The following is a 121,896-nucleotide window of genomic DNA, read 5'->3' as shown; positions in this document are numbered from 1 at the left end:
TGGGCTACCAAGTGAGATCCAGGAAAGGCGCAAAGCTACACAAGAGAAACCCTGTCTCGGAAAACCAAAAAAAAAAAAAAAAAAAAAAAAAAAAAAAAAAAAAGAAACAAAATAGTAAAATTAAGCTTTTTTTTTTTTTTTTTACTCATTTTGCCCATTTTAGGCTGTGGTTTCAGAACTAGCTAGTGGATGTCTTCTGGAGGGCCATTATAAATATTATTTACCAATAACAGAACATTGTTTTCAATGCAGTAGCCACATGAGAAAAAAAAATCTCTTCAGCTGCAAAATCTTATTTATGTCCATGTTAGCATACCATCCCTTCAAATGACTATTTGCAGAGACTTTTGCCTGTTGCCAGGAATTCTGATTTACACCTGTAATTACAAATTCAAGGCCAGCCTGGGCAGCTAAAAACACTAAAAAGACCTGTACTTGTCAAAATGAATAATAAGATTGTATCTGGAAGTGTAATAATACAATTGGAAAAGCCACACTAATGCCATAAAATAAATCACTTTAATAATTAATATACATAAATAGTTCATGGTGAAAACAATAAAGTAAAATAAACTCTGTACAACAGCAAATTTACAAAATTTTAAAAATATATTCATTGTCTTACATTCAAATAATGGTGAAAAAAATAATGGCTGTACTTTTCCCAAGTGACTTTCCTTTTATATTTTATGAACATACATAATATTACAGTAATTGATGACATTACAGTGCTTAGTCATTTTAAAGAACTGAAATTAAATTCTTACTTAGAAACTAAAAATAAAATAATTAAAATCATCTGCATAACTTTTTTGAAAAATAAATTAGTCACTTTATATTGAAATTATTGCTCTATTAAAGTGTTTGGGATGTAGTTACATTCATTTCTGGCAATGCTTGGACATTATCTACTATTCCTTTAAGCAAGATGAGATGAGGTGTAAGCTGTTCACCTGAGAGGCAGCTTTTTCTCAGAGAAGAGACAAAGACAAAACAGAATTAGTTTAAAAGTCCAAGTTGCATATGATACAGATAAAAAAAAATTTTTATTTAGAAATATCGCAATTAGGCCTTTGAGGTAACACAATCTTTGTATCAAAAGTCATTTTTAAACATGTTACCCTGTGATTTCCATCAAGTTAGTGCTCGCTTCCACTGCAGGTCACAGTCCCTATGGCAATTCAAAGCGTTCTGTTTTGTCAACCGACTCATCATTTACAGGCTAGAGAGAAATAAATACCCCCCCCCTCCCTGTGTGACCCGCAGAAGCATCGCCTTTGGCACGCTGGAGGGTAGTTTTGTCCACCTGGCAGTCAGGTGCCCGGAGCCTTTGGCAGAGAGCAAAGTGAAAACAAGCCCGAGGCGGCCGGTAGTGGTATTTCCGAGGCAATTTCTCTGAATTACCTAGAAACCCGGCGACTTTAGCTTAACCAAGTCAGAAAGCCTTGGCTTTAGCCAGCGGTCACACTTGGGTGGCATTTTGTTGAAGAGTGAGCTGTCAGCTGTTTTCTCCTCCTGGTCTTACTTTTCTTTTGCCTTTTCCCAGCCTTAGTCTTGTTTGCCTTCTTTTTCTTGTTTTCCTCTTTATACCACGGGCCCCAGACTCCTCCATTGAGACGCGGGTTGCTTCTGGGATCCTTTGGGGGGTACCTGACGGGTACTGCCGTCTTGTTGAACTGCGAGAGTCTCCGCAGCAGCTTCTTCACGATGCCAGGATACCGGCTGGATAGGTCCACCCTCTCGTATGGATCAGCCGTGATGTTGAAAAGCCAGATGCTTTTGCCAGTCGACAAGGTAATCCTCTCGTTGTGCCATCGGTTTGGGCCCAGATTGCTGAAAGCCTGAGGGGGAACCCAGTCACTGTAGCCAGGGTTCCCCGTGAGCAGCTTCCAGTGCTGCACCCGGATGGCTGACTGGATTGCAGTGTTCCAGATTCCGTAGCCGGCTGCCCAGGAGCCATTTTTCGCCTTGGTGTAAATGGGGTCGATGTTGTGCAAAATATCCACTCGGGGTGAACGAAGACCTTCACTTATGGTCTCCCAGATATCGTATCCATCTAGCTGAATGTCTTCATCAATCTGCCCTTCAGCCAGTGAAATCAGGGTCGGGTACCAATCTGTGATGTGCACAAGTTCCTTACACACCGTTCCTTTGTTTTTCAGAAGCGGGCTGTGCACAAAACCAACCGCCCGGATGCCCCCTTCCCAATATGTTCCTTTGCTGCCTCTGAGAGGCCAGTTACTTCCTCCTGCTGTGGGCTGTCCACCATTATCTGAGGAGTATATGATAATACTATTGTTATAGAAACCATACCTCTTTAGAGCTAGGGTCACATTGTGGATTGCTTCATCCAAGCAGGAGAGCATGGCTGCATACCTCCTCCTGTTTATGTTGATAATGGATCGGTAGTGTTCAAAATACCTGCCAGGGGCTTGCAGTGGGGAGTGGACAGCTTGGTAAGCGACATATAAGAATATAGGTTTCATGGGGTCATGGGAAGCTAAGATTTGTTGCACTCTCTGAGTATACATCTGTGTTGAATATATGCCATTGTCATAGTCCCAAGCAGCATTATCATTTTCATATAAGTCATAGCCACACATCCCAGGACTGTCACATTTGTAGTGTGTATAGTAATCTCCACTTCCCAGAAGTGAGCCAAAGAAGGTATCGAATCCTCTCTTGGTGGGCATGCATTCTTTCCTGTAAAATCCCAAGTGCCATTTCCCAACCATATGAGTTGAATAGCCGACCTCCTTCAGCTTCTGAGGTAGGGTAGCATTGTCTAGAGGTAGACAGTTGGGTTGGGTGGGTCTGATGATAGAATGCTGGAGTCCGGTGTGGATCTGGTACCTTCGAGGCAAGAGGAAACATCGGGTCAAGGCAGAATAAAAGGGACATTCTCCACACAGGTGATTCTAAAGTCAAATAAAGTTTCTATGAAGGTCAACTCAACCTCAAAATGGGTAGGATCATTTCAGCAGCTCTACTCTGGTTCCAAAATTTTAATTTTGCTTCACGTTAACAGTGGAAGTGCATGTTCAGTACTTTGGAAACTAAGATTTTCACCCCTTATCTCAGTCTTTGTAAAGTCCTTACAACAGAATTGATGACAATAAAGTTTAGTCTTTTAATTACATGACAGAGTGCTACAAGATAGAGAGGGAGGCACAGAACCAGAATATTATATCTCCCAGTAGCTTCTGAGAGTGTATGTTTCAAACTAACTCTTATGGTCTAGAACCCAGGCAGAATCAGGCAAAAGTCTCCGGGCAGCCCATGGAACTGTTTTTCACACTTCAGCCTGATCTGTGGGATCTCTGACAAAGGAAGTGGCTTTGGCTGTGGAACAAACCTCAGTGTTTGTAGCCAGAGCTGGAGACAGTTCTTCCGGTTCCCCAGGAAGTAAGTGCTCTCCTGTTTGCCAGTGTCTCTCTGTCCCCATCCATAAATCACTTTGAGTGAAATCTAACAGAGCAAGGGAAACTTTCTGTACTTTATTAAAGTGATAAGGAGCTAGTTTCTAGCATTTTCCCAAGAGATTTCCCCTGAGAATCGGGTACTATCATGCTAAACGTGAGGCTCATGTGAATCCACTTAGACCTGTTAATTCATGATATGTTAAAAAGGAATCGACTGAAGTTATTGCATATGCTCAAAATAACTTTCAAAATAGAATGAAAACACAAAGGCTATAAAACACATTTAGGGTAAATGTGAAGGTATTCTTGGAGTCAAATAAATTGCAAAGAGGAAAACTAAGACAGAAAACCCAAACCTGGCCTGGGGAGATAGCTCAGTAGGTAAAATGATGACCTGTAGAGCCTCAGAAGCCACGTAGGAAAAGCTGAGCATGGTGACTTGTGTCTGTAACCCCTGCACTGGTGGGGACAGCAGATCCCTGGAGCTAGCTGGCCAGAAGTCTAGCTGAATCACTGAGCTCCACAAATATATACACATATAGAACTCACAGAACACACACACACACACACACACACACACACACACACACACACACACACATACACACACACACACACACACACACACACACACCAAAAAGCCTCCCAAACTGAAAACTTCTGTTCATAGTGATTTTTTTTTATAAGGGCAACATGTAATTTGTACTTTGGGTGAATAGTTTAATTCATGTTCAAATGCTTAGCAGGCAATGCAACGAAAGTGTGAATTCTTGAGTGTTAATTGTACACGAATGCTGATGAGTTAGCTGTGGTGACCACTTCTCACTCTGCAAAGCTGCATTTGCATCCACTCTTTCCTCCAGCCATCATTAGCAGTTAGCATTTCACAGCAATCACGGTCACGGGAGCTTAAAATAGATACACTCATAAAGACATTTCACAAGTGTTGCTAAACACCCAACCCAGAAGGTGCCATTCATCACTGTTCTTGGTAATTTTGGTCTAGTTTAGGATCTCTAACAATCACTCATCAGATCACTAATTTTGTACATGGACAATTGAGAAGTGACTGCCAACATAAACTTGAAAAAAAATTGAAGGGGGAGAAGTCTGTATTTGTAAAACTTTTAGCAACAATTCATGGGGATACATTATTAATTAAACAATTATCATGCATAGACCTTGTCCTTGACCTGACTACCTATTTGATTCCTCAAAAGACTTAAAAATTTAAGCCTTTGTAATTAAATTGCTTATTTCTCTCCTAGTGGTAGAGGCAAAAGGGAATGATGCTTATGAAAATATAAGAAATGTTCCGGGTGGGGGGAGGAGAGGGAAGGACAAAGCGAGGAGAGAAGAGGAGAGGGGAAGAGACAAAACCGCTTTCAGAAGATGGTGTGGTGTTGGCAGATAAATGGGAGTCCAGGCTCACTAGCGAACTAAGAGGTTTCTGCCTCTCCAGAAAGCAGAATGGTTTCCACGTTGGGAAATTTAAAGCCAATAACACAAAGCTTGCCCAACAGCTCATAGCTAGTGAGAGATTTTTCAGGTTAACTTCTCCATTGGTAGCTCTGAGCTTCAGATTGATGCAAAGAGTTTGGAGCAGAATGTGGGGCACTGGCAGGTGCTGGACTCTTGACACACCTGAGTTTGGATTATCTGTGAGATTGGGGGCAGACTTTAACCTTCTGATCTTCAGTTTTCTCATCAGAAAGATTGGGTGATGATGTATGTTGGGTGTTGTAGGCCCTAGAAAGGAACATGGAATCTAGGGTGTGGAGAGGAGTTAGTAAATGGTAGCTGTTACTGTTACCACCCGAAAGTGTAGAGTGGTGTGTTAAGACATATTTGTATAAAGTTTTATAGATTGTAGATTTTCCTTCATATGGACAATTGAACTTAATCCTCCTTAATGCAGTGATGACAAGCCATATTCTGTATCTTCATTTCATGGCTAGGAAAGCAGAGACGTAGAGAGTTGTGGTATTTTTATGAACCACCTTAACTGCCCACCAGGCTGTGATGCTGATTTTGGAGTAGTATGACTAAGTCTGTTACTCACTCAGCTTTCAAACATTTAGTTACCATGAGTACTTTCTGAAAACATCCAGGAGCAGCAGTCAAAAGTGAAAGATTTGCAAATCAGATACTGAGGCTTATATCTATCACAAAAATATTTGAGAATTTTTTGAAGCAGATAAAATAATGAGCATTTTTTTTGGCAGAACTCATTTGGGCAAAGACAAGAAGAAAGTCCTGCCTTGATAGCATCCTCTACTTTCCTTCCCACCCACACATGTGTCTTCTTCCCTTTCTAAAGCTTTGCTGTTTCCTAGGATGTCATAATCAGGATACTGCTAACAGTGGAGGCAACTTGAAGGTACAAATTCTCCTGCGCTGCGATCAGGTGGAGACAGAAGCAATGCCTGCCAACTATATGGAAGCAAGCTGCTGCTTCTCTTTGTTCCTTGTCTGATCAAAAATGTTGGTAGATTGTTTTAAGTCAGGCAAGGAAGGGATGGAATCTGAGGTGAGCTTGCTTGAGTATTTGCGGGTGAACTTGGCTTTCACTTGACAACAGCAACTATCCGGAAGACAAGCTGGATAATTTCAAAATATACCATCAAATTCTGAGTGAATGAAAAGTAGTTTCTTTCTTCCTTTGATCTCAACTCATTGAGTGATGAGCCTAAAAGACACCCTGTTCACCAAGTGATCAAAGTTAATGTGATTAATTATGTGACAAACTGGAACTGTGTGGGATGATACAGAACTGGAGGAAGCTCTGGGAAGAAAAAAGCATAGTCTCTAAGTCATTACAACCAAAGATATGGGACATGAACTTAATGCAAGATCATGTAGTTCAAAGAAGGATCCCAAAGGAGTGCTTCTGGTTTGAAAGGAATTAAGGGACGATGATGATCAGATGAAATATGTGATCCTGAAATACAGTGGGCATAATCGGGGAGCTGGAAGAGCTAAAACGAGTCTCAGGAGTAGTTGAGAAGAACTATGTTGATTTCTGAATTTGATGGATGTTTGTGTCTAATAACAAAGAAAAATCCTCATTTCTAGGAAAGACAGAGTGTGATAAAGGGGAGGTTGGCTGTAGGAAATACATAGTAAAGTATGAGGGATGGTGAATCCCCTGCTGGCAAGTGACTTTTAATTTGGTTCAAGGAAAAACATTTCTGGCTATCCCTGCATTTTTTCTACAATTATGAGATGAATTAAAGTATAATAAAATTATGCAAAAATAATTATGATAAATGAAAAATATTTCTGTTAAAATTTCAATTAGTTTAATGACTATTAATGAATCCAAGGAATTTGATCCCTTTAACTATAAATTCAATAAATAAAAAGAAAAAATGTAATAATGAAAAAGAAAAATAAGATTTAAAATGCTAATAAGAAAATACATTACATTAACACAGCATGTAAATTCTGAGAAATAATATTCCACCCTGTGGAATTTATGTTAATCAGAAAATAAAGAGAAATCTGTTCACTATTGAAGCATGTGCCTCAATTTATATAAATGCGTATTCATATATTATTATAAAACAAAACCTAAATAAAAGTTTAAGATGAGAAAAAAACTGAGAAATGGAAGGAGACACCATAAGATGGGAAGATCTCCCATGCTCATGAATCAGTAGGATTAATATTGTGAAGTTGCTATCCTGTCAGAAGCAACCTACAGATCCAATGAGTTTTCCATCAAAAATCCAACACACTTCTTCACAGAAATTGAAAAAAAAAATTCAATTTCATATGGAAATACAAAAACGCAGAATAGCTTAAACATCCTGAATAGTAAAATAACACTGGAAGTCTCACCCCCCCAGATTTCAACTTGTATTGCAGAGTTATGGTGGTAAGAACAGTGTGGTATTGTCATAAAACAGACACATTGATCAATGGAATCAAAGTCCCTGATATAAGTCATACATACTTATGGATTCCTGAGTTTTTTAATATAAAAAAGCCATAAATACACAGTGGAAAAAGACAGAATATTCATAAATGGTGCTGTCACACTGGATGGCCCAATGTAGAAGAATCCAAGTAGATGCATGTTTATCACCCTGTGCAGAACTCAACTCCAAATGTATCAAAGACCTCAACATAAGGCCAGGTACACTGGATCTGATAGAAGAGAAAGTGGGGAATAGTCTTGAGCTCATTGGCTCAGGAAAAGACTTTCTTAACAGACCATCATTAGCACAGGCACTAAGAACAACAATTAATACACGATATTCTATGCTCACTGTCATATGCAGATGTTAGCTTTTAAATCTTGGATGTGTGTGCTGCAACCTGTACAACCACAGAAGATAGGTACTGAATAAGGGAACAATGGGAAAAGAGGATCTCCCAAAGAAGGAGAAAAAGAATTTAGTGTTATGGAGAGATAAAGAGGAAACTAGGAGGATCAAATGAGGATGGTGATGGAAGAGCAGTGTAAAGGGACAAATATGGGGAAGGAGAACTAACACTAAAAGCCCTTTGAAAAACCATATGGAAACCACCTAATTTATATGCATATATGAAAATAATCTAAATGGATTCACCATATAATGAGGGAGACAATGCCCCAACTAGACATCTTATTCCACCAAGTAACACCTCCAGTGCCAAGAATGGGTTTGCATCCTGTTGAGTCATTGGCCAAAGTGGTTCCATGGACTGTCCAAACATCAGAGGCTATATTGTCAAGCCTATTGGTTGTTCTCTAGAAGCTGATGCTAAGGCCCTGTTGTTGAATACAATACTTCTTTATGTTGTCAATCACAGAGAAAGTCAAGCTGCTTACTAACAGATGCTTTACCCCTACTGACAAGTGTTCATGGTTCCGAAGGGACTCTGCATGTTACTGGAAGAGAAAGACAATCATCACTGTCTCCCAGCTACAAACTCTGTGACCTACTGCAGTGATCTATCTTGAAGATATACTGGTATAATAGTGACACAAACGTTATGAGAATAACCAACTGCCCTTTGACCGTATTTAAGGTCCAGTCCATGTGATAGAATGCATGCCTGACATTGCTAAAGTGGCTGAGAATCTGAAACTAGGTAGATCATGAAACTATTAGGGAAAACAATACTATTATTTTGATTTAAAAAAAACATAGCAATAAAATGACTCCTAATGACATTACTATTCCCATAGATCAATGCCTTTTTTAGCCTTCATCAGAGAAGCTTCTCCTTTCAGTAGATGGTGTGTGTGATTGTGTGTGTGTGTGTGTGTGTGTGATTGTGTGTATGATGTGTGTTAAAATATCATTGTGTTTGTTTTGTGTTAGTTACGATTAGTATATAAATGTAGATTCTTCATAGATTATACTTTGAATATGCATCATCTTTGTTAAAAATACAGAAAAAAGCCTCTTGAAATATAGTTGACTTTTCTTGTCAGGCTGCCATATGAAGAAGACTTGATATGACATGAGTCGACCTGGCATTGAGCCAATTTTGTTAAAGACAGTCACCATCATTTTGCTGCTAATTTAAAATAAACATGCTAAACAAGTGTTTCAGCTTGGCAGAAGAACATATATGAGGAAGTTTACAATCTTTAAAAAATGTTAATTTGTATCACTGGGTATTAGATATTATAATTCAAAGAGAATTCATTTTTATCTGAAAATATATGCTCAAATATCATGTTTTAAACTAATTGCACATTTAATGTACATTTACTAATGGAGTATAAAATGAATACTAATAGTTCTGTGAAGATTATAAAGTCCAGAAGTACAAAGTAAGCCACTCGCTCAGTGCAAATTGATTTCAATAGGAAGGAAACAGACACAGGAGATTATAGTTCATAAATCAAGTAACAGATACTCACAATGCTCAAAACATAATTAATATTGTGTATTGAAACATGTATTCATTTATCACTTGCTTTCAGGAGACTCTGCAGTCTCACAGAATAATTCTATTTATAGGCCTTAATTTCATCTTTCAGTTAATTATACCCTGGAGGGTGGTGCAGCTGGGTGGGGGCTATAACAAGAGAAAGACTAATTTTTCATCTAGTGAATGAATGGATAAATTACTCACTTAACACTCATTTTCCTACTATCTTGCAGACACAGTGCTTACTTTAGGGGCCACAAAAATAATTAAAATGATCTCTGCTCTCAAGATATTCAGTCTAGTGGATGAGACCAAAAGCAATTAGAAGACCATCCCGTTGGCAGCAGGCACCCCAGCAGACAGTCAAAGACTCCCATAAGTGTTTACAGGCAGGATTAGGGGACCACTCATCAGGGACCATGTTTAGAAATTTAGTGCAATCTTTGGAGTATCTTGGAGATGCTGACCAAAGGCAAGTATTAAAAGCATTTGAAAGAATACCATAAGGCCCTTGGTCAGGGGAACCAGAATTAAGACTGTTCATTCAAAATGAAGCATCATCCAGGTGGGGGCTGAAGGGAAGATGAAGAATGTTCCAGTAACTGGAGTAGAATGTTCAAGCTGAAAGGTATGGAAGTGTGGCCCTTCATTGATGAATCACTTAGAATGTAAAGGATTCACTCATGTCTTGATGGGACCATTGCTCCATAGAGGAAGGAAGCTGCTCAGTGACACAGACTGTATTGTAGTAGAGAGCAAACTAAGGATTTCATGTAGGTCATAGGCAGGCACAGGAGTGTTGTTCAAAAACAGAATGCGCAACAAAACCTCTGCATGAGAAAACTCACTCAGGTGGCAGTGAGGACGGATTCTAGCGAAACAAGGACAGATTCTAGTGAAACAAGACATAATTGTGGGGATTCACTCTAGTCTAAGAGATAAACCATGATGACAAACCCCGAGATTTGTTAAGTGAAGGTAAGATACAACATTTGAGTTTATAATAGACACTTGATAGGGATATGAACTCTGGGTAGGAGAGAGGGAGACACGGTGTTCAAAGAGAGTACACACTGGGTATGAGGAGGTTTCTACACTGAGTTGTGCAACTCAGGAAGAGACGCAGGTGTGAAAGGGAGGGTGGTGAATCCTGGTGTGTTGATAGAAGTACTTAGAAGAGGATATTCACCTCAGATGTAATACCAAAGCAGGGGAGATTTGAGACTCATTAGCTTGCGGGCAGTAGTTTCATTAGACCACATAAAGACAGATGGGAGACAAGAGCCAAAGTGGGATCCCAGAAAACACCCCCGTTTGGGAGAAAAGCAAGAAGTACTAGCAAAAGGCTGAGATGAAACAGCAACTCTGGGCTAGAGCAGCGGAGCAGAAATCAGGGATGGTGAGGGTTGAAAAGCATCAACAAGATGCGATGCAGACATATTTTAAGAGCAATCGGAAGAAACACAGAAGCAGGGAGGGACTCCGTGTTTTGTGAGTGAGCACGCACCTGGGAAGCTTGTGAACATGGACACTATTTCCAGAGGTGGGGATGTGAGTGCAGATGGGGAAAAGTGTATGTATCGCCAAGTGAGAGAAAAGTGGCTGAAGCAGAGTGACTATTGTATCATAAAATGTTTATGACAAAATTGTTTAGGTTCCGTGAGGGAAGGGTCTTTGTTCACTACTATATCTATACCACTTAAAACTGTATGAGGTCCATACATAATACATGTTTTTAAAAAATTGTTAAATGAATAAATATCACAGCATATTCATAAAAGAAAAATAAGTGAGACTATGTGGAACTATTAAAGATGATTCTATGGAGATAACAATTGTAGGAAAAGATACTTTATTTTTTGCTTTATAAACTGATAAACTTATATATATGAAATTTAGATGATTGCATTAAAATTAGCCTTTTCTACTCAGACTATGTAACTCTTGTTAAGGGAACAAATGAATTTAAAACTAAAAAAATAAATATGAATGACAAATAAATTAATAATCATTCATATTATCATTAATGTTGTTGCTAATAGAAGCATTGACTCTGATGAAGACCTTTAGACCAAAGAAGGATGCAGTGAGCTGAATAGACTGTACTGTTCCCTCCAACTCAGAGAACATCATCCCTTCGCTAAACAACTGAATTCAGTCAACCTTGCAAATAACATTAAAATTCCTGCCTGTGGATGATCTTTCTTGGTCATCAAATCCTGCCATTTGTCCTTGCAATTGCCTCACTGATCCCCAATTGGTTAACATCTATGACAATTATTCTTCTACATTAAATGCAGTTTTCCTTGTGGAAATGGGGCTACAAATCGAAGGCTAAGTTGGCTCATTTTTACAAACAATTTCCATCAACAGGAAGATTTGTCTCTCTCACATTCTCTTTTGTTCTTTTTTGGGGAAGGGAATTCATCCCTTTGAAACTTAGATTTTGTATTTTTGGGAACGTTCCATGTAACCCAGGCTGGTCTCCTGTACCGTCTTCCAAGTGCTAGAATTAGAGTTCCTTCACAACGCCAAGCTCTGTGTACCTACAGTTTAATAATTAAGATTTCATGTGGAATTTCTAAACTGCCACATCTACCAATGTGAATACCTTTTCATGTGATTAATGGATTCTTCATATGATAAATAATTTTCAGGTCAAATTTTGAGAAGCAGCACTGTGGGCACATTTAAAATTCTCTAATTTATGGACCCATTGTAAAGACACAAATATCCCATAAGCCAGTGTATCCATACTTCAAAGTAAAATTTATATTTTCTTCTGTTCTCAATATTACCACAGAATACTATTAAATCAGTTTAAAACTTTTTCATGTTTAGTCTCTTTATTCAAAATAGAAAATATACTTAATATTAAATGTTGAACTATGCCTGACATTAGTAACTATGCCCTAGAAACAAGCCATGTTACAGAAAATATCCCTAACAATACCTTTGTAACAGTAGTTAGAATCTCACAATAAAATATAGTCCCTGGGAAAATTTAAAATTCTTTCAACTAATTTGAAAGTATTACCTCTCTCTTTTATATGAATCAATCTATAAAGATTAACTTTTTCCTCTATAGTCACAATTGCCATACTTAAGAAACGTAAGATTTTTTGTAGTTATGCCTTTTCTCCCTTTTTGTGTAGTGTGTGTACTTGTTCACATATGTGTATGTGTGCACCTATGCATTCATACATGTGGAGGCCAGAGATTGAATCTGAGTATCTTCCTCTGTTGTTCTCCATTTTATGTTTGGAGACAGAGTCTCTCACTGAAGGTGGAGCTCATCCATTCAGACAAGCTGGTTGGGGAATTTCAAAGATCCTCCTGTCTTTGCCTGCCCCATCTGTTCCAGACCTATGATTAGAGATGGGCTACCACACCTGGCCATTAGGGATTTAATGTGGGTCTTGACAGTCCTAATTCAGGCTTTCCATGTTTGAGCAGCAAGTGCTTTTCCAAATCAGCCTTCTCCCCAAGCCTGGCAGTTATGTGATTTTGAAAAAAATTCAAGTTATGAAGAGTTTCAGATTTATGTCTACTTAGTGATTCTGTAGCTATTAACCCAACAAAAAGTTCCATTCATGAACAGAATGTTTCCTTTTAGCTGTGGTTAGGAAGTGCTTGTCAAGCAAGTGAGTGTCTTTGCTCCTGGATTAGACTGACAATATGAAAGTATCTCATTTCAAACTCATGTGGAACACATTTGTGTCTCAACTCTAAGGCATATGAAATAAATTGAAACTTAAGATGGCAGTTTCCAGAAAAACCCCTACTACTTAATTTAATAGAAACTGTATTTCTTTAGCATTCAAACATGCTGGGTACTGTAGTCCAGGTGATGGTACTGGTGGGCACAAAGCATCATGAGGATTTAGAACAAACAACTCTATAGGAAATGTTGTGATATACTAAGCCTCAAAAGCAGGAATATCTTTATGAAATGAAGCTGAGCTAATAATACAATTGTTTATTCATCATTCCAGCTGCTTTTCTTCACTTCATTTTTAGCTTATTACTTTCAAAGGATGTTTATAATTATACTGTGAAGCAGTTTCAGCTCACAATGAAGAAAAATGTTGAGTAATTCATATTAATTGCTGTAACTGGATCTCATGGCTGGCATGGCTCATATAGGTACACTAAAATAAGATATAGGCACTATTTAACAAATATTATGTTTCTTTAAAATTTGAAGTCGTAGGCTTTAATGTACTTGCGATTTTGGCCTTTTATTAGTATACTTTCTAAATTCTAACAATGACAATTATTGACTTTGTTAAATTCAAACACTGAGCCACTTTGTATTTTTAAAATTTTTGAACTTAAAATATAATCACAACATTTCACTCTCCCTTTTCCTCACTCAAATACCTCCCACTACTCCCATGGATTCCTATAAAATTCTGGACATTTTTCTTTAATCAATACTGTTTTACACACATGCGTGCACACACACACACACACACACACGTGCTCACATGGACATATGCATGTGTATGTGTGCACATAAATATATAAATACAACTTCTCAATCTGTTTAGTGTTACTTGTCTATATATGATTTCAGGGCTCACCAATTGTTATTGGATTAAGAATTAGGGATTTCATCCTTTTAGAAAACTGGGTCTACAGCACTAGACCATTTCTTAAAAGCTTAGGATTTAGGCCGGGAGGTGGTGGCTCACGCCTTTAATCCCAGTACTCGGGAGGCAGAGCAAGGCGGATCTCTGTGAGTTCGAGGCCAGCCTGGGCTACCAAGTGAGTTCCAGGAAAGGCGCAAAGCTACACAAGAGAAACCCTGTCTCGAAAAACCAAAAAAAAAAAAAAAAAAAAAAAAAAGCTTATGATTTATAATTAACATGTGATATTATGAAGCGATTCATATAGGCAGAGAAATATGGAATTAATATATAATAAAATATTGAACTTTATACGTAGCTTTAAATAAAATTAGAAAATTAGCATAGTAAAATGTATTTTTTCCCTAATATTTATCATAAATTGTTGTCCCTACACGTCCACTACAAAAGAATACTATTACTGCTTTGATTTTGTATAGCGAGTTTTCTTTTCATTTAGCTTTTTCCTTTATGTAGTTCAGGTATTTTGTTACATCTAGCTCTTAAGATTTTAAGCATATGAGATAACTTCTAGTGGTAAGAACCAAATTTAGACTCAGAAAGAAAAATGAACATACCCAGATGATCTCTGATAGATAAGTCTACTGCCTTAAACACCCTGGGAGTGAGAAACTCCCCACCCAACTTTACTCTCACAGACAGACACCTCCATCTCTGGCTGCAGGGAAAAGAGTCTCTGCCTTTTTTAAATCACAGAATGTATCAGCCAATATGGCGATGTTAAGAAAACCCTAAGATGGCCGGGCGGTGGTGGCGCACACCTTTAATCCCAGCATTCAGGAGGCAGAGACAGGCTGATCTTTGTGAGTTTGAGGCCAGCCTGGTCTAGAGAGCGAGATCCAGGAAAGGTACAAAGCTACACAGAAAAACCCTGTCTCAGAAAAACAAGAAAAAGAAAAAGAAAAAGAAAAAGAAAAAGAAAAAGAAAAAGAAAAAGAAAAGCCTAAGATGGGTTGGTGATGAGTGTAAAGCCTGTGTGGGCTACATAGCCAAAAAGAAAATATAAAAGGAAAAAGAAGGAAGGAAGGGAAGGAGGAGGGAAGAAGGGAAAGAGAGAAGAGAGAGAGAGAGAGGAAGAAAAGTTCAGAAGAGGAGCCAAAGGTGCAGGCTTGGGTCTTGTTCTCAGGTAAGCTGAAACTTTGGTCAAGTAGGCTACCCTGAACCTCGGCACCCCTTTGTAAAGTAGACAGTAATAATACCCTAAGTTCACAAGGATTTTTTTGTGAGGTGTACAATTAAATAAAATAGAACATTTAAAGCATGTTGCATTTTATAAAATTTTAGACAATGGGAGTTAATAACCATGTTCCTACATCTTTTTTTTTAATTCTTCTCTCTTGTATTACATCCCTTCCCTCCTCCTTTCTCAGTCCCTCCCCTCCATCTACTCTTCATCCTTTTCCTTCAGAAAAGGACAGTCGTCCCAGGGATATCAACCGAACATGACATATCAAGTTGCAATAAGACTAGTCACCTCCCCTAGGTCAGTCCCACACAGGCTCCCTGGTTGTCGATTCAGTCTCTGTGAGCCCCTATGAGCTCAGGTTAGTTGATTCTGTGGGTTTTCTTTTGGCGTCCTTGACCTCTCTGGCTCCTACAATCCTTCCTCCCCCAGTCTTCCTTAGGATTTCCCAACCTCTGCCTAATGTGGGTGTGGATCTCTGCATCTGCTCCTATCAGTTGCTGAATGAGGCCTCTCTGATGGTGGCTGGGCCAGGCATCGATCTATGAGTATACAGAATATCGTTTAGGCATTATTGGCTTTATTTATTTATTTATTTATTTATTTATTTATTTATTTATTTATTTATTTATTTGGCCGGTTGTGTTTGACTCTATGTTAGCTCTCTAGGCTACTCAGCCTCTCGTTCCTGCCATCCAGGCAGTGTCAGACATGGGCTCCCTGCCACGGTGTGGATCTCAGGTTGGACAGTCATGGATTGGCTGCGCCCACAATTTCCGCACCACCATTTCCTCCTTACCCATCATCCCTTAGGTCCCTGCTCTTCCCTGTTTATTGAGTGCAAATGGAGAAGCTCAAACTAGAGTGAAGCAAAGCTTGGAGCTGGCACTTAAAGCTGCTTTAGGGCAGGAGGCATGGTGCACTGCCCATTTGCCTTCCTTTTTCCTGGTAGGTTGGAATTTGCCAGCGTCACAGAGTTGCTTTGTTATTCTCTCTTTCACTGGACTGATGTGTCAGTCCCTTTAGATGTCTGTGAAGGAGTGCAAAGAGATAATCCCCACCTAGAACATGGAAAGCCATGCTTCTTGCCAATTGCTCAGATTTATTTTTACAAAACAATAAATATTCTGAAAGAAGACAGTTTGCGCAAACGAGGATAGGTGTTGACTCTATAGGAATATTTACGATATGTTGTTATAGTTACCTATAAACAAAAGCCTACTCACTTATTCTTGCCTGAGTTAGACTTTCCAGTGTTAAGATGTACATTTTGATGCATTCCGAAACCAAGGCAAATTTGTTTCTGAAATTTCTCTTTGGAGTGTTTTATTATGGTGTTTAGTGTATATAGTAGAGGAAATAAAGGTTTGGTAGATAATTTGTGCTGGGTATTGTTTTTTGTTTGTTTTTTGTCACTACAGATAGGATTTACAATATTCTACAGACACTGCATGCACGGCCCTGGGAAGACAGAGCCACTGCTGATCAGAGGAGTCTCGTGAGAGGCACCTGTGGCGTCCAGTGCAGTGGTGTCCCCTCTGTGGTGCTGCTTTGCTGTCCCTCTCCTGCACCAGCGAGAGCAATCATTCATGCACACTCTTCTTCTGGCCACCTCCCCTTAACATTCCTGGTGTCATCCCAATACCGTCCATCCCCATGAACTTTTGAGTACAGTCTTTTCTGATGTGTCTTGCTATTAGATTCCAAGACAGAGATTATCAAAAGTAGCTTAATTATAATTGATGTTAACATAAATTAAAATGCTCATAAAGGAATGAGAACTAAAATCATAAAAGCTGTATTAATGTAGTTCTTATACGTTATTCACAGCTCTGTTGGCTACTAAGGTATTAAGTGAGCTGAGCTACTAATGGTAAATTGTGCTTTTCCTGTTATTATTTACCACTATATCATTGCAGTATTCAATGTGACTGATATATGCTTATCAGTAACCCTGAAATTCCAGTCCACATCTTTTTTTCTTGGATATACTTTACTTTGAAATTAGCCTGTAAAAATTATGTTGCTGAAAACACAAATGGAAAATTCTTTTCTATTTTTCCATTTTCTCATTTTCACAAAATGAGGCAACACACATTTCTCACTGGACAATCAGTGTTAAAAGAGTTAATAATATATTAGATATACATTGGAAACACAATCTCAGTCAATTACAGGTTCAGCAGGGTAATCAGAATTATGGCAGTTTTAACACACTTTTTCTAGCCTGTTGCTTGTTGTCTGGTCTTGACTAATAGTAATATATAAGCTTCTAAAACATATTTATTTAATTGCTTATGTGTGTGTGTGTGTGTGTGTGTGTGTGTGTGTGTGTGTGTGTGAGAGAGAGAGAGAGAGAGAGAGAGAGAGAGAGAGAGAGAGAGAGAGAGAGAGAGAGATCAGAGGACATCTCTGGGAAGTCCTGTCCTACTATCTTATGGTATGCAGGGACCGAACTCACGTTGTTAGGCCAGTAAGCACCTATTGAATTGTCCTGCTGACTCAGTAAGATGGTTAAGGGAACCCCAATTTACCAACTTTAGAGGAAAAAAACCCAAAACAAACAAACAAAAATCCCCCCAAACCCCAAAACAACAACCAAAAATGATAGCCGTATTATCTGAAAACACGACATAAACCTGTCTTCCTTTTATGACTGCAGACCTCAATATGGCTGAATTTCCTGCTTAGGCTTAAACAGAAACACCAGATAGTAAAGAGAAATCCAGTTACCTTCAACTAATGTTGGGATAAAGAGCTGAAAAATGACGCATGCCACTGCTCTCCTCATCCCCCAGCCTTTGCTTTGTAGACTGTGCCAGATGCACAGTAGGTCTTATTTCCTGTATTCATGTCTATTTTGGTGGAAACCAATTAATATGTAGAACTCCCAGTCACATGTTGTTTGGGATCTCTGATGATGAGCATGCAGAGGGTCCTGAGGCTAGAGCTGGTGTTCTGAATACAATGTGATGAAAAGGTTTTGAATAGATGTGTCAAACAATGACAATGGGCTGAACATTCTTACTTAATTATAAAGCTCTCCATTTCAAGCCTAAGTGACAATATTAGGGAACAGCATTTTTCAATCATCAGGGAATGGAGTTTGGGGTGAACATTCTAAGACAGAATCCATTCTGCCTCTGTAACAGAATGAAAAACAATATTTCAAAACTGAAAAGAGCATGTGGATTTTTTTTCATAACTCATATCTACATTGAAAATCTTCTATATTTCTTCCTTTAGTTTCTAGAAGAGCTGGCCCTAGTTTTTATGTAAAGTTAAAAATAAATAAAGAGAACCATTTTTTTTTTTCCATCTGAGCTGCACTGAAGCCGAGGGATGTCTAGTTTTAGACCAGGAGATGAGGTTCCTTCCGCTGAGATCAAGGGTGCAACTGCAAAGGCAGCTAATGGGACTATGAGCCTCTAGCAATGAGCAGAAATCCCCCTGAGAGGCTGCTGGACTGAGGGCAGTTGAGACTGTAAATAGATCAAATAAAGTGGCTATGAGGTTCCAGGCAGAACCTTGGGCAAGCTTCTTCTCAGTGTATACAATGGGGAGTAAGAGTTCTTTATGATTGACTAAATATGGCATGCCTTCCACCCTAACACCCAATCCCATTTGTGATCTGCTGGAGCATGGGGGAGGGGGAGTTGGGGGGATGATGGAGCAGGGGAGCTACAGAATCTCCGTGACACAGGGCAGCAATGGAATGTCCAGGAAGCATTCCAGTGAGGACCCATCGATGATGGTGCAACAGAGACCAAGGTCTGGGAACCAGACCAATGATTCTTTTTGAATCATTTGACATGAATGCCTGCATGTGAAAATATATGGATAAAGGAGTTTACTGCGTGACTCATCATGTCATACTGCAGCTTCAGTGAAGAGATTTTTTTCCCCTTCTTTTTTCTTTTTCTTCTTTTTCTCTTAAATTTTCTTTTGCTTTATTTTGGGGTGGGGAGGGAGATGAGTGGGATGGATGGCATGATTTGAAAGACACAGAGAATAAGTGAAAGATAAATAAATAAAAAAAATTACACACCTTAATGTGAATGAAGTGTCTGTTAACTACAGTGTCCTAGTCCAGTGATTATTATTCATACTGTTAACGTAACCAAAGGAGTTTTGGTTTGTAGGCAGAGAATACCATGGTGGGTCCGCCTCATCATCTGGCTCCTTGGTTTTCCCTTTGTAAACTCACCTAAGAGGCTGAATGCCCATCCATGATGGCATGGGAGCTGTGAAGGGAAGGGCATGGCCTGAGGATCCATAGAGACTGCAGAAACCCATCACTGTGTGACATAACTGTGTTTTACAAAAAGTTGATATTTCAAAACTGCACTAGGAGTCTCACGAAGAACGAGGGGTAGAAGTTCCCCTCTTCAAGTAACAAGCCCAGGAACGTGAAAGACAGAGAGAGGGAAAGTCACAGACATGATAAGTGTCAAAATCAGTTCTTGACTGACAGGACCCATGCTCTTTCAAGTAAGGATGGGCAAGCCTTATTAATGATTTCTTTAGTGACTAAGAACTAGCTGCTTTCATAGGAGAGAGGCGTTTCCTTCTGGGTGTTGTACACAGTTCTTCATAGTCCTTTTGGATTTTAATAAAAGATGGGAGCTTGGTATCTCTTTATTTAGAGAGCTAGAAAAATTAAAACTACCATTTGACCAATAATCACAGTTATTATTGGGGACTAATAACAAAGTAATATGAAAAACTTTCATAGGAAAATCATGTTTGTATGAATCATGAATCTTAAATATCATAAAACATTCTTTAGAAAACATTTGGTAGCTACTGGGTTCAGATTGCTTAATCAATATAACACACTGATCAAGTGAAACACTCTCTAGGATTGTGTTGCACTACCCCATATATTGTGTACCCATCCAACATGTGCAGAAAAACATTTGAGTGACTAATGGTGATAAAGCTAAAGAACTAACATCGTCAGGAAAAAAATTAAATCAACAAGTGTAAGGAGCCTGGGATAAAAGGATCCCTGGCACCTTTTGGTCCCAACTTACTGAAATTAGAAGCCTTCATCAACACTTGCAAGCTGAAAGCTGAACTGAATTCTCCTAAAAGAAGAACTTTGCATACAAAGAGAAATCATCAGCTCAGGAGATGATTCCATAGGTAAACTGATAAACTGCTGCTGTCAGGTGTAGAGACCTGAATTTGGAGCTCCAGAATCCACGTAATATTGGATATGATAGCATCTGTGATCCCAGCATTCCTACCATGAAGTAGAAGGCTGAGACAGGAGACTTCCTTTAAGTATGGGCCAGCTAGTAAAGAACAAAGATAGCTCTGTTTCAAGCAAGGTGGAAGGCAAGGACTGAGGTTTTCCTCTTACCTACATGTGTGCCTTACACACACACACACACACACACACACACACACACACACACACACACACACAAACAAACACAGGACATTAAAAAAGAAAAGAGCAGTCATAAAGAGTGCAGAAACCTGTGTGTCACTCTGAAGACTGACTGAAGAAAAGAGACTCACACTTAGTACTGAAGTGTGGGTTAAATTCAAGTCCACGGGACATGGCTGGTGAGTGTTGTCTGCTGTGATTGGCTACTATGAGGAGGTCAGTCTGGCAAGAACTTTACATATGTTATCACATAGTTTAGTAAGAATGGAGCTTCACAACTTTAAATAACACTGTAGCTCAGGAAATCAACAAATGTCACACTCATATTTGATCTGGGAGAGGAGGAGTAAGCTCTAGAAAGCACTGAGCAGAAAGAAAAAAAATGCCAGTAGCAACAATACACTGGGACACTAAAGCTGGGTTTACCACATGGGAGGCATGACTATGTCAGTATTGTGTGGGGTTATTTTATGTTCAAACAAAAAGGGATACTGTTCATAATTTTCTGAAACACACACACACACACACACACACACACACACACACACACACACACACACACTTTAAATGTCCATGACTGGGAAATCAAAGTGTAGAAATAAAAATTAGACATCTTACCCAGATGTGGTGATATCTGCCTATAATCCCAGCACTTGGCCAGTGGAGACAGGAGATCAGGAGTTCAACTTCAACTTCTAGTACATAATGAGTTTAAGGCTAGCCTGGGTTACATGAGACTCTGCTCCTCCTTCCCCCAAGAAAACTGAAAGAACAGATATTAGAAGCTTACAACATTGGGTGATTTTAGGACACAACAATATTTGATGGAAAGCCCTGAGAGAGGAGTTTTGGCGTAGGGCTTTGCAGTCGCTGTGCTGAGCATCACTGATTTTGGCAGTACACAGAGGAGTGGAAAGAACAGAGCCAAAGTCAGCAGGCCATCTTGAGGAGAGAATGCCAGTATAATTCGTTTGTGTCCTTTTTTCCCCATTCTCTGTTAAATGCCCATGAAGCAGGAGAGAGGAGCATTCACAGTTACTCACCCAGAACTACAAAATTGGTTTCAATTGCCAGAGACGTAAATTTTAACCAAGAGCTCCAGACACCACCAAGCTTGTTACACAGGCTGTTACAGGAAGCATTGCTGCTGTAGCCTAAGGAAAAGCCAGAAGCTCCAGGAACAGTCTCCCAGCCTGGGTCAGCTTTGCTTCTTAGTCAGAAAGCAGATGCACTGGAGTTCTGCTTTCTCTTTCACAGATTACCTGAACAAAGGCGGCAGAGGCAGCCAGCAGTTTGTAATCCACATCTCACACAAGATTTCTTGTTTCACAGCAGACACATGCAGACAGCTTGGTGAGTGACAAGCACTGAGTGGAGCACCTTGTTCTACAGAAGTAGGGCTATACCAAGGAATTCCAGCGGCAAGGAGTGGCAGGAACAAGTCACATAACTGGCAGCATGCCTGGGCAACACACAGCTATCCAGTCTCATTTGAGGATCCATCAATGTCGCTATGAGGTAAGCATGCTATTGATGGCATCATAGAAGGTTTATAAAACCCATGAAACAGTTGCCTCTAACTCATTTCCCAAATCAACAGACTTATTAATTAAAACCTTATCCCTTTGGATGTTGGAGAAGCACCAAGTTGCTGTTTTGGGCGTGAAATTGTAAACCAGCCCGAATCAAATACTGTCATCCAATTTTAAATAGTGTTAATTGGTGAGAGTTTGTAATCAAGGAAGAAATATAATTCAGCACTTGATTTTCATATATAAAATGTAAATAGGAGAGTTACTAACAAATATTTTGATTATTCTTTTTTGATTAGCTATTGTTCTGGTTTAATTACGGCACATATGGTACAGTATTGTCCCATCTAATCTTGTTTCTGTTCTCTCCTACTTCACCTAATACATAGGCATGTTTTAGAGGTACTTGATTATGAGCAATGATGGAGTTAGCACTCATCAATCACTGTTCTATTCTCACTAGGATAATGGCAAACTTTATAGTCTTTAGATATATACTTATATCCTTATAGAACACAAGACATTATAGTATCAAATGTTTTAGGATACCATGGAACCATGTAATATCAAATTGAATTGGAAAGCTCTATCTAGTGACAGAGTTCCATCTGATTATATAAAGCAGTTTTCTTTAATCAAGTTCTCTTCCAGTGTGCTGGAATACAATCACAGAAGAATACAATTTGCTGTACACCCAAAGCTGTGGAATGAACCAAGTCAACTTGGCTAAGGCAAGCTACCCTGACATGTCATCCAACTGTATTCTAGATAGATTTTGAGAGAAATTTTATGTGAGATTAAGATTTAAGTCAATTAAATCATCTAAACAATTCATCTGTTTAGCTATTACTGACACCTGGTGAAGGTATGTTACTTTAGCCTCATCACTGCAGTGTTAAATTTAAATACAGATTAACCACATCTGACAATCATGCTTAATTTATTGATTGCAGAACAGGTCCCAGAAGCCAAATTGCTAAGTCAAATGTTCTTTTGGTGATATAGTCACCATTAGGCACAATCACCTAGTCTTCATTTTAAAGTGGAAATGCTACAGTTGTTTGTGGGTATAAGGACAAGTATTTAGAATACAGCAGATCACCTACTGCAATATGGGTGGGTCTCATGAGATCAGTCCAGACACTTGATAGAAAGAGAACATCTTTCTTGAAAATATCAGAACGTCTTTTGACTTGAACTGCTACATCAACCCTTCCTTCCTGTATCTCCAGCCTGCCGTGTGTCAGGTTACCCTATGGATTCTGAGGTTGTGGCAGCCACGATTCTATAAGGTAATTCCTTAATCATCCCCCATCTTTCCTATTGGCTCTGTTTGTTTACAGAATCTTGACTAATGCCAACTATTATTTTTAATACTGGAAGTGTTTTGTGAAATGTTTTAGAAACATATCACTCTTGAGATGACATTGATATTTCTTAAATCATTGGGAAATAGAAGTTAATACATATTATAGAAGCTTTAAAGTTAAATGTTCAGCATTATGTCGAAGGAAACTTTGTAATGTAAAGAAAACAGAATCAAAATCAAGGAAAAGAATGAAAGTTGTGTTCAGCTTTATCCCACGTGTCTCCCATTAGCACTGAGTTCTTTCTGTTGCTCAATGAAAGGGTACACAGGAAAGTTGTTGGCTTCATTCAAAATTTTTAGTAAAAGAAAGGTTATCTATATTTAGCTAGCTGAGGAGTTTACACTTTGTCAGGAGTATGTGTGAGTTTCCTGCTGTTGTGACAGAATACTCCAACAAAACCAGTTAATGGAGAGAAGGTTTGTTCTGTATTTACAATTCAGGGGTGTTGTCCTCCATGATGGAGAAGTCAAGGCAGCAGGAGCTTGAAGCAGCTCATCACATGACATCCACAGTCAGGAATACGGAAGTGATGAACACACGATGCTGCTCAGCTCCCTTATCTCCACTTTATACAGTCCAGGATCCCAGCCAGAGAATGACACTACCCACAGTGGATAACTCTGTCTTCTCCAATGCAATCAAGGCAATTCCCCACAAGAATGCCAACAGCCCAATCTTCCAGATGATTCTATATTCTTTCAAGCTGACAATCAATAGCAACCATGTCAATACTTTTCCAACATCCTGGTTGGTAAGTGGAGGAGGTGGTAGAATCTAGGGCTAAAGAATCAGGCTCCAGGGCTAAACAGTCACAAAATAGTAGCCACTAATCACCAGCAGCCATTTATATTAAATGCAATATTAATATAAACTCAGCCTCTTCATTATATTGGCTACATTTTCTGTATTTAATGCTGCTTGTGGGTAGTGGCTATCAAGTAAGATAATATAGATACAGAACACTTGGGTCACCAAGTAAAGTTTTATTGGGCCATATTCTCTAGCGTGAGATTGTATAGCTACAAATTTCAGTTTCGGTGTTATTAGCAGGTTCATCAATTTGACTGTTTAGTATTTTAGTTTCCTCATATATAGTGTGATAATGGTGGATTTTTATTACTTTGGGCTGTTTAGATAATGAAAAACTGTATTAAACAGTTTATGCTTTGTAGGTATTTTTCATAATTTCATTCAAATTGTGAAGTAATTCACAATTATTTTATGTGTTTAATCTGACTATTTAACATATTTGGTACTCTATTACTAATGGCATCTTACAACAAGTAAAATATGAATTACTATATTCTCAGAGCAATGTATATATCTCAAATTTAAATATCAAAGAATTGCAATTCTTATAAGAAGGAATTCAAACCAGAACATGAATATAGAATAGTTTACAATGAAGATAATTTGCCTTTATTTTCTTTCATTACAATGGAAGTTTAAATATATACCCATTTCCTTTATGCTATGGTGCCTTACCACAAAAATATTAACGTTCTTCTCTTTAAGGATCCATCATATTTCAGTCACCTTTTATACTTAACTCTCCTCCTTCCCCTTTCTTTCTTTCTTCCTTCCTACCTTCCTCCCTCTCTTCCCAATAAAGTGTCCATAAAATATAGATGAACAAGAGAGACAGTACTATCTTCCAGGGAGTTTACAACCAAGCAATAAAGGTCATCCAGCTAGTTGAGTATGTTAGGTGCTTAAACAGTGTTGATGACAGGGTCAGACGGGAACTTAAATGTTTGTAGGTCAAGAAGTTCGTAGAAATGTTATGTGAGGAAATATTTAAGCTTAGATTCCTGTGTGAGATAGAGAGCCAAGAATGGTAAGTAAGAGAAAGCATGGTTCTGTCTGGCACCATGACAGACTGAGCGGGACAAGGAGACCCACACACTTGCCTGGGGCAATCAGCTGGGAACTATTATGTTGAGCAAATACGCAGTGTGTATGGAAGAGAGAAAAAGGCAGATGGTTCATTTCCTGGGCACAAAGGCATATCTGAAGAGATATAAGCAGTGAGGAACGGGTTGAGGTGGGTGGTAAAATTGCCACCCAGGGCCATGGTGATGTCTGACCTGAGCTTCTGCCGGGGCCCATGTCTGGGTTCCTGGCTCTGTTGCAGCCCGGGTCTGTGTTGATGTCAGTGGCTCCTGATACCACCGACAGCCCAAGGAATAGGGCTGTAAAGAGTTGGCCCCGCTCCTCACTGGCTCCAACAGTAGCAAGAACTGGTCCTACCCATTATTGAGTGAAGCACCCAGGAGAGAGGGTCTTACACCTTACCTGGGCAGCACAATAGAGTGGACCCTGTTCACAGGGGCATAGGTGAGCTGGCCTTGAGGGCATGATAATGGGAGAATAGGTTGTGCTCCTTTCATCTGCCATGTGGTAGTGTGGGTGAGGAAAGTTACCTTCCTCCCTTCTCCTCTTGCAGCAGCAGGCTGGGGGAGCTTACCAAAGCCCTCACCAGCTGCAGTTCCTCAGTAGGGAGAACAGGCCCTGCACCTTGCCTGGGCAGCACAGTAGAGTTGACTCTATAGACAGAGGCACAGGTAGGCCAGCCCTGAGGGCATGAGAGAGGCATGGCTGGTACCTCCTCCCTCATCTGCCATATGGTGGTGGGGCAAAGGAAAGATGCCCTCCTCCATCACCTCTATTGCCTCCATCTGGTGAGAGAGCTGACCTTCCCATTTACCAGCTGCAGCACTCAGGAAAGCTGGCTCTGCATCTCACTTGGGCAGCACACTAAAGCTGACCCTATTGACTGAGATGTGGGTGAACCAGTGGAGAACGTGAGCTTGGGAGATTTGGTTCCATGCCTCGTCTGCCATATGGTAGTGTGGGTTGGGGCGGGGGAGATGACCCTGCCCTCACCCCTTAACCACCTATGTGGGGTGGGGAAGCTGGCCCTGAGATCATAAGAGCAAGAGAGCTGTCCCTGCCCCTCACCAGCTGCAGCACTCAGGAGAGTGGCCCTTGCACCTTGCCTGGGCAACACAGTAGAGCTGGCCCTGCTGGTGTAGGTGTGAGAGAGCCGACCCTGAGGGCGTGAGAGAAGGAGAACTGGTCCTATCCCTTGCTCATCCCTGCAAGGGGTGAACTAGCCGGGACAGTGCCAGATAGCTCACCCTTGTCGTGAGGGGGGCGGGGTGGAGAGCTGGCAGGCTGACCAGCCCTGCAACTACCCAGGCCTAGAACTAAGGTTATGAGTTGGCCACTCCAATATCCACCCCATTTATGATCTTCAGGGACAAGTCCTGCAAACCAAAAGCTACAGGATCTCCATGGCACAAGGCAACAACAGAATATCCAAGAGGAGTCCCAGTGAGGGCCCAGTATCAATGGTGTAGGAGAAACCAGAGGACTCGAACCAGACCAATGACTGTTTGCAATGAACACTTGCAAGTAAAGATATATGGATAAAAAGGGTTTACTGAGTGACTCACTGTGTCACACCACAGCTTCCATGATGAGCTTTTTCTTTCTTTCTCTTAAATTTTGTTGCTGTGGGATGGTTTGTATGTCAAATTACTCTGATTGGTCAATAAATAAAACACTGATTGGCCAGTGGCTAGTCAGGAAGTTTAGGCGGGACTAACAGAGAGGAGAAAAGAAAGAACAGGAAGGTGGAAGGAGTCACTGCCAGCCACTGCCATGACAAGCAGCATGTGAAGACGCCAGTAAGCCACAAGCCATGTGGCAAGGTATAGATTTATGGAAATGGATTAATTTAAGCTATAAGAACAGTTAGCAAGAAGCCTGCTACGGCCATACAGTTTGTATGCAATATAAGTCTCTGTGTTTACTTGGTTGGGTCTGAGCAGCTGTGGGACTGGCGGGTGACAAAGATTTGTCCTGACTGTGGGCAAGGCAGGAAAACTCTAGCTACATTTTGTTTTATTTTATTTTTTGGGGGGAGGGGTTACAAGGGCAGAGGGCAGTTACAAAGGAACAAGGAGATGAATGTGATCAAGATACATGATGTAAAAGACTAAAATAATAAATGAAAAAAAGAAAAAAGAATGAAAAGAACCTCCTAGGAATGGCTGTGTGACACAGACAGGCATTGCGGATAAATTTTAAGGACAGAACTAGAGATGAGGAAGGAAGGTTGTACTTGTAAAGCCTGAGTGAAACTAGCCAACTTGAGTGTTTGCTGACATCATTTTGCCAGATGAACTCTGTACTCATGAAGGTATTTTGAGTACTTGTGTTTTAGATTAATAAATAAGTAATCACCTGTGAATGTGCTTGCCTTATGAATCTGGCTACTTAAGTACCTATGAAAGATAGCTGTTTTCATTGAAGTTTCTAAAATCCAAACATTAGTTAAGGAACCATGGAAACTGAAAAGTAAAATATCACATAATAGTATCAACAACTGAGTGTTGCTTTTTCATACTATTTTTCAACACAATTCACATATGTATTTGATTCTACTAACTGTGGAGAAATATTCAGCCAATAAAACCTAAGGAAATACATGCAGCATCAAAGACACCTGAAGGCTCAGCCTTTACAATAGTGCAACAGAGCCAGCATTTTAACCAGGATGGACAGTGAGAGAATTGGATTGTCTCCTCTTGTTTAAAACAACCTGTCTTCCTGCTTTGACCAAGGGTAGGTGTAAGTAAGAGGGGAAAGGAATCAGTAATGAATCAGCAAAAGAAAAGGAATGTAGAGGAGGGCGAGACCAACTGATAAAGCAGCTGACAGAGAGAGAGCCTGGAAGAGACTTGAGCCACTCGAGGAGGATCAGATATGTTCACCCATGCACCAACCCTCATGTACTCTATTACCAGCATTTCTTTCAATGATGTCTGAGAAACTATTTTTACGTAGTTACAATTAAAAATAACTTTTGAATTTTGAAGTGAGGAGAGGCTAAATGTTTTTCCTGCGAGGAATCTTTACTTATGTAAGTGAAGTGTCATGCTGTGGGGATGGGAACATTTGTCAGAAAAAGCATTAACTGGCAAATAAATAAAAATTAAAATGTGGCTGAAATGTGAGGGGTATTTTCACCTGGAAGATATTGAAATGTAATTTTAGTTTCTTGTTCAAGACAAACTGAAATGTAAAAGAAAGAAAATTAAATTGCCAGTCTTAATCCGGAAAGAATGATGCTAACTCATAATAAACCAACAATTCAGAATAGAGTTGAATTTCCTCAGCCACCAGGAGCTGGCAATCAAAGCCATACCAGTTCTATTTCATTTCAGTCAGAAAGACTCTCATCAAGAAAATAACATTGCCTGGAGGTGGTGGAGTACACCTTTAATCCCAGCACTCGGGAGGCAGAGGCAGGTGGATCTCTGTGAGTTTGAGGCCAGCCTGGGCTACAGAGTGAGTTCCAGGAAAGGCACAAAGCTACACAGAGAAACCCTGTCTCGAAAAACAAAACAAAACAACAACAAAAGAAAACAACATCAAATACTGGTGAGGGTGAAGGGAAAAGGAAAACTTACTTACTGTGTGTAAGAGTATAAACGAATCTATCATCTAGAGACATTAACATGGAGGTAAGGTTATAAAAATTTAGTGATTTTTTTCCTGTAACACTTCTAAATATATACCCCAAAGAATCAGTAAATTCACTATAGAGACAGATGAACACTCACATACATCATGCCACTATTAACAATAGCAAAATAATTATGGTAATAGCCTACGTGTTCATGTGGACCAAAAAATATGAGATACACCCTCCCTACACACACACACTCACAAACACACACACACACACACACACACACACACACACACACACAGGAGTTTTAATTGGTCTTAAAGAAGAATGAGATTAAGTCACTTGCAAAAAAAAAATGGATAGAACTGGAGGTCATTGAGTTAAGGGAAATAATGCAGACTCAGAAAGGTAGGTATTGCATATTTTTGCTCTTATGTAGAACCTAGGAAAAAATAAGGAAAAAATGGGGGATGAAAGTAAAACATGGGCTACTTTTATATGGTAGGATAAGGTGAGTTAAGAAAGGTAGGAGGCAGAAACAATGGGATCCAAGTACATTATATGCCTATGTAAAAAAGCTGTAATGGAATGTGCTACACTAACAATTAAATATATACTAATGACCTTTCTAAAGCATGGTCAGCGGGTTCAGCTGGCATGAGTGCAACCATACTGAATTATGGCCCCTTGACTGCCCTAGAGTAATTCTATTTTAGTTGGGTTTTACTGAATATTTTTCAAGCATGCTCAAATTTTATGAGCAAGTGTGTGGACCGTCACATCAGACCTGATATCAGGTATGTGCTTGACTCTGATATTACAATAAACTAAAAACTGGGTACATAGTGGTTTCAATGAAGTCACCTTTGATCCCACTGGTCTCTCTGTCACCCCGGACCATGATTCTGTTGTAAGTCTCCAATACATTGTGCTCTGCATAACCTAGGGTCAGTCTGACTCTTGGCAGAGTTGTTCAGGAGCAACATCTGTAAGCAGAATCTAGGAGAAGGTCAGAAGAAAGAGAAAGCAAGCAACACAGTAGCTGGGAAACAGTGCAGAGAGAACAATTTGATATTACTTAGACAACTGGCAATTATCTAATTTTCATTCTCAATGTTGTTGCTAAGCAGAATTTGAGAATAGATATATTTTCTAACTAATTGGCACTCATACTTGGGCCAGAAAATTGGTTCACCCAGAGTACTTCATCCATCATAACTAGGCTAAAGCTAAATGTTGTTAGTGAAACTTAGACTCTAAGGAACCGAAGAGCAATGTAGAAGGCAGGGAATTATATATAAATTACAGTATGTGAAACTATACATCTGCTCGAGAACATGATGACAACATGCATGGATTTCTGGAACCACGGTGACAACCTAGATATGACACAACTCACACAAACCATTCCCTAAGCAAGTGTTTCTTTTCATAAACCGAGTCAGTTTAGGCTAAATTCACAGTCTATTAATTTTTAAATGGCTCAAAATAGAGTTTTCTGGTGAAGGTTAAGTGTTTTCATTCTTCAAAAATTTTCTTCTATTTTTATTAATTTTCATTCATGCATATTTGTGTATATATTCATGTATATGCTGGTACATGTGGCCATTAATGCTATGGAGGCTACAAGCAAACATTGGGTGTCCTACTTTGTCACTCTTCACCCTATTTCTTCAAGAATGGGTCTCTTAATGAACCTGGGACTAGGATGGCAGCCACCAAGGATCCTTCTATCCTTGCCTCCTGTAATGCTGGAGTGACAGGTGTATCTGGTAATGCCTAGATTTTTATGTAGATGACTGGGGATTCATGCTCATGACATGTCACTATGTTTGTATAGCAAAGCACTCTTAACCACTGAGATGTATTCCTATCCCAAAGAACTTATTCGTATTCCATCTATCCACTAAGGAATCTCAAAATAATTATCTCAGCCACTAAAATCACCTGCTTTCTCAGCCTCTTTGCAGGCAATGTTCTTGTGACACTAAGGTCCATCATTCAGTGTCTGCATCATGCCTCGCCTCAACTTTAACACCACTATTGTGCTTTTACTTGGGCAAATCACACACAACAGATAAACTGCGCACCTGTTTATCCATGATTCCAATCAGCTTCTAATATTTCTCTTTCTGTTTGCATCCCTAGTTTGCTAGTACATTGTATTCTCTGGAGCTTCTACCTAGCCAGAAGCAATTTGCCTTGTCTTAAATTAAGAAAAAATATAATATCATTTAAAAAAGGCCTGTATCTTTCTGGATGTTTGAATCTTCTCCATTCAGTGGGGTTTAAGTAATGGATTTGTTCACATTTTTAGAATCAGCTAGCCAACAAAGATACCCGTTCACTAAAAAGGAAAGTTGAAACCAACATGTCCAGCAAAGTTTTGTCTTGTGTTAAAGAAAGGTTGTCCATGGACCGAAACAGGCTAAAGAGATTACATAGTGTTCTTTTAGGAGTATGCTGGGAGCTAGAGGGTTTGAGCTGAGCTCATGAGGGCCATAATTTATATAGGGTTGTAAGCCTTATGGCTGCCAAAGATATTTTATAAATGTAAGTGGTAGAGAATTGAGGACAATATCAATTATTTTATCCATATAAATATAACTGAATTTATTCCATAGAGATAAAATCTATTTTCCTTTATAGAAAAATATTTCCCCATATGCTATATTTTAAAGCATGTTAACCAGTATTATCTCCATCAAATTCACTTTAACACTTCAGATTATATATGTAACTCCTCCCCCATTCTCATTTAAAATAGTGGCATTTTAATTGCTCTCTCCTAAAATTAGGACTTTAATAAAACATTGGATATGTTTTAATTCTGTATGTGAGAATAATATTTTTAGCTTTTGAAATTATGTATTAGCATGGAAAACAGTAGTGCACAAAAAAAAACCTGAGAAACATTTCTGAGTTCAAAAAAACAAATAATGTCATTAGTTCTTTTATAGACTCTCCTCCAATATTTTCTGACAATTAGACAAGATAGAATAGAAATACTTCAAGCTTTACTATTGAAAATCATAATACCATTCCTGCCACTGAATGCTTGTGGAACTGATCCCAAGGCATGTAAACTTGGAGGAAGATTTTTGAGGGATGGGATTAAATTTTTCAAAGAGACAACATAAAGAACCATGACAGACTAGCTTAGTTGCCCTCATAAACCCTCTGACATATTAACATGCTTCATATCGGCTACAGAATTGGCCTGGTGGTGAAAGTCTCTAACTCCAGAGCTCAGGAAGCTGAGGCAGGAGGACTACAAATCCAAGGCTAGCCTGAGCTACACAATGAAAGTCTTCCTTACAAACCAAAGCCACCTCTCAAAAACGAACATTAAAAACAAACAACAAAATACATGTCAATATGTTAAATCCTCATCCATTAGAGTTGAAGTATCAATACATGGTGTGACAGGCAGCATGGTAAGGTATTAAAATGAAATTATCTCTTACATTCTAAAAGACTGTAATTGGAAGACTTTCTGGGGAAGACTCGGCAACTGTGACTTTCCATCTTCTCTCCTACTTTCTCTCCCTCTGTCGCTCTCTCCCCTTTCTCCTCCCGACTTTCTCGTCAATCCTTCTTTCTCACATTGCCCTTTCCATTCTTCCCCCATTCTCTCTCTTATTTCAAGGTGTATCTCCCAGATGTTGATTTTTTTTCCCCTTCTGTGATTCAATGTTCTTTTCCTTCAGGTCTCTGGAGCTCTTTCCTTATTACAAACCATTACTATTGATAGTTCTGGAAGGTGCTTCTGCATCTGTTGTGCTGAGAATAGCATTTCTATTTAGGCCACAAAACAGGGATAAGGGTATAGGTATTGGGTTCAGGTATGAGGGAGCATAAAAGGAATGGGGCAAGTGAGGATAGCAAGCTCCTTTCTTCTCTATGATAGATTTCCTTCAGGGCAGCCTTGACAGCTGAAGTCACTTCAAAGGAGGGAAGCAGAGATGCTGAGATGCCTGTCAGCAGCCGGATGGGATTACTGCTGTGTAATCGCTTTTCAATATATCTTATCAGGACTTCTTTCATTGCCTGAAAAACTATCTAGGTTTGCATTTGTGAACCATGCATTCCTGTGCACCTAGAATTTTAAAATGTCTAACTTCCTTCTCAGGTTAAAAGTAGGGGAAATCCAACCAATTGAAATCCTCCATACTTTGTTTTCCTCTAAAGAACTTCTTTTAAAATCTAGTAGAGGAGAGCCTGGGAGCCATGATGATGACCTTTGACTTCACAGAGATGTTGGCAAGTGTAAGGAGCTAGTGAGATGCACATGGGGAAAAGCACAGATTTCAAAGGCACCATCAGCACTGAGTGAACCTATTCCATGTCTTTACATCCTTGTTTCTTCATTTTAAAAATGGCACCAATATGTGCAGATTTTACATATATCCATCTATCCTGTAAGGTACTTTTAGAGAGAAGTTAAGAAGGTAAAGCTCTTGACACAAAGACTGGTCTAGAGTACATCCCCAGTAACATTCAGCTACTCCTAGAATTCCTGCTGGCTTTAAAGTTGGGAATTACAGGTGCCATCACAAGTACCTATGGGGTGATGGAAGTTCACTGAGCACCGGTCTTAATGGGTATTCACAGGTCACAAACCTCCCTTAGTCATAAGAGATTCAATTGCATGGCCACACTTAATATTTATGCACCCCCTTTCCAACTTTTGGTGAAAGTCAAGCACAAAGAAGAGCGTTCTCTGATCTGAAGTGCACTATATCTTCAACCCTATGATCAGAAAAAAAGTTATCAGATGTAGCAGGTTTCTTACCATTGTTCTTTAAGAACGTGAAGATTTACTGCAATGAAGATAAACAGAAATTGAAAGATTCAACAAAAAAAGAGCTTAATGATGACTGATGTTGACTCCTTGATAGCACCAAGCTATATCATGTTTCTCTTTGAAATCTATAGTCATATACTTGTTACGTATTCCAGTGTGTCCACTGGAAAATTTAGCTCTAAACTATGGTTGTCTGACTATACAGAGACAAAAATCACAGAATCATAATAAAGAAGTAATTCAAAAAAGTATCATCAAGGTAGGTAAGCAAAATCTTAGGATATTTGCAACTATTATTTAGATACACTAAAATCTCAACATTTTATTTTAAAACAACTAAAACTTCCTAGACACTACAAAAGTATTAAGTTTAATGTACCTTTAGGATTCCAAGAAGTGTTCAATTTTTTGTTAACTCCAAAGAAGTTTCTGAAGAAAGTATGCCAAGTTTAAGGAATTTCTTTGTTCAAATTCTTTGGTGAAGTCAGGAATTCATTGGACTATACTGATCCATAAAGTGTAGCTGGAGTTATCTTCAGTCCTGCCCAGGCCCATAGCCACTCTGACCCAATTAAACACACAGAGACTTATATTACTTATAAACTGTATGGCCGCCGGGCGTTGGTGGCGCACGCCTTTAATCCCAGCACTCGGGAGGCAGAGCCAGGCGGATCTCTGTGAGTTCGAGGCCAGCCTGGGCTACCAAGTGAGCTCCAGGAAAGGCGCAAAGCTACACAGAGAAACCCTGTCTCGAAAAACCAAAAAATAAATAAATAAATAAATAAACTGTATGGCCATGGCAGGCTTCTTGCTATCTAGTTCTTATATCTTAAATTAACCCATTTCTATTAATCTATAAGTTGCCACATGGCTTGTGGCTTACCGGGTACTTTACATCTTGGCAGTGGTGGCTGGCAGTGTCTCCTGACTCAGCCTTCCACCTCCCAGCATTTTTCTCTCTCCTTATCCCACCTATACTATACTTCCTGCCTGGCTACTGGCCAATCAGTGTTTTTTTTTTTATCAGTCTATCAGAGCAACATGTTCATTGCATACAGAAAGATATCCCCAGCAATAAAGGATAGGCTGCAAGTTACAACAAGTAATTCCCTGCTGGAGTTCATGTATATAAAACAATACTATATGCAAATATACTTTAATTAGATAGAAAGATTAAATATTTATAATTAAAATGATTAAAGGGCATTCCTATGATTAAAAGATACAATCTGTATTATTATCAATTAGGTAATGTTTTATCATACTGCTATTACTACAATATATAATAGACTTTTAAGATAAACAAAAGGAAATGGTAAAACATGCTGAGAAACTTGTACAGACCCTATAGTTTTGTTTTTAACTGTCTTGTCCCATGTTATAAAAAGAGCTAATTATTCTTCAATTTAAAAATCATTATTAGAGTGCTTAAATATTGTAATTTAAAATATTTGAATAAATGCCAATCTTACATAAAATGTCTTCTTGATGAAAACTAAAATCTCATGTTTTCCATGTAGTTAACTAAATTGTTAGGTGAATTTTATCCTACTGTCCATACTTTTAAAAGTGAATCTTTAAGTATTATTTTGCAGTTAGAGTGAATGTATTACCAATAATCTCTGAGTCTCCAATAATATGACAGTGTCACATTAAGGAAAAAAAATAAAAGCATTTCTCCTTGGTGTCATTTAACCAAGAGCTAGTCCAGATTTGAATTCTCTATGTGATGCTCTCTGTGTCGTCTGTCCTCTCGCTGGCTGTTGCAAGAGTCTGAATCTCTATGGGCTTGAAGGCCATTTTGTGAATTTGTCCCAGTGTTATGCCTGTCCTTGAATGTGACTTTGTGTGCATCTATCCCTAACACAGGGCTTTGCTCTCTTTTACTAAACATCACTGAAAAAATCACATTGGGAAGGAATGAGGGATATGTTATCAGAATTTTTTTTATTAAATTTTTTCAAAGTCACAGGAGTCTTAACAGTTTTAAAAGGGATTGAGTCACTGATTCCAAGTGCCCCAGATAACAGTATTACAAACATCATTGTTTATCTACCAATATCCAATTGTTGAATTCAACCTTTATGGTGGATATTCATTGAATAAGATTGCTTCCAATCTCTGTGTTTGCTTTTTTCAGCAAATGGTCATTATGTGTGCATTACTTTGGGTCAGGCACATGGAGAGTACACAACATAAGATTTTGGCTGTTCACTGTATTCGGTTGTAAAAGCTGACTACCCAGTGAATACAAGGCAGGTAAAGTTAGCTCTTACATTGTTCTCTTCAAGGCAGGTTAAACAAACAGGCTTAGTATAGAGTAGGATAGCAGTCTGAGTGACCTCGAGGTGTATCATTAACTCTGGCTGTGAGGTCTGCCAACAGAAATCTAGAACATGAACACTGACTATGCAAATCAGCTTCGTAGACTTCTGCTGAGAGGCAGGAATGTATCTTAATAGAATGCTTGCATAGTATGCACAAAGGCCTGGATTAGACCCCCAGTATGGTGTAACCTGGGGTTCATGGAATACACCCCATCATTAAGGAGGTGGGGACAAAATGATCAGATGGTCGGTCAACTGATCAAATGATCAAAATGATCAGAATGGTCATTCTCAGCTATGTAACAAGTCTGAGGTCAATCAGGGCTTATGAAACCCTGTCTCAGAAAACAAACAGACAAAATCATTTATTACTTAGTTATACAGCCTATTCTAGAAGGCTTCTAGCAGCCAGGAGACTGAATGGCTCATCAAGGCAGCTCATTCCCTCAATATCTACGTGTGTGTGTGTGTGTGTGTGTGTGTGTGTGTGTGTGTGTGTGTATCTATCTATCTATATGTCTGTCTATCTATCTATCTATCTATCTATCTATCTATCTATCTATCTATCTATCTATCTATCTATCTATCTATCTATCTCACTGTGACACTCCAAAACTGTTAAATAAATTTTACCTTGAATTAGGGGGTAGAGCTAGGAACTAGCTGACTAGAACTGTCCATAGAGAAAACAGAAATTTGGAAAATTTGGATAGAGAAGACACACAGGAAGAAAAGGGCAAAGATTTGAGTTTGGCACTTCCTTTTGGTCTTGGGAACCAGTGAGGAGACATGTCTCTTGCTGGGTCTCTGGTCAAAAAGCAAGGTGAGCTGGTTGCTTCTTGGCTTCTCTGATCTAGTAGGTTTTCACTCCCACAGCTGAGTCCTTGTTGGTAAATAGAACAATAGAGACTTAGTTTAAACCTATGTATTGTGGCTGTGGCACAGATAGGGCAGTGGGACCAGAAGGCCTTCCTTCCAGACCATGGCCTGAGAGGCTTACGGAGTGCTGATTTTGGGGCAGGGGGGCTGCAGATGATAATTAAAGTATCAGTAGATTCATGTGTAACTGCTAAGTCAACAGAAAAGCATCATCTATCTATCATCTATCTATCTATCTATCTATCTATCTATCTATCTATCTATCTATCTATCTATCTATCTATCTATCTTCTATCTATCTATCAATCATCTATCTACCTCCCTACCTATCCATTTATTTTGTGTGTGTGTGTGTGTGTGTGTGTGTGTGTGTGTGTGGTGTGTATGCATGGAGGCCAGAGGAGGGAACCAGGTGTCCTTCTCTTTCACTGCCTGCCTTGTTCCTTTGAGGTAAGGTTTTTCATTAAACCCAGAGCTCCTATGTTTTCTGTTAGGCCGATAACCAACAAGCCCTGCCAATCCTCCTGTGTCCATTTCCTCCATGGCAGGGAATACAGACATACGTGGGCTTGCTCTGGCTTGTTAGGTGGGTGCTGGGGTCAATCTCAGGTAGGTAGGCATAATTGCACAGCAGGCATTACTAACTACCAACCCGTCTCTCCAGGCCCTCTGAGGTATTTACTAATAACAAGTTCATTTTTTGTGTTCTCCTTGCCTGGAATCTCAATAAGTACAGAATTTCCACCCCTCTATCCCCAGATTACAGTTCTTCTTACATGTAAGGACTGCTCACATGTTTCTGAGTTGTCTATTACTTTGCCAAGCATCATGCTCTGCGGCTGTCAGATCTCTTTAGCACATGCTTCATTTTGTCAGTCTGCTCTTAAAATCTGGCACTTTGGAATCCTTGGCTGTGCCATGTATCCCTTCCTTCTCAAACCACCACCCTGAAATCAGTTATGGATCAGGTAAGGCAGTTTGTTGAGCCAATTTGGCAGTTTGTAAAGGACCGAATTTGACTGGTTAAAAGATACGCCAAACTCAATAGGAAAGAATCCCAGAAGATTGCCATGGCCACAGAGATAGGATTCGCTCTCATGGGATTCATTGTTTCTTTGTGAAACTGATCTACATCTCTATTAATAACATTGCTGTGGGCCGCTGAGTGCTTTCCGGTTGTGAGAAATGAGTGAGGGTGTGAGAAGCTCGTGAAGTAAAAGGTTACCTGCATATTTTGTGTTTTTCTTTCATTTCCTCCTCCCTAACAGGTTTTCTATTTCTAAATTAAAATAATTTCAAAAATAAACATTGTTTCCCAAAAAACAAATCTCACTTTGATTTGAACATAGGACACTGAATGTGTTCTCCGTGGTGCGGCATTCGGTAGGACTGTCACCTGCCTCAGTGGGAAGGTCAGTGTCCGTCATCTGCACATCTCACTGTGAACTTACAGAGAAAACCGCAAGATACTTTCTCTTCCTGTAAGTTGTTCTTAAGCTAGGTTTCCTCCATTTTGTAGAAGAGTGGTTTATGTTGAGCTTTACAGAAAATTTCCCATTTCTTGAGGCTATCTCTCATTCTTACTGCTATTTATAGGTCTTGAAAACATTTGTTTCACCTCACTCATTGTATCACCTAACCCTCTAGTTAATTTTAGGAAACGTGTGTCTTCCTGTGAATCATGTTAGAGTTTGAGGTAACAGTACTTCGGTTAGTTAGTCACTTTACATGGTACAACATTGTATTCACTACCCACTGTGCATTTTTTTTATTTAAATTAATTGCCTTTTCTATAAGCCTTCCTTATTGAAGCTAAGATATATTGTACCTTTAACTTTCCCTGATACCATTATGCTAGAACAAAATTAAATGATATTTTCCAGCATGCTTTTTTTTTTTGCAAACAACACAAGGAACCTTTAAGTGATCATTAATGCCTTTAGCAACTTCCTCCATGCAACCAATTGCTTGACAAAGAAATTAATCATGGCGTCTGTATTGATCAATCCCATTTTAATATTCAAATTGTTTCTCTTTTTGATACTGGCACATTCCACACCTTCAGTATTATGATGTCCTTGATTGCCATGAGTATTCAATGTCTGCTCTTAATAATTTCATACATGTACTCATGTTTGAAATACAGCATGTAATTTAATTCATTCTGCTTCTTGATTCAGCTAACTGTTCTTACAGTACCTTAACTAATCAAGTATCTTAAGCTAATCAAGGGTTTCTGTAGGAGGGTAAACCCTGGTTGAGGTAGTCCTGGAAGCAGTCACTAGAGGGCAATAGAGGGTTGAGAAATAAGTACCAAGAAGTGGCCTGGTCAAAAGGACAAACGGACTAATAGGGCCATTTGGGATGGGGTAGTAAATACCAGTTCCTAGCTCTTTGTAGGAGAGGCTAATCTCACTCAGGATTATCTTCAAATTCAAGTTTAAGTAAGAATCACATGAGGACATGGATATAACTTGGACATGACCAAGATGAATCAGCTAGTAAGCACTTAACCAATCACAAAGTAATGCCAGACATTACTAAGTCTTGAATGGATACCAGGCAGTAGCCTTGGCAACATAAGCCTTGGTGTGATGGCTGAAGCTGACGTTTGTATTCAAAGCCATGATCAAAACAGCATAGAGTCAGCATTAGTAGCCTCAACATATTGACCATCTACCAAATGTCTACTTAAGAACCACAGTATCTGGCAATTTTGGAATAATTTTGTAAAGAAATATTATGCTTATTTTATGAATAGGAAACTGGAGAGCAGGGTGTTAGTAATTATACAGCAGAGCTCTGTACAATATGAGCAGAAGCCTGAAGAACTGTAGAGCACTGACCGTGTGCCACAAGACTGCGGGCCTGCCGCTTTAGTAATGAGATTGGCTGGGAAGAAACATGAGGGGCAGGACTGGGTAAAAATCTGTTCCCAAGATCCAGCCATCCCTGCTAGTCTCTATAAAGAGGTGGTCTGTCTTCTCACAATTTGAAGTTCATTGTATACTTGATGATGCAAAGAAAATTATTGATACATTTGGTTTTCTTTAAAGTCATAAGGAAAACATATGCCTTATAAGTATAATACATAAAACTTAGTTTAGTTGTATGTATTTCATATAAAATAAGTGCACTAAAAAGTTTCACCAACAATTCTTACATTAGATAAGATGTGGATCATTTTCCTCAAATACAGTTAAAAGTGGACACACTTAGAGGGTTAGAAACATTTGATTTGCCCATCCATAAAACTAGGTGGATGGATAAATACATTTTAGTTTAAAATTATCAGCAAACCTTTAAAGAGCTGACTAAAATAACAAAGGCCAAGTGCTCTGAAAAATAAAGGTGATTCAAAATGTTAACTTACAAAATGGTAAGGTCACTGGTGTCAAAGATGGATGGTATGAGTTTAAATGAAGTTGTTTGAGAAGGCCTCCAACTCAAAAGGCAGTATTTCTAAGCAGACTGTGAATATTCTAGAATGAGATATAAGTGACTGTAACAAGCAGAATTCTTTTTTAAAGTACAGTTCTCTATAGTTTTATTGTTCTGGGTTTTTAGGATCTTTCTCAGCAAAGGCATAATTACTGTATTAATTATATAATAGTTCATTAAAAATTAAAATAACAATAAGGTACTTAATGTGTTAGCACAATAATCTATTTGGAGTTTTTTGAAGGGACTTCTGGTTTTTTAGAGTGGCTAACATTTTAAATATTTGAATGAATTCATTACATATCTAAATATTTAAAAGCTATTAACAGTGGCCTCCCTTGGCTCTACCTCCTCTTTCCCATCACATAAAAATACGATATTCCTTTTAACTAATTCAAGTTTTTCCTTAAAATTAACAGATGGCGCTCCCATAATAGCTTTCTCTCATCCCCAAAGAGTCCACTAATTTTCAAAAAGGATGAAGTCAAAATGCTCCAGATTTATGGACTACGGGTCCATAGTTCACATTATTCACTTATATTTTCAATTTTTTGAAATTTTACTTAAAATTAATCATAAATGCCAAGAAAATTTTAAAAATGGTGTATTTCAAAGTTGGCCTCAAGACGAACACCTAGGAAACTCCAAATAGCAAAAGAATTTTTCCCATTATTTCATTTAAAGTTTAAACCTACAGATGTCCTTTAAACACTGTTTCTTTTACCTTTCCCTGTATGCATTATTCCAAGGATGAAACTCCCCATAGTTCTCATGGACAGTTACTGACATACACGCATGGCAGGTGGAGCTTCATCTCACAGCAGCAGGACGGCTTGGTCCCAACTTACACCACGCAGCAACAAAGCAGTGTGCAACTTCCAAAAGTGGGGCTGTTTCTAAGATGTCCACGGACATGGGACCTCCTAGACGTGACCTGGGGTTTGTTTTGAGGCCGCAGCCTTCTTCCCCTTGCTGTTCTCTGTGTGCTTGTTTGTCAAGTATTATTTTGGTGTTCTATTCCCTCCTATAAATGGAGCTCTGCTCTTTTCTCTCCTCTCTCAATTTCTTGACGGTTTTCTTTAGCATATGTGAGCATCTGTGTGAGAGCCCAAGCCAGATGGATGCAAGTCATTATTGGGAAAATCTGAGGAAAAGGGGATCAAGGTACTTTTTACATAGGCAGGGTGGGGCTGGAAAAGCACACACTGGTCAGGAGTATACTGAAGCCACTTAGGGTTCCATTAAACTAGAGGCAACATATAAACCCAGGTGAGACTGACTCTTAGCAGTCCAGGAGATATGCTACACTTGACTTCCCTCCATCAATTGTAAGCAAAAAAAAAAAATCTATCAAAATTAAGGAGCACCCTGGTTGCTGTGGAGATATTTACTTAGCATGCTACACCAAGCTCTATAAAATCTTAGCTGTATATGGTCATCTCAGTGGCCATATAATTAAATAAGGAATGGGGTTGGGAAAAGCCAATGGAAACACTCAGAACCCAAGTTTCAATCCATCTTGCAAGGGCCAGGCTGTGGCTTTTCTTGTAAAAGAAGCCCCATGTTCCCATGGGTAGAACTCAATAAAATACCATGCAGATTATAATTAGTCTGCAGTGTTTTCCAGTCTAGTGTTGCTTCTATTTAACTTTTATAACTATCTAACTTCTATAACTGTTATAATCCTCATTTAGAGTTGAGGTAATTGAGTCTCAGGGAAGTACTGGGATTTAGTGGCCTATATCTTATAAAAAGCAGCATTTTAAACATACCTTTCAACTCCAAGTGAGGCTTTTGGGTTCTAAATTTGCTATTATTTCCTGTACATTATGCTGGCTCTTCAAAAATGTTTAGACATAGTCTGCATGGAAGGACAAACTATTAAAATTTAGATATTGCCGGGCGGTGGTGGCGCACGCCTTTAATCCCAGCACTCGGGAGGCAGAGCCAGGTGGATCTCTGTGAGTTCGAGGCCAGCCTGGGCTACCAAGTGAGTCCCAGGAAAGGCGCAAAGCTACACAGAGAAACCCTGTCTCGAAACCCCCCCCCAAAAAAAAAAAACAAAAAAAAATTTAGATATTAATGTTATTTACAGGAAACATGTCTATATAGAATCTTCTAGCATCAGGAGCTATAACCTAACAATTCCTGAGGACAATACTTCTGAGCCATTGATATTATGAAAAAGTGAACACTGGAAAGTGACATGAAACCCTATGTAAACATTCATGTTGTATCAAATTATTCCCTTCCCTATAGCATGAACCTTAAAAGTTCTTATTAATAAAATCAAACCTGAGCCAGGAATTGGGGTGAACACTTGAAGATCAGAGAGACAGAACAAGCCACAGCTAACCTCACCTGCCCAACTTCTCAGCTGATCTTGTTTCCTCAGATTGGAAGCCTCTGTGTCCTCATATCCGAATGGTTCTCATCTGAACTACTGCTAGAAAGCCTGAAAGCTTAACCAGCCAAATGCTTTTAGTTTCTGATCCTCACACCTTATATACCTTTTTGCTTTCTACCACCTCTCCCTGGGATTAAAGGCTTGCTTTCTGGGATTAAAGGTGTGAGTCACCATGCTTGGCTCTATCCTTGAACACATGGATTTCTGCCTCTAGAATGCTAGGATTAAAGGCGTGTGCTACCACTGCCTATCCTAAATATCTAGTAGCTTTTCTGTTCTCTGACCCCGGTTAAGTTTATTAGGGTACACAATATTTTGGGGAACACAATACCACCACACTCCCCATATGCTGAGGCTTGAAGTTTATGTAGACTAAAGCTACAGGGTGAAAATAGATGCCATCTCCCTGACACCCACTCTGATTCAACATGAGGGATCTTGATGGTTATGGGCTCATGCTCTGCACAAATGAGCCACTGAATTATGGACAACACAGTGGTTCATAGTGAAGAGCACTGATCTGAAATGCCAAGTGTGAAGAAAAAGGCTCAAAGCACAACCCCCTGTAGGCATCTTGGCCTGGGTATTGCTGAAGGGTTTTAGACTAAAGACAAGAGGTGCACTGAGAGGAGAAAACTCAGATATGCACATCTTTTAGACAGTGTTGTCTCCATACTAGGTGATACATGTCCATGTCAAGTATGCTTCAGCTCATACTGCTGTTTCTTGAGGTTTGCAATCCTTCTAATCATGAAAATATCAAGAAAATTTGTTGAGCACAAGTCTTTCAAATTTTATCAAAAGTGAATCAACTCTTCATTAGAGCAAAATGTAAACATATGATCACATTTAATGAAAATAGGAAATAGTTGACTAAGTTCTGAGTACATTAAGAGTTCTGATTTTTAGCACTGCAAAATGTCAGTTTTTTAATCTTAATAAAGACAAAGGACACAATTAGTAAATCTCTTTTTAGGGAGTAGATTTTGATCTTGCATAGTGGCTAAAATAAAATGATTCTTTGGTCCTCATATTTATTTGTGCTGTAAGTAGAGAAGGCTAATTCCACTTTCTCCTGAGACATACTCTATTGGTGAAATTATCATGGCCACTCCACGTAGTTAAAAGGGAGGTTTATTTTGTGGGGTAACTTACAAGTGAAGGGATAGTTTACAGGGTCTGGGAAAGGTGTGGCGCAGTCTGGCAGTGTTCTCTAGAGAACTCTGCATGGTCTACCACCAGCATCCAGGGTCCAAGAACCAAGAGAGCCCATGCATCCACATCCGGATCTTAGGTCTTCAGCGTCCTCTGTCAGCCCTGCCTTATAGGCATGACCATTACCGAAGCCTCAATGGGGGTTGGAACTTCCAGGTCAAAGCTGGAATGGCTACCCACTACAATACTCTCCTTTATTCTGTGAGATAGCAACTCTCTGTCTCAGAGATCTCTAGATATGCAAATGCTATTTTGGACCAAGAATTACAGTATGATCCACTCATGTAAGAATCAATTTAGTGGCATCCTGTCACACTTGGAGTGATTCTTAAAGTCCTTACTAAGGCTACAAGGGCATCTGTAGTCTGGGATTGACTTCTGTCTTACACTCTACACTTCTGTTACATACCAGGCTGTTGATCATATCTTCACCATGTCAAGAAGTTCCAGTTCCAAGATCTTTGCCACTGTTCCTGGAACGTAGAACCAAATCCTTTTTTCCCTTAAGTTGTCTTATTTTCTTCGTGTTTGCCACTACTTAATACTGTGTCATATTTTATCATTATATATATCTGAGATGCAAACATGCCATTTTACAGTGTATAAAAGTCCAACTATCAGAATCTAGCTGATAATAACCAAATATTTACATGCGATCCGTCTGAAATCCATGTGTCTTAGGAAGGTGATGTATTCTGTATTCTACTCCACTGTTTTCAGTTCACAAGGTAAGAGATTAGGTATTGTCAGACACTTTTCTTTTTGTGCAAGTATAGCGATTCACTATATTTCACACTGAGCTTTTGGATATGCATAACCCAATTATGAAACATCTCCAAATATTAAAGAGCATGGGTACAGACCTAAGGAATGAATCACGAAATTACAAGGTGTAAAGTACAGTGAGCAGCACACAGACTCAGCCACATAATTCATGGGTGAGGAGAGTGGAAGTAGAAGCTGCTTCAGAGGTAAGCCAGAAGAAATCATGGCAGCCCTACCATCAGGCCAACTCCTTAGCCTCACCAGCCTCACACCCAGTCATTGGTACTGATGAAAAAGTGACTCTTCCGGTGCATGGCTTAGAGGCCAGGAAAGGACAATAGCCTTGTGTCATCTTCATTGTTGACACTTGAGATACCCAGAAGCTTGACATCAAGGAGCACTCACACGTCAGGGAGAGAGCCTCAGTTTGTTCTGCCACAACTCGTGGGTGAAGGAAGACTCAGAGAGACAGTTGTTGAGAGCAAGAGGACCAAATACCGCTAAGTCAAAGAATTCAGAGTAGGAGTTGGGCTCAAACTAGGAAATGCATTACTAGAGATAGTTGTATCTTCTACAGCTGGAAACAGATTTTACCAGCAGAGTTTATTCATTGAGTTCAGTAGCTCTAAACATGAGGCCAATGGGTCATTTAAATACTGATGTGTCCTTCACTGGTACAGACCCTAAGAACTCTAAAGTTCAGGGAATGTATGTGACTCTGCAGTGTCACCCTCCAGAGGGGTGATTAATGCTCATGGCATCTTGAAGGGAAGAAGATATCCTTGCTATCTATCTCAGCCCCATGGGTGCCTCCCATACTTCTCAATGATCTCAGGAGACATCCTTCATCTGAACATACCCCACTGCACAGGGTACCATCCAGTGGCCATACCTCATACCATATCTCACTGCATAGGGTACTCATCCAAGAGAATGAGAGAACCTGCCCAGCCCTCAGACAACAAAGTGAAGTGGGGCATGCAGAGGTCTTGGTACACAAAAGAAAACAAACAGACAAAACAAAACAAAACAACACCCCGAAACAAAAAAAACAACCCCAATAACAACAACAACAATAATAATAATAAACCCAAACTGTTACTATGGAAACAGCTCTGGTAGGCATCTGGAACTTCTCAACACAGACTCAACAACAGTGCAAACCATAGGAAAGATAAGAGTTCAATGTTCAGCAGATTCTCCACCCCCATCTACTTGTAGAAATGGTAGTGTCTGATAAGAGAAATCAGAAAGAAGCTGCTGGAATACTTCCCCCACTCCATATGGATTCCTGTTTTGTTGTATGTTTGTTTTAACTACACAAGATTTTTACTTTCTTTTATTTTAAATAAAGAAGACATCATGGTGGTACCATACTTATATTAGCACACTTGAAATCAATGCAGTGTGATGATGCTATATTTAAAATTTTTAAATGTTTTTATTCATTCCCTTTTAACACGTTCATCTAACTTTTGTTTGTGCATTTTCCCCATTTGAGGAGGCAATATATTTTTTTTTTGGTTCTTTCCTTTCCTTTCCTTCCCTCCCTCCCTCCTTCTTTCCCTCCCTTCCTCCTTCTTTCCCTCCCTCCCTCCCTCCCTCCCTCCCACCCTCCCTCCCTCCCTTCCTTCTTTCGTTTTTCTGTGTCTGAGACATTTTATTTAAGAACAAAATGACAAGTGACGGGCTCACAATCAACATCATTACTGAACTTTATCCCTCCCCCCCTTTGGGGTTTCTGATCCCTCCTCAGTAAATTAACTTAACCCCAAAGCTGTGATTCTCTCCAGGTTCTCTTCGTCCACCTCCTTTCCCTTGCCTTGCCTCATGCCTGGGCATGGCTGGTGCCTCAGTGTGAAGGGAGAGCCTAGAGCAGTGACAGGAACAGAGGAAAGGCCCCGCCCTCAGGAAAAGCCACCAACGCAGAGTAGAGAGTGGTGAAGTGGAGGCTCCCATAGCCTAGGGCACCAAAATGGGGCCCTGGGGACAGAAGAAAGGATACAGGTCCGTCCTGACCCCAACCCCCGCCCCCTGGGAAAGGAGTCCCTGTAGCCTCATACTCCTCTCATTGGGAGCAGTCAATGTTTAATCCTTTGCTCTTCTGGCTCTGGTTTCAGGTTACAGAGTCACACTCAGACCACATCCTCCTCCAGCCCAAGCTGCTCTGTGATGTACCTGATCTGCCTCAGGTTGGGCCTTTTTGGGCACTGCAGAAACACGTTCTCCAGGTTCCCCTCAAAAGGTTCTCAATGCTCCATCTGCTTTCTCTTGGGTCTCTGCTTTGCCTATTTCCTGAAGGTTTCCATTGTTGGCCTTCTCCACCAGTTCTCCAGCAGAGGCCCCAGGTGGGCCTGGGATCAGGCCAGGGATTGGACCAGGCTCAGGGATGTTGGGGATCTCCTCATCCCCTGCCACATGAGTTCTATGGAGGTATGGGATGGTCTGGACCTCAGGTTGGACTGGGCCTAGTGCCTCAGTTGGCCTGGAGACTTTGCAGCTGGAGGGCCATCAGGAGCCAGGGTGGAGAGTAACTCAGAGGGGGCCTCCCCTGGGCCTGATACTGTCTGCCTACTGTTGTGAAGTTGGAGAAGGTAGAAGCAAGTCCCAAGGAGTCCCAGGGCATGAAAAGCCTGCAGAAGGAACTAGATCAGTTTTCTAAGCTGCTGAAATAGAAAAGGATTACCTAGGGGTACACGCAGGCCGACCTGGGGCTCATCCTGGGCATTTGGAAAGGTTTTCAGCCAGACAACCATCTGCCGCTTTGAGGGTCTGCTGCTCAGAGAAGTACTACATTTTTCCTCTTACATGAACTCAAATTCAGTGTGTGTGTGTGTGTGTGTGTGTGTGTGTGTGTGTGTGTATGTGTGTGTGTGTGTGTGATTATTGCATATGCATATTTGTATTCACAAAACCAGAAAGGAGATCTTGAGAGAGAAGAGATCATAAGAAGGTTGGGAATTAGTGGAATTAAGGAATACAATGTAATATGAGAGCAGATGTTTGGACTAACTAGGGAAAAGGGAAGGACAATGGGTGAAAACAGTTTCTGAAAGGTAATTAATGAAAAAAAATTACATGACACATATGTATCAAGATTCCATGGCAAAATCCATTGTTTTTCATGTTAATCTAAAAAAGTGATAAAGAAAACCTACTTTGATGAATTAAAAATATATGTTTAATGATTTGGATGATCACAACGTGCAATGTTCACAACATGGAGTGCTTTCAATAATGTTAGGTTTGGTTATGGCCCTTGGGGAAGATTCATTATATAAAACGTTAACAGCAACAGAGGCTTCAACATGATATCTGATGCCTTTTGACGGCAATGGTTCTTCTATATTCTGCTTTAGAAAAACTATTGCTACAATTTAATTTAAATATCTTGATTAGAGTTCTTAAACACTAGTTTATCCTTTTTTTTTTTAAATTAAAAGTTTAAAAGACCCTTTCTGTGATGAGTAGGCAGAAAAAAAGTAAGTCCTTTTTGCATGTAAAGTAACAACACTGTAAAATTCAGCAGATAATTAAAAAAAGCACCTAGCATTGTGGTTGATATATTGTGCACCCCAATAAACTTATCTGGGGGTCAGAGAACAGAACAGTTACAATGTTAAACATAGAGGTTAGGCAGTGCTAGCACACGCCTTTAATCCTAGCATTCCAGAGGCAGAGATCCCTCTGGATCTTTGTGAGTTCAAAGCCACACTCGAAACAGCCAGGCATGGTGACACATGCCTTTAATCCCAGGAAGTGATGGCAGGGAAGAAAAAGGTATATAAGGCGTGAGGACCAGGAACTAGGCGCAGGTTAAGCTTTTAGGCTTTTAAGCAGCAGTTCAGCTGAGATCCATTCGGATGAGGACACAGAGGTTTCCAGTTTGAGGAAACAAGATCAGCTGAGGAATTGGTGAGGTGAGGTTAGCTGTGGCTGGTTCTGTCTCACTGATCTTTCAGCGTTCACCCCAATACCTGGCTCTGGGTTTGTTTTTATTAATAAGACCTTTTAAGATTCATGTTACATAGCATGATCATACATTTGAGTAGAAAAATTGTTTTCTCAAATTGTTCTGTAGCAAATGTAGAGTTCCATGGAAACCTCTTCAATCAACCCTTGGATGGTGGAGCATCTAAGGACGTGTACTCAGAGTCCTCTCTTCTCCTGAGCACAGACATGCAATCCAGTACACAAATGCGCTTTCATATTCCACAGGACTGATTTCTTTTTACATACTGAACACAATGATTTGCTTTTTTATTTTACATAATTTTTGATGATTTTTTTTGGAAAAGAACATTAAATTGCAAAAAGATTATAAACTGCCTATGTGAAGGGGAAAAAAACCTTAAAAGCAGGCTGGAATTTCATTTGTAAGGCTTAAGTACCTCTCTCAGTTTTATGATGCAATGGCAGTCTTAAAAGTTTTATGAATAAGTAGCACACTGAATCACAACATGAACCTGACATCCTGTCTGCATAACATCTTCTGGGTTAAGCCTTAGTAATTACCATTTTATATTCCATGCTTAGGTGCCCAAGTAAAACAACCACACTGAATGACATATACAAGTGCAGCAAATCTTTGTAAATTTGTAGTTTTGGAACCCAGATGAAAAGAAACAGTAAGACAGCATATGGAAAATTCTAAATGCAGCCAGAGATTGCCTGGAATCTAATTAGGGATGCCTTCCAGCTATTGCTACTACCTGGAACCTCTTCTTCTGGGTCCATCCTCTAAAACATACTATGGGAGAAAAAAGCAAAAATGGAGGGTGAGAGAGAGAGGGAGGCGGAGAAGTAAAGGGAAAGACTGAAGTTGAACAAGGTAGAAATGGCTAATTAGCAGATATTGATTTATGATTTATTTAGTGATTTACTTAAAGCATTGCTTGTACTGCCTATTTGCCAAGCATGACTTCACTTTTTACTTCAATCAGAATGACCCAGGGAAATAACTGAAATGATGGGTTATTGGCCTTAACAATCTGCTGACTGCCCGGTAGGCTTCTGTAAAACCTTTCCCAACCCACCTTGTGTTTTAGAGTATATAGCGAGAACATAAACTGGACCCTGCATTTAAGCCTTCCAGGAGCTGTCGTGGCTTTCCCTCCCAGTGACATTTTCTCCCTTCGAGTCTCATTGGTGTGAGGGTGCTTGTGCGGAAAAATTCTCAAGTAGGACCACCACTGTATTGAGTGCTTCTGTGTTGAAAGCATTACTTTATTAAAAAAAAAAATCTAGTCGAATAGGCAAGAGAGATATAGAAACAAATCTCAGTGTTCAAAAACTTATGTGCATTCTAGTAACACAAGGTGTCATCAACAGTATCTTCAATATACTAGTGATGACTTCATGTTTATCTGTATGTAGAAGATTAATATATTTATTTGCAATATGTTCCCTTAAACAGACAAGATGATGATTAAAAAACGAGTTCTCACATTCCATGCCTTGATGCAGACTAGACCCTATGTCATGGATCTGTTGCTTTTCTCTGTGTCTATGAACTTGCCTATTTCAATCTTAGGTGTCATTTTTATGGACGACTGTGTACATAGCCAAGTTAAGGCACAGAGGATGAGAAAGGATGGTGACAGTGGCTTGCATTTTCAAGGTTAAGTAAAATCTCCAACAGTTTCATTATTGTGGTTCAGATGAACTCCTCCTGTTCACTTAATCATTGGATGTCCACTAGTTTGTCTTTCCATCTTGAAAACATCTTCCTTTTGAACCTCTGACCTCTCTAATTACCATAGTATTCTCTTTTTCCTTTGTTTTAGGCTAAAACCCTCACCTAGCTTACAACGCTCTCCTTTTCTACTCCATCAGCAGTTTTAAACAACTTTCAAGAATCAAAGTACTTGTTTAAGGAGTGTGTGGTGGTGGTGGTGGTGGTGATGGGGGGGTGGTGGTGATGCTGGGTGGTTAAATGATCTTTCGTTTTGCCAATTTAAAACACAATAAAAATTTAATTATGATCGGAGCTCTGAGGAGAACATTTCTTTTTCAGGCAAACATTGTGAAATTAAGTGATATGCCACCAGTTGCTGTGGGGTTTGTCCTGGTTGGCTCACATGGAATATAACCACATCATCCAATGGTAGACTGTGGGGAAATAATTTCTGTTCACACTCGGTTCAGTGTTCTCTCTCATTAACAGCCCAGCCTCTAACTACGCATGCCATTTCCTTTTAAAAAAAAACCCGTCTGTTGAATATTTCAAATGTGCAGACTCTTAAGCTGGTGACTCAAATCCCCAGTACTGAATCATCTAGCCAAATATGAGTCAGAGCAATAAGAGCCCTTGCAGACATGTAGCTAACTGAACTTAAGGGAAATATGTAAACTTGTGAACAACTTCTTAGTTATTACGAGATATGGGAGTAAGAGAGAAACAGCACAAGGCTGGTTTCCTGTCTTATCTTTCCTGAACTTAAACATCTATTTGGATGACCTCAGTCCTACCATCATTTCCCTTAAAAGGACCACAGTGACCATGTGTGGCATTTAAACAAAGATTCTGTAGACAGCTGCTGTATCTTACTTTATGCTAATTTGCTGTGGATTTTTTAAAGGCTATTTGGCAATGACAGCCAACACGAGATTAACCATCTCATCAGAATGTGTTTATTTGGCAGTGTATTATCAAAGGAATTCTTTTCCTGAAAGATGAAATGGACATATAAAGCTAAAGGGCATAGTTTAAAGTTATTCCCCTCCTCATATTATGGTTCATGTCTATTTGGGTTAATGTTATTATGATCCACCAACCACCAAGCAGAACTTTTTTTTGAAAGTTTTAGTTGCTTTATTTTATTGCAAGGTTCTGATGACCATTCATCCAGTAGTATTCCTTCCATCACTGATTGTTTCTGATTCTTTCCCCATTCTTAACCTTGTTGGTGGGTGTTTTTCAGTGTTTCAGTTTGCATTCAGCAGCTCTCTTTTCACTGCCAGTAGTGCAGTTTTATAGGACTGATAAGGAACTAGGAAACAGTGATGAGGCAATGGGGAGATGTTAAAAATGAATGAGGTGCTGGTATAAGCCATAAATAGGCATGTCACAAAATAGACATCAAGGAGGTCGCGTGTCACATGATCATTCTTTGTATCTGTTTCTCCCATACTGATCTAAAGTGTGTTACCTTGTGCTCTTCTCTCAGTAGCTATTGATATGGTATTGAATAACAATTTGAAGAACTGGGTATTTTGACGTCTGAGAAACTATACATCCCAGAAGTAACTGTTTTGTTATTATTTTCTACATACTCCTTGTGCCTGAGACTGGAGGCTAAGTGGTTCATGCCTACATCCATTGAAGCATTACAATCATAAGACTGTGTGGTGGTTTGAAAGAACATGGCCTCCAAAGGGAATGGCACTATTAGGAGGTGTGGCTTTGTTGGAGTGGGTGTGGCCTTGTTGGAGGAAGGGTGTCACTGTGGAGGTTGACTTTGAGGTCTCATGTATGCTCAAGCCAAGCCCACTATCTCAGTTTACTTCCTGTTGCCTGCAAGGTGTAGAACTCTCAGCTCCTTCTTCCATGCTGCCATGTCCTGCCATGATGATGATTGACAGAACCTCTGAACTGTAAGCCACTAAATTAAATGTTTTCCTTTATAAGAGTTGTTGTGGCCATGGTGTCTCATCATTGCAATACAAACCCTAAGACAGATTATCACATCCACCCACTGCTTTTCTACTCTATAACTACCTGGGGGTATAAGCAGATGGCAAGCTCTGATTCTGCCACCCCCCTCCTGCCTCACTACAGGATTTTTCCCTCCAAATAAAAGCCTGTGCTGTCTTTAAAAGAATAAAAATGAAAAAGTTTGCCTTATCATATGAAAAATTTGATGAGAATTCCTGGAATGCAAATTATACATGGCTCTTAAAAGCTTAGGACTAGGAGCAGAGCAGAATATCAACATTCAAAAAAAAAAAAAAAACAGACAAGGCTATATTCACACATGCATTTGACATCCAGTTTTTGCCAGATAGCACTGAGGATTGTGCATGAGTGAGGGTTAGTCACAGATAATCAACAGACTTCTTTCTTTGGAAGAGTTTGCTATTTCTTACCAAGGAAGCTTTTGCTGCCCGTCTCCCTAGGAGGAAAAATTGACCATTTCCTGTTCTTCAACTCCCTTCCCAGCATGTAGATCCAAGCTCCCCTCCAGGAGTTTGTGTAGTTTTTAGATAATTTTGTCCTTGTTCTTAAGTGCATCTTCCCATGAAGGAAACAAGTTGAAAATGGTCTAACTATAAAATGCTGTAGCTAGCCCAAGTATGGAAAAATAATGTCATTGAACTACCTCGTCTTTAACAGTTGCATGTAATTCTGGCACATACATTAAAATCAGAGCCACACTTTGTACAAAAAACATTAATAAAATACATGTTTGAGAGCCTGGTATCTTTTTTCTTCTGATGTTGACGGGTTGTTATTTTTACATTTTCTAACTTTGATGCCTATTTCTGGAGAGTGATTATGGCTCAACATGTTATTCATTTGTAACAAATAACTTGATAACTTATCTTCCCTGATATGTTTAAAAAAAAAAGAAAAGAAAAGAAAAGAAAGAAAGAAAGAAAGAAAGAAAGGAAGAAAGAAAGAAAGAAAGAGCCAGAGTCTTTCAAACAATGACCCAGGAGCCCTGAAAGTCTGGGTGGAAGGGCTCTGAATCTGCCTTAGAAGGCAGTGGTTGGTATCTGGGAACCTGCCAGGCACCCTGCTTTCATGTCTGATGTATTGGACTTTTCTGTCAAAGAGGGCACTTGAATGAGAAGTTCCCCAGTGAGAAAGAGTTTGTCAATCACACAGCAAGCTTCAAGTCCGACAAGGAAAGGAGCCAATAAACCCATGGCAGACAGCATGTACAAACCTGCAGAGTCCTGTGGTTCAAACTGCAGTGGGAATGACGGGAGAAGGAGACTACCGTGTAGTCCCATGTGGACAGTGGGGATGCCAACATGATGGGAGAAGGAGACTACCGTGTAGTCCCATGTGGACAGTGGGGATGCCAACGTAAGAGGCCACGAGGGGGTGGGGGGCTGAGAAGGCTTCCAGAACTTGAGTGGTAAAATTCCACAGAATAAGACAACCGAGCTTGCTCCAAGTGTCACACTAAAGAGCAGGAGAGGGGAGTGAGAGTGAGTATCCATATATGATACATTTCAACACAAATATCATGGAGGGCATCACTCTGTAACCAGTGGAAAGTTTTAAACATAAGAGAGAGAGCGGGGAAAGGAGGGTGGGAGAGAGAGAGGGAGGGAGGGAGGGAGAGAGATTTGAAATGATAAAGGATTCCTTAGACCTCGCTTCATTTAAGAAAGACTGAACTTTCCTTTGTATCAGAAAGAAACTTTTATATCACTTATTTTAAAAAGGGAACGGATGTTCGGGCTTACATGTTAGATTGGACAGAGTGTATGTTTTAATTTCAAAGTTGGGTGTGGTAACTAAGAAGAACGTACTGTACGAAATATTTATCTCTACAGACTTGTTTTACTATTGGCACAGCTGTTTATTCTTTGGCCCAGAAAGCAACTGCAGAAGACAGCAGTGTTACTTCCCAGGCTGGCTCATAGGCTGCTCAGCAAGTGATGTGTCCTAGAGAACAAAGAAGAGATCGCCATGTGGAAAAGATTTCTCCTTTTTTTTTTTTTTTAAAGAAAAGACTATTTTCTAAAAATAAAGGCAAAATGGCACATTTTTAGGCGTTTCAAAATTAAGAAACAAAGGGTGTGCCTCAATTAAAACAAAACCCAGTGCTCTCAGAAATGAATCCCTAAAATATTATAACTCTAAAAATTCATTATGTGGAACCAGCCTACTCAATCTTTTGCTGTGATAAAAGAAGACATGTGTGTGTCTGTGTATGTGTGGACATTTGACATTTAATGTGATTAATGATCTGAAACCATAGTGCTTTCATTTCCATGGTATTTTGTTTTGCTCACTGATATAACCAAATGCCCAACAGAAGAACTTGAAGGGAAGGTTTCTTTTGACCTTTCCGGGAAGGCATGGTTGTGGGGTGGCTCAGTCCATGGTGGCAGCAATGTTCATATTTTTGTGGGTCAGGAATCAGGGAGAAGCTAGCATGCCTCATAATGGACCTCTGCTGATGACTCACCTCCACCTGCCAGGCCCCACAGCCTTCCATACAGTCTTGAAGAGAGAACATTCAGACAAATGACCCAATGAAGGACAACTCACATTCAAACCTACATACATGGAGTCTTCTTGTTGATTTCCTTTCATCACTAAGCATTTGAGTGACTGGATATGCTGATGTGTAGGATCTGTGTCTGTGTTCAGGATTTAGAAGAATGATGGGGACTGGCAAATTCACTCAGTTAGTGCTAACCTGGCCAGCCATGGAAGCACCTCTTGGTCATAATCACCAGTGCGGCTGTGTCTTCTTTTAAAATATTACTGAGTGTCCATGTCAAAACTTGATCCAGATATTCTGCCCCATCTGTTATGCTTAATTTAAAAATATGTATAAGGCTGTAACCTCTAAAACTATAAAACCCAAAGGACCAGGAAAAGGCAAGGGGAAAACAAAGATTATTTATTGTAGGCTTTAAAGACAAAAGCACAATTTTCAGAAATTCTTTTGTGATCAGTTCTAACTGCTGCTTGAACAACACTGATTCAGTAAAACGTTTTTTTGCTTTGGTCATAATCTCTGGCTTTGAAGCTCTTTAAGCTCCCTCTTTGTTCCTGCTGGATGCCCATGCCTGCTGGATCTGCTCCTCAATCAATCGGAACTCACCTATTCCCTAATGTCTACCCACCATTTTCTCTTGCACAGGGCACAGTAAAGGGCTTCTTAGCAGATCTTCCTTGTGTAAACCTTACCTCTAAATTTATCCTCAGTGCAGCCACTGAAGTAATTCCATAAGCCTACCTGAGATCACAATGCTTCTAAGACCCCAAACTTCCAGTGGCCCCTGCTCACTCAGAGGGAAAGTCCTTGCCTTCAGGAGCTGGCTTCTGTGACTCTTCCATTCCATTTCTTTTCGTCTCTTCCCCTGACTGGTCCAGTTTCACTAGGATCACTTCTGGGTGGTATGTGAGCACACCAGAGGTACTATTTTCCCAAGGACTATGCATTTTCTGTTCTTTCTTGGAACAGGTGGATACAAGTTTATCCCTTATTTCATGGTCTCTGTAACATTGCTGGCCCACAATTTCTGACTTGAACCCTCCTTCCTGCCTTCTCATCTTTTGTAAAGAAGGGCATTACCTCTGACATACTGTGTCGTTCACTTACATTTTCTTCCAAATGGCATGGCAGTATAAAAGTTCAAAAATGCCAATATTTCAAATGTTTACAAGTCTGAATACCTTCAGTTTTATGGCTTAGTTCTCAGAAAGTCTATTGCCTTTTTATCTTAAACAAAGTGCTTTGCCTAAAAAGAGAATCGTTTTCTCATCCATTTTATGAGAGATGGAGACCATGTCTTTCCTAAAAGTTGGAACTCTGAGATCCAAAAGAAGTCTTCATATCAGAGTTCATGAGGGCAGACACAAGTCTTTGAATTTGCACTAGGAGTTAGTCAACAGCAGTGGGAAAGTGAGAGACACACTTGTACATAATATTGGACCAGAGCTCTATTACAGTATCACTCAGTGTGACCCTCAGAAACAGCTATGGGGAGCTTGTTGCAAATGTCGAACCTCACATTCCATGCTAGACCTTCTGCTGTAGAACCTCTAGGGTAGAAACCAAGCACATTAGGTTGAAGAAGTCCTCCATGTGATTCTCAGCACTATTTACTGTAGCAAACTCTAATTATTAACACTGAGAAGGTTGTTAGAAACAAACTGGACATGATAAAAAAATGCATGTAATTTTAGCACTTTGGTATGGAGGCAGGAAGAGCCAGGGTTCAAAGTCATTCTTAGCGATATAGAAAATTTGAGGCCAGCCTGGGCTACATGGGATACTGTCTCAAGGCCAAGTAAAAACAGGAAAAGGAAGTTGTTATAATTAACAAAGTATTTGAAGTAATTACTTAGTTTTCAAAGTTAAAAAAAAAGAAAATAGATAATTGCTACTTCTAACACAGTAAAAAAGTTGGATTCTAGGTACATTTTAATTGTCTTATGGGACCCATATATGTTGAACATTTATATAATAATATAATAATAAGAGAATATTATCAGAGTAATGATAAAATATTAACAAATTTCATGTCTCACTATGGGAAGACAAACTAATGTTGTCATTTTAAATTTATATATGAAACAAACCAAAGTAAGAACTTACTTCAACTCACCAAATTTGAATGTGGAAGCCAGTTAGAAAATTATTTTTAAGTAATTATGTATATTTTGATTTTGCTATAGAAGCTTTTACTGGAGGAACATATTTATTGACTTCTACCACAAAAATAAACTGTACAGCTAGACTAAGTCCCTCCTTTCAATCATCTTGATAATGGAGTGGAAAAAATCAGAGCTTAAATTGGAATCCAGTTTTTATTACTCTGGAACTTGGCCAAGATAGCAAATCTTTCTATGTATGATGTCATCATACATAAAATGAGGTTGAGAGAATATGTAGAGACACAGGTTTAGGTAGGTCCACACATTTTGGCATACGTCTATTGGAGAATCTATATTAAGATAATAGAGTATAGAATAGTTATTTTAGTTAATATTATGCCAGTATAGATACACTATCAAATTTACAGCATAAATTATTATAACATAGATTATTAATGGAAGAGGTTAGCAAGAACAGATGACTCACTATTTTTCCTTAGGTAAGACAGCATAGAATTTGGGTAAAGTATCTACAGAACTTTGGCTTGTTTTAGGTAGAAAAAACTTGAGCTTATCTAAATGTTGATAGAAAAGATTTAGAGAATATAAATACAAATTATGAAAGGGAGGTAGAGGTAATGTCTCGTGTCTTTTCTGGATAAATTTGTGCAGATGGGAAGGAAGACAGAAAATTGCTTACTAATAATACCAGTAGGTTTGTAAATTTGCTGTTAGCAATATGAAAGTGATGGCTTACTATGGTGGTATTTTATTTGTACTGAAATGTGATTTTAATTGTATGTTACTAAATAAAGTTGCCCGGGGGTCAGAGCTATTAGAGCCATAGCAAGAGCATGGTGGTGGTGGTGCACGCCTTTAATCCCAGCATTTGGTAGGCAGAGCTAGGTAAGTCTCTGTGTGTTCAGGGATACAGCCAGCATTGGAGACACACGCCTTTAAGACCTGGAGGGCTGTACTTACAGGCAGTGATGAGGCAGTCATGTATTTGGGTTTACAACCAATGAGAAGGCAGAACAGAAAGACTATAACAAGACAAACACACAGGAAGTAGCTCTCTTTCGGAGAGGTAGGACCACCGCAGGAGGAAGGGTAAGGTTTTAGCTCTGAGCTCTGACCTCTTGGCTTTCTCTTTTACATTGGTTCTGTATTTCTTATTTAATAAGACGGTTGGTTACATCTACAGCTTACTGTGGCTGATGAGTTTTTGCAATGAAAGTATATTGACAGATGGCATGGTTTGGCCCCCATACACTCAAGTGTTTGAATGCTTGGCTCAGAGGGAGTTGCACTATTAGGAGATGTGACCTTGTTGGCATAGGTGTGGCCTTGTTGGAGGAAGTGTGTCACTGTGGAGATGGGCTTTGAAATCTCATATGCTCAAGCTACACCCAGTGTGGCACTCAGTCTTTCCTTCTTGATGCCTGTGGATCAAGATGTAGAACTCGCAGCTCCTTCTCCAGTACCATGTCTGACATGCTTCATACCATGATGATAATGGACTAAACATCTTAAAATGTAAACCAGTCCTAATTACATATTTTCCTTTATAGGAGTTGCATGGTCATAGTGTCTCTTCACAGCAACAGAAACCCAAACTAAGACAAAAGCAATACGAAATTTAAGAATGGGGGCCAAGAGATGACTCAGCAGTCAAGAACACTTACTGCTCTCTTAGAGGAGCTGAGTTTCCTCCCTAATCAGCACATTGAGCAGCTTACAACCACCTGTAGCTCCAACTCCAGGAGATCAAACACCCTATTCTGGCCTTGATAGGCACCTGAATACAAGTAACACACACACACATCTTTTAAAGAATTAGAAATGGTAGTTCTGAAGATTAGGACATATGACAGAAAGGAGAAGGCAGTGTGGTCATGATTTCAGGTAAAGTTTCTACACTTGAGATTTGGGGAATATTTGTTTCTATTTGTCCTAGTTAAATCAACCCCAGAATTGGGTTAAAACTAAAACTCTCCACATGTATGTGCTTGTGTTTATTTGTAGAGAGGGTTCCACTATAGAGGCCAGGCTGGCTTAGAAGTCATAATTCTCCTGTTCCAAAACAAGATACATAACACCCGAGACTTTATTTGTAGCTGATATTTACAGATTTTATCATTTAGTGTATTGTTGCATATTTTGGGGATTAGGAGGAAAGAGGTTCCTATTAGCAATATATTACAATAATTGAAATGCAATCGTCACTTCAGGGGTGGAAATGATGCACTCAGCTCCCTCTTGCCTGGTGTAGGGTAAGAAAATAGTCAGAAAACTGGGACAGGAGATGAAAGTAGAGTTTTCCCTAGGGAGAACGAAGCATATTCCTGCAAGGAAGACAGCTGGGGAAGGGCACACAGACCTGAGAGAAAGTGCTAGAACCTTGGCACTGATGACTCTGAGTGGATAGGTGGGGGCAGTGTTGATTCAGATTTTGTAGGTCCTCAGACGGACTTAGGAACTGCATTGCAGCCTCCAGGGAGTGGGAACTGCTGAAGTGGTAGCTGGTAAGACGTGTGCTGTGTTGTGGGGATTTCACTCCAGTTCGTAGAGATGGATTCCGGTGCCGCAAGCACTGCCGGTCTTTTAGGAAGTTATTGAAGTAGTGGCCACTGGGCATGTGGAGTTCTGTTTCCAAGAAACCTAGATTTATGTGTTAATTCAAGAACTAATTTTGGTGTGCTTATTAAGTGTCAACTATAAAGCAAGATGGTGTTCAAAACTAAATAGGGTATATGTATGTATATATATATATATATATATATATATATATATATATATATATATATGTGTGTGTGTGTGTGTGTGAATATATATGTATGTATGTATGTATACACATATCTATTACATTTAGTCAAGAAATGTTCTAAAATCAATGACTGAATAAAGTTGAAGACATCACTATCTTTCCCATTACCCATTTTCAATTCTCACCCAGCTTCACGTTTATAATACTATTGTTCAAATATTTCTCTTATCACACACTTATCAGGTTTCCAGCAGGTTTGCCTTTTTTACCAACCAATAACTGATACAAACTGCAAGTGCAGAAGCTGAAAACATCCTACCCCTGCCACCTTTGTGGACACCTCAGAACGAATGTTGTTACGTGGAAACTCAGGGCAGATAAAATACACAAAAATAAAAGCATACATAGTTTAATTTTAAAATTGCCTGTTGATGCCAAAACTGGAAAAGCAAGATAATACATTAATGGAAAGCTTATTAAAGAACACATTTTTAACTAAAATAGAAGCACATCACTTTCTCCCTTCCCCTTCTTCCCCACTCAGCCTTCCCAAAGTTCCCTCTTTCAACTCATCCCATGCCTCAATTCTCAGATTAATAGATTAATCGCATCCCATTTGATTAGTATTGTTACATAATGTACGTATATGTGCATGAATATGTGTGCATCGTTATATAAACACTCTGTGGTGTCTGTTTTTGTTGATTGTATGTATATGGTTGGTTACCATGGAAAGCTTCTATAAAGAACAAACAGATAGTAGGATCAGGGCATGATTAAATCCATGAAAATACTCTATGTATAAAGGACACTTCACTTTATCAAATGACATGTTAACAAAAGTCCTCAAAGTATCTCACAAGTCACATTAGCTGGTCAGTGGAGTTGACTTTGAGGCTGGAAAAGTAGTGAAACCATTCCTAGTCTACCAATAAAAACTACATTTAAGAAAGATTAAATGGCATATTCAAGAGTACAGTCTTGATTTTGTTGACTCAGACTGCAATTCAGATTTTGTTACTATGAACTCTGGGCCATAATTTTATCAAGAGCAATCTACAGATTCAATGCAATCCCCATAAAAATTCCAACACAGTTTTTCACAGATCTTGAAAGAACAATTTTCAGCTTTATATGGAAACACAAGAAAAACTAGGATAGATAAAACAATCATGATTCATAAAAGAACTGCTGTGGGTATCACCATTCTCAACCTTGAATTGTACTACAAAATTATATTAATAAAAACAGCATAGTGTTGGCATAAAAACAGATTTGTTGATCAATGGAATTGAATTGAGGTCCTAGATATAAATTCATACACTTATGGATGCCTGAGTTTTATAAGGAGGACAGAAATACACTCTGGAAAAACGACAAGCATCTTTAACAAATGGTCCTGGTCAGACTGAACAGCTGCATGTAGAAGAACCCAAGTAAATCCATACTTATCACCCTGTACAAAACTCAATCCCAAATGAATCAACGACATCAATATAAGGCCAGAAACACTGGAACTGAGAGAAGAAAAAGTGTGGAACAACCTTGAACTCATTGTCACAGGAATAGGTTTCTGTACAGAACACTATTAGCACCGGCACTAAGAGAACCTTAATAAATGAATGGTGTCTCCTGAATCTGAAAAGCATCTGTATAGTAAAGGATACTGCCATTCACACAAAGAAGCAGGGTACAGAATGGGAAAATATTTTTACAAATTACACATCTATCCTAGAGCTAATATCCAAAATATATGAAGAACTAAAAATAATTGACCATAAAGAAAACAACCCAATTAAAATGGGGTACACATCTAAAGAGAGAATCCTAGACAGAGGAATGGCTGAGAAGCACTTTAGGAAATGTTCAACATCCTTAGTCAACAGGGAAATGCAAATCAAAACTACCTTGTGATTTCATTTTATACCAGTCAGAATGGCCAAGGTCAACGAAAAAAGTGACAACTCATGCTAGAGAAGATATGGAGCAAGGGGAACACTCCCTCATTGCTGGTGAGAGTACAAACTTGTATGGCCACTCTGGAAATCAGTGTGGCAGTTCCTCGGGAAATGGAGAATAGATCTATCTCAAGATTCAGCTGTATCACTCGTAGGCATATACCCAAATGACTGTATATCCTACTATAGAGATACTTGTTTAATCATGTTCATTGCTGCTCTATTCATAGTAGCCAGAAACAGACTATATGCCTTTCAAGTGGATAAATGGACAAAGAAAATGTGCTAAATTTACTCAGCTCTTATAAAAATGAAATTTGCTGAGTTTTTTGCTCAGAATTTGTTTAATGGAACTAGGAAAAAATAATCCTGAATGAGGTAAGTCAATCCCAAAAGACAAATGTATTTGCTAAGTATTTGCTTATATGTGGATGTTAGCTGTTAAACTTTAGATAAGTAAGCTACAATCCATATAACCACAGAGATCAGGAATAGAGTAAAGGACTAGGGGGAGAGTTGGATCACCATAGGAAGGAGAATAGAGTTGTCATGGATGTATGGAGATAAGGGTCTGAAATGGGAGGATCAAATGGTAAGGGAGAGAATATGGACAGGGACAGCTAAAACTAAGACCGACCTCCAACTGGATATCTGTCATCACCTAATTCCACTTCTGGGAATGAGTTATTTTTAGTTGAGTTGTTGGCCAAAGGAGTACCATAGGAACCATAAACAACCCAGGCTATTGGTTGCTTACCACAAACTGCTAGAAGGCCTTGTTGCTGAAGACAACATCTATACAGCTCACTAAACATGAAGTCAAACTGGTGCCTACCTAGAGCCTTTATCCCAATGGTCTAGTGTTTACAGTACTGCAAGGTACTTTGCACACGACCAAAGGAGAAAAATAAGCACCAACCCAGCTACAAACTCTTCTATCTACAATGGTGACCCACCTGCAGGATGCTTTAGTGTCATAGTGGCACAGAGCTTGTGACACTAACCAACCAATATTTCATCAAACCAATGGGTTTGAGGCCTGTTGTGTGAGGTAGAGCCCATCCCAACACTGCACAAGTGGTTAAGAATCTGAGACTATGTAGCCCAGGGATCAAGGGGAAAACCAAATTCTACCGTTTTACCAAAGGAAGATAGCAATAAAATGACTCCTAACAATGTTCTCCTTTATCCATAGATCAGTATCTTTCCAGCTATCATTAGAGAAGCTTCCTTATGCAGTAGATATGAACTAAGACAGAAATCTACAGCCAGACAATGTGCAGAGAGTGAGAGACCTTCGAACATTCAGTCCTAAAATAGCATGTCTCCATCCATTCCCTCCCCTTGAGGGTTCATGAGACCTTAGGGAAGAGGAGGCAAAAATATTATTAGAGCCAGATGGGATGGAGGACACAGAGTCTGTGGCAGCATGTACAGGGCCTGCACAGGTCTGGGTCTGATGGATGAGGTCCCAGCACTGAGAGTGAATGTGTACACAAGCCCACATCCCTAACACAAATGCTATCTACAGCTGATAACCATTTGCAAATGAAAAATGAGTTTTTCTCCAATGGAATCTCACTGTGTATACAAACCACACTAAAGGCCAGGCCTCATGCGTGGAGGTATGTGGCCAACATGAAACAAACTCAGGGGCATTTTTGGAGGTTCTTTGTCTCACAATGCTTTGTCAGGTTTGTGTGCTTGTTTTTCCTTTTCCTTTTAAGGTCCTTTGGGTGTACAGTATGGTTTCCAGTTTTGTGTTTCTATGAGATCTCTGTGTGTGCAAATGTGTGCATCTCTGCATCTATGCGTGTTCCCTGAGCTTTCCTTTGGCTCCCTTTCTTCTGTTTGTTTTGTCCTATTCTGTTTTTTTTAAATCTATTATTACTATTATTTAGTTTTCATTATTATTTTAATGAGAAAGGGAAAGAAAGTGTGGATTTGGGTAGATGGGGAGTTGGAGAGGATCTGGGAGGAATTGGGGGAGGGGAAACAGTAATCAGAATATATATTATTTAAAAAGTCCATTTTCAATAAAAAATTCTGGGCCATTTTTTTTTTGCTTGATCACATTTCCTACCTGAGGGAAATAAATAATTGTTTATTCAACTATTCTTTCTCTCATTCTTCATGTGATTACTTAGCACATAGGAATACAGAGTCCCGGACTGGGTGCTGTGAAATTTATGGAGTTATAAATCAGACTCTTGCTTCTCAGGGGGCGAGCAAGGGAGGTAAAAGACTTAGTAAGAGCTGTGAAGGAGTGGAAAATCATGCCTAATAAGACAGTTATAGAAAGAATTGTAGAAGGTCCCTGTTAAGATAAATTACTTCTGGCTAAGTAATCATGGGAGGCTGTATGAGGAATGTGGTGGTGTTGCTGAATCCTAAGGAGTGGCTGGCATTTGGGCAAACAGTGAAAGGCATGAACTCCACAAGTGAGGCAAAGAGACGGGGAGCAATGAGAGGAGCCCTAGAAACCCTGAGCCGTCCATCCCTTTCTCTGGTGTGGAGAGTTTGAAAGTACAGAGCCTGAAGAAACTATTTAAAGATGGGGCTAAGGTGTGATTATAGTTTATGTGGGAGGCAGGAAGTACTGAAGAAAACCTTGAGGACACTGATGGAGCCATACAGTTTAAGCTTAAATACGTGCTTTACAGATTAGAATGCGATCATGGCCAGCTTATATAACTCCCCTAAAATTTTAATATTCTATCCGTAAAATGAGAACATTTGTTAAATATTTTATTAATATTTTCAAATATTGGGTGCGAAGATTAAAAGGCAGGATTCTGGAAAAGAAACAGGCACATGAAAGCCTTTAGAGAAAATTAATTTCTTTTCTCATTTTTGGTACGTTGGGGAACCAAGGGTGCTGTTTGCTGAAGGGGCTGTTGTTATGAGTCTCATGTTTTAGTAAAGCAAATGTATCAGATGAATTGAAGAGAGAGGGGGTAAAGACTGAAAGATGAGAGGCAGAAAGGTTTCCTTCCTCTTATTTTAATTACAACAGAGCACATGGAGAAACAGATGCCTCACAGAAACACCACTACTGGGAACGTTTAATATCTAGACTGTTAAAAGAACATTTCATCAAACTAATTATATCATAGCAAAATACCCACAGGGTGAGATGAAATCAAAGTCATCTGTAGAATTTTGCTAGAATTCATAGTTCTCAGCCCTCTGCTCCTAGATGCATTTCAACCATCTGGAATAATATTTTAAGAAACTCAACAGTATCTCTTGAACAGATACATATTCAAACAACGAATGTGTCTAATTGTAAATGAATCTTTGGGGGCCTCATTGAAAATTCAGCATTCTGATCACCAATGTATGCCACTACCCCAACTAACCAACATGTCTGCTCTCAGGTAACCCAACATTTGGCTAGGACTGGCAGCTGCCTGCTGGATGGCCTTAGCTGCAGGCTCTTCTTTACAGACTGTCTAAGGGAGGTGTGAAAGCCACTCTCCACTTGCTATATTCATCTTCTAAAGGTGAGGTAAGGCTTGAAGGAAATTCTTGTTTATTGACAGATAACTATAGGCATTTATATTTTCACAAGTGCCTAAACATTATCTAAATATCTCTGGCGGTAAGTAGTAAATTTTTAATAACTGGTATCGAACATTCTCTGTGTATAGAATGCTACTTACAAATATACTTTTAAACAAGTAGATAGAGTAGGAAGTGTTATGACCTTGATGTTGATGGGAAATGTGTGTGTGTGTGTGTGTGTGTGTGTGTGTGTACACAAGGCCATACAATGAGCTAATTAAATCTGTTTCCCCTAAGCTTCATCCGTCACTTTATGCTGAGAGTGAGTGACTCTAAAATTCAGTTGCTTTTTCAGGGTTTCCAACACTAGTGTAGTTATAAGTTGATAAATCTCCCAAAGACACACTGTAGCTCTGGAGCCCTTGGCAAGTTCACAGAGAAGTCCTCTGGATTCCTATCCTCTGAGACAAATCAAAAGCCCCAGAGCTCTTGACTAAGTCCACAACTGTGCAGTGTGACCACAGTGGTTCATGATGGACACTAGGAAGTCTCTACTTTATTTATCTGCACAGGGAGGCTGCTGTTAAAGCCAACCTCTTAGAGTCTCTTAAGAAAGCTTTGGAGGGAAAAAATTCATCATAGTTTTGGTGCTCTGTGTTAATCTTTACCATAATTCAAGTCTCTTCAACATATCTGCTGTCACTGATTCTAACCTCTAGACATCTCTCTATCCTCTTCTTTTATTTGGCGTCCCCTATCCTTACTCTCCAGTCCTTCCAATGAGCCCTCTGTTACTGATAGTTTGCTCTGTAGTAATCCCTTAGCATGACCTTAGCATGGCCCTGGACATTCCTTCTTTTTACTCCTTTCAGATCACAGCTGGCCCTTTACTCTACTTCACTTCTCAAAGAATCTGAGGCAGGAATAGATAGATAGGCATCTTCTTAGTTCCTCATTACACTTTTGTGTCCCATTTTTTGGTCTTTTTTATTATTAATATTTTTTTAAATTTATTTTACATACCAACTACAGTTTCCCCTTCCTCATCTCCTCCAGTTCCCTCCCTTCACCTCCTTTCTAACCCCCCATCCACTCCTCAGAAAGGGTAAGGCCTCTCATGGGAGTCAACAGCATGGCATATCAAGTTGAACTAGGACCAAGCTCCTCCTCCCTGCATCAAGGCTGAGCAAGGTGTCCCACCACAGGGAAAAGGTTCCAAAGAGCCAGCTCATGCTCCTGGGACAGATCCTGGTCCCACTGCTAGGGGGCCCCACAAACAGACTAAGTTACACAAGTGTCACTCACATCTAGAGGGCCTAGGTCAGTCCCATGCAGGCTCCCTAGCTGTTGGTCTAGAGAGTCCATGAGCTCAGATCAGCTATTTCTGTGGGTTTTCCTGTCATGATCTTCACACACACACACACACACACACACACACACACACTTACCCATGAGATCTCATTTATTTGCCCTTCCCAGAGCAATCCATGTGTCTCTCTCAGAAGACAAACAGTATGTACTCACTCATAAGTGGGTAGTAGACGTAAAGCAAAGGATAACCAGGCTACAACCCATAGGCCCAGAGAAACTAGGTAACAAGAAGGGGCCTCATTACACTTCTTAGCAATTGTTGTTTCCCTTCAGAAACCAACAGTGGAACAGACTAGACTCACAGTCCTTTAGCTAATTCCAGGCCCGACCCCTTATCCCTCAGACACAGTCAGCACTGGGCTGTGGTGGTATTGTGTTCCCCAAAATATTGTATGCCCTAATAAACTTATCTGGGGTCAGAGAACAGAAAAGCCACTAGATACTTAGGATAGGCAGTGGTAGCACACGCCTTTAATCCTAGTATTCAGAGGCAGAAATCCATCTGTTCAAGGATACAGCCAAGCATGGTGACTCACACCTTTAATCTCAGAAAGTGAGCCTTTAATCCCAGGGAGTGATGGTAGAAAGCAGAAAGGTATATAAGGTGTGAGGACCAGAAACTAGAAGCTTTGGGCTGGTTAAGCTTTCAGGCTTTGGAGCAGCACAGTTCAGTTGAGATTCATTCTGGATGAAGACTCAGAGGCTTCCAGTCTGAGGAAACAAGATCAGCTGAGAAGTTGGCTAGGCGAGGTTAGCTGTGGCCTGTTCTGTCTCTCTGATCTTCCAGTGTTCACCCCAGTACCTGGCTCCAGGCTTGTTTTATTAATAAAGACTCTAAAGATTCATGCTACACTGGGCCACCTTCACTACGGTTGTTCTCATTATTTTCAATAGTTTAAATGTCCACAGGAATGCGGTATCCAGCATTCTACCCTAACCCCTCAACCTCCTCACTTCCAGAGATCTCACCCTGCCTCACCTCAGCCCTCACTTCTCTATCATTTGTAAACACTGCAGTACTTGGAATTTTGTCCCATCGTGAACTTTTCCAACCACTCTGTCCTGTCCGTTCACTCGGCAATCTACTCACTGAACCCCCATCCATAAACTCAATCCATCGATGTCAGGACATAAATCAATCCATCGATGTCAAAACATAAACTCCATGGCTTCTTTTCCTTTCCACATTCAAGCCTACGATCAGTCACTGTGTTTATTTTGGAAATCCCTGATCTGCTTAAATTCAAGTCTGCAATCACGGTGCTTCTCCAGGTGGCATCCGACTATGGCAGGATAAAAAAACAACCATGACTGACCTGTCAAAACTAAGCCACAATGCTCAGGTGGATTTTCTGGACTGCCAGCCTTTTGACCACATTTCCCTGCTCAGTTCACTTTTTCACTCCCCTAGAAAGCATTTTATATCCAACTTTTTTCAGACATCTAGATCTTAATTCTCAGTGGGTGATCTCACTTGCCACGTTATATAGAAAGTAGAATGATTCCAGAGTGAACTTCTTCATATTCCCCTAATCAAATCTTCCAATATCTTTGCACTTTACAACGGTCTTCATTCCTTTTCTAGTGAGTGAAGTGATAAACAACAGCCAAAGGATTTTGAGGGACAGTTAGGAAGACTTACATTCTAGACCAGCGGTTCTCAACCTGTGGCATTGTGACACCTTTTTAAATGAACCTTTTATAAGGGTCATAGATCAGATATCCTGCATGTTAGATATTTACATTATAATTCATAACAGTAGTAAAATTACAGTTATGAAGCAGCAATGAAATAATTTATGGTTGGGGAATCACCACAGCTTGAGGTACTATATTAAAGGGTCACAGTAATAGGAAGGCTGAGAACCACTGGTCAAGACATTAATATTTATCATACAACTATGTTTAAGAGGAGGCACCATTGGAGAAAAGGATGGTCGTTAGAACAGAGGAGTCCAGAAATGGACCAAATGTATCAGTTGATAAAGATGATTCTGCAATGCTATGGAGAATATGTGATCTTAAAAGTCCGCCCCCCGTGTGTGTGTGTGTGTGTGTGTGTGTGTGTGTGTGTGTGTGTGTGTGTATGTGTGTGTGTGTGTGTGTGTGTGTGTGTGTGTGTGTGTATTTGTGTGTGAAGGCACTCATGTGCCACAGCGTGCATGCCCATGCCATGCCATGCTCATGGACATCAGAGGACAACTCTTGGGAGTCCTTCAGGACCCAGTTCTCTCCTGCCACCTTGTGGGTTCTGGGGATCAAATTCAGGTTGGCAGGCCAAACAGACAGACAGAGGAAAGTGAGTGCTTTGGAACTCTGATTTAATACTACATCAAAAATTAATTCCAGGTGATCTAAATATAAAAACAGAGCAATAAAAGGTTTAGGAGGAAAAGCTTATTATGGTGCTATGATATAGGCAAGACTATATTAAATAAGCAGAGGAAGGAAAATAACATAAATTGAATTATAAGAAAATTAAAACCTAGTCATTAAAAAACACATTCTTGAAAGAGTGAAAAAGAAAACCACAGAATGGAATATTAGTGCAGTATAAACAGCTGACAAAGGAGGAGATTACGTAAATAATCATCACACTCCATCAAGGAATAAATAGCCACTTAAACAGAAAATGGGAGGAGGATTTGCATAAATACTTATTAAAAGACACTCAACATTATTAGCTATTATGAAAATGCAAATTTTAATCAGGACAGCATACCAGTGTACAATGACCACAAAGTCTAGAATGAAGAGACAATACCAAATGTTGGCATAGATGGAGTTTATCACACAGTGACAGTTCAAGCCCAGAAGCACCACTTTGCGAACTGCTGGGTAGTGTCTACAAAAGCTGCGCACACATATGCCTATACAGCAGCAATTCTTCTTGATAAATACACAAGAAGAATGCAAAGATATGCTCACCAAAGCATGAACAAGTATGTTTCTGGCAGCATATTCATAATGGTATCAATATTATGTTGGAAACCACCAACATTCTTGATGATAGAATGGATAAACGCATTGCAGCATGTTTACACAAAGGAACACTATCCCATAGAGAGATGCAACAAATTACATCAATAGGCGACAATATGGAGAAGTCCATGAGTAAAAGCAATGACTTATTATGAGATAAATTCAATTTGGATCACCTGTCTTTCTTTGGGGCTTTAAAAATTGGTGTCTAATGTTTGCAAAGCCTATAATTCAGAAGCCGTCTTTATTGTCTTCTTAAATAAGTGCTGTTACTTTTCTGGGCTACCACCTCCTTAAGAATAATAAAGTTATCTTGAAATTGATTGAACACAGGCAGTCACTATCTCAATTAGCCTTGATGTCATCAGACTAACTATGAACATCCCTTGACCCCACTGCATCATTACCCCTCTTTGACTCTTAGCAAATCTATGTGAAACAGGAACAACAACAGCTATATTACAGAACTGTTGTGGGAATTAAATGAGATAATATGTGTAACAGTGATAGCTCCATAGATGCTTGCATTTAATCCAGATGCTTTCAATTCGCCATAAACAGCATTCTCATCAGAATAATGGGACATGCTCATAAAAATTATTAGTGATTTCTGGACACACTCCATCACTGCCGAATGGTGTGTAGGTCCGGAGATTTGTATTTTGACTGGCATTTGAGGTGATTCATTCTGCACAGTTGAGTTTGAAAGCTACCACCTGGAGATCAGGTTTCTCCAATTGTTCCTCACAGTTTGCAAGTAGCAGTCTGCATGTAAAGACTGCTTTCTCATGGTGACTGATATTCAGTGTTGCTAGAATAGTATAATATAAATTATACAAGGAATTTGTTACAGATCTGTGTAGCATAAAAGAATTTCACATTTTGATTCACCAAAAATATAAAAAGGAGTGTCGTGTCGTTGTGCAAATGGTATCAAATGTTAATTCAGCTCCAGTCATGAGACTCTTCCCAAGTCGTATAAAGATATTTGACTCCTCTCACATTTCACATAACCTACTTCCCTCTTGAAATAATCCATCCCACTGGGACTGTTATTGCTTCCTTCCTTTTTTCTTTAGAGGATGCAGAAAGCACATACATGTTCTCAGAGGCACGATAAGTACCATATTCTCTGGGCCTGAGGTATTCATATTAAGCCTGGAACTAGACACCCATGACCACTTTCTTACATCTGTATTCATTTATAGGAAAGTCTCAGGGAAAACTTCAAGTGAGACATCTCCAACTGCTTAACTCAAGTAGAAATCTGTATCAAATCATAGAAGCTATTTGAACTTTTCTGGTCTACAAAACAATTATGCAACTTATTGCACCGGACACAAAATTTTAGTGGGAAGCAACATCTTCCCACTGGATGAGTGATTGCCTGACAATGCTGAGTCAGCCTTTGGGTAAGGGGGAAAAACAGGAGTTATTTCCATCTTCATTTTCTCCCGTCTTATTAGATAAATTTCAAGGTAATGATAAAGGTAGAATAAATTTTTATCAGTATAAGATGTTTAGGACCAAATGTCCTTATTCAGTGAAAAGCCCTGAACATACTTTATTGTGTAAAGTAAGTTCATCTAATCCAGTTTCATATTTTTTTCAACTACTGTTGGCTCTCCTTGCAAATTTAAATTCTATAAATCAGTTGAAGTGTCTTTCTGATATGTTCATTTCATGAGCCAAGGTTAAGGATGGTTGGGAAGAGAGATGAAGAACTTAATCCTAGGCCACCAGATGGCTTGTTTTCCAGCCAACAATTGCTCCTTTATAAATATCCAATGCTCTTGATTTTATGATGCAATGACTAACATTGAAGGTGACTCTGAAGGACACTAAGACCTTTCTCCTCCTCTTCTGGGTTTGGTTGTGTGTGTTTCTTTTTCTTTCTTTCTTTCTTTCTTTCTTTCTTTCTTTCTTTCTTTCTTTCTTTCTTTCTTTCTTTCTTTCTCTCTCTTTCTCTCTTTCTTTCTTTCTTTCTTTCTTTCTTTCTTTCTTTCTTTCTTTCTTTCTTTCTTTCTTTCTTTCTTTCTTTCTTTCTTTCTTTCTTTCTTTTTTACTTTTGAGCTAGGATCTCACTTTGTAACTCTGAATGACCAGGAACTCACTATGTAGACTAGACTGACATTGAACTCACAGAGGTCTGTCTGCCTCTGACTCCTGAATGCTGGGTTTAAATACGTGTGCCACCATGCCCTGCTCTACCTCTTCTTGCTAAGGATGAAAAAATTTTTCTGGTAGTGATGGTAAATTTTGACAGTTTGCTAAGCAGTGGAAATTATGCTGTAAGCAAAAGTCTTTGCAAGACAGAGATTCCTACAAAACACTGTAGTCTTAATTTTTCCAGGCTGGTTACTGGCTACTCTTACGGGATCTAATTCCAAGAACAACTTCACTTGAAGCAAGGGTTCTCTGTCCTGAAAATCACAAGGAGTATAGATTGAAGCCATGGATTGTTTAGGAGAAGCTTGACCCTTGACCCTCTTGCTTTACCTGACTTCCAAACTGAATTTGCACCATGAAAACCAGTTATTATCATGTATAGACTGACAAAGTAAAAACAGGAAAATGTACGAACCCCTTAACAAGAGTAGTTATTTAGCAGACTGCTGACAGCATTAAAAATGTTTCAATCCCATGAGCTATGACACTTACTCAGACTTCTTCCTCAGTTGGGAGAAGCAGCAGCAAATTCCACTGAACTCAGCTGCATCTTGAGAACTGTCTTGGCAGTTAGATATGACATCATAATAGGAAAGATCCTGGCAGAGTCACATTCCACCCTCCTCACGTTCTATGTCACCTTTTCTCTGCTTTTGTGGCCTCTGTTCTATCTGTGATGACCTGGGGGTTTGGGTCACGCAGTTCGAGATTTTGTAACAAATTAAGAGTTGTAAAAGGACACCTTGCTGTGTGATTTCTGTTCTGATACTTGAAACGAAATGTGAACATGCTTGAGAATCGAAACAGATTTGGAAGCAGCAAACATGGAGTTCTCGGGTTAGTGGATGAATGTAAAAACCCTGACACCATTCAAAAGCTCACAGCTGGCTGTCAGGGAAAGAAAAGGGAGGAGAGTAGGACCTGGCTATTAACACCATTATCGAGGGACTGCACACATTCATCCATTCATTTTTTTTCATTCATTGGCTCCCCATACACACACCAATGCTTTCTGTTCCTCCCTTGAATGAGAAAGAAGTTTTAAATAAAGGCTTAAGATGTTTCCAAATAATAAATAGAAGTGGCAACACTTACTTTCCGGTAATAAACTGGCTCCTGGACGGCGTGCAAATAGGCTGGACATAGTAGTTCTCTAGTTTAACTCCTTCGGCGGCGAGTTTGTCAAGAGTGGGCGTCTTTATCTCAGATCCGTGGTAACCCACATCTCTAAATCCCTGATCATCAGCTAAGATGAAAATGAGATGGGGCTGGGAGGTGGCCGTGGAGCCCGGTTCAGATCTCTCTCCGTCTTCCGTTCTCAGGGCCCCCTTTTCTTCTAAACCCTGGCCCCAGGACAGGTAACCATAGGTGAGCAGGCTGAGGACCCAGAAGCCTGCCAGGGCACCCATCACCACTATCTTTCCAGGCCACGCCCAGCCCTGAGGAGGTGGCGGAGGCAGAGGCTCCGCGCTGTCCCTGGGGGCCATTCACTCGGGTCCCAGCAGAGACTCCACACACAGAACCCTGCCCCCTCTGCTGCTGCTGGCACACTCATGCATGCGGAGGGGTAAAGTCAGCTGAAGGCTGCAACGGAATCCTGCTCCCCTCCCAGCTGTCACAACTTCAGTCCTCTGGAGGTGATGGTTTAACCGGTGGATGCTGAAAAAACTAGAAGGGCGCAGGTCCTCTCCATCAGTTCGCACTTTTTCTCTTCTAGCACCGCCCAGCAGCTTCCACAAAAAAAATTTAGTGTCTTCGCCCAAAAGTTCTCACGAAGAAAAAAGAACAAACGAGAGGAACTGATAGCCGCACAGGACAGTGACTTTGGGCTTCACATAGTCCCCTGCTTCGTCGGGGAGTAGGACTGTGCCCATGTGCAGGCAGGCACCAGAGGTGGTGGGACTGGCATCAGTCCAGCGCCCCGGCACCCGGGAAGCCTTGCCAAGTTGCTCTGAGCCTGACTCCCTGCTTCTGGATGGATGACAGGCTGAGCCTGGGGGACCTGCTTCTGGCTGGCTGCCTTCCGCACTTTTTGGGGGGCTATTTCCCCATCTTCCGCTGTGGGTTAGTCAGTCTCCTTGACACCCCCCTCCAGTCAGTTAAGTGAGAAAAGATCCTGCCCTAGAGCTAGCTGGCCTTCCCACCTCTTAGGCAATTCCGTCTCTGCCCCGCAGCGCTTGGGAACACTCACCGGGTCCTGGCCTGTGACCGCCAGCACACGCGTCCCCTGTGGGTGCTGCAGCTGCCCCTGCATGAGCTTGGGTGGCTGACTTAGTTCTGGCTCTCTGTGCCTTCTCCCTCTACTCGCCAGGCAGCCCCAGCCCGAGATCCATGCTTGCTGGCTGAGGGCGGGCCCAGGCAGGGGAGGCGCTGGCTCTCCGCCCTCCTTTCTGCTCCAAGAAGGATAGACCCGGGAAGGAAGGGCGGCTTCGCTGCGGGGCGGCTCCCAGGGGTCCCCATTGGGACATCCCTGTGCAAGTCGTCTTTCTGTGGGTCTGCGAATGGAAAGTCCCCTTGCTCATCTCGAAACTTTGGAAGCTACGGGAACCAGGGAGAGGAGAGGAGAATCAACAGATGGCACAGTACACTCTCGGGCTGGGTTTTCTTTATTGCACGCCTCCTCCTTTTCATCCTTCCCTGACTTTGACATTTCTTCTCTCTTTATTTTTTCTGACAGGCACAGCTAAAACATTTAAAGTAATACTTTTTCTATCAACAGTTGAATTTCTCTTTCCTTCTCTTTCTAAGTGAAGATGTAAAGAGGTTTTTTTTTTTTTTTTTCCCTCTCTCCAAACTTCCAGGACATTTCCCGCCAAGAATGGAGAGAGAGAGAGAGAGAGAGAGAGAGAGAGAGAGAGAGAGAGAGAGAGAGAGAGAGAGAGAGAGAGAGAGAGAGAGAGAAGGGTTACACCCTCAAGACCGGAAGCACATCTGTGTGTATAGTTTTGAGACAGTTTCATGTGCTGACCTGGAACTCCCTGCGTACTTGAGGATGACTCTGAACTTCTGATCCTCCTGCCGCCTCTTCCCCAGATGATAAGATTCCTCCAAGCCATGTTCACAGAGCGTTGGATCAACTCCCCAGCACTCTGTCAGCTGAACTGTGCCTTTGCATTTTTGCAGCAAACATTGCTTCCTGTCTAGTATCTTGGGGTCTTCTCCCTTCCTTCTCTCTCCCTCTCGCTTTCTCTCATTTCACTTCTCTCTGTTTTCTTCTTTCATCTCTCTCCTCCCCACGATAGAGGCTTGTTCTCTTTGAGAAAAGGTTTTTTTTTTTTTTTTTTTTTACTATAACTGTAGCCTTTTAAAACACTGCTCAGAGCTGGGATCTTTAGGGGAAGAGACAGTCAATGCCAACACTCCTTGAGATACTTTTTTCTTTTTCTTTTTTCTCATCTTCTTCCCTATTTGTTTCAGCACTTGCTCACTGAACACCTACTGCAGACTGGCATACAACCTGTTAGACCCAATTCATGGCGAAGTCATAATTCTAAGTTGCGTTTAGCTGTCCCTTTTAATTCCCCGCCTGTTGCTACAGTTCTGTTAGAATTCTCAGGCAACATGGGTGAAATGGAAACCGAGCCTGGAAGACAGAATGCTGTTTCATGCAGCTAATTTTGCCTACGCTCACAGGCCGTTGCTTATTCTGGTTGCTTAGGGGAGAGATGCTGAGATTTAGAAGGTATGTTTAGAATTGGGAGTAGCAATTCTGAATTTAAAATTCCAAACTTATAAGGAAAGTCCTGTTGGGGGTTAGAGTACGGAGAGGCGGGGCTCCGGGCTCCCCTGGCCTAATGGGATGCTGGAGTGGAAAGATTCGAACACTCAGACAGATCCAGAGCTGATGAATGAACTAGAAGGACTGTCTTTATTTCTGTGTGACAAAGATATTCAATTCCAATTTATACTTCTGGCAAGGATTTTTTTTTTTTTAGCTAACATTTATGGACTATTTTCTGTGAGCTAACCATAGTACCTTAGACACTGACACACATAGGCACACTCATGTGCTTCTAAGTCTTGATGTGGTTAGTATCTCATCTACTTTATCATTCTCCACCAATCCTGAGGAGCGTTCCTCCATCCCACAATATTGGAAGAGCTGAGTAATATCAGTGGGAAGGAAGGAGTGAACTAAATCAGAATGTTTTTGCTCTGGTAGAACCTACGCTATGGTGTGAAAGAAACATCCCGCTCAACTATCACCCCCAAGCCCCAACTGTTACTGTGAAAAAAGCATTCTGGAAAAGAGGAAAACAACTCAAAGAAATCATAAAACAAAACCCCCTGTGGTTAGGAGGTGAGGTAGTTTGGAGAAGTAACCTTTAAACTGAAGGCATATTATTTATTATCTTTTTTTTCAGAAAATTTAAACGTATAGATCTGACTTCAAAGTTCCTTCTGTCCAAAAGATAATCTTACAGATGGGGTTTAAAATCTTTCCCAGCCAACAAGCACCGACTGATCCCAACTAGCAGCTAAGATCTTATTGTCTGTGTACTGGGATTATGAGTACATAGACTCAACATTTCCTACTATAGAGTTGGGTCTCATGTGCTCTTGTTATAGGCAATAGTTTTACCACTCTCATGAAATGTCAAGTTGAAATATCTGTACAGCTTAGTCTTGCTTTCCTCATTTGAGTATCAACATTCTTATATCCAGAAATCATTTGTTACCATGGAATCTCTTATTAAGTTTATTTCAGCTTGGGTATATTTAATTATAAATAAACCCCATTTAGTTGTGGAATGGCCATATGTCTTAGTTACTGTTCTATTGATGTAAAGAGACACCGTGATCAAGGCAATTTAAAGAAGAAGGCATTTAATTGGAGGTTTGTTTACAGTTTCAGAGGGTTAGTCAATTATCATCATGGCAGCAGGCAGGCAGGCAGGGTCCAGGGGAGAGAGAGAGAGAGAGAGAGAGAGAGAGAGAGAGAGAGAGAGAGAGAGAGAGAGAGAGAGGAGAACTAGCTTGGTGAGTACAGGAACTAAGATTAATAAATTCTTGTGACATCAAATATTGAGGGAACCAGAAGGTTCTGAAGATTTGGCCCTTGACATTTTGGATATTAGAAGTGGATAATTTTATGAGTAGGACACGCCATTTTAGCACGGCTCTTTTAGGCTGGATTTGTAGGGATAGAAACAACAGACGAAGCTTCAGACTATGAGTGTGACTTTGTTGTAATGATCTTTCAAGATTGGCTGAAGTTTGTGAAACCTTTTATTAGAACAAGTAGTAATGAAGTATATAGAAAGAGAGCTTGGAGATTTCTTTTTCAGTAAAGGTTTGGAGAAGTACAGGTTGGAATCCCACAATTGCCAGAGAGTTTGCAATCTTCATAGTAACACATTTCTTAGTTAAAATACTATGCTTAAGTTATGAGAACCAAGGCTCATTGAAATCTCAAAATCAACCAGGAGGGGAAAATGGATGCAAGTGTGGGGGACCCAAACTTTAATTTGATAATAAAAATAAAATAAAAAGTAGAACAAATTGGGGGATGGTGGTAACTACTTGGAAGGACAATCTAAATAAGGCCAACACACTGGCCTTGGGTTCTACCCAGGGACAGATGTGGGGTGTCAGATCCCTGAAGCTGATGGTAGAGTAGAGCAGCGAGTATGAGGAACCCATCAGTGAGTGGAAAAGCTAAGAACACCACAGACAAGCAGCAAAATGAGTAGTTGGACAAGTGTTTCTCTGAGGCATTCATGTTCAGGCTCTCCACAAAAATGATACTGCTCAAATCCCTTTCATGTGTGCACAGAATGGCTTTAGTTTACAGTCTGCACATACTTAATTTTTAAAAAAGGTGATCAGACAGTACTCTCACCATTTTATTATTTGTCTTTTTCATAGATGTTTATTTTCAAATAAACATGCACTTGGATGCTTAAAAGATATAACACATTTTAAAGACAGGTTTAGAAATTGAGAAAAGAGCCCATTAATGACTTACAGATGACTCAAGAGGTTGAAAACCTCATCAGAGCTTCATTGGGTTTATGAGTACATTAAGTACTTAAAAATGAAGAAATATTGCAAGCTTTAAATTAAAGCATAAATAATATAAAACAGATGTTTGTCCTAATGTGGTCCTCCTGACATGGATCTCTGTGTCAGTCGGCTTTGTATTACTGTTACAAAATACCTAAGGGAAGCAATGCAAAGAGAGAAGTTTACTTTGGCACAGTTTTAAGGAGTTCAGTCAATGATCCTTGGCCCTGTTTCTTTTGTGCTGGTGGCAAAGTCACACATCATGGTGGGAATGGCTGGGGCATCAAAGGGAGGTTAGAAATGGTCAGAGCACCCCATTCCACCCCTAGGGCATGACCTCAGTGACCTTAAACATCCCATTAACTACCATCTCAACTTTTTCACCACTTCCTAGCAGTGGTATTGGTTGGAGACTGATTCTTGAACTTGTGAATCTTCAGGAGATGCTTATCCAAACCATCACAACACTGAACAATCAACTCATTACTGAATATGAAACTAACACTGTTAGAGTCGTTAAATAGAACAGTGTCATGAGCTGTACTGTATAAGACCAGAATGGTTAACTACCTGGGTTAGAAGTTGTGTGTGACACTCATCTCTTTGTCTGGGGAAATATTTGGACTTAAGCTGTATCACTTCTAAAAGAAAAGAAGATGTGGAAGGCAGTGAAGTTTCAATATGTAATATAGAAAATTAAATACCCAACCCAAATAGCAACGCTTTTGATGTCAGAAAGTTAAGGGATTTGAACTGCTGAAGAGTCCTTTTTTTTTCTTTAAATTTAACACTTTTATGTGAAACCCAATTCTTGAACAATATTTTTGTAGTGCCAAAATCTGAAATTTTCTACAATTTTAAAATCTGACCCTATTGCTCATTTGGTAAGTAAACTATATTATTTATATATAGTTAACAATATTCTGTTTAGAAAATACATTCTACACATGACTGTCTATTATAACAACATAACTATTTTTGTTTTAAGGGATTTTTCCAGTTTGTGTGTGTCTCAATCAAAAGATACATAGTCCATGAATATATGCTATTAAAAACTGTCTATAAGATTCTTTTCACATAGAATTCTGGAGAGCACTGATTTATGTTCTAAATCATCAAGAGACTTTTTTTTTTAGTGGTATTACTTATTGAGTAGAGTTGAAGTCATACACAGAATACAATATAGGAAATGGAGCTGGAAAAATGGATCAGTCTATAATCAGAATGTGTGAGAGATGAACACCTCATTTTTGTAAGATTATAGGAAGAAGCAAAACTGGAAAATAATCAGTTAATCTGGATAAAAAAGAAGGAAGAGACATTCTGTTGTAGTGGCTTGGATGCTGTTAGGATTACACAAAATCCTGAGAGAAAAACCTCACCTTTGAATCGAGCTTCTTTGATCAGGATTCCTGATCCCGACTCTGCCATGGACCAGTGGTGGGAAGCCCTCACTTTCTGTAGTCAAAGAGGGTAATGTGGGAATGGGGTTTGACACATGTGGAATCAGGTTCTAAACTAATCAGTGAGAGTAAATGCTTGATGTTTTATTCAGGTAGTGGAAAGTCATATGAAAAGTTTAAGATACTCAGTAATGAAATAAACAGAAAGTGATGATTTAGGAATTAGAATGAAGAAGAATAAACTATTATACCTAATTCTGGGTTGGTCGCTGACTGCACAGTAGTACCATTCATAGTGGTAATAGCCATGAAAGGACCAGAATGCTTAGAGAATAGATGGAAAAATTCTCTCGATGCTGTTAAAATTAAGGTCTGTGAAACACTCTAAAGTATGTAATGGGTAGGTAGTTATGCAATTCTGAACCTTAGAAAGGAAGGTCATAATGAAAATTTCACTGACACCTTGATAGAGTGAGTGTTCCAGAAAAGGTGGAGAGTGAGGTGTGACAACAGAGTCTCTGAGAGGATTATTAAGAATGGAGAAGATGAGAAGCAAGGGGAGTAACACAACAGCAAAGATAACATTAAGAGGATGTCACCCAATAAAGGAGTGGCGCCAGCACTCTGCTAAGTGGCTTCCCATGAACTACGGCAGTGCTTTGCAGGATCACTCCACACAGGTAGGCACATGTGAGAAACCAGGGTTGTTTGTATAAAGGGGTGGGAGCTAAGAAAAGAACACAATAAGAGAGTAGGAAACCAAACATCTGAAGACCAGAAAGGAAAGAAAACAAACCATCAAAACATAACACCAGGAAGTGGGAGAGGCTGGCGGGGCTGTCAGGCATGGTAAGGGGGACCCATGGCATAGAATGTAAATCCTGCGTGTCAGGTCTCACCTCATTAGGATAAAGTCCCTCAAATAGCTTAAGAGTGACATTTTTTTTTCATATGAGTTCACAAACATCGATAAAGGAAGAATTCCAAGGTCCATATTGACATCCATGAAGTAGGCTTAAGGCAGAAATGATTTTAACTAAATCTATAAAAATGAATTGACAATTGACAAACAATAAAAGTATTTGACTGCTGGATGAGGCATATAGAATCTTCATAATGAATAGTACAGTTGCATTAGAAGTTGAAAAACTCAAACAAATGTGTTTGAATAATATTTTTGTTTGAAACACCAGGACTAAATATTATAAAGATGAAAAACCACAGTCATCTACCTACCTGCTGGCTAATGAGTCACTTGACCTATCTCTGCCTCAGTTTTTCTCATCTGTAAAGTAGGAGCAAAAAACGGTACCTGCTCTGAAATGTGCTATGCTAGGTAGCTATGGCTAACAGCTATTGTTAAATAGATCTCCACCAAGTTCAATAATTTAAGGCAACAACAATTCACTTTTACAAATCTCAGCATTAGACCAGCTTTCTTCCTAGTGTTGTCTGTCTTTCTGTGATCAGTGACACAGAAACATGTCTATGCCAGAGTAATAGCTGAGGAATATAAGCCCAAAGAAGGAGGCACACACCAAGATGCAGACTACCTCCTTATACCCCACTGGTCAATAAACAAAATCACAAAACAAAGGTTGATGTCCAGAAGCAAATACATTCCCCCTAGGTGAAGCTATAAAAAAGCTGTGCTTTCAGGGAGGGGTGATGAATTGCTTTGAGAATGAATAATTTAACAATCAAGAAGTATTTAAGAAACTGCATTGTGGGTTTTAAAGACTGTAAGTATTCATCTTAATTTTTTTATCCCTATTATAATCTTTTCTAAACTAATCTACAGGTTAGAATTATTCTAATCAAAACAGCACTCCAATTTGGACAACTCAGAACTCAATATACAATGATCTCAAAGTAACAAAATATTCCCATTCTTATTACATAGACCACAATATTACATAATCATGAAGCATGTTCATAAGTAAAATACAGGAGAGACAAAAATGGATCTGGTGTTATAGAAAAACAATATGTGAAATAAACTTTTCAAAATGGATGAAAGGGTAAACATTCCATGTGATGAAATAATATTTATACAATTATGTAACTATGCTAAAAATAACCCGTATATTTGGCATATGCCAAAAGAAAATCTATCTTCATTTAGAAAGCAAAATAAATTTTAAAAGTATTTAAGAAACTCCAATAGAAGTTTCAATGGATAGATATGTGCCGGCATTGTTTTCAGCTTTTCAAATGTAAAGGATCTTTTGTGACATATGCTTGATCGAGAAACAAATTCAAAAGACGATTAAGTCAGAAGTTTTATCTGAGGAACTAAGAAAAAAAGCTGTGATTTTTTTTCCAAAACTGTGTGCCAAAACAAGATGCCAATTTTCCATACAGATTATAGAAAACCAGTTGTACAACTCTTAACGCCCTTACCCATTCCAATGTATGCAGACTGGAGAGGATTCATAGGAGACATTTTTACAAAGGTTGCTGTGCCCTGAATACTTTATGATCAACCCATGACAGTGGTAAGAAGTTTTGACCCCCCTGAAATTCACTTGTTCCGCTAGTTGGCTTTCTCCTAGAAATCCATCATGTGATTTGAGGAGGTCACACAAGGTGGCTGGATCCTCTACAACTTTCTTAGGGCAAAATATGCTTGCGTGGTCCCTAGGAACCAGATGCTTCCACTTGAAAAGCAGAGCTATCTTGGTTACTTGTGGTCTGTGAACTGGGTGAAGGTGGCGTTCTGGGGTTCAGATAGGGTTCTGGAAAGAGTATGGAGGACAAGCTCCACACTGAGGAGGTGACTCTAGATTACATCTCTGGACAAAAAGCCCTCAGAGGTTGATGGGGCACCCTGCAAACCAAAGTCACCCCTGGACACAATGTGACTCAGCCCACATCATACTGGTCATTTGACTTGGAAATAGATAGGGAAGGAAAGTTGGAAACACCTGATAAACACTACAGTTTTCTAGATCTGGGGGAGAGGTTTGCTTCAACTGAAGCTTACAGTTTTCATAACTGTATATTGCTGGACTCATATTTCAGCATTGAGATCAGGGTTTTTTTGATGGATAGTGATCAAAAGACTGTTAATTGACAAAAAAGATTGTTAATTGCTCAAACTATTGGTTGGACTTGTTCAATGCAGTAGTGTTAACTAACTGCCTTAGTTAGGGTTACTAATTGCTATGATAAAACACCATGACCCAAGATCTACTTGGGAAGGAAAACATTCAATTGGCTTATGCTTTTCCATCCCTATTCATCATCATCATCATCAGAAGTCAGGGCAGGAGCTCAAACAGGGAAGGAACCTGAAGCCAGGGCTATGGCAGAGTGCTGCACAGGGATGGCCCCACCCACAATGGACTGTGCCCTCCCACATCAATCACTAATTAAGAAAATGCCCTAGAGGCTTGCCTGCAGCCCAGTTTTATGGAGGCAGTTTCCTAACTGAGGTTTCCCCCTTTCCAATGACTGTGGCCTGTGTCAAGTTCACATAAAACTAGCCAGCACAGTTAGACATGAAAATGTTAGTAGTATGAAAACAGCAAAACCAAGTCCAAGAATGAAACCGAGCTATTTTATTTTCATCAATAAAACAGGAAAACAGTTAAATATGTATTTAATTAAAAAGAGTTCATTCAAGTCTATACAAAAAATATCTCCCAATAAATATGTAAAGAGCTTGGACAAAGCTAATGTAAACAGGAATGACTGACCAGAAATTAAAAGTATTTGTCTTCTTAGTAGTGAAGGAATCTAAAATAAGCAGCATTACCCATTAATTTTAATTATGAAATATAATGGTTTATGATATGTAATGTAGTTAAGATTAGAGTGAACCTGGTCAGCTCCTGTGGCCATTGATTTGCTGTGTTTCTCTTAAAAACAAAATAGCAACAATGACCAATGTTACAAATACCTCTACATAGTAGCTAGATAGTGACATTCTTTAACATTTACTGTAAGCAAACAATGTAGGAGAATAAAGAGAGTACATTTATGAAACTGGACACCATAGTACCTGCTCAACAGGTATACTATAGTTTAGAAAATTGGCTTCAAGAAATTTGGGGGCATCCAAATGATGCAATACAACATTCATTAGAAATGATCTCTTTGACTATAATAACAAACTATTTTTAGAATGCATAGGAAACATAAAAATATTTTGTACATTAGGCCTATAGCTACATCTATTTATGTTAACTCCAGAAGAGGTATGCATCTTTTGCAGTTTCAAATTAGCAATGTTGAGTCACTGGGTAGAAATAGTATTAAACTGAAGAGAGGATAAGAAGGACTACTGAAACATTGCTGGACAGAGGGGCAAGTGCTTCACTGGGCACAGGGAGGCCGTCAGCTCTGCTTCTGCAGCCTCATGCAATGTCTCCTTGTGACCCGGAGCATTTCCCTTAACTACTCTGAGCTTCCGTGGCTTCAAATACATAAAAAGAGTTAGGTGATCCCAGTCCCAGAATAACATCCCCTTTCTCTTTGAGATTCCTTTTCTCTCTCCATGACGGAAGAACGCGGGATTTCTAGGGCAGAAACCAGTTGGACATCGGTTCAACTACAAGTCAGAGAGAGAACTTTCAAACAGAAGCCAGCTCCAAGAGCTCGTGTCTCTTAAAGACTACTGGATCGTCTCTGGATGGAATTATATATGGCCTTGACTGTACGTTTACATAGTTTGTTTTAAAAATCTTTCAAATATATCACATACTTTAAGGAAAAGGATTGTTTAAAACAAGGTTCGACGTTTATTTTCATGGTCTATCAATAGGCAAACACCTTTTCAATTTTTCAGTTGTTAGAAATGTGAAGAGTGTGTTCTCTACTGTTACTGTTTTTTTCTAAGGATTGAGTTGGGATAATACATATGAAAATGTTTTGTACCTTTCGGAAATCTCTGTGACTTCCTATCTTTCTACATTTTTTCCCTTAATTTCTGACTTCAAAAAATTCCTTGCGTGTGAGACACCTAAGAATCCAAATGATTCCTTTTTTACCAAAGCAGTTGGGGAAGTGCTAAATCCCAATGTCTGGTTATGGGGCAGCCTGATAAAGCAGCTGAGGCTAGCTCGTAGAGAAGGCTCATTCGAAATTGCACCCTGGCTAGGCCATCCCTCAGCATTGCGGGATGGGGCCAGTTTTTTAAAGTAGAAGATCCTATATCATTAAAATATGTATCTAATTGTTATAAACCAAGTTAATAGCCAGATATAGTTGCTCTCAACTCTGTGATCCCAGCTATCAGATTGGAAGATTACTCAGAATTTAATACCATTTTGGGCTCCACAATTTAATTTATCTAAATGAAATAATGCCTACTCCATTAATAAACTAATAAATTAGGTTTAATCCTTCTGTCTTCTACATTGAATTATTTCGGTTGGCAACTATTTGAAGTGTCTCTTCTTCTGTCACTATTCCTGCACTCCACGGTTCTTGGACACAGACATCCAGGGCACTTATCTAAACTGTACACACATCAGACAGCTTCTGGCTTTACATATGATCTAGAGGACACATAGTAGTTGAGTAGCTCCTGACAGTCTATAAGAGGTCTATATTGTTATATTATATAGATTATAATATATTATATATTATATAGATCCTCAAGAGGATACACCTGGAGAAGGGTCTGTGCAATGAATACTGTAGTGCTAGATATTAAAATTGTAATGAGAGAGGGGTATCTTTTCGGGGGGTACTTTGTCCTCTGAAGAAAGGACTGGAGAAGGTACAGAGAGTAGCCCCTCCCTGGGTGAAATGTAGGCGGAGTGGCCCCCTTGCCTAGGTGCAAAATGTTTCTAGATTCTTACTTCCCTGATTTCTTTAACTGCTTCCTTACACTTTAGCAACCACGGGCCTCAGTTTTATTTGGGGTTTTTCTAATCTTGGAAAAGAAATAATCTCAATGAGTATTTTCTTTTGGAGAATTCCAAAATTAAGTCATCATATATTGTCCAGTACACTTGTTTTTGCAAATTGCTTTACTTCAGATGTATTTGGGTTATAAATACTGTGCTGTTTTTATGATAACTTGTTTCCAGAGAGTTAAACTTACCACATAGCCTCGACACCCCTCTCCGACATCAGTTGTGCATGGAGAAAGAAAGGGTGATGTTAAGGAGTCATCCTGCATACTGCCTGCCAGGTAACCCTGGTGACTGTCTGCACATACAGGTCCAGGCTGTCTTTCAGTTGTTATTTGAATTCCTAAATGTCACATAGCAAATCACTGTCTATGTGGTAGTAAAAATACCAGCCATTTGCTGTGCTTCTTCCTTTCCTTTTCGTCATATCATGCCTCTTTATTTTTGAAAAGGTATGGGGCTGGAGAGACGGCTAAGCTGTTTAGGGCACTTGCTGCTCTTCCAAGAAACCCAGTTTTGATTCCAAGCTCATACATGGAGACCCACAATCATCTGTAACTCCAGGCCCAGGGAATTCAGTGCCCTCTTATAGTCTCCATGGGGTATCATGCTCACATGTGGTACACAGACATACATTTACACAAAATACCACACACATAAAAGGATTTTTTTTTTGAAAAAGAAAAATATCCATGTCCTTCCTTGTTTATAAAACCAGAAGATTTTGTTTTTTAGTTTGTTTTTAAAACTGTAGCTTCTTAAGCAGCTTTTAAATTTGTTTTTGAGATTGTAATGTAATTGCATTCCTCCTCTCCTTTTCTCCCACCCAAACCCTCCCATACACTGCCCCCTGTTCTCCTTCAAAATCGTGGCCTCTTTTCTCATCAATTGTTGTTGCATGAACACATGTCTATGTATTCCGAGATAAAACTTTTTGAGTTCATATATTGGTGCTTATATGAATATTTTCAGGGCTGTTTGGCACTGGACAACCAATTATATTCTTCCCTGGGGAGGACCACCTCGCCCACTTCCAGCTTTATTCTGTTGCCTGTAGTTCTTTGTGTGGGATTGAGGCCTTATGGGTTTTTCACTGTTCAATTTGGCATTTTCATTGGTGTCCTTCTTGTTCAGCTCATCTTTGGGTGGTCCTAGTGAGACTGTACAGGTATAGCTTCTGATGTTACTAGGTGTTAGTGTTATCATGGGTATTGGAGGAGAATCTACAACCACTGATTTACTACACCAGAATATTCCCTAACAACAGTCTATAAGCATTCATTCTTATACCACAGATAAGTGTAGCCTTTGCCTCTTATCAAGGAAACTTCTTTTTGGAATAGACAAAAGTGGCTACAGAAAAGCACAACCAATCAACATGCAGAGTTGTGGAGCCTAGTTCCACTAGATACATCTACAAAACATTCCCACACCCAAGTCTCAGGGAACATTGTGGAAGAGGAGACAGAAAGACTGTAAGAGCCAAAGTATCTGGAATTCTGCTGTGAGATGGTGTCTCATATTAACATCAGATTTTGATTTTAGAAACACTTCCAACCAGCAAAATGTAAGTGAATCATTTATTAGGTCAGATCTTATACTTAGTTCAGAAATGTAATTTCCAAAATATGAATTACATATTGTCTATGGCAGCGCCTTTGTATTATGATGAGAGTCCTGGGGAGCCTCCGTTTCTCTTTCCTGATCAACTTTTGTGATTGTGAAATCACAATTCAGATTGAAAGTCAGAAGGGGTTAGATTGACTTGTGGGTCATCAAACTGTGTGGATGAGATCAACACAGAATGTATTTGGCACAATTATGTAAGCTGGAGATCTGGATGTGACAAGAAAACAAAAGAAGAGGGAAAGAAGGGACATGTGTACAAGCATGACACCTCTTTGTGTATACCCTGTTCTCTAATGACAATGCCTGCTCCAGACTCTGGACTCATCAGTCTTCCAGTGTACACTCGGACTGGAGAGGGAGGCTCCACAGAACTTTTCGATCTTCAGCTTGGACGTGGGTTTGCACTGTCACTCCCTCTTGTTCTGAGCTCCGAGCTAAGAATGAGCAGGCACTTGTCTCCCTTGCTCTCCTGTCTGTAGACAGGCACTGTAGGAATGGTCAACCTCTGGTTGTGTAAGTCAGTTTAATCATTTTTCTTTTATAATAGATGTATTCTATCAGTTCTACTTCTCTAGGAACCCTGACTAATAATGCCCCACCCCATCTTCTTAGAAATATTTAGTTTTAAGTCATTGGGTCAGCTGCAAAATTAAAGCTGTTATTGGGCAACACTAAAGAAAATGCAAATATTTTGGAATATTTCTTGTATAAAATAGGGAACATTGATTTTATTCATAAGGTTTTAAAAATACATCTTGAAAAGCTTTAATGTTTTAAAATGCTGTCAGGTTTTCCTGTTGAGTTACTTTCATGAGAACTAGACACTTTCGTTATTTAAGCATCACTGTAATGGGCATAGTTTCTTTTTTGTGTGTCAATGATATGGCTTGTAGATTTCATAGAGAATATTTCCCTCATGATTATCTTATGTTTCCTTGCAATAATGAGTAGAAAATAGATTTTCTGCAGATGTTTCTGTTAGCATATTGAGCATTCTGAGCCAGAAATTCTAACATAAATTTAATTAAAAGAATACACCTTTAAAAACTCTTGAAAATTAATTTATTCAGTTTTCCCCAGTTTAATGCCATATGGAAACTTGTCTTGTGACATTCATGAATTTCTTTTTATATGAATTAATTTTAAGAAATCTGTTCTTCCTTTAAAATAATGTTTCAATACTCTTGGCAAAATATATATAAATAAACATTAAATCATAAGCTCTGTTTGTGGTCCAAACAATTAACATACATGTGTTTTAATTTAAGATAAAATAATTAATAACTTTATGTGGACAGATGGTATTATGGGGGCTTTTCGAATTCACAAACGAAATGGAAAATGATTCTAGCTAATTGCTCTTTCCTTCAAGGCTGCAATATTGTTCGGGGTGAAGAAACTTTCTGCTCAAAGTTGTTGCTGCGGTTTGGATATGATTTATGTTAAATCCTCAAGGGGACATGTGTTGACATTTAGCTGCCCTGCTCATCCTCTTCCATATCATCTTTTTGCTAGGTTCCACATGTGAGAGGAAACTATGTGGTAATCATTTTTCCATGTTTGGCTTATTTTACTTACATGCAATGTTCTCCAGTTCCATCTACTTTATATGATCTTACCCTATCTTTTGTGCTTTACTGGACAGTTGTACTGCATTTTCTTTACTCATTCATTCATTGCCAGGCATCTAAGCTGACTCCATATCTTGACTAATGTGAACACTGCCATGGTGAGTGTGGGTATGCAGGCATCTCTTCAGCAAGTTTTCTTTGATTTCTTTCATTGTGACTCCAGGAATTGTTCAACTGGGTAGCATTGCAGTTCTATTTTCACATATCAAGGAGCCTCCTGATTGAGTCCCAGAGTAGCGACATTAATTACATTTCCACCAACAGTAAACAAGATCCCTTCTCCCTGCATCCCTACGAGCACCTCATTTTTATACCCTTGACTGGGGTGAAATGGAATCACAACACAACTTTGATCCATTTCCACGACGGTTAAAGCTCAGCAGGAGAAATGACACAAATGTTTTGTTGTTGGATGGTGGCAGACACAACACTTGTAGAGAGAAAACTATGATTTTCTCTAAAAGACTTCAATGAACTTGGCCAGGAGAGGGCAACTGTATAAAAACGGTGCCAGAGCCACTCATTCTCAACCAGACTCAATACAACACGTACCTTCCTAAGACCTGAAACAACTGAGCAACATTCGTGGTAACACTCCCTCTGCCTTTAGCTCCTCTTCTACATCAATAATATTTTCAGTGTCTGTTCAGGAGAGTGTCTCTAACAGTTACCTAAGGAACAGGGATGCTGCGCTGCATGTGTAAGGTCATGTCATCCATCCCTAGCTCTGTCATCTTGTCTGTCTTACTTGCCTCCTCCTTACCAGCCGTGGTTAGAGAGACTACTTAACTCCAGATTATTTCCAGCTTTCATAATAAATCTCTCTCTCTCTCTCTCTCTCTCTCTCTCTCTCTCTCTCTCTCTCTCTCTCTCTCTCTCTCTCACACACACACACACACACACACACACACACACACTTTGAGTTCTAGCATTATGGCAACTGAGAAAGCTGGCTATCCACTTGGAGGTTTGGGGGAAGGTAAGCCATGGAGTCATCATAGTGAATTCTTAGAAAATTTTCAGAAAAAAAAAATCAAGCTGACATTCATAGTCTTCAGGTTAGAGCATAGTAACTAACTGTGAATCTGAATTTTTAGCTCAGGTGTGCTTTTGACTTGCTATCCTCCTACATTAGCTTTCTGAAAGGCTAGGGCTATGGCCTGTACTCCTAGGCCCAGCTTTCAGAGCTTTTACCATGGTGTTTAATTTGTTAAAGGCATCTGCTGAAATGATTTTGTTCCTTTTAAAACCTAGGTTTAATTTTAATTGTGTGTGTGTGTGTGTGTGTGTGTGTGTGTGTGTGTGTGTGCACACATAAGAGTGCAGGTGACTGCAGAGTCCAGAAGAGGGAACTAGATCACCTGGGGGTGGAGTTGCAATTGGTTGTGCACTGCCTGATGTAGGTCTTAAGAAGTGACATCATATCTTCTGGAAAAGTAGCACATACGCTGAACCATCTCTCCTGCTACTTGATTTTGCTTATGTGATGCACAATATTTGTCATTGGGTATTTGTTGAACCATTCTTGCATCCCTAGGATGATGCCAACTTCCTTTGTTACTCTGTCTTTATATACAGGTAACAGTGGGACATCGTTCATCCATCAGCCAGACTGTGTTTTCTTTGTAGAATTAAGATAATTTATATTTAGGGTTGTTATTTAAATGTATGTTTTAATTTCTACCATTTTGAAGTTTCTGTTTGATTTTTACTAATTCTTATTTACTTGTTCATTTTTTTTCTAGTAGGACTTATTTGTTACTGTGATCCCATGATTGTGTTTTCTACCTCTTCTGTGTATAAGATACCTCTTAGTATTTTCTAAAATAAAATGCATGGAACAGCATTTGAGTCATGCCATCTGTGGTGGGGGAAGCCTGCCACAGTGCTGATGTTCAGGTTGGGAAGTAGTATCAACATCCCTCCATGTGTTGTGACAATCAGTGCCACCTCACACTAACACTGCTGCTGACACTTCTGCTACCCTTGTGGTAATCACCATTGCCACCAACAGCCCCGTGATGACCCACAAGGCTTTACAGAGGATTTCCATGCTGTCCAGTGGGTGGCAGTAGTGAGCTCCTCCATCTTCTCAGGAGAGCTAAGTGCAGAAGAGCCCGCCCACCCTGGCAGTACCCAATCACATGCAAAATCCTTTGCTGAGAACAAAGAAGCAGAATAAGAATGCAGCACTCGGGAGGCAGAGGCAGGCGGATCTCTGTGAGTTCGAGGCCAGCCTGGTCTCCAAAGCGAGTTCCAGGAAAGGCGCAAAGCTACACAGAGAAACCCTGTCTCGAAAAACAAACAAACAAAAAAAAATGCAGTAAACACCTGCCAGTTCCCTATGCCTACATGAGGTCATTCCTCCTGTCCTCAGGAAGCCAGCCTTGTGACCTTTCTCCATTTACTGTCTTTACCCAGCTCAAGCACAAAGCTCCAGTAAATCTTGTTCAGATGAGTTCTCCCATTGAGCCAAAGAGCTCTCAACTAAAGTGATAGTTCCAAGAGCTGGTAATACTGAACGTTGAGAGCTGGGCACTTCAAGGCTATACTTCGCGTTTTCATAATTTGTATCCAAGTTGAGCAATACCACACCCCCACAGTCTATTGGTAATATATGTATATACTGGAGCATGAAACTGGTTTGCTTTCATTTATCATTGTGGCCTCAGGATCTAACACATCTATCTGCCCCATAGCAAATGATTAATAAATATGAGATTAATAATAAGAAACAGGGGGTGGATGTGTGCATCATCCAGAGTTCCTCCCTTTTCACTAGTTCTTTCAGGGAAGATTAATTCCTAGGATGTTTCACATTGCATCCTTTAGCTTCTAAATGTGTCTCACGGAGAACTCCCTTCTCTTAGCTTTGGAAATGAGAGATTAGGTAGGGAACACTTGATGCTATATTACTAATCAAACATGTCCAGATCACTGTTTTTCAAAAGCACATTGAGATAGGTTAGATCTCAAATTCACTAATTTCATCTTCCCTGTGCAGCCAATAAACATTTAAGAGGTTCATCGCACTACTCTCTGTAACAGAGGGTGTTAGAACTCTGACCACTTAGCTAGGCCATTTTCACCACTGGCAGAGTGGTGGGTGGCAGACTGGAATGGCATGCTGGCTCATGGAAGGCGTTCCCTGCCTGGAGGTTCTCTTACTCAAGGGGACTCTGATACCTTGATATAAAGGGTATATTGAAAAATTAATGTGCAGTTTCAGAGAGTGTAGACATTGTTGTTCACTTTATAGGGTATGGAGCCCAAGTTAAAAACAAGACAAAGTCAACCATTCTTATCCCTTCTTTCATCTTATGGAAAATTTGATGGACTTGTGTCCTAGTTTATATTTGGGAACTCAGGAGAGGGGTCAACGTTGCTTATATGTTCCTGCCCCCTCGAGAGGAATTTCAGAAACACACTAGTATGTTATATATGTTATTTAAATAGTTTTTTTTTTGCTGTACATTTTAGGAAGTAACAATAAGGAAAAGGGTCCATATATTTTCATAAAGTCCTAATCTTTAAGAAAATATGTCTGCTCTGTGATTGGTGGAGCCATGAGTCTGTAGATGTTGAAGTCAGGGACCAACCAGCTGTGCTTCAATGTGGTGAAAAAGAATGGATTTTCTCGAGTTTCTTGCTCCAGCTTGTCTTCCTTCTGAGGACTTAGGGGAGGCTTGCGGAGTTGATGCCCACATGCAGGCTCACCTTGTGCCTTGGGCTCACAGAGGCTATTGTTGGTTATTTATATCCAACTTGTAACTTCAACATTTGGCTAGAACTAAACCATAGAAAAGGAAACAAAACTAGTAATGAGGAAAGAGCAGGAATTTGATGAGATCAACAGAAACTAGGGATGTATACATGTTCTCAGTTAATCCAGTGAAGACAGCAAGCTAGGGGAAGACAGAGGACACAAAAGCAGCTCTTACATCACTACTTTCAGAGGCATCTGGGAAGAAAAATGGGCAAAACAGTGGCCCCTTCTTAAGCTCTAAAATGGAACTCAGAGACTTGTCACTTTGCTTTCGCTAGTCCTGGAACTGTACAAAGGTCATCTTATGGACACTGATCTTAGTGCTTTCCGCCAACAAAGGTTAGCTTAAAATAAGGGCAGAGAATGCCAGATATATTATCATAGTCAGCTGTGGGCTGCAAAATAATTTCCTGTGAGTCACACTAAGGTTCCATTTAATATGCAAAACTCATGGCCATTGCTTCTAAAAAATCATAATTTCCTTTTCAAGACAATGAAAAGAATTACCTTGAAAGTGGTGAATGTACAGAATTACGTTCTTCCCTATGGAAGAAATAAATCAGAAAGGATGCCAACGTGACATAGAGGCATTTGGAAAGAATGAGTTCAATGCCTGCTCTCCCCACAGAGCTGGGTGAAGGGTGTGCTGTGCTAACTTCTGGGGTAGGACTGCTCTCTTTCCTAGATGGCAGTTGACTTTGAAATATCCTGTGAGGGACAATCACACTAGCAAGTCATTACTGTCACACAAGTTCTTAAACTAGAAACAATGTTTTAAATAAAAATCAGAAATTGGAAAGAGAATTTTCCTCTGTTCATTAACTACATGAAAATCCTTCAGTAAATAACTTGTGACATTTGTCTAGCAAGTTTTAGTGACATTTGGTAAAATGAAAGCCAGTAACAATTGTGATAAGTTAGTCACACATTTTTGTTTACTAATCTACAAAGTGAGGGTCACAAGTCAGAGTTTCACAAGTTGCTATGAGGATTTAGAGATTACTTGATGCATATACACTACACACATCTATCATCTATCTTTCCACCTATCATCTATATCCTAAATGCTTATATGACTTACATTACTCTTACCGAGCAATTAAATAAAGTTATAAGGAAAACTAAAAAAGGGTGATGTTAAAGAAAGTCCAAATATGTAAAGATGCACAGAAACTTCTCACTCTTCAAGTCCTTCTTCTGTTTCATTGGAGTACCTATAGCTAGCTGGCTTTCAAAGGTCCACTTAGTTATCAATTATCTCAGTGATTTTTTCTTTCATCTGTAGAAGCTCTTGTCCGATTTATTAGGGAACCAAGCTAGGAATCCTCTGTCCTCAACACCAATAAGAATGGAAGAGTCTGTGGTCTGTAGTTGAGAAAAGACAGTAGATATGATGCAATAAATGTAATTTTTATAATGGGAAAATGTTTATGGTGTTGAGAATAGTAATGTTTAAGCAAATAAGAATTTGACTCTACTGTTTGTAAAGAAACTTTAAGCAAAGCACTGAATACAATTTAATGATGCATACAATAATTGACAAACTGCGAAAAGACTTTTAAAAATATCTTGTTAACTTTTCAAGAGACAAATGTAAGATTTATAAAATTTATCTACTAAGTTATGCAGAATCTTTCAACATGGCATAGAGTCCCAATAAAACAATAGAAGTGCAACCATGTTGCTTGAATTTCCAAGACATAAACTGACTAATTAGTCTGTCTTTTGCTTGCCAGATTTGTATTTGATAATTTCTTTTGTGCACCATTAAATGCTGGAACCTTCCCTTTAACCTATTCTTGGAATTCACAAAAGGAAAAAAAAATATCTGACAATAGGTTAGAACTTAGAAGATATTATTTTCTTTTTAGTAAACACAACAAAATAGAGACTGGATACACCTTGCTTAATAGAAGTCACCCTGGTAGAGTGTTTTACAGATGAAAAGCACAGTTAGGAGGATGAATAAATCAGGGAAACAAGTTCGTCCAGGGAAAATGTCATTTTCAATGAGCATTTTTTAAAGCTGGATCCATTTTTCCAGTTTCCTGTCTGCCTGACCCTCCGGGTTCAGTGATGTGAATGTATCCTGATTCATTTCCTGCTGTTTAAAACTCTTTCCTGGCATAAAGTTCTCATAGACTGCCCTCCCAGAGGTAGTCAGACTTTTCTCCCTTCCTTGGACTTATTCCAGAATCAACTGTGCTCAGCTCAGCTCAGCCCTTTAATTCTTGACCAACCATCACTTATGTTCATCTCTTTTATACCTTACATGAAAAGTCAGATGTAATATATATATGTGTGTGTGTGTGTGTGTGTGTGTGTGTGTGTGAGAGAGAGAGAGAGAGAGAGAGAGAGAGAGAGAGAGAGAGAGAGAGAGAGAGAGAGAGAGCATGTATGTATATTTACTTTAAAGGTAAAATTTAAAGTATTTAATTGACTTACAGGAAAGCCACATCTGAGGCATTCACTAAGAGGATTCTAGCAATGAGTGAGCATTATAGAAACATTAATTTTAGCATCATGAACAAGTCTACAGTCCTACAGTTTGGGCTTTCTCCTTATATATTCCTGTAAACCCTTAATTAATTCAGAAGATATCCTCATACATCATTTATAACCATTGTGTAACTATGGGAAAGAATATGGTCACTACCATGTTTGACAAAATATTGATAGAAATGCTTTGCTTCTGTGTTTTAAGTCCATCTGACTGAAGATTTACTTAGTTCCCTAAAATCTTTGGAAATTTTGATGATACATTTGATATAAAACATATAAACAACAACATAATTTATAATTTTTAAGTGTGTGTTTTGTCTGCATGCATGTATATTCACCATGTATGTGCTTAGTGCCAACAGAGGTCAGAGGCAGGGATTGGATGCCCTGGAACTAGAGTTATGGGTGGTTGTGAATCATTATGTGGGTGCTAGGAACTAAATCCAGATCCTTTACACGTGCTCTTAACCTCTTGAGTTAGCTCTCTAGCCTCCGATTTTAATTATTCTATCCATCTTGGTTTGTAGTTTTAAAAATTAACACTTGACTTGGTGCTACAAAGCTCCACAGAAGTATGAGAGAAAGTGATGATTTTGAATCTTGATTCTAGTTGTAATTCAATGATAAAATACCTTCTCACGTCATGAAAATACTTGCATTAACTTTTTGTTAAAAAATGTTATTCAGACTATTTAAGTGAAAATTTGATTTCTTTTTTCCCATTTTTATTTATTTATTTATTTATTTTTCTATTATCAGCTTGACATAGTATAAATTCTTATCCTAATAGGGAAATGTTTCATTGAGGCTTGCCCAGTAATTGAGTAAAACCAAAACCTATTATAATATAAGCCACAGACATCCTAGGGTCCCCCCTGCTATATAGCCTCCCTGGTTCTGTGGGTTGCAGTCTGATTGTTCTTTGCTTTATATCTAGAATCCACGTATGAGTGAGTAATACCATGTTTGATTTCTTTATACCAACAATGCAATTGTGCAGATTTCTTTTCTTTGCCGGTCATTACAGAAGAGCAGCTGGCACAGGGCTGTTCCTTTCTTTCCATGCCAGCATGGAGGTGCTCATAGGTTGTGACCTCATGGACAAGGTTTTGGTCCTTAAGATAGAGAAAAAAACTTTCTCCTCCTCCTCCTCGACTTAAATTGAATGGGCTATTGATTTTAAACAGCTGGTCCTTTAACTTGAAGTCTGGGGAAGAAGATGGAGTAGTCAAATATTGAGGACAACATACACTATAATCCATTTTTCGTATAACTAACATGTGGAATGCCCTGAGCACAGTGCACCTCATGGATCTGTGAGACTGTGTCATTAATTTTAACAATGATTTTGACTTCATTTCAAGGGTGGGGTACTTCGTGAAAAAGGAATGAGGTGATTATCAAAGCCAGTTCATTTATAACAGTGTTCTGGTGGCTCCTATAATTTTCAAAATCAGAATTTCTAGAACACGTCCTGATAATTCTATCAAAAAAATATCTCTCTGGTTAAAAAAAGTGGTCTTTATTATGGACAAAGTACACACTCGAATTAAGAAAAAGCAGTGTTTAAATTTTCTGTCTTATTTTCCTCATTACTAGTTAGCAAAAGATTTGTAGAACACTATGGGATTTGTCAGACACAAAACACCAATGAAAATTGTTCACTCAAGGACCACTTTAAAGCTCAATCAGCTTGGTTTAATCATCACATATCAATACACAAAAATACAACATTTTTATTTGTAAATCATACTGTGATAGAGAGAAAATGAAAATATCAGTAAACAATGTTATACTGTAAGATGAATAACTTGAACCTAGAGCGATTTATCATCTAGGACTGTAGAAGAGTCCAGAGCTGAAGGTTATGAAATAAAGGAAGAGCGGATGAGGCAGTGAATGGCAACTGAGAGAGGGGGCCTCACAGTGGGCAGCATGGACAGTGAGGTCAGAACGATGGAGAGAGAATCAAGTTGACCAATACTGTTAACTAATATGCTAGAGAGAAACAAACTAAGATCTCACTGAACCCAGATCAGGAAGCAAAACAGAGAACCTGGAAAACAGGCTTGATCTTGACATGAGCCCAAGGCACCAGTATGAGAGGATCAGCACCCATGGATGTGCATGACATTGAGAACTGAATTTCCCTTGGACTGATATTGTTAGAATTGTGGGAACAAATGGGCAGTGGGTGTATTTGAATGAGGAGTAGTGTGAGTACTGGTGAATCTACCCATGATGATAGAAACTGTGACAGTTCTTTCCACTGGAATTTATTCCATGGATAGAAAGTGTTCAGTAGATATTCTTATTCAAATTTGTGAAGAATGTAAAGCAAAATGTTGTATTGTGGGATTAAAATATGATACCACATTTCTTATATATTTAACTTATGTAGAAGATTTTCTTCTTAATCACAGGCTGAAGATTCTAGATTGGTTGAGATTTGGAGAGAGAGTGGCAAAGTCTTCCTGTTTCCCTATAATTGGTAGGCAGGAATGACAGGGTCATTTCTTCAATAAAATTAGTAGTCTATCAGCATAGTTTCCAGTAGACTGGACACAGAAGTAATAACTGGAAGTAGAACAGTTAGACATTTTAATGTCCCCGCAGTGACTTGGGAGTTGCATTCTCTAGAACTTCACTTTCTAGTCCAAATCAGAGGACAATTATAGATTAAAAACTACATTTATTTGTTTTTCTCTTTTCTTCTTCTCATGTGTATTTTAGTAAGGACATTCTATACTTTCATAAAATTGGACATATGGTTTCAATTTGGATTTATGATGATCTAGGTACTACATGGAAGTAAAGATTAGTTTTTTTTTTATTAAAAGTAATCATTTTCTCCCTTCTTTCCTCCTTCTACTCCCCATGCCTCCTTCATCCTTCTCAAAATCATAGTTTCTTTTTCTTTAACTACTATTGTCACTTACATATATGCATGAATATATAATGTACTCAGTCTATTTTGTGTTACTTATATGCATATTATTTGCTTTTTGTTGTTGACTATTGAGTTTTGAAATTTATAGCAGTATCATTTGATATAAGTAAAGATTAATTCCTTATTCAAATATTATTTACTCGAAATGTTTAGCAAAGCCATGTGAATTGCATTCCAAACCAAAAAAAAAAATCAAGTATTTTAACTAAAATCAGAAAGAAGACAATGTCATCTACTCTCTCCACTCATGTTCACACAGCTTGAAGTCTTACCAGGAACAACAGATCAAGAGAAGGGGATAGAGGAGATAAAAATATGAAAGGAAGAAGTCCTAAGTGTCCTTATTTGAAGATGATATTTTATACATAAAAATATATTAAAGACTCCACCAGAAATCTCCTAAATCTAATAAACATAATCAATAAAGTAGATGATACAAAACTAACACACAAAAGCCAGTAGCCCTTTTATATACAAATGACAAACATACCAAGAAAGAAATTGGAAAATGAAACAATTTATAATAGCATAAAAAATTCTCAGAGCTCCTCTAATCAAGGAAGAGAAAGACTTGCACAATGAAGATGTTATGACACAAAAGAAAGAAGTGAAAGAGGATAGCATATGAAATCTTCCATGCTCATCGTTTGGTAAGGTTAGTACTGTGAAAATAGTTATCCTACCAAAAGCAATCTGTAGATTCAATGAAGTCATGAACAAAATTATAGTACAATTATTCACAGAAATTGAGAGCCCAATATTAAAATCTGTATGGAAGCATAAAAGACCCTGACTCCAAATAGTCAAAAGAGAAAAACAAACGAAAAACTGGAACACTAGAACATTGCCAGAGGTATGACCAAACCTGATTTAAAGTTCCACTACAGAGCCATAGTAGTAGTAAAAAGAGCATGGTGCTGGCATAAAAACAGACACATTGATCAATGGAATGGAATCAAAGATCCATGTGTAACTAACTCTGTGTACCAATAGTCACCTAAATTTTAACAAAAATGCCAAAAATATACACTAGAGAAAAGACAGCATCTTTAATAAATGGTGTTAGGAAATACATGTAAAAGAATAAAACTTGATCCTTTTCTTTCATCCTGCACACAAGTCAATTCCAAATGGATAAAAAATGTCTCAATGATAGAACTGAAACTCTGAAACTTCTAGAAGAAAGAATAGGAAGTATGTTTCAATATGTACTGTCAGGAAAGGACTTTCTGAATAGGACTCTGGTCACAAAGGAAGTAGACCCAACAATCAACAAGTGAGACTTAATGAAATTAAAAGCTTTCTTTACTGAAAAAGGAGCTGTTAATCAATTGAAGAGGCAGCCTACTGAGTTGGGAAAATCGTTTTACCAGCTACATGTCTGAAAGAGTGTTAGTGTACAGAATATACAAAGAACTAAAAAAAAAAAAACCTAAACACTGAGACAAAAAGCTCAATTAAAAAGTGAGCTATGATATGGAATCTCCTTAGAAGAAATACAAATGGCTAGGAAACATTTAAAATAGTGTTCACATCCTTTAGCTAATATGGAAATTCAAATTAAAACTACTTTGATTTCAACTTACCCCATTCAGAATGACTGGGGTTAAGAAAAAAAATAACAGGAAAGATTGATGGTGATGTGGGGAATGGGAAATGGTTGGTGGAAGTGTAAACTGGTGCAGCCACTATGGAAATCAATATGGAAGTCCCCTCCTTCATGCAGACTAGACATAGATCTGCCATGTGACCTCTCTAAACCATTCCTAGGCATATACCCAGAGGACCATTTCCTATGGTAGAGACAGCTGCTCATCCATGTTCGTAGCTTCTCTTTTCACAATAGCTAACACATAGAAGCAGCCTTGATGGACATAAGCTGATGAATGGATAATGAAATGTACATATATACAATGGAATTTTAGTCAGCTGTAAGGAAAAATTAAATTATAAAAACATCAGATGAATGAATGGATCTGGAAAACATTATGCTGACTGAGGTAACCCAACCCCTCAAAAAGACAAATATCATATGTTCTCACTTATATGTGGATCTTAGTGTTAAATCCTTGGATTTTTGTGTTTAATTTGGAGCACTTATAGATTCCAGGAAAGCAGTAACCCACCGTTGGTGGGGAGGGGAAAAGGATTTTAGAGGAGTGGGTATAGTTGAATAGAGGTGAAATGAGAGGGGAATAACAGGGGGGGAGGTTTAAATGGAGAGATGGCTGAGAGGATAGGGCAGAGGATGCGGTAGTGAAAGAGACAACTGATGCTAAGGATGTTTGAAAAGCCCTGTGGATATCACGTATATTATAGTCTTCATACATATACTGCTATACATAATATGTATGAACTTAATTGGAGTCACTCTACACAGTGGATAGTGCTCCTCCCAGAAGACATAGGTTGCCAAATAAAAAGGCACCAGTGCTAGGTGTGCAATACCTCCTCCCAAATTGTTGGTTAAGGCAGTCCCAGGGATTCCCCAAACATTACAGACTATGGTCACTGCTCTTGATTTCCCACAAGAACCTGATGGTAAGACCCTGTTGTTGAAGATGCTACAAACATTGAACATAACACATAGAAAAGTAAAGTCAGCCCCGACAAGGATGTTTTCTTCTTGTAGTCAACTGTCATAGTACTGGAAGGTGTAATGCAGGCTGCTAGGGCACAGAAGTCATCAACAGTCTCATCTACTATGAATCCTATGAACTTCAATAATGAACAGCATGTCAAGATATGCTCATAGATGCAATAGTATTAGTAATGCTATAAGAGTAACTGTATGATTTTTCAATGGATTTATAGTCTGCTCTACAGGAGGGAACACACTCCTGGTATTGCAAATCTGGCCAAGACTCAAGCTTGGGCACATCACAGGTGACAGGGGTGAACTTACTACTATTATTTTACTAAATAGACATAATATAAAACTGTCATCTAATTATGTATCTCTCAACTTGACATTCAATAAATATTTCAGATCTCATCAGAGAAGTTTCTCTGTGCAATAGATGTTGGTACAAGTAGAAATGCACAACCATTCATGGTGCAGAGATTAAGAGACTATCTGATGCTCAGCCTCCAATGGGATATTATATCCTGTCCCCTCTCCAAGGCTCAGAGACCACTGAAGGAGTGGGCAGAAAAACTGTAAGAGTCAGGGGTCAGGGAAGGCCGGATGGAGCAGTGTCTTCTGGACTTTACAATACCTCTGCACTTCTGAACTCATAGAAGTGTGGCTGCCTGCACAAAAACCTGCACAAGAACATCACAGTCAATGTTCTAGCATGAAGCAGGAGTTCAGGAGTCCCCCACCACTGACTGAGGAGCTAGGGACATTTGGTGGCTTCTGGGAGAAGAAAAGTCACTTAAGTGTGTGTCTCCTTGTAGGTTGAGTATACTCTAGTGGATGGTCCACACCCACAAGTATATGGAAAGCCCAAATTTGAGTCAATGGGTTATTAAATTATAAAAAGAAAAGGATATAAATTGGGTGGGTTAGGGATGCAAGTGTGAAAGGGAGGAGAGTTAAAGAGAGGAATTGAGATAAATATGATTAAAATATATTGTATAAAATTCTCAAAGAATTAACAAAAACATTTGTATTTTTTAAAGTTACATAAATACTTGGGCTGATGTGTGGCCAGTTAAAGGTCTTCATAGACTCTAGGACTCTCAAGGATTTGACATAAAATATGTTAAAATTCCCTCTTATATTAAGCATCATTGAATATAACTAATGTAGTTTCAGTGCTGTTAAATATTTGGTATAGCATCACACCTGCTAGTAAGCAGTTAGTGATAATTCAATGTGTAATCTTTTATACTTTTGAGCTAGTAATGTTTGTGGAGTCTTAACACTGTGCATGGAAGGTCACATTCCATGCTTATGAAGATTTATGTGCAAACTTTAGGCCTAGGCACAAAGATCATTCTACTCCAAGTACTTCCATAAATTATGTCTTAAGACTCATAAAAATCATGAGAGAAAGTTTGTTGATCCATTACATATCTCATTTCTCAAAATAGTAGGATTTCTAACTAGTCTCTGAGGCTAGTGTTGCATTTGTAACATTTTCTAAAGCATATCAGAAATTCTTGAAGACACAGCTTCTCTTTTTAGGTCCCCTTTTCTCCTTTGGAATTTAGTCAGCAACCTCTATTTAGTAAAAGTTTATCAATTGTTCTTTTCTCCCCAAAGACCACATTGTTGTCTTCATTCATTTACATTAGCTTAACTAAACTTCTGTTAACATTGTGAGTAAAGCTCCCTTGTTGGTGCCAGCTGGCAGAAATCATGAGAATGTGTTACCAATAGATTGGTTGCATAATGTTAGAGAATTTCCTGCATTTTCTTGTGCTCTGACCAATAGAAAAAAAGTAGAAGTCAGTATATATGGTTTTTAAATTAAGAATAGTCTTCTCAAAGTTCTCATGTTTGCATATTGGGTTCAGCGTCAGCCTTGTCCTCAGTACATCGTAGGAAAAGAACAGCTAACATTTCATAGACTTGCCAATAAAACTGCAACAAATAAATTGGCTTGTTGAGCACTTTCTAGAATAAAGAAAATGTGTGTTATAAATGTAATAAAACCTAGCCAGCATATAGCTCATCTACTTTTCCTTTCAACTAGCAATTCAACTGTTCAAAATCAATTGGTTTTGAAAAGCCTCGTGCCACAAAGAGCCTGACGGCTGACAGTACTTGAGTGGAGCAAAATCCCCAGGCAGGCCATAGGAAGTCTGTGGTGAGAGCCCACGGGAACCTCATGCCTGGGATGCAGGGTCTACTCAGAAAGTCTCAACAACTCAATATTCCTTCTTCTAGTTGAACAGAAAATGAAGGGATAATTGAATGGATTAAAAAAGACGCAAATGTCTTAAATTATCACATTTGAAACTAATTTTCCTTTTGAAGTGCCATGTGCCTTTATGTAGTCTTGGGTATTGTGATATATTATTATATTATTATGAAATGAAATGCTAATACCTCCTCATTGTCACTCATTTGGGAGACTATAATATGTTATAGATAGCATCCATATAGATTAGTAAGAGGGATTAACAAAAATATCCTATTATATAGTATTGAAAGGAACAATAAAACCATTTCACAGTTTTTAAATTTGAAAAAGATGTGATAAAATAAGCAAATAAACCCAAGCAGCTCAGATATTAGAGTATTGTGCAATAGATTCTTATCCTGAATAATCAAACACAAGTGAAAACCACAGAGAATGAAGTATATCATTTTAGTCAGAGCTTTCAATACAGTTTCCTAACATTATTTTGTTGCATCCAAATACTTTTAAATGGGAACAAAATAACCCTTGGATTTCTGCCTAAGCAGTATTTAAGGAAAGCCTGGTTTTTTCCAGCCACTTAGATGTTTACAGAAGAGAGAAAAATGAAATAAGGAGAGAAAAGAGAAGCAGGAATAAAGACATCTGTGGGGTCTAATAAAATAATGTGAGGAGAGTGCAGAAAGATTGCTACAGACTGGAGGCAGTGCAAAAAGTCCCAAGAAGACCCCAGTCTAAGTAAAACAAAGACTTTCCCCCAGTGGAGATGGTAGCTTTTTAGAACGTAATTGAACAGCTTATGATATACTCAAATATCTGGTTCATGTTACAGGGGAAAATAGCTTTAAAAACATCTGTAGCTGTAAAATTGCTGCCATGGAAACCACACTCCACTTCCCTTCTAAGCACTCTGATTGTTTTGGTCTTTGTACTTAGTGATGCCCTTTCAGCCATTTCCTAGATGGGAAAAAAAAAAAAAAAAAACACTGAAGTCCAAGACCAGATGGAAGAAGTCTTGTGATGAACCCATGCTCGATTCCCCTTGGAGCGAAGCTTTGAATCCTTGTGAACACACGGCAGAAGATTAGAAACTGAAAATTAAAAAGATTTTGCTGGACCAAAAACTGATGTTGATTTACATGGTGGTGGCTGCTCTGTCTGGCTGAAAGGAACAAACTTCCTGCTGGAAGTCAAGAATCTTCCAGCTTGTGCTGCAGAAAGTGCATGATTATGTAACAACTTTGGTAAGAACTTCATTTCAGGAAGGCATTCTAGTTTCTCTGATTCTTAGGAAAATTCATCAAGGTTAGGAGGAATTCCTGTCATGCCAAAGTGCCAGACATAAGGGAAGCAATGGATTAGGGGAAAGATCCCCATGGATTTAGCCATTCCTCCATTCTGATGGTGAGAGGAGATGGCCTTTCTATGACCAGACTGGCTGTGCAGCCCAGTGCTGCCAAGAGCCTGCTTCTTAATGTTGATGTGTGGTTTCAGCAGCCCTGGGCCTTGCTGCTGCCTCAGCTCAAGGAAGTATTGTCTAAGACCTTGAGTGTCTTCATCTCTACCCAGTACATCTTCCACTTTATTGGTTGGGCCAGGCCTAGAAGGTGAGCATCCAGTAAAGAAAGCCCAGGCTTTAGCAGAGAGCTTTGCCCAGTCTGAGCTGTGGCTTCTAACCAGACCCATCCTTTTCTTAGAAACAGATGACATGGCCACCTTGACCTGTGGGAGAGAAAAGGTTAGCTTAGCTAGTAGAGTCTTGTAGAAAACTGGAGTTGAGTTTGCACACAGCAACAGCCTTGGCAGTTCTGGAAGGAAGGATATTTTGAAGTGGTCACTTTACTGCAATTTTAAGTACCTGCTGGGGCACCTCAGTGAGTTCCTCCTTCCAGAAACTCAAGCCAAAGGCCAAGTAAAGCAAAGGCTGGTGAGAGAGGTAACCACAGAGAAAGAGAAATTCAGACTTGCCTGAAGAGTTAGTTGAAGGAGGAGAACAAGGAGAATCGGAGAGCTGTCAAAAAGATGCCTAAGGTACTCATGGAGGTTTGAGGCTACTGGAAGAGAGCACTGAAGGTGAAATATAGGGAATGATGAGTGATGATGGCTTTCCCATATCCAAAGAAATTCAGAAACATAGGTGGGGTGTGGTGGTACTGTATTCCTCAAAATATTGTGCATGCTAATAAACTTGTCTGGGATCAGAGAACAGAACAGCCACAATATTAAACAGAGGATAGGCAGTGGTAGCTCATGCCTTTAATCCTAGCATTCTAGAGGCAGAGATCTACCTGGATCTCTGTGTGTTCAAGGATACAGCCAAGCATGGTGACTCACACCTTTAATCCCAAAAAGTGAGCCTTTAATCTCCGGGAGTGATGGCAGAAAGCAGAAAGGTATACAAGGCATGAAGACCAGAAACTAGAGGTGGTTAAGCTTTTAGGCTTTTGAGCAGCACAGTTCAGCTGAGATTCATTTGGATGAGGACTCAGAAGCTTCCAGTCTAAGGAAACAGGATTGGCTGAGGAATTGGCAAGGTGAGGTTAGCTGTGGCTTATTCTGTTTCTCTGATTTTTTCAGCATTCACCCCAATAATTGGCTCCAGGTTTGTTTTATTAATAAGTCCTTCTAACAATTCATGCTCCATCTGGCACCCAACGTCTGTGGTATGAATTCATAAAAAAAGCTGCTTGCCTGTGGCCTTGCAGGCCTCAGCTCAGACCTTGCTGAAGGAAGGAGAGGCAGGAAGATCCCGACTTTGAGGCTGGCCTAGGAGGCTTGCTAAGGAGAAGCTTCAGCTGGGGCCCAGCCACAAACAGTGGCAGTGGGACCATGGAGGCAGTGGCTGCTGCTCCACGTTGCCAGTTCCTTCTCATCGTGTTGGTGACTGTGGTGATGCTGCTACCTGGGATGAAAGGTTTACTGCTGCTTGTTCAGAGAAGAATTGACAGGACCATTGTGTTACAAGAAAGCATCGGCAAAGGTCAGTTTGGAAAAGTTTGGCAAGACAAATGGTGGGGAGAAATTGCTGTGAAGATATTCTCTTCTAGGGAAGAACATTCATGGTTTCGAGAGACAGATATTTATCAGACTATGATTGCTCCAAACCACAGAGGAGGTAAAAAAAAAAATTCTGCAGGGAATCATGATCATGCCTAACAGCAACTTTGAAATCTTCAAAAGGATGATGGGACCCCACAATGATGATTTCACATGGACTATGGTAAAGCCATTAACACCACAGAAAAATTGACTTTGGACTACAAGCTGTTCAGGACAATTTCAAGATGGCTAGCTGAGATGATCCAGATTCATATACTACTCCAACAAGGACTTGAGACAAGCCCTGCTCTTTCCCATTATGCAGAGACTGGACAAATGATAAAGCCAACTCTCCCTGGACTTGACAATTAACCCAAAAATTTTATTTTCAGGATTCCCTAAAGATGTCTTCGCCCTCAGAAAGCAGGAAGTAATTTTAAGAAAACAACGCCCACATTCCCAAGAGGTGGAGTGGGTAGTTTTTTGGTTGTTCAATGACTTATGGATAATTGTCATTGTTTATGATGGTTGGTTACAAGTTGTTAATTGTTAATGGCCAGGAAAAAAGCTGAACAAGGAGATTAGATTCAGAGTTTTTGTTTGGAAAAAAAAGAAAAAAGATAGAAGACAATATAGATATGAGGTAGATCATTGACTCTACTTTGAGAAAAAAGATAAAGAAATAATGTGCATTTTAAAACACAGCTAATATAATTGAATCTATTATGAAAAGAAAAAAGAGAGAATAAGAATATGATAAGATAAAAAGGTCAATTTTTTAATCTACTTTTAAAAAGGAACTACTTGTTTTAAATAGGATAAGTAATGAAATATTTTTTTGTCTGAGTTTATCAAATGTTACTGGACTGGACGTTGTTAATATATATAATGGAGTTTTTAATCTGAATCCATCAAATGTTAATGGACTAGATATTGTTAATGTAATTCTTGACTGCATATATTGTATATACTTATTGGATATAGTTTTTCTTGTATTAGTTATAAGCTTTGTTTAATTTTAGACAAAAAAAAGGGGAAATGTGGTGGTATTGTGTTCCCCAAAATACTGTGCACGCTAATAGACTTATCTTGGGTCAGAGAACAGAACAGCCACAATATTAAACATAGAGGATAGGCAGTGGTAGAATGTGCCTTTAATCCTAGCATTCTAGAGGCAGAGATCTACCTGGATCTCTGTGTGTTCAAGGATACAGCCAAGCATGGTGACTCACGCCTTTAATCCCATTAAGTGAGCCTTTAATCCCAGGGAGTGATGGCAGAAAACAGAAAGGTATATAAGGCATGAAGACCAGAAACAAGAGCTGGTTAAGCTTTAGGCTTTTGAGCAGCACAGTTCAGCTGAGATCCATTTGGATGAGGACTCAGAAGCTTCCAGTCTGAGGAAACAAGATCAGCTGAGGAATTGGCAAGGTGAGGTTAGCTGTGGCTTGTTCTGCTTCTGTGATCTTTCAGCATCCACCCCAATAACTGACTCCAGGTTTGTTTTATTAATAAGTCCTTCTAACAATTCATGCTACAGTGGGGGGAAGGGGAGGAAGAAGGAGTTTCTGTAGCAGAGGTAGGAGCTGCCATAGGATCATTATAGGATCTGTCAACCAATGGAAAAGTAACCTGGATCTATAGTTAGACCGGTCTTCCAAAGAAACCTGTGAGTGGAGAATTGGAGGCTACCTCTTTTTTTTTGAGACAGCTGAGAGGTATCTTATTGTCTGTAAAAGACAACCTAGATTTACAAAAAGATGATAATATTAGAGGTAGATCAGTCAAAAAATTGATGCTCAACACATAGCTAGGAGGACAGAATTTGGAAAGAAATAATAGACAAGATAATAAACAGGGTGTGGCAGATGAGTCTATGAAATTTGTGTGAGCATTGAATTTACAGAGTTCTTACATTGAAGCGGACACCTATCGCTGAAACCTGTGCTTCTGATGTTCTGTGAGTCCCATATTTTGTAGCTAAAAAAAAATATGTCATGGGATAAGCACAAAGATATTTGGACATATTTAGAGCCACCCATGGCAAGTACTGACGTGTATGTAAACATCTCAACTAGAGAGGGTCTTCTCTATGATAGTCGTATTTTGCTGAGATGTAACTGCTGCTGGTGTGACGACAGGAGCCCTAGTGACAAGGACAAAAGATGGAACTTAAGAGGCAGGGGTCCTTCCACCCATCGCAAGGGGAGGACCTCCTGTCCTTGGGCAAAAGTTTCCTTACAGTGCTGTAGACTCCAAATCAAGAATTAGAAATAAGGGAAGAATGAGTGACAAACGTTGTTTTCCACACCTTTCCACCCCCCACTAAGCTCTGATTTCTACCACTTTGAAATATCCCATATTCACATTTCGGGTACTGTGATATTTGTTAGCTCTGTTCTTTTTCTTCGTTTTCTTCAGGACACATGCATTTTAAAACACAGCTAATATAAAAATTGCATCATGGAAATCAAGAACAATGGTTTTTCATAGGCTATTGTAGTATGACTAAACTTACAAAAGTTTGTGGGCATGTGACTGCAAATCTCAAGCTTTGAGATCATTGCCTGCTCACTGAGCTTTCTGTTTTCTTCCCACAGGATCATGTCGCCTCTTTAAAAATGAGAATTTTGTACCTTCTTTTCATTTTTCAAACCACTCATCACTTTCTCATCCTCACTCACAACTAATCATTGTGCTGTCTCACGTTCTGTTCTGTTTACATTTCCAGCCACTGAGGTCAACTTTCTGTGCCCCACCCTCTGCTAGCTGGATCACCACACATGTATACATCTTTTTATGTTTCTCAGTGGGTTCTTCCAGTTATCTCGAAATATGAATTCCTGTAGGTCCCCTACTCTGCCATGCCTTCGTTTTGTTCCTTTGCTTCCACATAATGATTGTGTCCTCTTGATTTCTGTGCCTTAGCTACTTTTCCTCTGCCAAATCTTCAGATATCTGAGCTGATGAATTCTTGGCCCCATATCTTTGTTTCTTCAACATGTTTCCCCCACCCCCCAAGGTGATTTTATTGGCTTATATAGGTATAAATCCAGTACACACAATGAAGGTTTTCAAATGTTTGTACTCACCACCGATCTTTTCGGGGATTTGCATTTCAAACTGACTCTCTTACAGCACAGTTGTGCGCTGTGTATGGTTTGCAATATAATCTTTAAAAAAAAAGTAGGCGGAAGAGGTGGGGGAGGAGGAGGAAGAGGTAGGAGGCATAAAATCTTGTGAATTTCAAAGCAAATTTCCTCTGCAACTCTTGCTTTGTCATCTCTAATTAATTAAAGTTATTCCGTGACAATTTCACACATGTGGATAATGCGTTCTAATTACTCCCACCTTTACCCTCCCCTGTCTCTCTCCCACCCTCATCACCCAGGCTTCCATACAAGTCCATCTTCAAATTTTAATGAACACACCAAGGATTTTTGCAGCCACATCATTTGCAGTGACTCTCCAGGTAATATGAAAACATTTATTGGTCACAGACCTTAACTTCAGCACACACTGAAGGAAGCAAGTGGACCAGTCTCATCCTGGAGGTCTTCTGTCTTTTCTTCACCCGAGGTGGGGGTGCTTTCTAAACATTTTCTAAATTAGCACCCATACTACATGAAATTGATCTCTATATCATACCATTTCAGTGCTATTCCATATTAATTTCTGTAACTGGAGATTTTACAGTGTCCACTAGGCTTACTTATTTGTGTTGCTGATGTCACTACTACAACAAGCAAGGTCGTGGCTTGCTTATTACTGAAACACTGGTCAGTACAATGTCTGTATATATAAACAGTTTCCACTAAGTATTTGTGAAACACAAATGAATAAATGACTAAAAGAGATCACTTCAGAAAGATTTCCAATGAAAAGATGATGAAAAATTAGGACAGAGTTCAAGCTTTGGTCAAAGTTTAGTCAAAGGAACCATTTGAGTCAATTGCTTACCCAATAAGGATTATTTATAACATGCTGGATTTCATAGTATTCTATATGAACCTAGATTCATTTCCATTTTATCCAGAGAGTAAAATTTATTATTTCCTTTTTATTTTTTCCTTGTCCTGAGCCAATCTCCTGTCCTTGACGCATGTTCCCCTAACCCATGGTTATGTTACTAGGATTTTCTTCAGTCTTTGATGTGGAAAATTCTAGTGGAGTTTGGAAATTGAAGTTGCTTAGACTGGGCAAATTTAGTTTGTTCTTTTAACCATGAATATTTTCCTACTCAATAAGAGTTTTGTCTAAATGATTGATAATTCTACTTTTAATTTATCCCTGGACTTGAAAGCAATAAAATTAGATGTTCATACAAAGTTTTATAACTGTCAGATCTTTTCAGAAAAAAAAGTTTGTGTTCTTTATAACTTTTTATTTAAATATAATTTTAATAAACATATATATGATGTGAATAAAGAGATCAGTGAGTATCCCCTTTTCACACCAAGAAATATAAAAACTGCCAGCAGGACAGAAGCCTGATAACCCAAAGGAGGGCTCAATTTCTATTCTATTGCTCTGTGAGTGCAGTTTGGCCTGATTTGAAATTCATATAATGCAACAAAACACATGTGTTTTTCTGTGCCTGGATTCTTTCTTATGGCCTAAAAATCCATCCATTCTGTCATGAGTAGCATTTTTTCATTCTCTATATGTGATGTTTTTTGTTGCTGTGGCGAGTTCACAGCTTATCTATCCATTTTACTATTGGTGGGAGTTGGGCTTGCTTCCAGTTTTTGACTCATGAATAATGCTGCTATAAAAACCCTTTGTATGTTCCTTGAGATATCTATGCAAGGATTTTCATTGGAAATTACCATCATAGTGGGATTGTGATGTTATAGGGTATGTACATATTGAGATTTTTTGTATACTACCTGTTAAATTACCAAATTCTTTATATTGGTTTAACTGTTAACCAACAGTTTATAAGAATTCTTGTAACAGTATATCCTTGCTTACATTGGGTACTGAAAGTTTTTAATTTTAGCATTCTAGTGGGTATGCAGTGGTATCTTGCTGAAGTTGTTACCTGTTTTTCCTGATGACTAACATTCTTTTATGTACCTTATCATGTTATTTGGATGCAGCAGCTAATCTTCCCTGTTAATCTGAATGAATTTGAATGTCACTGGATACATAAATCTGGGGGATGTCTGGGAGTGTGTTTTCTGAGATGTTTCACTGAGGAAGGAATTCTCACTTTGAATGTGGGTGGCACCATGCTATAGGCTGGCATTTCAGACTGATGAGAAAGTAAGCTGAGCAACGTCAATCATCTCTCTTTCTCTGCTTCCCAACTAACATTATGGATGCAATGTCACCTTCAAGTTCCTTACAGCACACGTTCTATGCTGTGGTGGACATTTACCTTTCAATGTCTAAGCCAAAATAATTCCTTCCTCCTTTAAGTTGCTGTTGTCAGGTATTTTATACTTTTTATTTTTCTTTTGATGTTTTCAATGTCCTTCCTTTGTTTACTATACCCAGCATTTTGACTATCCTATGATGTAAGATAATACTTTTAGTCCTATCTATTTGGTGGTCTGTGTGCCTTTGAGATGTCAATGGGCTTCTTTCTCTTTAGATTTGATTTTTTTATATTATTTTGTTCAAAATATTTTCTGTGCCTTTCACTTGACTTTTTACTCCTTCTTCTATACCTATTTCATATAATTGGTTCTTTTATAGTGTATCACAATTCTTGCATGCTCTGCTCTTGGTTTTTAGATTTAACATTTTCTTTAATTGATCCATTTCCCCTACCTTGTCTTCAAGACCCTATATTCTTTACTCAACTTGATTCAATCTACTGATGATATTTTCCTCTGAGTGATTTTTCCTCTGACTTTTTTACTTCAAGTTTTGTTCAATTTTGCTTTTCTTCAGATAGTCAAACTCTTCGTTACATTTTCATATCTGTAATTATTTTAATTATTTTTAAACTGTTTTTGTGTTTTCAGAGTACTCATTGGGGCATTTATTCATATTTTCTCTAAGTTTCTTTTTTTTTTTTTTTTTTGGTTTTTCGAGACAGGGTTTCTCTGTGTAGCTTTGCGCCTCTCCTGGAACTCACTTGGTAGCCCAGGCTGGCCTCGAACTCACAAAGATCCGCCTGCCTCTGCCTCCCGAGTGCTGGGATTAAAGGCGTGCGCCACCACCGCCCGGCCGTGCGCCACCACCGCCCGGCCCTAAGTTTCTTGAATACATTCATAATTGATATTGTGAAATCATTGTCTTATGCATCAGCTAATGTCTTTTCTTAGAGGACATGGTAATTTCTGGAGGAGATATATTTTCCTAATTATTTATGTTGTTTGTGTCTTTGGTGATACCTAGAGATCTGGAGTGAGGATACTGGTTGTATTTCTTTGTATGGGTGTCTGATATTGCCTTTGTTGAGTGGGTGGTATATCTTCGTTGTTACCCTAACTTGTCAGGTAGTGGACTAGCAAAATGGTGCTTGGTGTTCAGTCTGTAGGCCTTGATTCTGGCCTTCAGAAGTCTAGGATGGGAGATTCTAGGTTCTACAGGTGGTCCCTGGGTAGCAAGTAAGGTCACAGAGAGAGAAGGTAGTGTTCCATTTGGGTAGAGGACAGGATGTCACATTATCCTTGAGTGTAGGTGAGTGGAGTGGAGACAAGGCTGGGTATCCCTATCTGGGGTCAGTGTAACAGGATACCATGCTTTCCTTTGTCATATTGGTAACTGGGGTGGCAGAGTGGCTCTGAGAGTCCCTGTCTGAGGTGTCAGGTCAGAGGACTCTATACTGTCTTGGAGTGGTAGAATGGATGAGGTGGCTGATAGACAGGTAGGTAGATGGATTCTGGGGTCCATACCTGGGGTTCTGGATTGCAGAACACACACACATTCATACAATTTATTTTCGTACTTCTGTAGTGAGATATAGTAATGAAATAAACTTAAATCAGAGTTATAATTTACTGTATATAATACAGAAATTTGGAGGCAGGAACTAAAGCAGAGGCCATGGAGGAATGCTGCTTACTGGCTTGCTGTCCTTGGTTTTCTTAGCCTGCTTTTTACACAGACCAGGACCACCTGCACAGGAGTATAGCCACCCCTAGTTGACTGGACTCTCCCATATAAATAATCAATCAAGATACTGTTCCATAAACTTTCCTACTGGCCAATCTGATTGAAGCATTTTGTTAGTTGATGTTCCTTCATCTCAGATGATCTAGTTTATGTCAAGTTGACCAAAACAAACAAACAAACACAACCACCACCAAAGAAGACTCTTGCCAACTTGGCACACAAACACATTACTATTAAGCCAATATCCCTTCATTCATCAATTAGCCCCACGGTCTCATTGTATCATCAGTATCACAATATAAAACCTAGTACATACTTCTTATTCTAAGAGATTAGAACCTGGGCATAGTTACAATTGAATTAACCCCAAACTCTGCAGTGTGAGAAATTCAGTGCTTAAAATCTGGCACTCATTCACGATCCACTGCCCTTAAAGAGCCTGGACAGATCCACTCTTCTGACTCTGCCTTCCACAGCCTATGTCTTATAGGCACAGGCTAGTTCCACTCCATAATGGAGCTGCTGCTGTCCTTGGTGGTCAATCCACAGTCCTGACATTTATAATTCACTGGAGTCTACATAGGCTGCACCTTCACTAATGGCCTTGTGGCCTCTCTTCAGGAACTTTGACCCTGCCACAGAGAGCTAAGCCTAAGACTCTCTCCAAGATCTCTCCAATCCTGGAATCACCACCAATACTGAGGCTGCATCTTCACCAATGGCCACTCCCGGTATCTCACAGTGACCAAGCATTAGTTCTTCTCCATGGCCCCATTATGCCTTCAAAACCAGTACCACTTGCAAGGTTATTATACATTACCAAGTTCAGCTGCCAGCATGAGATACAGCCTTGGTTACCTCTGAACCACAACTTTTGTGTGCTAATCCTGAGTAAATACTCTCAGAAGATAAATATTACCAACAGTGCTGGTCTCTTACACATCACAGTTGACTTTTCGTCCCCAGCTACACAGCATTGACTACTTTAGTAAGGTAAAGGCTTCATGTTAGTGGTATTGGTCTCTTACTAATCACAGTTGACTATTCAGTGTGGTGGTAATCTAATTGTATTGAAATATTATTTTGATTTGTACTGAAATATTAATTTGATTGTATGTTAATAAATAAAGTTGTCTGGGGGTCAGAGCTATTAGAGCCATAGCAAGAGTGTGGCGGTGGTGGCACACGCCTTTAATCCCATAAGATCTCTGTGTGTTCAGGGATACAGCCAGCATTGGAGACATATGCCTTTAAGACCTAGGGGGCTGTACATTCAGACAGTGACGAGGCAGTCATGTGTTTGGGTTTACAACCAATGAGAAGGCAGAACAACATACTTTAAAAATACGAACCGACAGGAAGTAGGTCTCTTTTCGCGAAGCTGGGACAGCAGGAGGAAGGGTGAGATTTTAGCTCTGAGCTCTGACCTCTCGGCTTTCTCTTTTACATTGTTTCTGTGTTTCTTATTTAATAAGACGGTTGGTTACATCTACATCTGGCGCCCAACGTGACAAGAATCCATTAAAAACTGCTTGGCTTGGCGGCAGGTCCGCTTTCCCGCAAGGGCGGCAGGCGGCCCGCGGCGGCAGCGGCGGCACACGGCGGCCGGCGGCAATCGGCTTCTTAGTCCGAGCTGCTGGCGTCCTAGTCCGGGTAGCAACTTCTAGCCTGGGCCTAGGTCTGTGAGCAGCTTGCCTAAAGCCGGTGCTACAAACAACTCGGACCTGCCCTGCCAAACAGGGCCCTGCCTGTAAAGCCAACGCACGTGGTCGGAGCTTAAGGAAGCCAGACCCAAGCCTTGACTCGGCACAAGAGGGAACACGTGGCTGCATTTAAGCTTTAGCCGGCTACACTTTCTTGTGCGTTCTCTCTTTCCTCTCTCTCTCTCTCTCTCTCTGGATTTACACCTGGGACACTAGGTGGCTGCTTTGAAAATCCCCTCGGATTTCTACTGTTCTACGCAGATTTGGTAAGTCATAATATATCAGATATTTTAAAGGAAACTATCTAAAAGAGAATTTTTTTCCACATTAAAAAACAAATGGGTTTTATGTGTACATTGGAAGAAAATTGGTTTTTGTTCGAAATTTTAGGCAGTCTGGCAATGGAACAACTATATAATATTAGTATTGGTGGAATTATGCACCTCATCACTATAATAATCCACATTTTAATATTTAAAAAGATAGTCAATTTAAGTGCCAGGATAACAGCTTTAGAAGAACTTGTTAAACCTGTAAAAATTCAGACAGAAGAAATTAACAGTGAAGTTGTTTCAAGTCGGGATCATAAGGTTGCAGAAAGAAAGCCTGTTTTCACACAGTCACCCTTAATTTATCCTGTAACAGTACAGCAGATGCCTGATCAAATGGCTACACAAAATACTTGGGCTCCAATTGAAATGTTGGATTTAAAAAGGTTTAAGGAGGCAATAGTATCTTATGGCATGCATTCCCCATATGTAAAGCAAATGTTAAACACTTGGTCAACATATAATAGGATAGTACCACAGGACTGGCGGGACCTCGCACAAGGTGTTCTGGAACCCAGCCAGAGACTTCAATTTCTGACTTGGTTTAAGGAGGAGGCTAAAAACATAGAAAAACAATGGAGGGATAAAGGAGTACAAGTTTGCCAGGATCAGCTTATGGGCAAAGGCCAATATGCTTCAGCACAAGCACAATGTTTATATGATGTCCAAACCCTAATTTTATGTCGAACGGCAGCCTTGAATGCATGGGACAAAGTTGAGGAACCAGGAAAAAAATCTGAGTCATTTACAAAGGTGAAGCAAGGCCCAAAAGAGTCTTTTACAGATTTTTTACAAAGACTGGCTTCAGCAGTAAAGAGAATGGTCTCGGATTCAGAAGCTGGTAAGGCAATAATTGAATCTTTGGCCTTTGAGAATGCGAATGCAGCATGCAAAAGAATAATCAGGCCATTAAGTGCAAGATCTGCACCTATGGAAGATTGGATTAGAGAAACAATTAATGTTGAAGCTGATGAGCATGATGATACATGGGTAGGAGAAGTAATTTCAAAAGGTTTGAGGAGTGTTAGATGTTTTGGATGTGGAAAGCAAGGACATTTGAAAAGGGACTGTAGACAGGTCATTTCCAGAAACAATGTTTCTTCAAGGAACAATGGCAACAGAATGCCCCTTCCTTCTGGAGTATGCAGAAGGTGTGGTAAGGGAAAACACTGGACCAACGAATGTAGATCAACAAAGGACAGACAGGGTAATCCTTTGCCTCAGTCTTCGGGAAACTCCCAGAGGGGTCTCAGGCAGGCCCCCAGTGCAAATCCAGTTCAAACCTTTCCAGCAGCCATAGAGGAAATGCCTGCTCTGGAGAGCGATTAAATAACCAAATGCCTATTGGAATAAATCATGCTGGTCAGAATGATGAAACAGAGAGAATAGAAAATTCAGGAGAAAACATAAAGAAAATTTTTTGGCAAACTTCTATTAATGAACAAAGACCAAAATTAACGATAAAAATAAATGGTGTTTTGTTGTCTGGTCTGGTAGACACAGGTGCGGACGTTACCATAATTGCACCAGAATTTTGGCATCCAACTTGGCCTCTTCAGGAGGTAAACGTTCAACTGTTAGGAATTGGGACATTATCTCAGGTGAAACAGAGTGCAAGATGGCTCGAATGTATAGGTCCAGAAGGACAGAGAGGAAAATTAAAACCATATGTGGCTAACATAACTATGAACCTGTGGGGTCGAGACTTGTTGCAACAATGGAATACTCAGATTAACATCCCTCCAATCTCAGAAACAAATCATAAACTAGCACATGTTACTGAGAGAAATATTAGAAGATATTGTTCTAATGAGTGGTCACCAGCCATCCATATTATACAAGAACAGGGCACAATAACTGATGATCTTCCAAAGACACCAACAGCTCTACCTTTAAAATGGTTAACAGACAAGCCTGTATGGGTCCAGCAATGGCCTTTAACAACAGAGAAACTCCAGGCTTTAGAAGAGCTGGTAGAAGAACAGTTAAATGCTCAGCATATTGAAGAATCAACCAGCCCTTGGAATTCTCCTGTATTTGTTATTAAAAAGAAATCTGGTAAATGGAGAATGGTAACAGACCTTAGGGCAATTAACAAAGTAATTCAGCCAATGGGTTCTCTACAATCTGGGATGCCTTTGCCTACTCTGTTACCAAAAGGATGGCCTCTCATAGTTATTGATTTAAAAGACTGTTTCTTTTCAATACCCTTACAAGAAAAAGACAGAGAAAGATTTGCTTTTACAGTGCCTACTTATAATAATTCTCAACCGGTTAAAAGATTTCAATGGAGGGTCCTCCCACAGGGAATGTTGAATAGCCCAACTCTGTGCCAATATTTTGTACAACAGCCATTGGAAGTGATACGTAAAAAATTTCCTAAATCTATAATTTATCATTATATGGACGATATTTTACTAGCTGACTCAAATGCAGATACTTTAGAAATAATGTTTGAAGAAGTAAAGAAAATTTTGCCTCGCTGGGGATTACAAATTGCTCCTGAAAAGATACAAAGAGGAGATTCTATTAATTATTTAGGATATAAAATAGAGCTACAAAAAATTAGACCCCAAAAGGTGCAAATTCGGAGAGATAGACTACAGACTCTTAATGACTTTCAAAGATTATTTGGAGATATTTCTCATCTACGAACTATTGTTGGGGTAAAAAATGATGAACTGACTAATTTGTTCAAAACCTTAGAAGGTGACAAGGACTTAAATAGTCCAAGAGAATTATCACCTGAAGCTGAGAAAGAATTAGCCTTGGTAGAAAAGAAAGTGCATGAAGGACACGTGAATCGTATTGATCCAAAGCTGGATTGCATTTTGGTTATCTTACCTTCTAGGCGTTCTCCTACTGGAATATTAATGCAGAGGGAAGATATTATATTGGAATGGATATTTTTACCAAATAAACCAAATAAAAAATTAAAAACTTATGTGGAAAAAATCTCTGACTTGATTTACAAAGGAAAATTGAGACTTCGTCAATTAGCAGGCATAGACCCAGCAGAAATTGTCGTACCATTAACTAAGGAGGACATTGAAAAATTATGGACAGAAAGTGAACCTTGGCAAAGAGCTTGCAGTAATTTTTTGGGAGAAATTAACAGCAAATATCCCAAAAGCAATAGAATTGATCTTATAAAGAGAGCTGATTGGATCTTGCCTCGAATTGTACGGCAAAAACCCATATCTGGAGTTCGTACATTTTATACAGATGCCAACAAAGAAGGAAAGGCAGGTTACAAATCAGAAAATTTAAGTAAAGTGGTTCAAAGTCCGTATAATTCAGTGCAAAAATCAGAATTGTATGCTATTCTGTTGGTATTAATGGATTTTTCAGAACCTCTCAACATAGTAACTGACTCTCAGTATGCTGAAAGAGTGGTGTTACATATTGAGACTGCAGAATTTATCCCTGATGCTTCAGAATTAACTTCACTATTTATTCAATTACAAGATACAATCAGGAAAAGGAATCATCCTTTATATATAACTCACATTCGATCCCATACTGGTCTGCCAGGCCCTCTAGCACAAGGCAATGAAGAGATTGATAAATTATTGATAGGAAATGTGCTGGAGGCCTCAGAATTTCATAAAAAACATCACGTTAATAGTAAAGGTTTAAAAAAGGATTTTTCCATAACCTGGCAACAAGCCAAAGAAATAATAAAGAAATGTCCTACTTGTTCCTTCTACAATCAGACGCCATTACCAGCAGGATGTAACCCAAAGGGTACTCAGAGAAATGAAATCTGGCAGATGGACGTGTTTCACTTTGCAGAATTTGGAAAATTGAAATATGTACACCACACTATCGATACTTATTCAGGATTTCAATGGGCAACTGCTTTGAGTTCTGAAAAAGCTGATTCTGTAATCACTCATTTGCTAGAAGTTATGGCCATCATGGGTATACCTGCACAAATCAAAACTGACAATGCTCCATCATATGTATCTGTTAAAATGAAACAGTTTTTTGCTTATTACAATATAAAGCATATTACAGGCATACCACATAATCCTACAGGTCAAGCAGTTATAGAAAGATCAAACAGAACTCTAAAGGATATGCTAAATAAACAGAAATGGGTAACAAAAACCCCCAGAAATAGACTGCATAATGCTCTTCTAACTTTGAATTTTCTGAATGCCAATGAGAAAGGAACAACAGCTGCAGAGAGACATTGGATAATAGAAAAAACTACAGAATTAAATCAGCCTATATACTTTAAGGATGTGCTGACCTCAGAATGGAAACCAGGGTATGTATTACATTGGGGACGTGGTTTTGCTTTTGTTTCTACAGGAGAAGATAAGCTGTGGGTACCATCAAAATTGATAAAGGTTCGATTTGAACAAGAGAGACCTCTTAATTAGAGGAGGTGATAGTTCATCAACCAGCATGAACATCCAATTTAAACTAACTTGTATCAATAAAACATGCCTTTTCATTTCATCAGATAATAACTTGCCAAAAAGGAACATCCCCAAAATTAGTCTTGGGGAAAGGTTTTTGTTTTTGTCTTTTAGGAGAATGAAGGTTAAGGAATCTGAAGAACACTGGACAAATGAGACAACTGAAGAAAAGGGACAAATCATCTATCCCAAGAAACAGAGTGAAATGGTGTATGGGTATATATTATCTAAAAAAAATTTTATGTCTTCCTAAATGTTTGTTTCTGCTTTTCTCTAAAGATTTAACACTATTGGTCTTCTAACAGTCCCAGTTCAATTAAAATTTAAAGCTGACTTTGGAGTTGGAGAATGGCTCTCTCCTTCTTTAAAATCAAGCATGTTGTTAAAAGGAAAATGCAAACTCCCTGTATCATGCCAGAATAAGAGCCATCTTCTGCTATGGTACAGGACAAAAGCAAAATTAATTAAGGGACTATTCTATTACTAATCTCAACTCTTTGATTCTATTCTGATTCTTTAAACTTTTCTCAAAGTATAAATTTTATATCAAAATTTACAAGATTAATATATATATATATATACATTTTAAACTTTGTTAAGATATGAATGGTCACATAGAGTACTAACTAATTCTAGAAAAAAGGCTAGCTGAATATATATGTTTTTGTGTTCGAGTCTCTTATCAGTTTTCTGCAGGAAATCACGGCCAGGCCTAATATCAACTGAAGTCTCCAGAAAGAAGATGGGGCCCCACAACAACAACAATTCCACGTGGACAATAATAATATCATTAAGCTGACAAACATCATCCACAGATCAGCTTTGAACTACAAGGTGCTCAGAGCAATTTTGAGATGACTAGCTGAGATGATCCAGTCTCAAAGACTACTTGAATAAGGACTTGAGATAAACCCTGAACTTTGGCATTATACACAGACTGGATAGTGAAGGATATAGTTACCTCTCTTAGAATTTGACAATTAACCTAAAATTTTTCTTTCAGGATAAAGAAAACTTCGCCCATACCCAGCAGGAAGCAATTTTAAGAATACGACGCCCACATTCCCAAAGAGGTGGTGTGGGGCAGGTGGTTTTTTGGTCTTTTTAATGGGTTCTGGGTCTGGGATAATTTTCAGTATTTAGGGGGGTTGGTTACAAGTTATTGTCAAGGGTTAGGAAAAAGGCTAAGCAAAGGAGATTAGATTTAAGGTTCTTGTTTAAAAAAAAAAAGAAAGAAAGAAAGAAAGAAAGAAAGAAAGAAAGAAAGAAAGAAAGAAAGAAAGAAAGAAAGAAAAAAAAAGAAAGAAAAGAGAAAGACAATTACTAGTTTTAAATACTTTACATTGGATTGAATTGTTTTATATTGTACACAAATTTGAAACTGATATTGTTAGAAAATGCTATATGTATATTTCTAATTGTATTTATTCCATCCATTTAACAATGTAATGCAAATTTCTGATCCTTGAATGTTATTATTATCAACTATTAGGATATAAAGAAATGAAAGCTAGTAGTTAGACATTATCATAGAACTTGTAGTCATATTAGATATGTTTTAAAAATTGAGCAGAGATGTTTTAGACAGGTCATCTTCAAACCCTTCAGAGATCTACAGAATATGGCATTTAAAATGTTTTAATAACTTAGAAAATTTTTCTTTTTTGAGACATGTCGGCTCCTGGCAGTACCAATCTACTTTAGAGAAAATATGGGCATTGAAGAAACTGCATATGGAGTCAACTTTCATTCTGGCAAAAGTTAGCCACTGGACAACAAAGTATCCTCGAATCAACAGGACAAAATGGACAGACAGATCACGAAACAAGGGACTACTGATTCTTGCCAAAACAAGTGTGGTTATGGCTTTATCAAAAGGCATCTTCTGAGGCCAGGACAATATGGCCCCATCCCTGAAGTGGCCTTCGCATCCGGAAAAGGTACGGTGCCCTTTTCTTCAAAGGCAGCTTAACAGGCAGAGGGCCGATGGATTCTGTTGTACAATGGAACAGCAGCTGAAAGCTCATGCCTCTCAAAAGTAGACTGGCATTTAATAGAGGGATGTGGAGAAGGGGATGCTGAGATGAAGCCATATATACACAGCCAAGAAGAATGGACAGCTGAATTAAAAAACTGTCAACAATTTCCAGAATTTAAAATCCTGAATCATGACAGGACACTAGTGGAATTCAGGTGTTTCTGGTACGTGGACTGCTCTCACCCAATGTGAGGTTGAACTGTTGACCTTGTGTACATCCTACTTCACAAATGAGTCTGTCAGATACACTAAGCCTATAGGCTGAAGATGATGCCCCAACACTGCGGAGAAACCTCAGGTGACTGCCCAGGCAGCTGGCTGTTTCTGTCAACTCACAAAATTTTTTTGGAAGTTGCTTGCATGCACTTCCTGTTTTTATTTTTGTTACCTAATATTATTCCCTTCTTGGGTCTCTGAGGGAGTTGAAGATTAGTTAGTTATGGTTGAAGATTAGTTAGTTATAGTTGAAAATTAATTAGGATAGAAAGTACATTAGATACATCTTGGAATTATCAAAATAGGATAGATAATGGAATTATTTTCTCTGATTCGTCAAATACCTGTTTAGGTATTTATTACTTGTATATATTGTATATAGTTATTGTACTTTTGTATATAGTTTTTCTTTTGTTAGTCATAACCTTTTGCTTTTTTTCCTTTTTATTAAAATAGAAAAGGGGAAATGTGGTGGTAATCTAATTGTATTGAAATATTATTTTGATTTGTACTGAAATATTAATTTGATTGTATGTTAATAAATAAAGTTGTCTGGGGGTCAGAGCTATTAGAGCCATAGCAAGAGTGTGGCGGTGGTAGCACACGCCTTTAATCCCATAGATATCTGTGTGTTCAGGGTCAGAGCTATTAGAGCCATAGCAAGAGTGTGGCGGTGGTGGCACACGCCTTTAATCCCATAAGATCTCT

The 121,896-nt window shown here is 39.2% G+C and overlaps 1 protein-coding gene, 1 long non-coding RNA gene and 1 pseudogene across 2 annotated transcripts; 1 reads left to right on the top strand and 2 right to left on the bottom strand.

Annotated features, from left to right (window-relative positions):
• Positions 1–500: 500 nt before the first annotated feature.
• On the bottom strand, positions 501–74,204 carry Arsj (arylsulfatase family member J). The gene is made up of 2 exons (XM_006970409.4): positions 72,896–74,204; positions 501–2,853 (listed from the first exon to the last, which is right to left on the bottom strand). Exons 1-2 carry the CDS (start codon positions 73,285–73,287, stop codon positions 1,452–1,454), a joined length of 1,794 nt encoding a protein of 597 aa, XP_006970471.1. The 5' UTR covers positions 73,288–74,204; the 3' UTR covers positions 501–1,451.
• Positions 32,138–42,250, bottom strand: LOC143273986 (uncharacterized). Its single transcript, XR_013052361.1, has 4 exons — positions 41,092–42,250; positions 40,300–40,408; positions 34,100–34,282; positions 32,138–33,665 (listed from the first exon to the last, which is right to left on the bottom strand). It is a non-coding gene; the product is annotated as an uncharacterized LOC143273986 (long non-coding RNA).
• LOC102917995 (protein transport protein Sec61 subunit gamma pseudogene) lies at positions 37,886–38,091 on the top strand (annotated as a pseudogene).
• Positions 74,205–121,896: the final 47,692 nt, after the last annotated feature.

The sequence above is a fragment of the Peromyscus maniculatus genome, chromosome 6 (assembly GCF_049852395.1).
Source record: "Peromyscus maniculatus bairdii isolate BWxNUB_F1_BW_parent chromosome 6, HU_Pman_BW_mat_3.1, whole genome shotgun sequence".
NCBI lineage: Eukaryota > Metazoa > Chordata > Mammalia > Rodentia > Cricetidae > Peromyscus > Peromyscus maniculatus.
The sequence above is the reverse complement of the archived record's forward strand: the minus strand, read 5'-3'. Positions and strand labels throughout refer to the sequence as shown.

Bases quoted from the DNA above. Each gene is read 5' to 3' on its own strand.
- Arsj (XM_006970409.4), bottom strand. From the start codon at position 73,287: ATGGCCCCCAGGGACAGCGCGGAGCCTCTGCCTCCGCCACCTCCTCAG. The intron at 2,854-72,895 runs GTAAGTGTTGCC...CTTGCCTCGAAG, and splicing joins AGCCAGTTTATTACCGGAAA to GTACCAGATCCACACCGGAC.